General features: G+C 37.6%; 6 protein-coding genes across 9 annotated transcripts in view; 3 read left to right on the top strand and 3 right to left on the bottom strand.

The window, feature by feature from the left end:
• Positions 1 to 2,120, bottom strand: part of LOC121367969 (steroid 17-alpha-hydroxylase/17,20 lyase-like) — a 21,576-nt gene extending 19,456 nt beyond the window's left edge. The window contains exon 1 of the mRNA XM_041492440.1: positions 1,829 to 2,120. The gene's annotated coding sequence lies outside the window, so the exon portion shown is untranslated. The remainder of the gene's footprint in view (positions 1 to 1,828) is intronic.
• A 5,794-nt stretch (positions 2,121 to 7,914) lies between these two features.
• LOC121389973 (steroid 17-alpha-hydroxylase/17,20 lyase-like) lies at positions 7,915 to 22,546 on the top strand. The gene is made up of 11 exons (XM_041521662.1): positions 7,915 to 8,090; positions 11,375 to 11,538; positions 13,756 to 13,833; positions 14,757 to 14,855; positions 16,642 to 16,735; positions 17,509 to 17,664; positions 18,633 to 18,841; positions 19,167 to 19,295; positions 19,711 to 19,815; positions 20,390 to 20,524; positions 21,814 to 22,546. The coding sequence occupies exons 2-11, from the start codon at positions 11,382 to 11,384 to the stop codon at positions 22,158 to 22,160; spliced, it is 1,509 nt and encodes a 502-aa protein (XP_041377596.1). The 5' UTR covers positions 7,915 to 8,090; positions 11,375 to 11,381; the 3' UTR covers positions 22,161 to 22,546.
• Positions 22,547 to 39,069: 16,523 nt separating this feature from the next.
• On the bottom strand, positions 39,070 to 53,856 carry LOC121389951 (glycosyltransferase 1 domain-containing protein 1-like). 4 transcript variants are annotated; one of them, XM_041521632.1, is made up of 12 exons: positions 53,759 to 53,856; positions 50,304 to 50,403; positions 49,626 to 49,774; positions 48,125 to 48,242; positions 47,462 to 47,513; positions 46,912 to 46,951; positions 46,249 to 46,404; positions 45,564 to 45,613; positions 43,149 to 43,195; positions 41,370 to 41,490; positions 40,609 to 40,707; positions 39,070 to 39,770 (listed from the first exon to the last, which is right to left on the bottom strand). In XM_041521632.1, exons 2-12 carry the CDS (start codon positions 50,378 to 50,380, stop codon positions 39,618 to 39,620), a joined length of 1,062 nt encoding a protein of 353 aa, XP_041377566.1. In that variant the 5' UTR covers positions 50,381 to 50,403; positions 53,759 to 53,856; the 3' UTR covers positions 39,070 to 39,617. The 4 variants fall into 4 exon arrangements, with proteins under 4 accessions (XP_041377566.1, XP_041377575.1, XP_041377559.1 ...); XM_041521641.1 differs by lacking the exon at positions 49,626 to 49,774; XM_041521625.1 differs by lacking the exon at positions 53,759 to 53,856 and having other exon boundaries at positions 50,304 to 50,527.
• Positions 53,857 to 58,808: 4,952 nt separating this feature from the next.
• LOC121389944 (noelin-2-like) lies at positions 58,809 to 61,647 on the bottom strand. Its single transcript, XM_041521615.1, has 2 exons — positions 60,110 to 61,647; positions 58,809 to 59,674 (listed from the first exon to the last, which is right to left on the bottom strand). The coding sequence occupies exons 1-2, from the start codon at positions 60,894 to 60,896 to the stop codon at positions 58,881 to 58,883; spliced, it is 1,581 nt and encodes a 526-aa protein (XP_041377549.1). The 5' UTR covers positions 60,897 to 61,647; the 3' UTR covers positions 58,809 to 58,880.
• A 6,840-nt stretch (positions 61,648 to 68,487) lies between these two features.
• On the top strand, positions 68,488 to 93,227 carry LOC121389932 (universal stress protein YxiE-like). Its single transcript, XM_041521605.1, has 4 exons — positions 68,488 to 68,679; positions 81,105 to 81,185; positions 91,452 to 91,558; positions 92,861 to 93,227. The coding sequence occupies exons 1-4, from the start codon at positions 68,607 to 68,609 to the stop codon at positions 93,137 to 93,139; spliced, it is 540 nt and encodes a 179-aa protein (XP_041377539.1). The 5' UTR covers positions 68,488 to 68,606; the 3' UTR covers positions 93,140 to 93,227.
• Positions 93,228 to 112,566: 19,339 nt separating this feature from the next.
• Positions 112,567 to 127,500, top strand: part of LOC121368622 — a 57,411-nt gene continuing 42,477 nt past the window's right edge. Inside the window, exons 1-3 of the mRNA XM_041493361.1 lie at positions 112,567 to 112,615; positions 119,324 to 119,691; positions 127,227 to 127,422. Coding sequence (XP_041349295.1) covers positions 112,567 to 112,615; positions 119,324 to 119,691; positions 127,227 to 127,422 — 613 coding nt within the window. The remainder of the gene's footprint in view (positions 112,616 to 119,323; positions 119,692 to 127,226; positions 127,423 to 127,500) is intronic.

Here is a 127,500-nt window from a genome sequence, read left to right as displayed (position 1 = left end):
AATTTGCCAGTGACGCGGATATATTAGTATCTTGATATTCTGACTCATCCATATCAGTATTAATAATTATCCACCCCCTCATCAAATCCACCTTGCTCGGCTTTGGCATCAAAGATGAACGCCCATGGCCACATCAAGCGTACTGATACTGATTAACACACACACACACACACACACACACACTCACACAGAATGTAGAGGCTGTATCGCGTAACGTGCAATGGTGTTCCATCGACTGGTACTAATCATACACCTACAACCTGCAACCAGACGGGGACGACACAATCATTGGGAGCAAAACCTAAAATTCGGGCAAAAATAATACAGATATTCGAAATATTTTGCTAACGTGAGACCTTTTTATCATGTGTTTTCATCATTCTACGCTCAAAATTAGTTGTAATCCATGTAAAAATGTGTAGTGATTCATTTGCAACCCTATTAAGCTGTTTGGTAGTAATGTCAATATGAATAAATATACTTATCCAGATTCGGGCATTTTTGCTTAATTCGGGCAAAGGTCAGCCCCCACACCCCCTACAATAATGGGAGCCCGTATACCTATGCGAACGCCCGTGGTTTATACAACCATTTTCAACAGTATTCTGGTTGGATATTGCTGTTGTAGGCTACCACAAATCTTGTCAACTGTAGCTCCACTGGAATTTTATGAATGCTAGCCGTAATAAATTATTAACAAGTTTCTTTTGTTTAACGGCACCACTCTAGAGCACATTGATTTATTATTGACCGGCTATTGGAGGTCAAACATTTTATTTGGTAATTCTGACATATAGTCCAGCTACATTTTTGTCATTAGCAGCAAGGGATATGTTGTATACTTTTTTCCCCACAGACTGGACACCACATACCACAGCCTTTAATATACCAGTGGTACGGCAATGGTTGTGACAGGCAAAAAAATAAATTAGAGAATGGGTCCACTGAAGGGATTCGATCCTCCGACCCCAACTATACAGGAGTTCGCTCGACAGAGCTAGATGCCGCCCACAAAATAAAATGTATTGTTTTTTGTTTTTTCTTTGCATACGCGGGTAACACACACACTCTCTCTCTCTCTCTCTCTCTCTCTCTCTCTCTCTCTCTCTCTCTCTCTCTCTCTCTCTCTCTCTCTCTCTCTCTCACACACACACGCACAAACCACTCACTCATTCTCTCTCTCTCACATACACACACATACACACACACACACACACACCACTCACGACTGCAAACACAACCACACTCAAAACACACACACACACACACACACACACACACACACACACACACACACACACACACAACACGCAACCACTCATATATATATATATGTGTGTGTATATACACACACACACACACACACACACACACACACACACACACACAGAAGCATATACGCACACGCACACCACCAACAATCTGCTTCAACATTAAATGTACTATACTTTACCAAGAACGCTGGCACACCTCAATTGACCGACAAAATGCCTACCCAGCAAATAACCCACTTACCGACTTCAATGTCATGGCCATGCTTAGTGACATATTACAACACACACATCGCGGTATATTGACTGACTGGGTATAGATGTACATACTGGCCAAGCTATCGGAAGAAAAGGGGCAGGGGAATCAATGTGACTGCCAGTCAATGGAAATTTTGGTGAGGGGTTGGGTCCCCAATTCCCTTGTGCTCTCTTCCATTACTGTACACGACCCCGACCCACCTCATCTACAAGAATATGTGTGAATTCCAGATTTATTAAACCATTGTTGTTAATTATACACAACAATAACAGTTCTATAGTTGATCTAATGTACTTACCTGTGCAGTCCGACTCGATTTCAGTAGCTGTCAGCAGACTTGCGTGGATGGTTTGTAAACACCGGGGGTCACTGGAGGTCAGTGTTGTATCGATTGCGCACGGAAACGCCAAGACTTACTTCCCAGCCTTCCAAGTAAGTTGCGAATACCAGTTAAGTTCGTTCGACCGACCTTTGTATTTATATGGAGGGTCTTGTGCAATAATAGAGTCACGTTACATGTTTACATAAACTTATGTTTTTAAAAATGGCACAATGGCTGAGAAGCTAACTGTAAATGTATGGATCTCAGTGAGGTCGATGCACCAATGAAATGGTGTAGATAGGTGTTCATAATTATTGTAACAGCGAATGGGTCGCGCAATGAGTCAGCAACATGGGTTACTTAGTCAGAAGACACGCTGGTGAGAAACACGTTGTAAAAATCTTACACAATGATTACAAAAGATAGCTTACCCGCGCGGTGTGACAGTACCATTAGTAATCAAAAGTTAACGTTAAAGTTTGTTTTGTATAACGACACCACTGGAGCACATTGGTGTATTAATCATCGACTATTGGGTGTCAAACATTTGGTAATTTTGACGTGTAGACAGTCTTAGACACTGGCGTAGGAAACGGGGTGGGGGGGGGGGGGTCAAGGGGGGCTTTATATTTGCTTTATAATAGTGTCAAAGTGTGTAAATATAAAAGTATGCCCCCACTTTTTGGCACCTTCCTACGCCACTGTTAGAGAGGAAACCTGTTACGTTTTTCCATCAGTAATTTTGACATGTAGACAGTCTTAGACACTGGCGTGGGAAACGGGAGGGGTGGGGGGGGGGGGCAAGGGGGGGATTTATATTTGCTTTATAATAGTGTAAAAGTGTGTAAATATAAAAGTATGCCCGCACTTTTTGGCACCTTCCTACGCCACTATTAGAGAGGAAATTTGTTACGTTTTTCCATCAGTAAAAAAAGTTTCTCCCGGGAAATCGTTATTTTTTAAGCATAAAAATGCAAGCGACCGTGGCTGTGTATTGACATTCAGTGTTGCCATATATAAAACTATCCAATTTAGTGCTAATAACGCCTTTGACATGTAAAATGTCTTCCCACTAGATTACATAATGCAAAGTGCTATGGCTGGAAGTGCTAGAGTTGACAGCGACCGCATGCATCAATACACACGATGTCAAAATCACAAGTCAAAGCAAGACAACGATAAGACCGATTAGCTAGCCTATATTTTAATTCTTTATTTAACTTTGAGCTGTTACAGCTCATCAGTTGCACAAGTAAAGTACAACATATATGTACATATCAAGTGGAAGGTGTAACATTATTCCAACAGCGGAGAATGTAACACATGCAAAAACATGTTCACAAAATACATTAAAGGACTCGTCCCTCTGTGCCATTTATAATGGCATCACGTTTTTTTAAAAATACTTTACATAAATATTTCCCCAAATTACATAATTCTTTAGTATTATTGCTGTTTAGCAGCTGTAGTAATTTTACCATATTTGGGTGAACTCTATAATATATATTTTTTTATATACAAAGCTCTTAAATCATTAGAGAAGGGGCAGCATAAAATAAAACGAAACTCATCTTCTACTTCACCCGTTTGACACAACGTACATATTCTTTTAGACCTATCTGTGTTGTAATAGCGCCCAACCTCAATTGCTAAACTATGTGAAGATAGCCTAAGCTTTGTTATATATATGTTTTTATATAAAACTGAGAATGGCTTCATCAGACATTTCTGTAAATATATCTCTTCTACTAGGTATTTATAGAGATATGAACATTTAGTATATGTCTGTAGTATACATGCAAGATCTTGTTTACCTTGATCAAAAATTATCTGCCTTATCATCGATAAATAAAAATCCATACTTGTTATTGAATCCTGGTATAACCATACCTCGTACAACCCTAAAGAAGAAAACAATTGTTTAATATTAGTTGCCTAGTTATTTTGTTTTCCACACATGGACCTTAGTTCATTGTAAGCATTATACAATATACAATTTTTTTGTATGCAATAATTTGAACCAGTATTTTACCATACGGAATTTACGTACCAATGAAAGCGGGTATCTTCCTAGTTCGAAATATATCATAATATTAGTTGTTGATCTTTTAACTTTCAAAATATCCTTGCAATACGCAAGATGTCCACATTATAAAACTCCCATATTTCACAACAATAATGCAAAATACTAGCAACATATGTGTCAAATAAAGAGAGATGTGCTTAAATTCAACATCAAGCTTCTAGTATTTCTCTTAACAGCAAACATGGCTTTTCTTCCTTGATCAGTAATTAATTTAACCGCCTGACTAACTTTACCATTATAATTAAAACAGAGACCCAGATAAGTAAACTGGTCTACATTATCAAGTAAAATACCTTTATAATGCCACTTCTCATTTTCTGCTATAATGCATCTATTTCTAAAAATAACTATCTTTATATTTGCAGTATTTAAACTTAGGCTCCACTTGGAATTATATTCATATAATGTGTTCATCATCTTTTGAAGCCCCTCAACACTTTTGCCAAAAATAACCATGTCCGAGTCGTCAGCATATAATAAAAGAAATAAACTCAGGTCTTTAACTTCATACTCAGGACAGGCATTCAAAATAAATTCGTTTTCTAGATAATTAACATAGAATGAATACAAACTTGGTGACAAGATTTCCCCCTGCATTAAACCGACATTGTTATTTAAAAAGTCTGATCGACGTCCGTTTATAGTAAGACAAGATTTCACAGACTGATACATTCCTGTTATAATCGTAAGAAGTTTCCCTCTAACACCAAGTTTTGATAATTTAATCCACAAGTTTAATCTATTAACAGAATCAAATGCCTTTTTGTAATCTATAAAACAGCAATATAGTCTTTCGTTTTTAACAAGAGCTTTTGAAACTATCGCATAAAGAAAATATTGCATCTATAGTCCCCATACCTCTGCGAAAGCCAAACTGAGCGTCACAATACTTGTATCAGCTAGATTTGTAAGTCTGTGCAATAAAATGTTGGTAACAAGAGTAACACTTCACGGGATTATTTTCGTACAATTAATAAATCTTGTTTGACATAAGGTTACTCACGGAAATGAGTCATATCCCACTACACAGGCCCACCCCCCACCCCCACCCCCACCCCCACCCCAATACAAAATCTTGATTACGCCACTGCCTTTAACTTATGATTAGCAGAAATACAATGTTTACTGCATGGTTATGATGATTTTAAATAAGTGCTATTATAATAAAAACGGAATATTAATTTACAAGATTTATATAAATTTGTCTTGAGCCTACTTTTCACAAACCACAAATAACGATGATGCAACGTAACCTGTAAGTGTAGTACCGTAAATATACTAATTCATATTTACATTTTTTTTGTTAGTGTTCTTAACATTTTTGAATAAAAGGGTTATTTTTAAAATATGTATTAAATCATAATATTTAAACATAATCCACACACACATACATACACACGCGCGCGCGCGCACACAAACAAACAAACACACACACACACACATATTTATATACTAGTGTATATATATATATATATATACACACACACACACACACACACACACACACGTGTGTGTATAGAGGATACCCCCCGAGTGTCTTGTGATATCATAATTTATCAGCACGAGTTGATAAAAGTATGAAATCTGAGGCTTGTTTTCTATTTCAGAACTAGTTGTATCCTTACTACAGTTTTGGAGGCACGTCAGACATTTATTACTTTCTGATTTGAAAGAATCTGTCCAGAGGAAACAATACATTCTGATGTTTACTAAGCCCAAAGTGGAGACGTGCGTGAAAAACGTGAATTGAAGATCTGTCTCTGAACAGCAACATGTCGTTCACTGATGAATCACGTTTCAAATGTGCAGTCTGCACAAAGTGTTTTAAGAACAGGTCTCTTCTAGACACACACATGCGTGTTCATACTGGTGAAAGACCTTTCAGGTGTGGGATGTGTTTAAAGGATTTCTCATCCAAGAGTAGGATTAAAACACACATGCACGTCCACACGGGAGGAAACATTGTCAGATGTGTAGTGTGTTCCAAAGGTTTTTCCTCGGGCTATTACTTAAAACACAATTTGTTGATTCATAGTGTTGAGGAACCTTTCAAATGTGAAGTGTGCACAAAATGGTTTACACATAATTCCAGCTTGAAACGACATATGTTAATTCATAATGGTTAGAAATCTTGCAAATGTGAAGTGTGCACAAAATGTTTTACACAGAGTTCCAACTTGAAACAGCATATGATGATTCATACTGCCGAAAAACCTTTCAAATGTGAAGTGTGCACAAAATGTTTTACACAGAGTTCCAACTTGAAACAACACATTATATTGGTTCATACTGGCGAGAATCCATTCAAATGTAAACTATGTAACCATTTTTTTTAGACAGTTGCCACTTGAAACAACATATGTTGATTCATAATGGCGAGAAAACTTTAAAATGTGAAGCATGCACAAAATGTTTTACAAAGAGCTCCAACTTGAAACAGCATATGATGATTCATACTGTCGAGGAACCTTTCAAATGTGAAGTGTGCACAAAATGGTTTACACATAGTTCCAGCTTGAAACGGCACATGTTAATTCATAATGGTTAGAAACCTTTCAAATGTGAAGTGTGCTCAAAATGTTTTAAGCAGTTCCCAATTGAAGAAGCTTATGTTGGTTTATATGCTGAGAAACCTTTCAATGTGAAATATATATATAAAAAACCCCGAAGAAATAAATGAAAATAAAATAAATAAATAAAAATAAGTAAACCCCCCCCAAAACCCCCCCCCACAACCCCCCCCCCAAAAAACCCCCCCCCCCAAAAAACCCACCCTCACGTTTACTGCAAACATTGTATTAAATGAATTAAAAACCGAAACAAAACAAAAACTGTTAAATCATACTGGTGAGCAATATTTTAAATGTTAAGTTGGTGAATAGCTTTTAAACAATGGAAATTCAGGACTCGATGTTTGCAGTGGCCATGTGTGTTTAGAACTTCCGGTTACAAAAATACCATATTCACAAAGTCGGTAGGTTGATCAGCTACTAGAATTTTCCAGTAAACTATATCTACAGTCACACCAGACGTTAAATTTGCCAGTGTTTGAAATGCGGCTATCGTTTGGTGACCGGAATGGTGTCAGCAGTGTTAATCTCTCTCTCTCTCTCTCTCTCTCTCTCTCTCTCTCTCTCTCTCTCTCTCTCTCTCTCTCTCAAAGCTGGGTTTATTCTTTTGACGCCGTCACCCGCCGTAATACGCTGGCATATGCTACGTCGGTTGGCGGCGTCAGTTGGCGACTGCCGGCAGACATGACCGCGCGTTTAGCGTCATTGTCCCAAGTGTAAATCAACGCTCGCAGGGGTCGACCTATTTTCAAGACTCCATTTAATTTTACCAGATATTAAAGGGACATTCCTGAGTTTGCTGCAATTTTTAAGTGTCAATGACTAACAGAGACTTTTTAACGATTGTAATTACATATCAAATATATTTTTCTGCATAAAATATTAGTGGTTGTATATTAAACGTGTTTCTGATCGTTCTAATATTTGTACTAGGTAACATTTCACGTACGAAATTATTTGATGACAAAATCCAGTTTGGGCTTCTTACAAATATTAAGACGACCAGAAACACATTGAATATACAGCCACTGATATTCTAAACAAGAAAATATATTTAATATGTAAGTTTAATCGTAGAAATATTTTATTAGTCGGAAACATCTTACAATGCAGCAAACTCAGGAATGTCTCTTTAAGATGGCTGACATAAATGCTAATGCAGTAGTTATAATTGAAAGTAAAGTTTGTTTTTATTTAACGACGCCACTATAACACATTGACTTTTGGACGTCAAACATAATGGTCATTCTGACACAGTTTCAGGGGAAACCCGCTAAATTTTCCCATTAGTAGCAAGGGATATTTTATATGCATCATCCCACTGACAGGATAAAACATACCACGACCTTTGTCCAGTTGTGGAGCAATGGTTGGGACGGGAAACCCCAATCAGAGAACGAATAAACCGAGTAAATGAGTAAAACTTCCTATTATATGTATATGTGTTGTGTGGAATGATGTGACTACTTGTGATTGGCTGAATTGCCGGCGTCTGCAACCGCACATCTTGAAAGTTCAACACTGGAAATTTTTATTCCTACATGCGCAAGTCTGCTGAAAGCTACTGAATCAGACGGTACAGGTAAATACATTAGATCAAATGTAGAACTTTTATTGTTGTGTATAATATACAACAATCATTTAATAAATCTGGAGTTCACACATATTCTTGTAGATGAGGTGGGTCGGGGTCGTGTACAGTAATGGAAGAGAGTACTAGGGAATGGGGGACCCAACCCCTCACAAAAATTTCCATTGACTGGCAGTCACGTCTCCCTGCCTCTTTTCTTCCGATAGCTTGGCCAGTATGTACATCTATACCCAGTCACAATATACCGCGATGTGTGGGTTGTAATATGTCACCAAGCATGGCCATGACATTGAAGTCGGTAAGTGGGTTATTTGCTGAGAAGGCATTTTGTCGGTCAACTGAGGTTTGCCAGTCCTAGTTAACTGCAGCGCGTTCTTGGTACAGTACATTTAATGTTGAAGCAAAATGTTGGTGGTTGCGTGTGCGTATATGCCTCTCTGTATGTATATATATATATATATATATATATATATATATATATATATATATATATATATATATATATATATATATGTGTGTGTGTGTATATATATGAGTGTGATTGCGTGGCGTGTTGTGTTGTGTTGTGTGTGTGTGTGTGTGTGTGTGTGTGTGTGTGTATGAGAGAGAGAGAGAGAGAGAGAGAGAGAGAGAGAGAGAGAGAGAGAGAGAGAGAGAGAGAGAGATTACCCGCTTAAGCAAAGAAAAAGAAAAACCCCAACAAAACAATACACTAATTTATTTAGTTCAGTACTGGCTGTAATAATTTCTGTGCGACATCTATCTGTGTCGAGCGAACTCCTGTATAGTTTGGGTCGGAGGAGCGAATTCCTTCAGTGGACCCATTCTCTGAAGAAAAACAATTCCTGTCACAACCAGTTCCGTACCAGTGGTATATTAAAAGCTGTGGTATGTGTTGTCCAAGTCTGTGGGGAAAGGTATACAACAGATCTCTTGCTGCTAATGAAAACAAAAGTAGCTGGATTACGAAATAAAATGTTTGACCACCAATAGCCGATCAGTAATAAATTAATGTGTTCTAGAGTGGTGTCGTTAAACAAATGTAGCTGGATTACGAAATAAAATGTTTGACCACCAATAGCCGATCAGTAATAAATTAATGTGTTCTAGAGTGGTGTCGTTAAACAAATGTAGCTGGATTACGAAATAAAATGTTTGACCACCAATAGCCGAACAGTAATAAATTAATGTGTTCTAGAGTGGTGTCGTTAAACAAATGTAGCTGGATTACGAAATAAAATGTTTGACCACCAATAGCCGATCAGTAATAAATTAATGTGTTCTAGAGTGGTGTCGTTAAACAAATGTAGCTGGATTACGAAATAAAATGTTTGACCTCCAATAGCCGATCAGTAATAAATTAATGTGTTCTAGAGTGGTGTCGTTAAACAAAAGAAACTTGTTAATAATTTATTATGGCCAGCATGCTTAGAATTCCACAGTGGAGCTACAGTTGACAAGCTTTGTGGCAGTCTACAACAGCAATAGCCAACCACGGGCGTTCGCATAGGTGTACCGGCTCCCATTATTGTAGAGGGGGAAGGCTGACTTTTGCCCGAATTAAACAAAAATGCCAAAATCTGGATAAGTACATTTATTCATATTAACAACATTACTACCAAACAGCTTTATAGGGTAGCAAATGAATTACCACACATTTTTACATGGGTTACAACTAATTTTGAGCGTAGAATGAATAATTATTCATTTAATTTGAATTAAACATATGTATATTAACTATCAATGTGACTAACAAGTGGGCACTAGGTGTAGACTATACTAGAGAGTGAGAGAAGAAAATTTCTGCAGCTGCCACATAGGAGTTCTTGCCGAATAGCAAATCAAATATTTTATATGGACTTTCCCACAGACAGGACACGATATATCACAATCTAATTAAAATTAGCTCCACTATTACATGTGGATCTAAAGACAGCCAGTTGGAGCTCATGTCCACCAATCAAAACCTTACTTGCAGAATCCTGCCAGTGATTTAAAACTAACAACACTGCGTAGTCCCCAATGTCCAGGTAACATTTCGTCTGTAAATAATAATTTAAATATTGACCAATCACACTTCGCCTTTTATAACGTTATTTGGGAGCATACAAATTCTTAAAATATCGGGCGAGTCTATTTTAGTGGCCGCAGTACAGCGAACCATACCAATACGTACGGGGTGGGTTATCAGTCTTCAATTTTACATTAAAAATTATTTATTTATTTATAAAATTTAAAAAAACTAAATCAGTCTTCAGTTTTACATTACAAATTATTTATTTTATAAAATAAAACATGTTTTAAGGCATTCGTAATTCACACGAAACATGTCGTATATCCTCAGGATAATTCGGAATGTTTTCAAATTATTTTTAAATCACTGGCAGGATTCTGCAAGTAAGGTTTTGATTGGTGGACATGAGCTCCAACTGGCTGTCTTTAGATCCACATGTAATAGTGGAGCTAATTTTAATTAGATTGGATATATCACAGCTTTAGATGTATCAGTCATGGCACTGGTTGGAACGGGAAAACAAAAAAGCATCTCGTGGGTGACAAGTGACGAACAGCTATAGCTGAATAACATTCGTTTATTTAATTTATGATTTTAAAAAAATGTCTCCTTTAACAAACCAGGATGATTACAACTAATAATATAACAGGTTGGAACGGGAAAACAAAAGAAGCATCTCGTGTGTATATATGTGGGTGACAAGTGACGAACAGCTATAGCTGAAGAACATTTGTTTTATTTAATTTATGATTAAAAAAAAGAAGTCTCCTTTAATAAGCCTTGAATGATTACGACTAATAATATGAGTAGAATGATGGGGATACAAAGTGAAACGTTTTTAGGTCCGTCCATTTTGCCAGATCGTCTTCATCGTTTTTGCCCGAATGCTAAGATCTGCTCCAGCAACAGTGGTGTGGGTTCGCAATTAACCTCCTGAGCCTCCCCACCCCTCCCCCACACCTTCCACCCCATTTTGTACGCCTATGACTACGTCTATATATTACTAGCATCTGTATCTTTATCTATACTGTCTTACTACAGCAAAATGTCGTTCATTACACTAGCTGTATCCCCCACGACAACTAAAAGTTATGTTCCAGTTTCATAAATGATATTTACAGTTATGTCATGCTCTATTTCCAGATGGTTTCTTATAGCTCGCGATTTTGTTTACTATTTTGTGTTGTAGTCTGTTTTGTTCTTATCTTCTATAAGGCATACGAGAAATAAAGTGACTTGAATTGTATTGAATGTATTTCAGACAGACGATGGAAACTGTCCTGAGATACGTGTCCACCTTGTCAGTGGCCTCACAGACGATTCTGGTTGCGTCAGTGTTCGGGATCACAGCGTACTACCTGCTCCATAAACGCTATCGTCTGCCTCCCGGTCCGACGGCTTTACCCCTGCTCGGCAATGTGCTATGTGAGAATCATTTCTGTAATAACTCTGCTCGGCAATGTGCTATGTGAGAATCATTTCTGTAATAACTCTGCTCGGCAATGTGCTATGTGAGAATCATTTCTGTAATATTTCTGCTCGGCAATGTGCTGTGAGAATCATTTCTGTAATAACTCTGCTCGGCAATGTGCTATGTGAGAATCATTTCTGTAATAACTCTGCTCGGCAATGTGCTATGTGAGAATCATTTCTGTAATATCTCTGCTCGGCAATGTGCTATGTGAGAATCGTTTCTGTAATATCTCTGCTCGGCAATGTGTTATGTGAGAATCGTTTCTGTAATATCTCTGCTCGGCAATGTGCTATGTGAGAGTAATTTCTGTAATATCTCAGCTCGGCAATGTGCTATGTGAGAATCATTTCTGTAATACCCCTGCTCGGCAGTGTGCTATGTGAGAATCATTTCTATAATATCTCTGCTCGGCAATGTGCTATAACAATTCTGATGTATTGTAATCATGTTATAAGTTGAGCAAGTGAATGATTAAAATGGTAAAACTGTTTGGTTAAAAACATATAAGCTGCATTCTGAGTATTAATAAATATATAAACAGATATCCAGAAAGATACTTATGTTAAAACATATAAAGACCATATGTTTTTGGCAAGTATCTGCAAAGAATTTTACCAGCAGACGTCGTGACAACCATGCGACTTCAATAACCAGATACCAGTACAGCTGAGAACAGACAGAAATAGTTTTTAAAATTAAGTTTTCTTTCAAATTACAGTCTTTCAAAATCATAGATAAAAGGTGCATTGTTTATGAGTGGATTAGTTCAATCTTGCTTTCTTTGCTCGTTTTAACTTTATTTTTATGAACATTTCTGTGAATATAACAGACATTTGTTTACTTTCCTCATGCAAAAGTCAAATTCGTCAAAAATATTAAAAATGTACGTACTGTTGCGCACAAACGACGCACTCACCGAAACGGGAACCTCACGGAACCAGGGAAACGGACGATAGTAGTAGTAATAATAGTAGTAGTATGTTCCATTTTTCTCCTGGACGTTAAAGAAGATTCGCTTTCTCTTTTCCGAAAAAAATTGACGATAATATATTTTTGATCTACTCACCTGTGTCCTGTTTTACAGAGCATTTTTAATGCTTTACTACCTAAGCACTTAAGATGATCTTAACGCTAAAATCGCCTCGTAAAACGGGGCCCAGTAATACATCAAAACAATATTTTAAAAGAGTAGCCGTAATATACAAGACAATTACGAATCTTCAGTATACTTAGTATCGTATCTCTGCAGAAGGCTGATTCCAATGGAAGTTATGATAGACTCATCAACCACTGTCAGGTGTTTCTTTTTACAGACAAAAGCAGGTCTTGACCACAATATCAAAATATGGTTCCATCTCCGTCTGTAGGAGAACTGCCACTTCTATAGCGAGACAGTATAGGTGGAAAAAATACCCCCCAAAACCCCACACACCTTTCTACAACTTCCGCAAAGGGACGTCTCTGTGAGCACAAGGGTGTGCATATAATTATTATTTCAAACAATGAGCTGTAAATATTTGCAGAAATATTTTTCAAATTAATTAAAGGTGATGGAGGGCGAGACGTAGCCCAGTGGTAAAGCGCTCGCTCGATGTGTGGTCGGTCTGGTATCAATTCCCATCGATGGGCCCATTGGGCTATTTCTCGTTCCAGCCAGTGCACCACGACTGGTATATCAAAGGCCGTGGTATGTACTACCCTGTCTGTGGGATGGTGCATATAAAAGAACCCTTGCTGCTAATTGAAAAGAGTAGCCCATGAAGCGGGTTTCCTCTCTCAATATCTGTGTGGTCCTTAACCATATGTTTGACGCTATATAACCGTATTATGGAGTTGATAATCGATGATCATATCGCTTGAGGCAAACCGATCAATATTATAATCGATCATTGAAACACGATTACTTCTTATAGAAGGGTTTCTTTAAGAGATGATCCTGGTGATTTTCAATTTACGCAGTCGTGACAAAATAAATTTCATTTGAAATAAATTAAGTTTACGCGATAAATATGTATATGTGTCAGTTTATATTTGTGACTATAATGCATTAATTAGATATTATTCCACTTTATAATATAAATATAAACTATATTATAGTTAAATGCACTGTGAGAAAGGAATGTCAAAAACCAAACAACATATTCATATTTCAAAGTTTATTTTCACAGCTTTCCGAGGCACGCCGTTGTACCAGAAACTCGCTGAATGGAGTAAGACGTACGGACCAGTAATGACCGTATACCTAGGTTAGAACATGTTCAGTACTGCATGCTATCATTATATTTAGACACGAGGGTTTGGGTAGGTCAACCACAACCCCAGATCAAAGCAAATTGTAAAGTCCTTTGAACGTAGATGTGTTTATAATTTACTCATGTCCACCACAGTCGAGACATCCCTGGATACATCCCTGTACAGGGCTGATCGGTGAACCCATTGGGGTTTGTTGTTATTGTTGTTTGACCCAACCGGTGTCCCACGGATCACATATCAAAGGTCATGGTATGCGCTGTCCTGTCTGTGGCAAAGTGTATATAAAAGATCCCTTTGCTACTAAAGGAAAAATGTATCTGGTTTAATCTGAAGACTACGTTTCAGAATTACCAAATGTTTGACATCCAAAAGATGATGAATAATAAATCAATGTGCCCTAGGAGAGTCGTTAAACAAAACGAACTTTAACTTCATTAAATGATTTCCGCTAGACAGGAGAGTACTCCACACGGTCTCTGATATAGCAGCCGTAGAGCACTGGCTGAAACAAAACAAAACCACAAGTCCTAGACTCTAATCAGAGACCTGGATCCGACAACATGGCTCATCAGATCCACGCACTATCACCGACGTTATTCAAATGTAATGCACATGTTTCTTTCTGGTAAAGCGCTCTCCTGATGCGCGGTCGGTCTGGGGTCGATCACTGACGGTGGACCCTTTGGGCTATTTATCGTTCCAGCCAGTGCACCACGACTGGTATATTAATGCTGTAGTATGTACTATCCTGTCTATGGGATGATACATACAAAATAACCCTAAACATGTAGCGGTTTTCTCTCTAAGACTGTTTGTCAAAATTATCAAATATTTGACATCCAGTAGCCGATAATTAATAAATCAATGTGTGCTCTAGTAGTGTTGTTAAACAAAACAACCTTTAACCTTATTCCAGGACCAATACGCTGTGTGGCTCTGAACAGTACCGAGGTTGTGTTGGAGGCTCTGGTCAAGAAACAAGCAGACTTTGCTGGTCGCCCTCAGACGTATTCAAGTAAAGGGAATATGCTTTTGTATGTTATAGTGTGTTATAGTACATTTTCAAACTCTGAACTCCGAACGTCAAGGGAATAGAAAGCATTTAAAATGTTGGACAAGGGCTACTTCATTAATAATTGTTGTATGTATTTATTAATAACACACATCATGAGATCACATTATGTTCAAAGCACGCAGGGTACAATAAAAACACTGATTGAAATATTGCTCATTGGCTGTTATAAAGACATTTCATCAGACCTTATCATTTAAGAGGAGCTATCACTTTCGCTCCCGATCACTCCTCTGAAACTGGCCACAGACCACAATTAATTACTCTATATGTTTCTATATAGCGTTAGTGACTATAAATTGTTTATTAATATCAGCAGGCCCATGGATTTTGCTATGTACTGTTGCTGTTTCTCCCTTCTTTGGTTTAAACAAACACATCCACAAAATCTGGCCGGAGTACACCCATTTTACACAAAAAAGCACTACTTTTACATGGGCCGGAATTGCCACAAAAAAGTCTTCACTGTCAACAAGTTACACATGTTTGCAAACTACATGCTCTCCCCTGTCAAATTCAGTCTAATAGGTGCCACGTCAAAGCTGTCTGCCATGAAATAATCAGTCAAACAGCAAACTACTTGCACGGACAAATTTCCGGAAGATAACTGTGATCTGAGGTCAACTGGTTGAACAAGCGTAATTTTTAAATGTAAATGTAAATTGTATCATTATGCAAATATCTTAAATTGCTCTCCATAATCTAAGTTAGAGGAGACATTAATCACATTCCTCTCTTTTTTTACCGTGAGGTCTGATTTCATGGATCGAGAGTTACAAGGTTGTATGTGCACAAACTCTCATTTGTTAAAAATCACAACCTAAAGTTTTGGGTAGCTTATATCTGTGTTATTACGAACTTATTAACGCTTAATAAACTATAAAATTATCTTAATGATTGTCATGTTCTGTGATTGTATAAATGGACTTTTTACCATATAAGCGAGATAACTCAATTTTGGGAAATTTTCAGATAGAACCTTATAACTGTCAGGTCAGGATTTATGTAGTTGAATATTGTTTGGAGATTTAAAAAAAACGTAGCAGTGACATGACTTGTCATAAAAGTAAGTGATAACTATGTGATATTTGACCATTTGCAAGCGTTGTTACTGGGTGTACTCCTGCAAATGGATTTGATTAGCTAATCAAATTTCGCGTTATATGCAGAGTGAATTAAAAGTTGTTTAACCTATAGTCCCGTTCTATCCTTCTACAAAAATTATTTTTGCAAATATTTTCAGTTAGGTTTAACGTAAGAAGAAAGGTAAACATGTTTTGGAAATAACAACAACAAAAAAACCTAACTATTTTTGTGTGCAATTTAGAAAAACAATCAGCTCAGAAATAAATAACTTGGAGTAAGTTCCATAGTATGAAAAAAGGTGTTCCCAGTGGAAAGGACTATAGCTACCAAATTCCTGTAATTTGATTTAACTAGTCTCAATGTACCATGTACTATAATTGTACTTGAAACATTTGCAGAGTCCTCCTAAAATTAGGATCACAATTTTTGTGTGGAACTAGGGTAGTTTAACTCCTCTATCTTTCTGATTTACTTTAGGTGTGAGGGGTTCTGGTAGTTATATATGGCGTGTATGTTGATTGAAACATTGCATGTGGCGTCTTTTCCCACATGTTAATATTGCCATCTATGGGATTTGATTTGGTGGTAAACATCTTATAAACAACAATATTATACCCTATACGTGGCTGTTATTACCTTGCAGCCAAACTGTTATCAGACGGAGGTAAGAGTATCGCTTTGGGTGACTATCATGCAACATGGCGTTTACACCGGAAGTTGGCAACGAAAGCACTGAGGTGATTTAGCTGTATTTTTTTTGTATCGATACAAACGTCATCCATATGCATAATATAAACAGACATATATGTATACAGACATAAACACAACCAAATATACACAATTGTTAAGTCCGTATCTAGCGAAAGTCTCGTCTGCTTCTCAGATTCATTACATAAGAGTTTTGGTGAAGTCACGTGTCACACGTCACTCTTGAAAAACAACAGCCCGGTTTAAGGGATAAGGATGGTCAACATTAAACCATGGTATGCATCTAATCTTTTTACAGCTAAAACTGACATCGTTATCAATATTTGTTGGCAGATTTCGATTTTAAACCATTTCTCTTTCATAGGCCGATTCACGGTTACTCGAGCATATTTATAACTGTCTGTTTGTCTGTCAATCTGTCTGTTTGTCTGTCAGTCTGTCTGTCTGTCTGTCTGTCTATCTATGTCTATCTATCAGTCTGTCTGTCATCTAACTATATATATATATATATATATATATATATATATATATATATATATATATATATATATATATATATATATATATATCTGTCTGTGTGTCTGTCTGTCTATCTATATATCTGTTTATCTCTTTAACTGTGTATCTGTTTATCTAAATGTATGAGTATGAATGTATGTTCTCTGTGTTTGCATAGCTTTCATTTTATGTGTTTGGTTTATTAGTGTTAGTATAAGTTTAATTGTGTGTTAAAGACCACAAGCTAAATTCCAACTACAATAATTATACTCAATGCTGTACCCGCTGTATCATCCTGTTGCAGACTGTACACCAGTGGGAATCGTCTGGAGCTTCGGATGACCGAGTCCCTCAATAAAGTGGTGGAAGTGCTGAAAGGCATCAAGGAGCCAGTGAATCCTCACTTATACAATTCCCTCGTTGCCCTCAACATTCTGCTTGGAGTCTGCTTCGACCAAACGTAAATGGACAAACTATGGAGAGCTTTTTCTGAACATGTTGACTGCTATCTGGCTAGCAGGTTACATATTTTCGAAACTGTCTTAGCGCTACAATATCTAATCGTGAAACTGTCGTAAACTATAACGTCATAATGATGCATGTCATAGTCTACGAAGGTTTTACGATATCGTAGAGCTAAAACAGCTTCGAAAATCCATGCCGTGGTTGAGATACTGGACGCGTTAGTCGAGTTAGTATATTATTTATCAAATATCTATTATCTAGACTCATCTCTTAATAGCCTGGACGATAGTAGCTAGAGGTTAGAGTTATTATATTTGTCATTTTGGTGTTGTAGTTTATCTTGTTCATAAGAAATAACAATACTGCCATGTATATCGTTGTATATATATATTATTCCAATATGCATCTGATGTTATTCTGAAGACGCTACTATAATAAAAACAATCTGAAATTATAATATAAATATAAAAGTAAAAATGACCGAGTCGTAATTGCAATGGGGTATGGAATGACACACATTGGGACCAAGGGGTACGGAATCTTGTATCACACTTGATACCAATGTGGGTACGTCTTTTAACGACCGTTTGGTTGTCAGAAATTACCGGATTTCAACACTAAGCTCTCTGTACTTGCATATATAAGATAGGGTTGGAGGATATTAGACTTATTGGGTCCGGGACACCATATACTGAGACTACGTGGGTATTGGACGCTTCACACTATACCCAAGGTGGTTTGGGGTGTCTTGTCTAAAGATGGTACATGGTGCCATTATGATATAAGAACAAGATGGTATGGGGTGCTTCCACTAAGACCAAGATGGTATGAGGTGCCTTCACTAAGAACAAGATGGTATTGGTGTCTTCAAAATGTCAAACTGACCACAACTCCGTTACCTTCGAGATGACGATGACATTACAATTGAAAACACAAACATGTTGCTATTCGCTTCCGTTTCAGATATGCTGTCGATGACCCCATGTTCAAGAAGATGCTATCCACATTTGACGAGTTTTTAACCATCTTTGGCAATGGACCATTGGAGGATATTATCCCCCCGCTACGTCTCTGTCCAACCAAGCGGATGAAAAGAATGATTCAGCTCTTTGACGAAATTTTTAACATTTTGGATACATTTATTGTGGAACACAGAAAAACGTTGTCACCGGGTATGTTTTGTTTCGATTTGGATTTGTTAATGTATCTACCATATAGTATCTACTTGACCCCCCCCCCACACACACACACACACACACCACCACCACCACCACCAAATTTAGCAATATAAGAAAGTTTTTTGGGCCGATTCGCATTATAGTAGTATACTGTTCATTGCATCCAACACATATTCCCCTCTGGAATAATTCACCATTCTTCTGGACCCATATTTTCGAAGCTGTCTTAGCGCTACGAAAGCGTAAAACCATCGTAAGCTATGACGTCATTATTCTGGCGATTCTCAATGATGGAGTGGGTTGTGTTTGTTGGTTTCAGAACATATCAGAGATTTCACGGACAGCATTTTGTTGGCACAGAAAGAGGCAATGGAGGAACTGGATGAAGCGACCATGTCGAAGATTACAGATGGTCATGTCAAGCAGACTATCGCAGATATTTTCGGAGGTACGTACAGGATTGTTTTTGTCAAAAGGTGGGTTGGTATGGCAGCTGACTTAGTGAATGAGCGTCAGAAAATGCTGTTAACGGTGTGTAATCTACACTAAAAGGACACTTTTCTGTTTTGTTTGGGATTATTTTGTTATTTGTTTTGAAACGTCTTTGGGTGGGTGTTCTTTTGTTGTAGATTTTATATATGTGTGTGTGTGTGTGTGTGTGTGTGTGCTGTGGGTTGTTTTTTTTGTTTTGTTTTTTGTTTTTTTGGGAGGAGGTTGGTGTGGGGGAATGTGACAGCCCCTAGTTAAAGGCGTGTATTGTACTCCAAATAATGTTTTTAACTGTTACAGATGTTATGGGTTTTTTTTCTAAATCTTCAGGTCCAACTTTCTACATAGATTTTAATGTGTTTATTTTTTCTTAGCTGGGATTGACACGACACGTCTGACGCTAGACTGGACAATATTGTACTTGGCGTCATATCCTGAGGTCCAGTCGAAGATACACAAGGAAGTTGATCAAGTTCTGCGTGAGTGAAAAATTATATATTCATGGCTGTAAGAATTTTCTAACGAAGCGGTGCAATGCCAAAAGGGGCACCTACAGTATTTCAAAGTATACTAACATGCATTATAGAAAGGCAATATTTTTCCAGAAACACTCATGCAATGGTGATATTATGTCTTCCTCGCTGAAAAGAAAACAAATCGATACATACATTAAATACTGGAGGGGTGCGCACCCACTGGATCCGTACATGAACATCTGTTTAAAATGTTGATTTTGTTAAAAATAGCAATTTTAAATGTTGTTGTCGTTTTGATTTTATTATATTGTTTTAAAGATAATGAATCTAGTTTTGTCTTCAGAATGGCAGTCCTCTTTCTGGCGGCGATGGAATCTCCAGTAAACGATCTCTTCGGGGGTGGCTGTCCTCTTGTAGACGAGGCACTAGATAGAGATTCATGGAATCAATCACTATTTTTCCAAATGCCCATTGGACTCTACATTGTGCAGTGATACGGCCTTGATTACGTATTACGGTTTTGTTCTTTCCACATTATCTGCATTGTTACTGATCTTTCAAAATTTGGTTTTTACAGCTAAAGACGGCACCATGATGTTGTCCTATCGAAACCAGCTGCCCTACACTGAAGCCGTACTCCACGAGGTTATGAGATTGTCTTCTGTGGTGCCCCTGGGTCTTCCTCACTCTACCACCTGCGACACCAAGATAGGTGAGATTTTGTTGTTGGAGGCGAGGGGCAGCAGCAGTAGTAGTAATAATAGCAGCAGCAATTGTAACAATAGTTGTAGAAGCAGCTGCAAGAAGAGTCATAGTAGTTGCAATAGAAGAGTAGTAGTAGTAGTAGCAGCAGCATTAATAGTAGAATCAGACGCAGTTGTAGCAATAGTTGTAGTAACAACAGCAAGACGCCATGGTAGTTGGTGAATCCAGGATAAAACCCCACTGGAAAAAAACCCACCCAGACATAACCCCACTGGAAAAAACCCCACTCGGACATAACCCCATCAATAAATGAGAAAAATGGACAAAACCCCACTGTGACCATTTTACACATAAAACTGAAAAATATGAAATAAAGTTGAAATTTCTGTTTTGGAAGAATAAAATTATAAATAAAATTCACAAAATAGATTATGATAAAGAATAAAGTTTACATTTGTATTTTGATCAGTCAAGTGTTGCACTGATTGCATTGATCTCCATGACAAAGGATTATCTGAACTTTGTGATCAAGAGATTAAGGAGGCCAGGTTTTCTTCTAAGAGATCAAGGAAATCATGGATTTAGGGCTTCCCATTGTTGATTGGGTATGTCATAAATTCTGCATCAGATGGACCCCTTATAAGGTTGAAGAATACTACGTCAGTATTCATTTCCTGAGAACTGTAAATACAACTATGGAAGTTATCAAGAACAACAAGGGTGGTCTCAACCTGCAAAAACGGGTACGACACCACATAAAGAAGCTGCAGACGAAGCTCCATAACCTCTGCACTGACAGACGGGATGACATCAAGTCCATTTCGGAAGTTCTGAAAGGCATCGGCCACTGTGTGAGGTGGAAGTAGGCTAGATTACACTTGTTTCAATAAAAAATAAATACTGTATATACGATTTTGTTATATATTGAGATATATGAGTGGGGTTATGTCCGAGTGGGTTTTTTTCTGTGTGGGGTTATGTCCGAGTGGGGTTTTTTCCAGTGGGGTTTTATCCAGTGGGGTTTTTTCCGGGTGGGGTTTTGTCCGTTTACCGGTAGTTGTAGTAGCTCAAGCAGCTGCTGCATTAGTAACAGTAGTAGTAGCAGCAACAACAGCAGCAGTAGTAGCAGGACCTGCTCTTTCAGGTAGCCTTTCACGTTTTAAAGGACAAGCTAAGAGAGTTTGGAATAGAGAACTCACTTCACTGAACTAGAATAGTAAATGATTCATAACTGGTCTTTCACGTTTGTATATATTGCAGAGCATTTTTATTAATGGGTTGTTTTACCATTTTCAGGTGACTATGACATCCCACAAGGAACCATGGTTCTCCTCAACTTATGGATGATGCACCACGACCCAGACAAATGGACAGACGTCGAGGATTTCAAACCAGAAAGATTTTTAGATGAAACTGGCGCCATAGCACCCAAACCTGACAGCTGGCTGCCTTTCTCGGCGGGACGTAGGGTGTGTCTGGGGGAGTCTGTAGCGAAACCGGAACTGGTGCTACTTCTGGCTGGCTACATGAGGCAGTTCAAGATTTCGCTACCAGACGGAGTGAAACCAGATTTCGAAGCTACTGGTGGAGGTTTCTTCAGAACGCCAAAACCTTTCGAAGTCGTGTTTGTGGAACGTGACTGAATAGTGTTCCATGAACACTGTAGGTGAATTTCATATTTCAATGTAATGTAGCAAGTTGCCATAAAAATTTTTTTAATACATGTACTTAATAGAAAGAGAGTTGTCATAACGTTTTTATGCATGTATTTAATAGAAATTTGATTTTGAATCATGATATAGTAATGATGTAAATATGGCTACATATTTTAAACACATATTTAAAGGGACATACCCTAGTTTTTCAATCTAATTCAAATTAGCTCCACTATTACAAGTGGATCTAACGGCAGCCCGTTGGAGTTCATGTCCAGTTGACCTTTCATTCGACCAATCAAAAGCTTACTTGCAAAATCATGCCAGTGATTTGAAAAGAATTTGAAAACATTCGGGATTATGCCAAACGTATACGAAATGATTCGGGTGAATTACAAAGTATGCCGGAAACTAATTGCAATATAAAATTTTATATAAAATTAGTTTCAAGACAAAAAAAACCGTGATGGTATAGCCATAAAATCTGTTTATACTAGTATACAATCCAGAGTTTATTATTGCACTTTACCCCCTGTTTTTTCAATGTTGAAATTGACCAACAAGTTCGCCTATTGCATAAATAGTCTCGCTCGATATTTTTAGAATTTGTATGCTCCCGAATAACGCTTTATAAGGCGAAGTGTAATTGGTCGATATTTAAATTGTTATTTATAGATGAAATGTCACCTGAACATGGGAGTCCACGCAATGCTGTTAGATCTACTGGTAGACCCAGTAGAGCTAATTTTAATCAGATTGCCTAGTTTTTAAACACTAAGACAATTTGTTTACTATTAGAACCCTTTTTGATAATTGAAATCATACTTTACTTAGATTTTATGGTTTAGATTATCAGTTTCCGTACATTCGAAGTGGTTTTGGTCATCGTGGTATTTTTAATATCACAAAATGCATTTCTCATATTTTTAACAGTATATTTAAAAGTAACAGTTATGGAGTCGAGTTTTAGTCTATTTTTAGAGGGTATTTTACGATTTCAAAGTCACATACTAATGTTTCACTCAATTGTAACTTTACCCAAATGTGTTACAGGTTTGTAGATTAACCAAACTTAGTGTTAATTTTCACAGGTTGAAACTAGGGTCTGTCCCTATAAGAACTGTGACTAAATACTGTACAATGAACTAGGCCCTATATAATATTTGTATTTCATAACCTTTGTGTATTTAACAAAAAGAAGTTTTAAAAAGTTTCTTTTGCTTAACGACACCACTAGAGCACATTGATTTATCAATCATCGGTTATTGGATGTCAAACATTTGTTAATTTTTACATATAGTCTTAGAGAAGAAACCTGCTACATTTTTCCATTAGTAGCAAGGGATCTTTTATGTGCATCATCCCACAGACAGGATAGCACATTTAATATACCAGTTGTGGTGCACTGGCTGGAATGAGAAATAGCCCAATGGGCCCACCGACGGGGATCAATCCCAGATCGACAGCATATCAAGCGAGCACTTTACCATTGGGCTACGTTCCGCCTTAACAGAAAGGAAGACTTTTAAACAATTAAATGCATATGATGTAAACATGCATATTTTATAAACTAGTAGGCTGATACACGGCAATATACGGTAGTTCCTGTGAAAAAGGTTAAAGTGGTGCCAAAATTGGAATGAAATTGTTTTGTATTGGGTTTTATTGGTATTCAAACGATCAAACTAACTTTAATTATTATATTGGTTTGTATTCAGTTTTGTATAAAAAAACACATTATTTACACACCAAGAATTTGTTTTTATGGTATGAATAGGCATATTTCTTTATTTAAACATGCACTGTAATTGTGTTGTATCATACTGGAATATATTGGTGGACCAATTTGAGTAGATAATTTAGTATATAATATTATCACTAATTTTATGTTGTCATAAAAATCTTTTAGAACTCCATGACGTGGTGTTCAATAGATATGTTCTGTCCGCGAGGACTCGTAAACGATTTGTCACATTATTTTAAAACTAAGCCTCCCCCCCCCCCCCCCCCCCCCCAATCAAGTCTAAGTAGCGTTTTGTAACGCCGTGGTGCGTTCGTATCAATTGCACGTTGCAGATTAGAAGGAACCAGGGAGCGGGGACTGTAAATTTACGTTTATGTGCAAAACTAGACTTATGTTTTGTGAAATGGGACTCTGACTTGTACCCCTACCCATCACTAATGATTGTGCCACCCACTTTAGATATCTTTTCTACAGGCCTGCGCTGGGAAGCTTTCGAGAGTACATCTTTCATTGTATATTAGTGTTACCAGTTACTTCTTAAAGCCTCAACAATAACAAAGACAATGCAGAAATATGGACTGGATGATAAGATGAATGCTGAAGTTGCAGTATTTCTATTTTGATAAAACCGTTCCTGTACTCTGCTTCAGTTCATGATTTTTAGGATATCTTTCGATATTTGTTCAATTTCTCCAAAGCTCCCGATACATGGATACTGAAGGACAAAACCATTAGCTAGCATATTCAAGTTTGTATTAAAAAAATAAAATAAAAATATATTTAAAAAATGGCGCAAGTCAGATTCCACGAGATTCGTCAGTGCTCCCGTGAATCAATGTCAGGTGCTCGTATATAGGAGGACTGCCATTCCACATGACGATTCGGTTCACCGCATTTTGGTGGAGTGTAGTCATCATATACCCTAAATTTGTGTTGACATATTTGAGAGACACTGAATTTTATTCTAAATTTAAATTTTACTTACCTGTGATATTTGTATTTTTGCACTAGCTGTTTGCCGTGTGTTTTAATTTAACTTTTGAATTCTTATATTGACATCTGGAATTCTGTTATATATTTATGTTTGTTTGACATAGATGACGTGTTTTCGTGTTGGGATGTCGTTAAACATTCAATGCTGAATTTATGACACCTGCTTTTGTCTTATATTTACAATACTTAAACACCTGCGTTTAATAATTTTTAAAAAGGTTTCGTAAATTCGACCCCATTCTTTCTACTTCGTTTGTAAGAGGACGGCCACTCTCAAGTCCTGTTTGACAAATGTCAATCTTCATAGCACCGAGATCAATGGATATTTAGACAGTTTTGATGGCTGCATTCATAAACCACTGTCAGGTGTAAGCCAAATGTCACAAATGGCCAGTTGTTCGCTGTGTAATACAGTAGCAAAGTTTAATAGGCTCAGTGCACTGGCATAGCTAGGATTTTACATTGAGGGGAGGAACCAATATTGGGGAGGGCCAACCCACACTATGTATGTATGTATGTATGTGTATGTGTATGTATGCTTTAATAAAATTTAATACAGTTTTCACTTGTTTTTTTTTTAAAAAGGGTTTGATGGGGGGCCATGGCCCCCGTGTCTCCCCCACCCACACACTCACGCGCCACTGGCTCAGTTTGAAAGAATGGTGTCGAATATAAATTTTTAAATCTATACATTAATATTGGAATCCCTAGAGCCAAAAGCGCGTAGCCGCTTCTACTGGTGTCCTGAAAAGTGCCGGTAACATAAAAATATGAGCCCACCGACAGGGATCGATCCTAAAACGACCGCGCACCACTGGACTACGACCCGCTCCTGACTGTACAACTGGAGCTTGTAACCGAGTTGTATCACAACCGCCGTATTGTAAATGGTCTGGTTTGGTAAGACAAAGCTCCTTCTTACACTTATACCAAACAACATCTGGCTGGGTCAGTAAAATGAATGAATGTTTAATAGCATAAATAGAAATAGAAATCGAAAAAGGAATGTGAATGTCCGAAAGTCGATACAAACATTTTATCAAAACAATGTATGTTGAATAATGAATGAATGTTTAAAACTACTTTATTACACTGTTTCAAATTTTATAAGATTTTTTTTTTTTTTTTTATATATATTCAATACACGAACGGACGCTTAATGACATCCAGCGCATAGTTACATCAATTAAAGAAACTGAATCACAAAACCGTATTCAGTGATCAAAATCGTATTTCTGCACAAGGCAGAGTTGAAAAGATGTATTGGGCAAAGTCGTGATCGCTTCCATGATCCACTATTAGGTGTTCGTTCTTAATAGGACAGCCATGGGAGATCCATAACAGGCTGTACATCAATTAAAGAGTCAATTAATTGTTTTTTCCAACAACATAAAATAAAACGTATGGTCAAATCTTAGAAGAAAAGGTGTACAGAGCTGTCCTTTTCAAACAATTAAATCATGACTAATAACATCACATATAGAATGAAAACAAACATATGAATTAATATCACAGATCGATGTTATTGAACTTGTTTTTAAAATGTTAAGAGGCTGGTGATTGAATGCTGTGTAATGTATTATCCACTCTCATGGAGAACGTTGCCATCCCTACACCACATGGGGACCAGCACTCGCAGAGGTCGGCGGGGTCAAACTTCCATAGCGCAGTTAATACTACCAATCATGTCATGGTGATAAATGTGACAGTGCTTCTTACCCACCCACCCCAGCCTCCCCCAACCCCCCCCCCAAATAACAACAACAAAAAATCCAAACACAAAACCCAAACAAAAACAACAACAAACATATGTATGAAAATACACATGTAAGTATAAACAACAACAAATGGATATGTATCCAATAGATAATGTTCCAATGAAATAATATACAGTCAAACCTGCCTTAAGCGGTCACACAAGGCAGTAGATAAAAAGCGGCCGCTTAAGACAGGTGATCGCTGATTACAGGTTGCCACATATAGAGTTTTTAAAACAGCTGTTGTTGTTTCTTGTTTTACCGTCTGTACTCCTAATTAACGGATGTGTGCTTTACAGTTGACAATAAATCAACTTTTGATATGTCGCCTCCTTCAGAAAAAATGCAACTGGAATGCATTAAATTAACCGTTCTCAACAAGTTTCTTTGATTTTTTGCATTTAATTATTTAAATCCTACTTCATGCGGTGTATTGTAATAGTAAGTGAATCTATATATGTCAAGCGTAGCCTACCCAGAGGCAGCTAGATGCATGCCAGATTCATACTTTCTTAATTGAAATGTTGGGACTGAATGGGTACTATAGTCCTGTTCAATTGTTTAGACTCTAACTTTTTTGCAACGTTTAATTCCTATTCAATCCTTGTTTTCTTTACATTTGCATGAAAACAAACCCAAACCCCGACAGGTTTTATATACAATTCATCATCTAAAATACACGAAGTTGACTTATTTCCATGTTACAAAAATCTCTGTATGTTTTGAATGCAGATTCGTTCTCCTATAAATAACTAAGACTATTTGCATAACAAAATATTAGGATACGAGGCTACGTGAAGGCCATTATAGCCTGTTTCAGTGAATCAAGGTTATGAATGTTTTGCAATGTGAAATGTGTACCAGCTTTGTCTAACCTTTTCTTTAAACATATACGTAGAAATAGAAATGTAACCATTCCATGTATATGCAGTATATTGAATTAATTTTGCTAATACATTAATTATTTGATTTTTATTTTATAAATTATATATATTTACATACCGTACTTAATCTAACACAACTGGGGTGTAGTAACAAACAAAAATCAGCTTGCACAAGGTCGGGGTGTTACAGAGTCCACAGTGTTAGACTTGGGAGGCCCTTCCCTTTCCACAATTGTTTTCTTTTAATTGGAATCCCTTGTGGTCAAATCTATAGTATATATGGTGGTGCTTGGTGGTGGTGGTGGTGCTGGTGATAGGGGTGTACTTTTGTAATGCGCAAAGCAATTTTGTAAACCAAAAAGCTATTGTTCAGACTTTTTCGGGGGTTCCACAACTTACCTATCCCCTAAATACGGCCCTGAATGTCCAAATACGATAACATTGCTTGTACATATCAAGTCGATAACATATTAATTTCGAAGTATAATCTATGATTGCACGTGCTGTTGTAGCATTGTGTAAACCACATGAAATACAAGTATAGAAGGGTATATAAGTTCACAGAAAATGTATTACTGGACATTCAATATATTATTATTATTTGAGTAAAACAATTTATTCCCATGACATTCACTATCAGTCACTATCAAACAACCTATCAATTGAACAAATATAAACGTGTATTACAAAACACGGACAGTCAATATAAAACCATATAAAATACACCTACATACGAAGCCAGAGGTGGGTGTTGGGTTGGGCAGAAGGCCACGCCTCCACCAATCGCGGGTATACAATATTCTGGCCACGTGTGTGTGCAATGTGTCACAATGAACATCACAAGATTAAGACCTCACCCCAGCCCCCCTCACTAAAAGGGAGCGTAGCCATCAGATGAACACTTGCCCGTGCATTAGTAAATAATAAATATTATATATTATTCATGGACATATAACCTGACAGTCATAATGTATTAACCTATCTTATAGTTACTTTACAGTATTTTATCCACAACAGCACCCAAACTTATTTATTTTTGTGTCAGTACATTACATTAATGACATGGCATGCGCGGATCCAGAAGTGTTTTAATAGCGGGGCCCAAAACCCGTTGTTGCTTTGAACAGGTGGATGGGATAAGTTTTCATTGTTTGTGTATTCTCTAATATATATTATTTGACAAAAATAGAGGGGGGCGTGTGACCTGGACTCCCCGCCTGAATCCGCGCCTGAATTGTTTATTGACTTATGTTTCCAAATTGTTTATTAAATATAGGTCATACTACAATATATTCCGCTAGGAAGGTGGAAAAGAACATTAGTTTGAAACACACTATAGAGTGATGCTTTCAAATAGCCTTAGTTATTTATAGGATAACGAATCTGCATTCAAAACATACAGAGATTTTTGTGAAATGGAAATAGTCAACTTCGTGCATTTTATATGATGAATTGTATATAAAACCTGCCGGGGTTTAGGTTTGTTTTCATGCAAATATAAAGAAAACAAGGATTGAATAGGAATTAAACGTAACATTTGCAAAAAACTAAACAACTGAACAGGGCCCCATTCCACGAAGCGATCTTAGCCCTAAGATTTCCGTAAGCGCATAGCTACCCTATGCACTTAAATTGATCGTAGGGCTAAGTTCGCTTCGTGGGACGGGGCCCACGACTATAATATTACTAAAAGTGTGAAGATCGGTTATTTGTTGCACCGTATCGCTGTTGACCGGCCTCGGTAGGTACAGGGTTCGCAGCCCGGTACCGGCTCCCACCCAGAGCGAGTTTTAACGACTCAATGGGTAGGTGTAAGACCATTACACCCTCTTCTCTCTCACTAACCACTAACCCACTGTCCTGAACAAACAGCCCAGATAGCTGAGGTGTGCCCAGGACAGCGTGCTTGAACCTTAATTGGATATAAGCACGAAAATAATTTGAATTGAAATGAAACGAATATCGCTGTTAAAATATCCCTTTTATATAACAGTAAACACTTACTGTGGCCGCTTAATACAGGTATTTTAGCGATTTGGGATCCGGTTTAGGTAGTCGCTGGCCGCATTAGACAGGTGAATGCTTATTACAAGTGCATTTACATTATAAATCGTTTGGAAGGAAAAAAGTGGCCGCTTAAGGCAGGTGACCGCCGATTACAGATGGCCGATAGGACAGGTTTGCCCGTATTCCGTGACGGCGTGCGTTTGTGTCGCAGTGACATGAGTGGTCTCAAGTTACAACTGTTTTAATGGCTCACCTACTGTTAACAGGTGGTGAAAAAAAAGCATAATTCTGTCAGAAATTGTATATTCGTCTGTGACAGGAATTGAGTTACCGACTTTACGAAATTCAGTAACTGAAATATAAAGAAATGAAATATGCTGACACCATGTGCAATTTGTTTTACGATTTTGTAAAAATACAACTATATTGCAGTACAGAAAAGCTCTTATTGTTTATATAGATTGGATGCGGCGCGTGCGTGCGCCTGATGCGTCCGCCGCTTGCTTTTTGGGCATACACCATACACGATTATTCCATTGCAGTTGGCCGCATGCGTTCTGCTTGCATTTACCATAGTATGACACCCAATAGTCGATGTAGTTTTCGTGCCGGAGTGTCGTTAAACATTCATTCATTCATTCGTTCGTGTGTTCTGCAGACACACGCATCCAGCATAGACGGTCTCATTGAAACTGAGGTATTTCGAAAAAATTTTAATCCGGACCGAATACGCGGCATCTAATCTATACGAGCCATTATTCTTCTGTTGAACTACAGTCACATTCCATTTTGTTCAATGGCCGCTTGTAATCATAAATGTTGTTCAGGGAACACTCATACATGAAATTAAGACCTTTAAGTTTATGCTAGACATCACCCAATCCAATGTAAATGTTCTGCAGGTTTTTAACTCACTATACCCGCCCCTTCCTCCACCTCTCTTTCTCTACCCCTTCTCGTTTTCTTCCTCTTTGTTCGTCTATGTAAGTCTGTTGTATTTTAACATGTATTCAGTTGTAAAATGTAGGTAGATGTCTTAATACATGGGCGTACATGGGGGGGGGGGGGGGGGGGGGGTTCGATCGACCCCCCCCCCCCCCCCGAAATCGCTTTTTTAATAATTTAATAAAACTGACATTATTATATTTACTCAATATAGAAATATATGCCCAATATCTCTGCAATCTATTTTGGAACCCCCCTTTTCAAAATCTATGTATTGGAACCCCACTTTTCAAAATCCTATGTACGCCCATGTAATATAGGCTAAGTCTGTTGACCAATCCCAATATGTTTTTGACAAAATAAAATTAATATTGTTTAAATGAAATAAAGACCTCCAGTCTTGTCTATAAAACAATTTATAGAAATGTTTTGACAACAAAATCTATTAATTTCCACGTCATCGTACCAAATTATGAAACATCGGCGTCATTGGCCATGTGTACGTCTATTTGCTTTACTCATTTTGATTGGTCAGGATCTTTTGGTGGGTTTTTTTGTCCTACTCTATATAAAGATAAAAATCTGGCTTGTGCCACCCCTCTCCCTCAACAGAGATTGTGCTCCCCTCCCACTCCAAATATCGTTCCTATGGATCAAGGTCAAAAGTTTTAAAGTGCACATTCAGAGCAAGCTGTTATAGCACACGCCTGTCCAGGGCGTAGGTTCTGACCACTGCTAGCTCCTCCGCCCAAAACAGATACCTATAGGCCTGGTTTTATATAAAGATAAGATACAGGTCGGTTGCAGAATAATGTTTTTTTCTTTTACAAATTTAATAATACATCTGATAATTATTCACATGATTTCCAAATACATGTATCTTAAAGTAATATAGCAATGTTTTAAACGAAAAATTTTGTTTTGGCCGTTTTAAAGGTCATCTACTAAGATAAAATACAAATGTTAAGTAGGTTTTAAGATGATAAAGATATTTGTTTTTTAAAAGATTTATTTATGGGTTTTTTTACTGACATTTAAAGGGACATTCCTGAGTTTGCTGCAAGGTAAGATGTTTCCGACTAATAAAATATTTCTACGATTAAACTTACATATTAAATATATTTTCTGGTTTAGAATATCAGTGTCTGTATATTCAATGTGTTTCTGGTCGTCTTAATATTTGTAAGAAGCCCAAACTGGATTTTGTCTTCAAATAATTTTGTACGTATGAAAAAACATTTTAGGAATTAAAATGAAATTTAACCTAGTACAAATATTAGAACGATCAGAAACACGTTTAATATACAGCCACTAATATTTTATACAGAAAAATATATCTGATATGTAATTACAATCGTTAAAAAGTCTGTGTTAGTCGATACCAATTTTTACATATTAATGCATAATTGGGATTGCCATACCACATTTATTGAACAAGTTTGTGAAATATTTTATTGTCCGAGCGAGAGGGAGGTGTATAAAACAATTCCCAAACGTTACAGTGACGCTAAATAATGTCAATTTCACCAATCACGACTGCCGTAAGCTTGCAGCTGCGATAGTGCAGTAACAGTATTCAATATATTGTTATGACATGTGCCATTACGATAAAGTGGGAAAATACAATATTTATGTAACTGTTTATTGTAAACCATGGCTGTAATAAATGCAATAGCTAAAATGTTTACTTTGTTTTGGACCGACATTAATAAAACCCACAAAAATTGTAATGCACACAGAAAGTTTTGGTTTTGTTACATGTGAACAAAAACATTAGACAAATATCGAAAGACTAAATTAAAAAAATTGTCAGTGTTAAAGACACAGAAATCAACATCCCATGACACAGCCATCTGCGTGAAGTGTCATGGACTTGGCAGGAAAGGAACACACGGCGTGTAACAAACAGTATATAAAACACCTGCACTTGGATTAGAATATCTTACTTTTCTCCACGTCAGGCCCGTAGGAACGGTATTTGGAGTGGCCACAATATCTAGTGGGGATTGGTCTATTTCTTGTTGACAGTGCACCACGATTGGCATATTAAAGGCCATGGTATGTGCTATCTTGTCTGTGCGATGGTGCGTATAAAATACCCCTTGTTACAAATGGAAAAATGTAGCGTTTCCTCTCTAAGACTATATGTCGAAAATACACGTTTGACATCCAATAGCCGATGATAAATACATTAATGTGCTCTAGTGGTGTCGTGAATCAAAACAAACTTTAACTTTTAACTCATGCTCATCGTAGTAAACTAGTAACGGCATTCGTGCAACAGCAAAACATCAACGCACTTCCTTAGCCAGCTTACTTACCCATATATATCAAATGTTTACCAGTTGGTGGCATTTCCAACACGGGTGCCTGAACATGTGCTACAATAGACGTTTACACGATGTCTCTTTAATCGTTATTTTGTGTGAATGATGTTATACCGCATCTGTAATAAGTTTTTTTTGGTGCTTTTTTTTTTTTTTTTTGCAGATGTAGTTACATATAGTTTTGATATCATAAAACACTAATAAAATAGATATAACAAAAAACAGAACACACAATAATAATGAAAACGTTTTAGATTACATTTCAAAACAAAACAACTAAAAGCAACACAAAGTGAATGCACCGAATAACTGAACACATAAATATATCTGTAATAAATATGATGACTATAATAACACAAAGTCAAACATAACGAAAAACAATGACAACATCACTAAAATACACACAAAACAATGCAGGTTTTTAAGGGTACATGGTAAATCAAAGCAACTTTATTAATTAGCTCTTCTAGCATTTCTACATAGGTTACTTCATGCACCAAAACAAATTATGAAATAAGACTTTTGTTTTTGTTAAATGTAACTACATTGTAAATAAAATATAATGACATAACAGTAAATATCAAACTGGCACATAACTATGCATAATAATATTTAAAAAAACAAAACAAATGCTACAGCACACATAATAATACACACACACACACAATAAAAATTTGGTTCTGATGAATGTTACTGTACAGTATAATTATATAAGGACATGCTGTTATGTGCTAGTTTTCTATTCTCCAAATTCATCAAATTTAACACAAACTGACCTGTATTAATCACCTTAAAGTTTAAAATTCACTAAAAAATTAAAATATATCTTATAAAATTAACTGATTAAGAAAACAGATTACTATATATTCAATTTAGTCTATTAATTTCTCCCCACTTAAAAGAGTTTACTCTTTTACTTAACCAACTACATAATATTATAGAAAAATATATTTTGGCTAATATGGACTGTGGTACATATGCACCCCATCCTCATACATTAAGTTACTAATTTATAAGATAACTCTTTCCAGTAGCATTAACATTGGGGTAGTTGTGGCAATTATCCTGTGGTTTATATTTTATTAGATGGGGGAGGAGGGGGTGTCACGGTTCGACAAATCCATAAGCTCTCAGTCCCCCCTAGTAATTTTTTGGTCTGGGCTAGTTGAATTTATCAAATGTATTAGTATAATACCTAGGGCAAAGCTTCTATTATGACTAGTAACTTTATCAAACATTTGCTGAACACTGCAGCGGCGGTGGTGGTGGTGGTGGTGGTGGTGACAGCACCGTAATGGTAAACAGTTTGTCTCTCACTGTTATCAGTATTTTGGCAGGTGAATCTCTAATAAAATAGATATAACAAAAAACAGAACACACAATAATAATGAAAACGTTTTAGATTTAGATTTCAAAACAAAACAACTAAAAGCAACACAAAGTGAATGCACCGGATAATAACAGAACACATAAATATATCTGTAATAAATGTGATGACTATAATAACACAAAGTGAAACACCACAACAACAATAACAACATTACTAAAGCACACCAAACAATGCAGGTTTTTAAGTGTACATGGTAAATGAAGACAACTTTATTTATAATTTAGCTTTCCTGGCATTTTGGCACAGATTACCGGTACTTCATGCACCAAAACAAATAATAAAATACGACTTTTGTTTTGCTAAATGTAACTACATAGTAAATAAAAAACAATAAATTATTGTTATAAAATTATTGTTGTAAAATAGTATATCAAAATCAGAAATCAATCCACAGTTTATTGATTTTGTTTAATAGAAAAAGAAATAGTGTTATGATTATTATGGTAGTTTTTTAAAACAAGTAAAACATGCAACAAACCATAAATATGCCTTATTTGGCACACTGCATAACACACCAAAATCCTTCATTTTTGTTATTTTACATTTTGTTGGTTTTTCTAAAAACCCCAAAAAAACCTCATATTTCATTGTGTACTTAAATACGTAGATCTAAAAAGTAGCATCATAAATTCTTATTATACCTATACACATATTTTATTTTAGTTGTGTTCTTACATTAGTTGACTACACTAGTCTATAAATTACATAAAAAATGATAACCATGAACAAAAATGACTTCATAGTAAATTGCATTGCTTTAAAAGACATGTATTCTTGTATATAGCTGCTTCCATTTCCATATAATACTTAATGTGTTCATACTTCAATCTCTGGATCAAAAAGGTAGCATCATATGTAACAATATATTTTATTTTTATTGTGTTCTTACATTCATTGCCTACACTAGTTCATTAGACAACCATGAACAAAAATTACTTCATAGTAAATTGCATTGCTTCAAAATATATGTATTCTTGTATATAATTGCTTCCATTTCCATATAATATTTAATGTGTTAATACTTCAATCTCTGTTAAACATAAAACACACTATATTAAGAATATACATTAGAGGGACTGTCCTGAGTTTGCTATGTCCATTGTAAGACGATTCCAGCTGACATAGCCATTGTAACAACTACAATTAGATATTAAATACATTTTCCTACAAACAAAAGAACAAAAAATACCTTGAATACCCAGACTCTTAATATTTTAAACAGGAAAATGTGTGTTATGTGTGGTTCTAGTCGTTAAAATGTCTTCAATTAGGAGATAATCATATGGAGTTTTTAGACTTGCGGGTGTTATTGTCTATTTGATGCCAGCAAATGTTTCATTTTTGACTTCAGGCGTTAGCCCAATTTACCAATTAGCCATTTGCGGGCATCAAATAGACAATAACACCCGCAAATCTAAAAACTCCACATGGTTATGTCCATTGTAAAGTGAATCGTTTTTCTACGGAACTAACTGTATATTTGGTATTTCTTGAAACAAAATACCTGGCTACAATCTAACTGTACTCTTGAATCGTGAACTTCGGCTCTTCCAGTTATTAATGACGTCATTTTCTAATGACGTCATTAGCTTTCCGGGTGTTATTGTCTATTTGACCTCGGAAAAAGAATGTAATTAACCAATCACTGGATTATTGAGTCCACGCAATGCTGTTAGACCTACTGATAGACCAGTAGAGCTAATTTTAATCAGATCGGGCTTCAAGTGAAATCCAAAGAGAATCCGATAGATCTACTTTACACTCAATACTTTGGAAAACAAGCAGGATGCTGGACTAGGACTCACACTGGACCAGATTTAAGCTTTAGAATTTAAGCTTTAGAATTTAAGCTTTAGAATTTAAGCTTTAGAATTTAAGCTTTAAGAATTTAGCCAAATTTTATATCATTATGTCCAGTCTGTCCTCATAAATTATTAAAATGTGTTTAATTTCAGGAAAATTTCATAAGCCAAAGACAAAATGTTGTAGCCATTTTGAATACAAATTAGAAATTGGCTAATGTGGCAATGAACAGGGTGAGCCCTGTGGATATGGAATTAATAAATAACAAGTCATGGATATTTATTTTGTTATATGAGGATGGAGCTACCCTCTGTACCCAACACTTATAAGTTACATTGTAATTCATTTCATTTGATTTACTGCAAACAACTAACATAGTCAAAAGTAAATACCAAATATTTATACATTCTACTGAAATACTGATTTGAAACTAGGTATCCACGTACCAGCAGGTATAATTTTTGATATTCTGCATAGACTATGCATTATAATACTAGTAATAGTAATAATAATAATAATAATAATAATAATAAAAATAATAGCAAATGTTACAGCACACATAATAATACACACACAATAAAAATTTGGTTCTGATGTATGTTACTGTACAGTATAATTATATATGGACATGCTGTTATGTCCTGTCTGTAGAAACATGCATGGTAGGTATTACATACACCGTTTCCTACTAACAGTAAACTGCCATAGGTGGCCAGTTATCTATTCTCCAAATTCATCCAGTTTAACATAAACTGACCCATATTAATCACTTTAAAGTATGAAATCCACTAATAATTAATATATTCCTCATAACTTGGCTGATTAAGTAAAACAAATAACAATATATTCAATTAAGCCTATGTCTACCCTTGTAAGAGTTATCTCCCTTACTTAACCAACCAACTACATAATAAATATTATAGTCAAATATATTTTGGCAGAATTTTGGGTAATTTGTAAATATTGCTATTTTATTTATTGCTTATAAAAGAATTAAGTAAATTGCCCATACAAATTGTATATTTTTGTTATTTTGAAATCATTCATCCATGTGGAGGCTGCAATGAACAATAATGTAACATAAATTCAGCTTGTATTAAACAACCTACTGTTACAGATGGCTATACTCTTCCCACTTAGTCTAACAGAACACAACTTGACCCGTATACATGTAAGTAGCCACTAGCCTAAGAGGCCAATTTCTTAAAACTACCTCTGGCAAGTGGTTGCTCAACACATGGTGGACAAAAACAGACATCATTGTAATAGCGATAACAACTGATGGTAGTACTAAACCAAATAACTTCCGGCTGGGTCAAAGTTCGAGGTGCACCCAACTTTTGATAGAGAAGTGAACACCACAAGTCCTGTGATTGGTTATAAATGTGAGTGTGTTGGTTGTAAAAAATAATAGTTTTATCTGGGTAAAACAAATATGCAATTTTATTTCATCTAGTATCAATGTGTCAAGTAGCCTTGTGCTTGAAACATGTATGGGGTACCTGTGAAAAAAAGTACTCGAATTTTGTGCGGAACTAGGGTAGTCATAGACGCTACCCGTTATCTCAGAAACGAGCAGCTTGACCCCCAATTTTTTCTGATTCACTTTAAGTGTGAGGGGTGGTAGTATTTATATCCGTGGCGTTTATGTCGGTTGATACGTTGCAGGTAGGAGTTTTAGCCACATATGTTACTATTGTCGTCTATGGGATTTGATTTGGTACTATACACCCTGATACAGTTATTACAGTTACAGATGGTCATAATATTTCACAATGTAACGTACCCCATACACCAAATAACACATAATAAAATCAACACTGAAACCAAATTGTTCACCTTTATGTCTATAAATCAGAAGAAACTTCGATGTTAACTAATTTAAGTTGAAATCATATAAGATATGGTCTGATTGTGGGGCTGCCACACCTCCCTCCTACTCTCAACCAGGGAATTTAGTTTTTTTCCTGGCAAAGACTGAAAAAGACTAAATTTTACTTTTAAAATTGTTCAACAAACAGCAACCATATGTTGTCTATCTGAAAACGTAGCAACCATATGTTGTCTATCTGAAAACGTAGCAACCATATGTTGTCTATCTGAAAACGTAGCAACAATATGTTGTCTATCTGAAAACGTAGCAACCATATGTTGTCTCTCTGAAAACGTAGCAACAATACGTTGTCTATCTGAAAATGTAGCAACCATATGTTGTCTATCTGAAAACATAGCAACAATATGTTGTCTATCTGAAAACGTAGCAACAATATGTTGTCCATCTGAAAACGTAGCAACCATATGTTGTCTATCTGAAAACATAGCAACCATATATCTATTTGTAAAAATATCCATGGCCATAGCAATATAAACTGTGATTATCAATACACATACACATAAGACACACTTAAATAGTGTTCGTGATAGCAATATGTCAACTGTAATTTAATATTTCAAGTGTAACTTTTACTAACATTAAAAGACAAATGAACGGAATGTTATTTGAATATTCAATCAATTGCTATATACTCGGCATATCAAGGTCATGGGCACAATTTCTAAATATGGGATGTCTTTTATTTATTTATTTTTTTGAAGTGGATCAAGAATATTTAAAATGTACATCCAGGGATGTGATACACATTTTTTTTAGAAAAAAGCTAAAAAGGTCTGTAAAAAAGATGAAACCTCTATATTACATGCATTCCTAAATAAAGGGGCGGGACGAAACCCAGTGGTAAAGCGCTCGCTTGATGCAGGGGTGGGCCGTAGCCCAGTGGTAAAGCGCTCGCTTGATGAGCAGTCGGTTTGGGATTGATCCCCGTTGGTAAAAAATCAGACCACAGCTAAGTGGTGTCATTAAACAAACTTTAACCATATATACTTGAATGTATCGATCTCAGTCAGTGGGCCCATTCGGCTATTTCTCATTCCAGCTAGTGAAACACGACTGGTATATCAAAGGCCGTGGTATGTGCTATCCTGTCTATGGGATGGTGCATATAAAAGACCACTTGCTACTAATGGAAAAAATGTAGCAGTTTCCTCTCTATGACTGTGTCAAAATGACCATATGTTTGACATCCAATAGCTGATGATTAATAAATCAAGGTGCTCTAGTGGTGTCGTTAAACAAAACAAATTTTAAATAAAATTTTCCTAAATCAAGATCAATTTCCTGCATCTCAAATCAATTTACTATGTGAAAATAATTTTACACACACAAAAAGTTCAAAAACATCACATCTGTGTACATCTGTCTTTTTTTCTTATAGTGAAGCTAATATGGACTGTGGTGCATACGCACCAACTGCACTCCATCCTCTCTTAGTTACCTTTATCAGTATTTTGGCAGGTGAGTCTCTTTTTCAGCAGTCTTTTGGCAGATGAGTATAAGTAATTAATTTTGGCCTAAAACACCTGAGATAGGTCTCTCTCTACATTTTACAGCTAGATGATTAAAATCAAAGTACCGGAGTATACATCTATATATAGTTCGTGTGTCACAGTTTCATTTTGCTTGCCTTTTCTGTTTCCCTATCTTTTCAGTGAGTCCATATACCTTCCTGGGATTGTGATTCTTTTTTTAATTATTGTTTCAGCACTGCAAACTTTCGTGGACAAAAGACAAATAGGCCTGCTGTTCATCGTCTGGGTTATGGTTCTTGGTGACGTACTCAAATCCCTGTGATATGAGCTTTTTCCTATGGTCGGGATTGTTCAGAACTGACAAAGCTTTTTGATGGAACTCCTGAAAGAACGAAAACCAATAAAGTATTATACAGTGAAACTCTTCTAAACTGGACATCCATGGGACTAAGTAAGAAGTCTGGGTTTAAGGGGTACTCATCTTAGAGAGGTTCTGGTCTGTACTGATAGTTAAAAAGGGAAATTGTGAAAAACTTTTGGTTTTGAGGGAATTCTGGTTTACCAAGGGTCTGGTTTAAAGGTTTCACTGTATATACCAAATATTGCTAAAACGACAACGACACATATTTTTAATATTGTAAAATGTTAATTGTAAGGTTTAACAAGCATTCTAAGAGTACTGCTAAAGCAATACATGTCCCCAACTGGGCCCCAACAAATCTTCGTATCTCTAAGTTCAAGGACCATAACTCTGTGAAAAATGGGTACATTGCCATAAAAGTTACACGTAATCTATTACAGAACATGATAAAGCTATAAATAAAATTTGAGCTCAATGTCTGGAGCCAAAGTCTGAAAAACAAATTTCCATATCTCCTAAATTCAAGGGCCATAACTCTGTCAGAAATGGATAAATCGCCATGTAACAGTAAATGGTAAAGCTATACACAAAATTTCAACTCCATATCTCAAGGCATTGTGAAAAAAACATCCGGAAAACTATATGTGGTAGAAAAGGACGGACAGACCGACAGACCGAAGGATGGGGATAAAATCTACAGTCCCCTCCAGCTGGACCAGTAGGGGTCTAATAATGATGACTTGATAATATACTGTAACACAATACCTGACAATACCGATACTGTATATATGTATACAGTGCTAACGTCATGCAATAATATTAATAATACATTCTATAAGCATAGTTTGCGACAACTTACAAATGGGGTATTAAAAACAATTCCATTGTAGCCATCTTCAACTAAATCGTGGTTGCCAGGAATATCACGTACAAACACCAAAGTCTTCAATTTCATTGCCTGTTGAAATTAAAACAAAAAGTGATATGCTTATTTATACTTGTTGAGAGGTCAGTATGTGTAAAATCCTATATGTTTTATAAACAAAAAATATGAAAGTTTCTCCTATTTTAATTATAATAGCTGAAAAGGGGAGTAATAATTAATCACAAGTTACATATATAGTTTTCACAATTTATAACAAATTATTCTAACTTAACTGTAAAATTTTCTTTTTTTCCCAAAATGCAATTTCAGGGGAGGGAGAAGGGGGTCCTCTGAAAGTAGTTTTATCTGCTAAATCAGGAGTCTTGCTACATGTGATAAGCAATGGCGGACCCACCATCTCTTAAGACTAATTTCCAATACGCCCACCATCCATTGGCAGCGATAGTAATATCCGCCATCTGTTTATTTAGGCTGCCATCCAAAATCACAAGTCATGCCATCATCTTGAACTACCAGAGTACTCAGGTTCATCGTCGTTTACAAGACATTTTCGAAGTACTTGTACCCTGCAAATCTTAGGTACCATCCCATCCTATAAATGGAACCAGCTCTACCGATTCCTTCCATCCCTTTCCTGAATACTGGAGAGAACACTGTAAATAATGTTACCAAGTAGTAAACTTGTACCATATGTTAAATTAATGAGATGTATCACTAACACATGCATCACTAACCTCTAAAATAGCCAATGACATGCCTTCACTCTTAGACGAGTTGACCAATGCAAAGCTTTCTTTTATTGCGGCATGTACATCAGCAAGAGGTAACTCAGAGATATAGATGACTCCATAGGCACTGCAATGTACACAATAAAAACAATTAAGTTTCTATAAAAGAAGTTGAAGTGGTATATCTTGAAACAAAACTAATTTTAAATGTCACTGCTTATATCACAAAATGTTTAATACCTGTATATAGAAATGGTTTTTAAATCTGATAAATCACACGTTTTTTCAGTGAATATTCATTATTTCACCAAGGCTGATAAACCTGACTTTACTAATCTAATTTAAAATTGATGTTTGTTCTGTTTAACCACTAGAGTACATTGATTTATTAATCATTAAAGGGACATATCCTAGTTTTTAAAAAGTAAGGTATATTTTTTACTGTAAGAGCCGTTTTTGATAACTGAAATCATACTTTACTTAGAATTTATTGTTTAGATTATCCATTTCCGTACTTTCGAAGTGTTTTTGGTCATCTGGGTGTTTTTAATATCACAAAATGCATTTCTCATATTTTTAAAAACGCACGTGCGTCTGAGAAGAAACAGTTATCGAGTTGAGTTTTATTCTATTTTTAGAGCGTATTTCACCATTTAAAAGTCACAGACTCATGTTTCACTCAATTGTAACTTTATCCAAATGTGTTACAGGTTTGTAAATTAACTAAACTGAGTGTTAATTTTCATGGGCTGAAACTAGGGTCTGTCCCTTTAACTATCGGATGTCAAACCTTTGATAACTATGACATATTATGGTCTTCAGACGAAATCCACTACATTTTGCCATTAGCAGCAATGGATCTCTTATATATGTACTTCTCCACAGACAGAACAGCACATATCATGGCATATGCTATACCAATTGTGGGGCCATGGTTGGGACAGGAATGTTTTTGGGTTTTTTAAATCAGAGTATGGGTCCACTGAGGGGTTCGATCCTACGATCAAAGCCCAACTAAGCTAGATTCCATCACATTAATAAATACAGTTGTATATACAATTTATAACTTTTGGAAAATGGACAATATATTTGATTCTGTTTTATCATAACTAGTAAAACTCAGTTTGTACAGTAAAACCAGATTTAACATCGGAAATGAAGGAAGGAAGGAAATGATTTATTTAACAATGCAGTCAACACATTTTATTTACGGTTATATGTGTCGAAACATATAGTTAAGGACACCACAGATATTGAGAGAGGAAACCCGCTGTCCCCACTATATGGGCTACTCTTTTCAATTAGCAGCAAGGATCTTTAATATGCATCATCCCACAGACAGGGTAGTACATACCATGATCTTTGTTGCACCAGTTGTGGAGCACTGGCTGGAACGAGAAATAGCCCAATGGGTCCACTGACGGTGATCGATCCTAGACCGGCCACGCAACATAACATCAGAAATGGTCAAATACAACCAGGTCTACTGATAGCAATAAAATTTGTATATGCATGAAGTTTTTTTTTAATCCTGAAAATTTAATTCAGAAACACGTATATACAGTGAAACCCCTCTAAACTGAACACCCGTGGACAAAAAAAAAAAAAGGAGTCCAGTTTTACGGGTATCTGGTTTAGAGAGGTTCTGTTCTGTACTGATGCCATGAATACTTTTAGGTTTTTAGGAAATTCCGGTTTAGAGGGCTTTCAACTATAGTATGTATGGCTGGTTATGGGTCTGGACAGAACATAGTTGTCTCCTCTATTTACATGATAATTATATACCTGTCTACAGCAGGACTAAACACCTCTTCACAATACTGCAAATCAACCTGATGGAATAGGAAAATAATCATGTCTTAGCAATATAAACACTGTATATAATATTACATCAAAAAATGTGTAATAAAATTAATTTCAGGGATCGAATCACCAAATTCTAAAAAGGACAAGTTTTGGTTTGCTGATGGCAAATGAGATGAGATTCTAAATGGAGTGAGATTTATAGACAAGTCCGGGGATATGCTCCCTGGAAAATTTTTAAATAAACATACTCAGAGACGCGTTTTCTGGAAAAATTAATATTGTATATTGTGAATGATGAATTTAAAAAACAACAAAAAATATCACTGAAAAGGACACATTAAATGAGTGTGTGTGTGTGTGTGTGGGGGGGGGGGGGGGGGTGAGAATCACAGGACCTATGTGATCCCCCTCTGGATACGCCAATGAATATAAATTTCAATAAATTCACAGTAATGCATCAGTCCCCTTCCTCCGAAGTTCTACTTTATCTGAACATTAAGGAACTGTTTTATTTAACGACACACTCAACACATTTTTTTTACGGTTATATGGCATTGGAAACCATGGCAAGAGTCTTGGGATGTGTCAAAGGTATCCAGTTCACATGACTTGTAAATCATTCTTTCTATTCTCCTATATAATATGGTTTGGGAGTAAGCTCCTATATGGCTTGGAAGTGAGAGGTCAAGCTAACAATACATATTAAAAGTAAAAGAAATGTATTTCTATAGTCCATCCCACAGGGAACACCTTTTTTCATAGTATGGAATTTACTACATGTTATTTATTTCTAAGCTGATTATTTTCTCAAATGCACACAAAATTAGTACAATTTTGTTATTTCCAAAACACTTACTTTTCTTCTTACGTCAACCCAAACTGAAATTATTTACAAAAATCATTTTTATAGAAGGACGGGATGGACTATAGGTATATGATTCTACAAATAATATAGCATGTTATTAGCACTTGTTCACAACATGTAATTTCCATGTACCATTGATATCTGCAATGCATAGTTGCAATAAAAAATCAGCCATCGCAATAAGTGGAGAACAGTTGTTCCAGTTACCACAATACCAGGTTACCACATTTCAAAACAATTGAAAACGGTACTTCATTCTCCACAAAGTCATATCAAACAAAAACCACACCACATACATTTGTATCACTGGAGTGTTATTCGAATATAAAATACACATACATGTACAAGAACAGTGGTGTGAATGAATAGAAACATGTTTTTGTGTCTTTGAAGGGATTTTTTAAAATAAAAATAACAATGTGAATTGTACGGTTTATAAATGTACGTGTCATAACCTATAAGCGACAATGTCATAAGTGTACAAGACAGGGGGTAGGGGGGCAACTGCTCCCCCCCCCCTCCCCCCAGTCCTGGAGAAAATCTTCAAATTCGTGCAAAAGCAATAGAGATATTCTAGTAAAATTAGCTGACCTGAACACTCTTCACCATGTATTTTCATTATTCTACCCACAATATTAGTTAGAAAACATGTATGGCGATTTGTTTGCAACCCTATAGAGCTGTTTGGCAGCAATGCTAATATGAATAAACTTTTGGTTAATTTGGGAAAAAATCAATCAATCAATCCCCCCCCCCCCCCCCCTACAAAAATGGAAGCCTATTTGCCTATATTTTATGGCAACATATATATGAGTTACCACACTGCTTATTTTTACCTGAAAAAAATGTGTGTGTATAAATTTCATAACTTCATGTTGAGCATGCTAAATTTATAAGATTACAGTATATTAATGATTATATAGATTAAAGGGACATACCCTAGTTGCAGCCCATGAAAATGAAGACTAAGTTTAGTTAATCTACAAACATGTAACACATTTGGGTAAAGTTACAATTGAGTGAAGTAAGATATACCCTCTAAACATAGACTAATACTCGACTCCATAACTGTTACCTCTCTTAAAAATATGAGAAATGCATTTTGTGATATTAAAAACACCAGGATGACAAAAACACTTCGAATGTACCGAAATGGATAATCTAAACAATAAAATCTAAGTAAAGTATGATTTCAGTTATCAAAAACGTCTCTAACAGTAAAAAATATGCCTTAGTGTTGAGAACGTCCTAAAGACCAGTAGTAGAGCACATGCTTAACGTGTGACAAGTCTCAGAATCGACTGTCCTTGATAGAGCTGTTTGATTTTTCCTGCTCCAACCAGTGCACCACAACTGGCAGGCTACAAATTTAGCAAAGATTCCATGCTTCTGTCAATCTCAGATTTTGGGTCGAAAGTGTAAGATTATGTGATGGACTCCCATAAATATCTAGATTACATCATTTTTATGATGGCGATGGCTACATAAAACTACTGATTAAAGACAAATACAAAAACGAATCCACATACCTTAGGTCCAACAACAATTAAGAAAACTGAATCATCTTGTTTGTGCCATTCTACAACATGAAAAACATCAGTGATTATTTTTTTTTTTTTTTATTGTACAGCAATTTGGTTTTCCACAAGATAATATTTTATTTAAACCAAGTATACTCAAAGAAAAACGTTACAGAAAACTGATAATAATTAAAATGCCTCCTGCTATATTATATAATTTTATTACCCATATGGGCAGAGAGACATGGGCAAAGAAAAATGATCTTTTCCTAGGAAAAGAAAAAACTCATTTCTTCCCCTAGAAACATTTTGACAGCATAAACAGTGCTTCACTATAGGCAGTTAATTGTGTGTAAAAATAGTTTCCATGGAGGCAGTCATGTCAACGACTAACTTACGTCATCAGCGATACGTACGTTACAGCCAATATGATACAAGGCTGTCTCTTGTTCTCAACTTAAAAACTTATTTTCAACAACAGTATCGTTCAAAAATCTTCCATAAAATGAATCATATTGAAAATGGGTAAAAAACAGAACACCCAACTTGCTACTTGGCAGTACTGTTTATCTTGCACTCATGAACTGATGTTGTCCTTCCTTCACCAAAGGCTTGGAAAGGACCACGTCAATTCACTTGTGCAAGATAAACGGTATTGCCGAGTAGCGAGTTGAGTATTCTCTATTAGGCGTACCAGAAAAAATATCAAAAAGATACACCGGGTCTTTGACTGGTCGTACTCCACCAACCAGCAGAAATATCTTGAGAGTGGACGACGCAGATGTTTTGATCAGATGGTTCGACGTCAAGTAGTCAAACAGACTAAACAAGGACGGCTTGACAATCACAGCTTTAAAAATGTAAAAAACATTAAACAGATTTATTATTTATGTATTATAGCCTATGTATGAAGAAAACTTGGATTGTTTTTTCTTTTCATGAATACTTAATCTGATCTGACCTATGACATTTCCCAGCCTACCCCAGTCCAGTGCAATGTACGGGCCCGAATATCTCAACAGTCAATCAAAACTCTTCAAATGAATCATGGGTGTCCTATTTCAATCATGTGAGAGCTACTGATTCCTTTCTCCTTAACTGGAAGTCTTAAAAAGCTTGCCACACTTTATTTGACAGCCAATGTTTCATTATTTCTCAATACACATACATGTATAAAATATAATTTAAAAAAGTAAAATGAAATAATAATAAAATACTTATTAAAAGAGTAACAGCTAAAATTTCCAAATACAGGAAACCAAACCCAATGTTCTGTTATTTCTCAAGCTTATAAAATGTTCTCTACTATTCAATACACAATGACACAAGTTTAGTAACTTAACGAAACACAACAGACCTTGTTTTATTTCCTTGATATGTTCACTTGGATAGCATGGCTGCAATATAAACACTACAATCATTAGATTATTATCAAGTTTGTAAGAATTAACACAATAAATAAAACAAATTAACATTAATAATGATCATGTTAACAGGGCATCCATAATGTATGCACCCAGAGGTGGTAGGCAGTTTGGATATTATAAACACAAACAAAGAGCTTATAAAGTGGAGTAAATATGCTCTCAAAATTGTCAGTGTTATAATATACGGCCTATTGAATTGTATAAAAAAAGACGTTTTGTGTGTTAAATTTCATGGCAGCTCCTAATTGTATTCAATGTATTTGTCATTGTGATATGGGGTTATATACGGATTTTCTCTGAGCAATCATCTTTTTTTTTTTTTAATGTACCGGTAACTCTTGTGTATTAAATTTTATGACAACTCCTAACTGTATCCAATATAACTGTCATTGTGAGATGGGGTGATATAAGGATTTTCTCCAAGCAAACATCATTCTATTTGTTTAACTTGAAAAGTATAATCCATGGTTAATACCTTACCCATAATTCCTTAGTTTTTAAAAGCATTGTTGTGCCAAAAACAACAAGATGTCTGAAAATAAAAACACATAAATTATCATCAACAGTTTTATCATTCTAATCACCATTACTCAGGTATATTCAATATAATAAATATTTGTACTTAATGATCTCATTGCCATGGCCTCTAGGAATAAGTCGGTTTGTGGCCCATATCCAAAAATAATAAGCATGGTCCAATGTGTTTGTGCATTTTTTTATGAATTTAGTTTTTTACCAATCAAATAAATGTAGTTTAAGGATTTGTACATTTGTACAATGTTGCTACCACTATGGAAGACATACAGGCATCTCTTAGTACAGTACCGTAGTATTATCATCTTATCTTTGGCCATTTCTAGGAAAAATAAAGAAAAAATATTTTTAGTTTAAAAAGTGGCTTTTTAGTTCAGCTAGGGAAAACCTGATATTAGATTTTTTTTAATTTTTTTTTACACTTCCCAACTTATAGTCTAGATACCGTCTCATTACAATCTATTAAAATAAATAAAAATAAATAAGAAGTCTTTTGTATGCACTTTCCCACTCTAGCTAGCACTGATCCATTCATAAGCAATGAGCGAAATCTCAATACCTGGAGAATTAATAAATCAAGAGTTGACAAACTGCAAAATATATTTGTACCTGGCACCGTCAACAGCTTTTGTCATCACCTCTAGTTGAGCTGGGTCCTTCGAGTACTCATTGATATCAGTACCACCCAGCATCAGTATATACGGCACCGAAATACCTGATCCTGCATCTACAGAATAAAAAGAAAATACTACCATGAGCAAAATCAATGCGAGCTACCTGCCTCGGTGGTGTTGTGGTTAGGCCATCGGACTAAAGGCTGGTAGGTACAGGGTTCGCAGCCTGGTACTGGCTCCCACCCAGAGCGAGTTTTAACAACTTAATGGTTAAGTGGAAGACCACTATACCCTCTTCTCTCTCACTAACAACTAACAACTAACCCACTGTCCTAGACAGACAGACCAGATAGCTGAGATGTGAACCCAGGAGAGTGTGCTTGAACCTTAATTGGACATAAGCACAAAAATAATTTAAAAGAAAGAAAGAAAGCGAGCTAAAGTTCATTCTCCAGAAATTAAGCTAAGAAAGCACTCACACAAAGTTTCAATAAAATTTTACTAAACTTTTTACTTTTAGGTGATCAATGTTTCACTCTCCTAAAACTTTTCATGTGAGTATGGAGGAGAGCACAAGTGATCACTTCCCTTAACTGTCAAAGACTGATAAGAATTAAAATAGAAATTGATAAAAAAAAGACCAATTAAGAAAACTATGTACCCATGGATGTTGAATAACAATGGACACAAATATATGAATCTTTCCAAACATTATTGAAGAAAAGATATCTTGCTTATACAACAATATATCACACATCTTAACATACATTTACATCGCTTCATGCAATATTAGTTCCACACTTGACATACATAGCTAGTTACACATTCATATACACTGCAGGGACAGGATTTAGCTGTCAGTAGTGCTGAATCGAGATGCTTGGGTTGCAGGATCAAACCTCCTTGGTTGACCCAGTTGTTTTTCTTCCATCGCTACCAGTGCCTCGTTACTGGCATATTAAAGGACATAGTATGTTAAGTTCTGTCTGTGAGAAAGTGTATGCTAACAGAAAAATGTAGCGGCTTTCATCTGAAAAAAGTAAAGTTTGTTTTATTTAACGACGCCTCTAGAGCACATTGATTTTCATCTTATCATCGGCTATTGGACGTCAAACATATGGTCATTCTGAAATATTTCTTTAGAGGAAACCTGCTGCCGCCACATAGGCTACTCTTTCAGATAAGCAGCAAGGGGTCTTTTATGTGCACTTTCCCAGACAGGACAGTACATACCACAGCCTTTGATAAACCAGTTGTGGACCAATGGTTGGAACGGAAAATAGCTCAAACTGCAAATGGATCTACTGAGGATTGATCTGGGTTTCCTCTGAAGACTACATTACCAAATGTCTGACATCTAAAAGTATACTGTTAGAAGTAGATTCATATTTACACACACACATGCTAGTTATACATCAAATATTGATAATTACACATTAGCATATTTTGATTCTTACACTTATATACATGTATATATGTAAGCACGACTTCTTTACCTTGAAAAATACATCCAGATTTATAGGCATGTATCCCAAATACCAGATCAACTCCTTCAGTTTCAACAAAAAGTTGAAATTCTTCCTTTGAAGAAAATGATTTGGGATCAACCAATAGACAGGTGTATCCATTATCTGTTAAGTAATTTCTAAAAATAAAAGAGTAAAGGTTCAAACAATCAGCAAAATTGTTCTTTGTAGTTTATAAATCTACTTAAAAGCATAGACCAATTTTTCTGATATGTTAACACAAAGAATGTTCCTTGGAGAGAAAAAAAGCCAGGCTAAAACAATTGGTAGGTAGGGTAGGTTGGCTGTTTAGTAGTTTTTTTTAAATTATGTCTGACCATTCACCCCATCAAGACAAAAAGTTAAAAAAAATGTATGTATGAACTCTTTTTCTGATAGTATTGCATATAAATGATCCCTTGCTGCTAATGGAAAAATGTAGCAGGTTTCGTCTGATGACTAAGAGTCTAATTACCAAATGTTTGACATACAAAAGCCGATGATTAAATGTTGTTATAACCTATGGGTTACCAGGCCTATTGTTATGGTAACATGTACATAGGTTACCAGGCAGTATGTTTATTATGATGCCTGATACATTGTTTAAGCAGAATGTTTTGTTTTTGGGGGTATTTTTAAATAGTTTTCTTTTGATGCACAACATTTTACCCAATCCTGTCGACTGTATAAAAGTTTCCATTCTTTGTACTCTTCAGTGATGGGACCACAATAACTACATGTGGCATTTCAAACTCTGTCCATCTGAGACCTTCAATGACATAAAACAGCTTTGTTAAAAAATCTGATATCAATATTATCTTCCACCTCACTTCCATTTAATATGCACTATTTGTCATTTATAGTTTTAATAATGCAAATCAGGTGTGTGTGCATGGGTGTTGGGGGGTAACCCCCACCCTGTTCCAAGAAAATTTACTTGTTTTAAAAAAAAAAAAATGTTTACTTGTGAATTATCTAAAAGTTGTGAAACCAATTGTTTTGAAACTATTGGGCAGGTATCTTCAAAAGTTTGCAACTTTTATTTTCAGAATGTGTAATGGTTCATCAGTGATAGAAATAAGCAGACATTTTCACTAGTCTACAAGACAAGTATGTAGTCATAGATCTAGAAATCTACTTGTCTACCAATATTTTCACTTGTCCAAATAAGTGGTTTGTTTTATTCAAGTGCAAGGACAAATGAACATTTTGACTTGTCCACTGGACAACCATTGATGTAGTTTTGCTTGCTTACACGGGTGTAGCCTGTAGGAAGATACCAAAAAGTGGGGTGGGTGGGCACACACACGTATAAAATTAATATATAAACCATCGATGCTGCTACAAAGTACCCCCTTCCCCGCTTCCTACGCCAGTGATGTAGATAGGCCTATCAACTGCTGAGCATGGGTAATAATTAAATAAACGGATTATTCAAGAATAGCCACAAACGTTAAACAGTTCACATTTATTTCAGTGTTTCAGTTAATTGGGAATAAATTAATTTGGGTGATTTTAGCATGGGTCCGTTCAATAGACTAATAAACATTAAAACTATAAGTCCGTCCCACAGGGAACGCCTTAGCCCGAGTACTCTGACTGTAAGAAAGCTAGACGGACATTTGAACATAAACACGCTCTCATTATTTATGTCCAAATGTCCGTCTAGCTCTCTTACAGTCAGTGTACTCGGACTAGGAATGCCTTTTTTATTACTATGGAATTTACAAGTTATTCATTTCTAAGCAGATTGATTTGTAAATTGCACACAAAATTAGTCTTGTTTTGTTATTTCCAATACAAGTTGGACAAATCTGTGAAGTTTTTGTGCAGTCATCTACTGACTGGATAAATCTGTGAACTTTTTGTGCAAACATCTATTGACCAACTTGGAAAAATTTGTGCAGTCATCCTCTGATAAAACTGGACAAAACTGAAGTTTCTGTGCAGTCATCTACTGACTTTTATTGGTGAAAGGAATAGTTTGAACTTTTTTTGTTTTCCTGTCTTTTGAAAATGGCATGGGAAACTTAAAACTGACATTGACAGTGAGATTGTTTTTATTTCTCTCTGGCTGCAAAGAGTAAATTAAGATTTTTCAGACAGCTTGCCTTCATGTCTTTCATCTTGAGACTGAGTTTTTCTCTGGCAAACACATTTAAGGTAGGGTAACCTTTCTTTGAACTGAAAAAAAAAAAAAAAAAAAAAAAATCCTACCTACCTACCCTACTTTTTTTGGCCATGTTACCTGAAACAAACTTCTTCTTTTTTTTGGCCTTAGGACAAACTTGAGTTTTATTTTGAACACTGTTCACTGTGCACTGTGTAGTAGTTCACCAAGGTAAACATCTACAATCCATTTTTTAACATTCTGACATTTATTGGACCTCCGATGGCACAGCAATAAATATTGTGCTGGAGATGTTTATTTTGATGAACTATTGTGTAGCTGAATGGTAGTTTGTGTAAACTTTAAAAACTTGCATAACCTACACTCAAACAGAATGATGGTTTGTATGAAATACTGTTCTGATGTACGTCAGTGGAAGAGAGGCTTAGGAAAATGGATGTGCTGTAATGTCTATGGGAAAATGCATTAGGAGATACTCATATGCCGTTTTTAGACTTGCGGGTGTGATTGTCTATTTGATTCCGCAAATGTAATTTTTGGCTTGTTCCAACTGCTGACATCACTTTCTAATGAAGTCATTAGCTTTCTGGGTGTTATTTTCATTTGATTCCGGAAAAAGAATGTTTTTAACCAATCACAATACAAAACACACTCGCCATCAGTTTACAATATAAAATGACAGATACCAAGGTCATCAAAATAACCTCTGTCAGTGTCACTTTGTCAAGGTTTATCTTATGAATTAAAACAACCCATTGCTGCTTTTTTTTCATAGTAGCCCATGTGGTTAACGCCAATTCTCTATATCCCATGTGTCGAAATACCCATAGACACCAAATAGCTATATATTTAAAGGGACATTCCTGAGTTTACTGCATTGAACAAATGAAAGATGTTTCCGACTAATAAAATATTCCTACGATTAAACTTACATATTAAATATATTTTCTTGTTTAGAATATCAGTGGCTGTATATTCAATGTGTCTCTGATCGTCTTAATATTTGTAAGAAGCCCAAAGCCAAATTTATTTTAGGAAATAAAACTGAAATTTAACTTATTGTCCGAACCAAATTGTTAACAACTACGAAAAATTACTCTCCTACCTTTAATTGCCGTTTGTCCAGACAGAAATCTTGAAAAAACCCATTACAATGACACAGATTCCACATACCAGATGATAACTATGTCACCTATATCGACTTCGCTGAGAGCGTATAGGGAAAAAAGCATGTAATTTTGTATCAGCTGCCATTTTGACTTTTTATGGAATATTCTTCAAGAGGGGTGAAAGGATAGGATTTAATCTAACAACGTCATAACATGTTATGATATAAAAGCAAACGCGCTGACGTCATATTATTTTTTTTTTTTTTTTTTTAAATGATACCACTAGAGATCATTGATTTTATATTAATTGTGTCACATACTTTGGAGGCTTTCACCCCTCTTGAAGAGCATTCCATAAAAAAAAACCCATGGCAGACGGCAGAAAACTGCATGTATTTTTCCGTATGCAATCTCAGCAAAGACGATATCGGCGACATCATTGCAGTCTCGTGTGGGGAATCTGTATATTTGTAGTGTTTTTTTTGCGATTTCTGTCTGGACAAACTTTGGAGGAAATCTAACGGCAATTAAAGGTAGGAGAGTAATTTTTCGTAGTTGTTAACAATTTGGTTCGGACAATAGTACAAACATTAGAACGATCAGGAACACATTTAATATACATCTACTAATATTTTATGCAGAAAAATATATTTGAGATGTAATTACAGTCATTAAAAAGTCTCTGTTAGTCGATAACATCTTACAAATTGCAGCAAACTCAGGAATGTCCCTTTAAAATATGCTTAAAATTAAATGTTAAAACATTCAACACTGAACATTTTAAATTGAAGTGAAACATTTCTTTCTACATTTTGACTCCTTGTTTGTTATGGAATGTTTTGAATTCCTCAAATTTATAATCGTAAAATGATTCTTTTACTAACCCAAATATCATCAACAATTTAATCAGATTTGTTTTTACACATTTGCTGAATTAGAATTTTTTTTTCGATTTTCACGCAGGTAACTGCGATTGGCCGCGGCCATAACTCATTTGTTGCTAAACATATTTTCCTCCATAAACTATTTTGAGGGAACCGTAGTGCTCAACACCTCTGTAGTTTACGTCAACAGTAGGTGTGACTATCTCGGTCAGTTTTACCAATGCAATAGTACTGCGATAGTTAAACTACTATTGTGATAGTACTGCAATGGTGATAGTACTATTGCAATAGTACTGTGAATTGTTAAATCGCTTGATAACAGTAATATAAATACACTTATAAACTGGTTTATTGTTAATATTAAATACTATATATACAGGATGAAAATACAAAAACATGGATTAAAGAAAGATGTAGTTTTCAAAATTTTTAGTAAGAAATTAGATATTGAAAAGTACTAGTATATATTTTATAAAAATTGTCATTTTAAAGAACTTGATGAACAATGGACTCCTTGGCAAATAATTTTAGATAAAACTTAATATTTCTTATAGGTTAGGTCATAGGGTTTTACGTGCACATTCAGAACAAGCTGTTGTAGCGCACGTTTGTCATGAGCGCAGGTGCCAGTCTCATCCGGCGCCTCCGTCCAGGACATGAAAAAGATTGGGGTGGGTGGGAGAGGGGGCCGCACGCGCTGGCAAGTGCAAGAGAGCACAGGCAGCCCGAACGGGGTCGGTAGCGGACGGGGGTAATTTTTGTGCTATTGAATTTGAATATCCTGCAGGATTGAGTCAAGAAGGAAATATGGCGCAATGTTCATGAAGGAATTTTGGCGCGTTTTTGTACGGTTCACCAAAAGGTAAAAAAAAGCGAGCTACATGTGGGGTTTTTTAACTAAGTATACCGAGGTAACTCGTTATTGGAACCTAGCCTATTGGTGGCCGTCGTTGGGTGTCTCCCTAGGTTGCCCCGAATTGAGCCCTTAAAAGAGCTTGATAATTTGTGATCGTGTCGGTTCTGTCCTTAAAAGAACATGGCTGGTTGGCAGGGCAACCCATGGGAGACTCGTTTTGCAATTTGTGTGTGTGTGTGTGTGTATATATATATATATATATATATATATATATATATATATATATACGAATAGAAAATCCTTCTGTGTTGCTGGCACCTCTCCTCTAAAGTAGCAAGGGGGCTTGAGATAAAATATGTTATATAAAGAAAAAGTCAGAAGCCTCCTTTAAAAGTCATATATCCCTCTTTGATTCAAATTTTCGCCTATTCAGGATTTTATTCAATCCATGTTTTCATGCAGGATGGTTTGACTTCTTTTAGTTTAGTTTTAAAATTTCCCTGATGAAGCCTGAATAGGCGAAAATTTGAATTAAAGAGGGATATATGACTTTTAAAGGAGGCTTCTGACTTTTTCTTTATATAACATATATATATATACGGAAGGTAAGGTCGGTAAGCTCTCGTTGTTATCCTGTTGGTTTCTTTTTCTTTTCTGTGTCCTCCTTTTCCATCTTTCCAGTCTGATGTCCGTCTGTTCATCAGTCCTCGTCACCAAGTACACCGAGTGCTGCAAGTAGGCTACTGCAAGTTTGGGGGATGGGTAGAAGGAGTCGATATTGTTTCGTCCGAGCCCCTCTGGGTGATTGCATTTGTGTACTTGGAGCCGGTTTTCTTTTGCCCGACTCCTTATTACGTACGTGGTGCTGGCTCATTATTTGTGGTTCAGTGCATTGTTATCATTAGTTCATGCAGCCTATGTTGATTGTGTTACAGTTAATAATAATAATAGATTTTTATTTCAGATCAGTGATCCATAGCACATATTTAAACATCACATACAAAACTGCGTGGTGTATGGTTATTGCAACTTAATTAATTGTTTAGGTTGCTTCTATTGTCCTAAGTCCCTAATCGTACGCCCATCAACATTCCCCCCCCCCCCCCCCCCCCCCCCCCCCCCCAAAAAACAAAAACAAAAAAAAAACAACAAACAACAACAACCCCCCCCCCCCCCACACACACACAAAAAACCACAAAAACAACAACAACAACAACACACACACCCCTCACCTTCCCTTGGATTTAAAAAATACAAAGAGAGGAGGAGAATTATAGTAACCTGGCTGCTACACTTGAAGAGTTTTCTCCCTTGTGTACGTTTTGTTTAAAAAAGCGTTAGGCTTCAATGAAAAACAATAATACTCGAACCATGTTTATTAGGTTTTGAGTCAAGTATTTTGGAAATTGTTTATTGTTTGGTGTATACTAGCAGTTGTGTTCAACCTAAAAGTTGGTTGTATATGGCAAGACAGCGATATGTTAGCAAATATTGCACAAGCACAATCATTTGTATGTTATCAATAAATGAAGAATACTACATGAGTGGCCGTTAGATATAATTTTTGACAGTTGTTTTAAAGCGTATCTAACGAGCGAAAGTGAACTGGATACGTTTTTAAACAACGAGTTGTAAGACAAATGGTATCTAACGGACACGAATGTTGTATTCTATTTCATACATATTCTGAAAATAAACAGTTTTAAAATAAATTTAAATTATTATCTTTTCCAACGAAACCCTATTTACGGCCGTTGCGCTTATAGTTAACTTATGCGTCACAAACAAGTCAATTCCAAGTTAACCTGTACGACACGGAGTGATGGATTCGAATTTTTTTTTTCATTGGATGGTATGGCATTTGTGACCTGGTCATCACCTAGGAGCAGCCAGTCGTATGTCTTCAAAATGTTATCAAACGTATATGTGTTAACAAGTTATCAAAAATAACGAATGATGTTCTCTACAACGGGTGTGTAAGAATGGTATCATGTTAGCAATAATATGTTTATTGCACAGCGATTATTTGGGGTACCTTTTTGTTGTAGTTAAAATGCGAAGCAATTGTTAGCTATAGTTTATCCGTTAGTCATTGCACAATGATTGGTTATAATACCTTTTTGCTAATTTTGATTCCCGCCCCCTCAAAGGTTCCGAAAGCATAGGAGTAACGACTAGTCATGTTAACTGAGCGACAGACACACAGACACAAACTGTGTGAGAAATAGATATTTATTTACCTTAAAGTTTTTATTTGCCAAATTATCTGGTTCGTCATGTCAGTGGCTCATATAGTAGATTATTATAGCAAAATATGATCTTTTTTAAGGTAAAAGATTCTAGTCTGGAAATCTTTTCTTTTCTATTACCGTAGACAGTAAACACGACCACACAGAACAGATCAAAGAATGTTTGTTTTTACTTAGTAGAGTGATGTCAATTACGGGATTAAGTTATCGAATAATGAACAGAACGTTCCCATAGTCTTTCCTACACTACAGGCCGAGATGGCAAGGAAGCGACATCATAAAGGCATGCGACATCAAGAAAATAACACTCATTTCCAATGGGAAGTAGAATCCAGCTTAAGCCACTACAAACATTAAGACGACCAGAAACACAGTGAATACACATACATTGATATTCGAAACAAGAAAATATAATTAATATGTAAGCTTGCGCGTTAAAATGCCTGCTAGAACATCTTACAATAAAAGAAAACTCAGAACAGTCTCTTTAATATGAAAACGATTTCAATCCTTCCTCAAATTCGAATAGGCCCTATATGGTTCTTATTATCTCTTGCCTGAAGCTCCAGTAAAGTTTATTTCTGTCCCACACTCTACCACTGGCCTTGCCAGAGATTGGGTGAGGGAGAAACGTGCCTGAACCTTAATTGGATAGAGGCACGTTAAAGGAACATTCCTGAGTTTGCAGCACTTTTTAAGATGTTATCGACTAACAAAGACTTTTTAACGATTGTAATTACATCAAATATATTTTTTTGAATACAATATTAGTGGCTGTATATTAAACGTGTTTCTGATCGTTCTAATATTTGTACTAGGTTAAATTTCATTTTATTTCCAAAAATATACTTTTTCGTACGTACGAAATTATTTGAAGACAAAATCCAGTTTGGGCTTCTTAGAAATATTAAGACGACCAGAAACACGTTAAATATACAGACACTGATATTCTAAACCAGAAAATATATTTAATATGTAATTTTAATCGTAAATATTTTTTATTAGTCGGAAACATCTGACAATGCAGCAAACTCAGGAATGTCCCTTTAATAGAGTTTACGAGTACGAGTAAAGTTTGCACCTGAACCATCTGTTATCCTGTCCGTGGGATGGTGCATATAAAAGATCCCTTGCTACTAATGGAAAAAATGTTGCGGGTTTCCTCTAAGACTAAATGTCAAAATACCAAATGCTTGACACCCAATAACGATGATTAATAAATCAATGTGCTCTAGTGATGTCGTTAAACAAAACAAACTTTCTTTTTTCCCCCTAGCTGTTGTAATGCACGAATCGCTTGACACGATTAAACGTACAGTAAATGCTGAACACTAACTAGATTTATTCGTATATCCCTGTAAAAAGTATTCTCTATTCCGTTAGGACTGAAATCTGATCTTACCATTCACCGATTAGAAAAATAATTTAACTAGAAAGTAAGATCCGATTTCAATGATTGCATATATTCTAATTTCCTGTCCTATTTTAGCTCACATATCCTCTAACTGGATTCTGTTTATACGCGAGAATATAAGTAGTGTCTAAAATACGAACACTATCCTAAAAGAGACGCCAAAGATCTTTAGTTTGATCCTTTTAAAGCTTACTTATGACTTTAAACTTACATGTTATATATATTAATTGATGCTATAATATATATATGAGACGGCCTTATGCACCAAATGCACCTTTATTAAAAAATGTACACAATTATTTAGGGTTTTAGTTGATATAAATTAGAAATGAAGTATAGTATTAACTTACAGAGCAACATCGTACAAGTTTACTTGAAGTCGAAAGGAAGGAATGCTTTGTAGAAAGTTCTGTCAGAAATAACAACTTGTACAAAATATCAGTTTAATTCATTTCGATATTTATAAAAGAAATTAATTTTTATGTTATTATATTTGATTAAGTTATCAGATAAAAAAGAAAGAAAATAGGCCTGAATTTTAAACTTTATTTTGTAGACCCAATTCCCAACACAGTTTTGCTTCGTGTTACAAGACACCACATTTCACGGCTTTCGTACCGTTTTAAGATAAACCTGATAAACGTCAACCCTTCTGTTATTCCACGAATACAAGCGCCCGTCCTTGGAATCATAGTCCAACATAACGCTCTCAGCATACGTCACGTTGCCGTCTGCCGGAAAAACCAGACGACCGTCATTGAAAACCGCGTCTTTGAGCGTGTTCGTATCAAACACATACCGGATGAACATGCGATATTTGTCAGAAATAGACGCAGCGTACAGCACTCCACACACCATAAACGTGTTACAGGCGACACCTTTAGGGAAACTCGTTAACCACGTTTTTTCAATTTCCATCTTTTCGTCGTTCAGTTTGCTGATAATGATTTTTCCGGCGGAGTCTGGAGTGGCATAAATAACCCACAATCCGTTTTCATCGACAGCCAAATCCACGTCACTGAAATCCCCAAACTGATATGGGTAGGTATTGCCGATTCCCGCGTTTTCTAAGTTTAACACTCCGCTGCGCTCCATCCTCTTGAGGTGATATTTCACGATTTTAGGTGATCTTGCTGTCTGACAGAACAAATATCCTCGATACACCACATGTCCAGTTCCCTGACACTGGAAAGGAAGGTCATGCGTCCTTAACATCAGTTCATACTCCAGGTCCAGCTCAGTGTCAAATTCGAGCAGACGATCATTCAAATTGGCGCCATTCATGACATAAACTCTGTCATGTTTGCTGGCCGCGTCCTTCATAAAGGCTCCCTTCTCGTATCCGGTATCAAATGAGTCCATGTGACCAATGGCTGAAATTTCTTGTGGACATGTTCCTGTAGATTTAAAAAAAAAAAAAATGGACAGATTTAAAATATGTAAAAATTAAAGAATGTTTTATTACCTTACCTTGAATATAACCAAAAAAAGAGTTTAAAATGATGTCATGTAAGTGACAAATAAAATGAGAGGAAAATCTCATCCTATATTAGGGATTTTATTATTTAATTATCAAAAAGTTTTTGTTACAAAACATGTTATTAAAATCACTACTACTGTTGTTGTTGTTGCTGCTGCTGCTGCTGCTGCTGCTGCTGCTGCTGCTGCTGCTACTGCTGTTACCGTTATTAAGCAACCACCTAAAGGATTACCAATATATGACCTATTGAAATGGTTGCTTCATAATTATAGGTCCATATATTATGTACTATTTTACATGCTTAATAGACATGATGGAGGGGTGATTAAGTTACGGTTATGGATGCACTTACCGCGTTGGTTATCAGTCATTTTGTTTTTCGACTTTTTGAACTCGTTGGACAGCATCCTCCTCATTGTCAGCATCGTCTGGTTGACGTTTCGTATCTGCTGGACTAGGTCCACCTCTGACCTGGCGTAACTGCGCATGTCAATCATTATGACGTCAATCAAACTCTGCAGAGATTCCATCATCTTAGAAAGCTCTGCGTTCTGCGTCAGAATAGCCGTCCTCATGAAACTGTACTGGTTTTTAATGGCCGCCAACATGGCTTCCTTGACCATCAGTGTGTTTGGGTGCATCCTGCGTATTATCTCCAGATCTGAACGCAGACCTTCGTCCCCAAACGTCAACAACTCCGTGATGTTGCCCATGGCCATTGCATGCTTGGACAATTTCTTTTTCAGTTTTTCCATTTTTCTTGTAGAATTTCTGATGGTCTGGCCGACCGGTTTGACATAATATGAGTCGGGTCTTTCCGGCTGTGCGTGATCACGTTGGAGTTCTAGTGATGCTGGCGTGTCAACAGCCGCCGTCTTTTTCGTGGATGTATTTCTGTTTCTGTTATCGTCGACGTCTTCGAAATAATCGGCTCCAGTTTTCATATCGGCGTTGTTGGCATAGATGCTGATTCTTGCATTCTTCCCATGACACACAACCTTAATTGTATTCCCAACAAGATCAACGTTATATTCACACTGGTCATTTTTTATGGGTTTTGTCAAAACTGTTTCGAATCCAACCAGAAGCAGCGCCACTTTGAAATACCCAGACATCGTGGATAGCATCTGGAATTTCATTTCGTGATAAACGTCTTTAATAACCCCAGTGTGGTTCTACAGCATGACTTGTGCGGCATGTTATCAAACAACCGAGTGTGGGGCTGTTTACGATAGGGTTTGTTAAACAGGAAAACAGCACTTCGATTTCACCTTCAGTTGGTCTGGTAATTGACTTCATTACACGCGCTGGTAATTAAGACGCCAGTTTCCTGGGTCAGTCTTATAGTATGGTGGAAGAAAACTGCAAGTGTGTGTATCTATGTTCACAGTTAGGTAATCTGATACATGTAAGTGTGCCAAGCGACATTCTGAAAACCACTATAACATTTTTAATACGCCTATGGTGTAATGGAATTCATGATTCCACACCGTGTTTGTATAACTTTGAAGACTAGACTCAAAGCATTGTGGTTCAACAATAAGTATGCGACGCTTGTGGTGTGTGTGGTTCGTACGCGCGTGCGTGCATGTGTATGTATGGAATGATGGGGCACTCAAAAAAGAAAAAAGAAAAAAAAAGATCTTAACTCGCCTTATTGGAATACGTGCACAGGGCCGTAGCTAGCGGGGTGGAGGTGGGGGGGGGGGGGGATTATAAAAACTTAAAGAAAATTCTCTTCTTAGCCATATAAGGAGTTTTAGACTATTAACTACTCAGTTGCCCACACCCCCACCCCACCCCCCCCCCCAAAAAAAAAGAAAAAAAAGAAAAAAAAGAAAAAAAATCCTAGCCAGATATGTAAATCTTACAGGCGCAGGTCCAGAGGGAGGATGGTGGTGTACGTAGGCCTACCCTACCCCGAACTGTGAAATGCAGGGAGTGGGGAGAGGGGGGGGGGGGAAGGGGTCGAGCAATTTTTTTTTACAATATGTTTTCAGGGGGAGTTTGACTCGACCCCCATTAAAACTTCGGTTGTCATAGTCTAGACCATCCCCCACCTACCCCCACCCCCGCTCTTAAAATTCCCGCAATGCCTCGAAGATCCAGTTTTCGTAAAATAATACAAATAATTTATTTCTTTTGTTGGGGTCGGGGTTGAGAGTGCAGTATATAACGAAAGTTACGATTGTACTTGTAAATACTGTAGATGCCCTTCAAACGATGCACCTGTCTATAAGGATGTACTGTCCTGTCTGTAGGAACGAGCATATAAAAGAACCCTTGTTACAAATCGAAAAATGTAGCGGGTTTCCTCTAAAACTACGAGTTAAACATTACCAAATGTTTGACATCCAATAGCCGATAATTAATAAATCAATGTGCTCTAGTAGTGCCGTTAAACATAACAAACTTCACCTTTAACTCTCCATAAATACTGTAGGTGCCGTTGTACTCCCTTTCTGAATATTCTATGAGGTGCTATTTTTTAACGTTCCATCCGATCTCTCTAAAAACACCTTGCATCCAACCCTGGCTTTGCTTGCCCCTCTGCATCCCTACCTTAGTCTATCTCAGATAATGGCGACAGCGTTTAGATTTATATATTTCACACGAAGATATATTTCATATTTTCTATGTTTTTTATATTTTGTCCACGCCACAAAAAACATGACACAAAACGGAAATTGGTATACAGGCACGGCGGAAGCAAGTAGATATTGGGGGGGGGGGGGGGGGGGGTTGGTGACAGATCGAGGGCGCAAAGCAACACACTCAACACATTTTAATTACTGTTACATAGGGTCGGACAACATCTGCCACGAGCTTTGATACAACAATCGTCAAAATTAAAGTTTGTTTTGTTTAACGACACCACTAGAGCACATTAATTTATTAATAATCGGCTATTGGATATCAAACATTTGGTAATTCTCTCATATAATCTTAGAGAGGAAACCCGCTGCATTTTTCCATTAGTAGCAATGGATCTTTTAAATGTACCATCCCACAGTTAGGATAACACATCCCACTGCCTGTCATATACCAGTGATGATACACTGGCTGGAACGATAAATAGCCCAATGGGCCCACCGATGGGGATTGATCCTAAACTGACTGCATATCAGGCGAGCGCTTTATCAGTGGGCTATGTCCCGCCTCCATCAAATTACAGGAACATCACACATTGTGGCTTAAAGGGAGCGGTTTAGATACACCTCGGCTCCCTTGATTTATTACTTTACCTACCTCTATAGTTCAATCTAAACCATGCATTTATGAATGTCACTGGCATTTGAGTCCTATGGGTAACGTTTTGGGGGTATTTAGGTTTAATATATATATATATATATATATATATATATATATATATATATATATATATATATATATATATATATAGAACAGACCATCAACTCCCCACATTCCTCCATGATGCGCAATTATTCGACTTCTTTTAATCTTATTTACAATCTAGATTACATTCTACGTACTTTTATTTGGGGGGGGGGAGAGAGAGAGAGAGAGAGAGAGAGAGAGAGAGAGAGAGAGAGAGAGAGAGAGAGAGAGAGAGAGAGAGAGAAGAGAAGAGAGAGAGAGAGAGAGAGAGAGAGAGACAGACAGACAGACAGACAGACAGACGTATAAACAGACTGGCGGATGAGCACTTTACTTATGGTGAGGTGGAAATTAACCGGGTTTCCTGATTTCGGCATAAATGTTGCATATACACCTGAAAATGAATTAAGCACCACCTTATTTTGACCGCGTGGCTTATACATCACAAGTAATTGTGACCATTTCGTAGACACAAAACAACGAAATTAATGGTCTATATATACAAAAGATATTAAAAAGGATTGACAGTAAGTGACACTGTATGTCATTACATCAATATTTAATGTATTCTAGAGAAAAAGACAGAAAACGTAAATATGCAATTAACTATGGAGCTGCAATCACACTGATGTGATTACCATAAGTAATTTATTCATGCCTTCTTGGTAAATACCAGGTAAATATAGAATATATAAACCAGATTTAAACTCCCTCGGTACGGACAACTACTTCTAGGCACCTTTTTGGCAGAAATACAATTCAGGCGGTGCTTTAAAAAGGATAGGACTTGCAGAGGTGGCCCAATGTGAATGTGGTACTGAAAAGCAAACACCGGAACATTTTCTACAAACCTGCTTGCCCCTAGAAGAAATTTGACAAAAAAGTTTGGACGGAAGACACGTCCCTCAACACCAAACTCTGAGGACCTGTCGACGACCTCCGGAAGATACCAAACTTCATCGCCACATCCTGATTACTGATATGACGGCCGTAAAAAGATTGAACGCAGAAGAAAAAGAAGAATGTGGTGCTTAATTAATGTCCAGGTGTTATTATGAATAGCATATCGAATACACGCTTATCCATTTAATCCAAGTCGAAAGAAAAAATAAGGAATATTTGTTTAATGATATCTCAACTCATTTTAAATTAAGTCTTTGGAGAGACGTAAGAGTCGGCATACTCGTTGAACAGATCTAGCGTTGTCTACTGGCTTCCTCTTCTGACGCCGGAGAGAGAGAGAGAGAGAGAGAGAGAGAGAGAGAGAGAGAGAGAGAGAGAGAGAGAGAGAGAGAGAGAGAGAGAGAGAGAGAGAGGGAGGGAGGGAGGGAGCGAGGGAGGGAGGGAGAGAGAGAGAGACAGAGAGAGAAAGCGAGATAGAGAGACAGAGAGAGACACACACACAGAGAGACAGAGAGAGGGTGAGAGAGACAGAAAGAGACAGAGAGGGAGAGACAGATGAGATGAGAGAGGGAGAGAGAGAACAAGCGAACGAAAAGAAGAAGAAAGGGAGAGAGAGACCGAGAGAGGGAGAGAGACAGGCAGAGAGAGAGGGAGATAAAGAGAGACACACACAGAGAGAGACAGAGATAGGGGGAGAGAGAGACAGAGAGAGAGAGAGAGAGAGAGAGAGAGAGAGAGAGAGAGAGAGAGAGAGAGAGAGAGAGAGAGAGAGAGAGAGAGAGAGACGGACGAATAAAGATGATGAAATCTATATAACTGTATAGTTACTAAAGTGTTAATGCTTTGCACACAATCACTGATGAGGAACCTGGAATGGACGGTGTGATAAAGCATTCACCACCTGTTACCCTGTACCACACATGCTCACTTTTCAGATTATTACCTACATATTAAATATCATGCAATTAACCTACCTCAAGCAATAACATATGGAAGCCAGTTGGTTCCAGGGGTGAATATATATATGTTTTGTATAGCCGTCACTTAATTATCTATCGACCGCCACTTAATTATACCAGATGTACTGGCTGGAACTTTACCACAGTTGGATGAGGTAATTAAATTTAACCTGGCCAGGAACGCCTATAGGTATACTTTGACAATTTGGTACTACTGAAGAAGAAGAAGAAGTTTGTTTTGTTTAACGACACCACTAGAGCACACTTATTTATTAATCATCGGCTATTGGATGTCAAGCATAATGGTCTACATTAATAATGGCCTAGATGACGTGACAGTACAGTTACACATTTCACTTTGTACTGAAAGTCTGTTACTTCTACTAATGATAAAAGGAAGGTTTTATTTAACGACGCACTCAACACATCTTATTTACGGTTATACGGCGTCAGACATATGGTTAAGGACCACACAAATATTAAAAAAGGAAACCCGCTGTCGCCACTTCATGAGCTACTCTTTTCGATTGGCAGCAAGGGATCGTTTATATGCACTATCCCATAGATAGGATAGCACTTACCACGGCCTTTGATGTACCAGTCGTGGTGCACTGGCCTAATGATAAAAGTACATCAGTTAAATCCAGTATCTGATTTCACATATAAAATCACGAGGGTTTTTTATATTATTTAAAGAGATGTACCAATTTGCTAAACTTTTTTGCCTTGGTATATAATAAGTCTGTTAGAGATTACTGTTTTCCACGGTGCTTTTCCTAGTTCGCGTGCTGTGCAGACAAATTAGATCTAATATAGGCAGGGGCGTAGCGTGATCTGGACCTCGGGGGGGGGGGGGGGGGGGTGTCGAATATGAACCAAGTGGACCGTTTTCTATTTTGTTTTTGCACCACCAGAAACTCCATATGTATAAACCTGTATGTTTTTTAGTTCTGAAAGTGGACCATTTACTTCAGTGTGTGTGTGTGTGTGGGGGGGGGGGGGGGGGGGGGGGGGGCCCCAGCCTACATGTATTAATAATATATCCTCTGGTAATGCCGCCCTGCTGATTACTACTGAATATTCATTTCATTTCTACTTATTTTCGTGCTTATATCCAATTAAGGTTCGAGCACGCTGTCCTGGACCCACACATCTCGGCTATCTAGGTTGTGTGCCCAGTACAGTGGTTTAGTGGTTAGTTGTTAGTAAGAGAGAAGTCGGTGTAGTTGTCTTACACCTATCGAGTCGTCAAACTCACTCTGTATGGAAAGCGATACCGGGATTTTATATTCGTGTGCGGAGTAGGGTGGGGTGAGGGTTGATGGGAGAGAGATTTCGAGGATCGAAAACGATTGCGAACTTGCTTGTTTAAAATTTATTTTCCGGGGAAGCACGACCTGAATCCCATTAAAAACTTTGCAGTCCCACTTTCTGCACACGCGTCTGATTGTGAACCTAGGTCACAACTTCCGAATACAGGCGCGGATACAAGGGGGTGGGGTGGGGTGACACAGGGGTCCCGTGACCCCTTTTTTGAAGAAATGCCTACGTACCCAACCCCCTACTTCATAGGTCCTGATAAACCAATAATTATACAAACAAACAAACAAACAAACAAACACTTACCTCTATTGATATATCCACTGAACATTTGCAGAAAATAGTGCACCTGAATAGCATAGTAGTTATTAGGTACTAATAGTAGTAGACATTTAAAATAAATATGCTTATCAGGCGCGGATCCAAGGAGGAAGGAAGAAAATGTTTTATTTAACGGCGCACTCAACACCTTTTATTTACGGTAATATGGCGTCAGTGAAGTACCACACAGATATTGAGAGAGGAAACCCGCTGTCGCTACTTCATGGGCTACTCTTTTCGATTAGCAGCAAGGGATCTTTTGCACCATTACACAGACAGGATAGTACATACCACAGCCTTTGTTACACCAGTTGTGAAGCACTCGCTGAAAATAGAAATAGCTCAACCGGTCCACCTACGGGGATCGATCCTAGACCGACCCCGCATCAATCGAACGCATTACCACTGGGCTACGTCCCTCCCCCGATCCAAGGAGGAGTCCCGTGGGTCCCGTGGCCCCTCTTTTCCAGAAAGTTAAGGGTCACAAGTCTTCTGCGATGCCTAAATATGTTTTATTCGTGTAGGTACAGTAGCTGCTACACATACTGCACTAAAACAAATGTACATTATTCTAAGCTCAACAAACTGAGCAAACACCTAAATTAGACCTTTTAAACCCTTTAAACCCTTTAAAATTATACTGAGTCTACTTTTTTCTTGTATTTTTCATAACAAATGACACTCTTGCTAACAAAGACAAAATGCATGGTCTGTTCTAAGTGGTTAAATAAGGCATGTAAACCTCGTGATTGCCGCTTCAAAATACTTTCGTTTAAAGCGGCAATCTCTAAGTTGCATAATGACCAAAATATTCATTTTTCTTTTGAAGTGTAAATATTATACCGTGAATTAAATACCTCGTACCCCACGAAAAAAAAACCCCAACCCCATCCCAATAATTTTATTTACTCTTTTGTTTTTGTTTTCAAATTCATATTATTGGAACATCCAATAAGGATGACCCACAGGCATGATGTTACATTTTGGATTTGACAAAGAACTGGCCGTTATTTTTATGCATTAATATTTTTATGTATTTTATATGTTTTACATCACCAGTCCTGCCGGTGACGGACAATGGATTATTACTATGCATAGTTCTGCGACACCTTTATTATTTCAGGCGCGAATCCATTGCGTGTTTCAATGGTATTTCGCCATTTTTCGTTAATTTACGAAACTTGCCGAAGACATGACGTCAACAATGCTTTGACGTTTTAATGTTCTTATAGGTGTCAAAGCGATACTACGTACATTCTTCTGAATAAAGTTTAACTTCAGAAATGTGCAAACAGAATCGCTTTTTGACATTTATAAGCATATTCATTTTAAATATGTACTACTATTACGACCTAATGACGACATCTAACTTCTGTGCTATTTAGTTGCTATATTTTCTGAGGATACATCAATAGAGGTAAGTGTTTGATTGTTTGTATGATTATTGATTTATCAGGACCGACGAAGTAGGGGGTTGGGTACGTAGGCATTTCTTCAAAAGAGGGGTCACGGGGTACCCACTTACGGTTTAGCACGCTTTCCTGGACACACACTTCAGCTAGGCCTATATGCACTATTTATTCAGGACAGCGAAAGCGAGTTTGATGTAGTCTAGAGGATAATAAACGAGTTACAGTTATTATCAAATTTATGTTTCGAGAGAAATAATGTTCACTTGTCACGAGCTTTAGCGTGGTGAAGCGCTCAGTATCTCTCTCAATATCTGTGTGGTCCCGTAACCATATGTCTGATGCCATATAACCGTAAATAAAATGTGTTGAGTGCGTCGTGAAATAAAACATTTCCTTCATTTCCTTATTGTGTTACGATTAGAATATTTACGGTAACAATCTCTGCCTCTCCGGTGTAGTTGGACGAATAACGGTGATTGGGTATATTAGCCGCCAGTGGTGAAAATACGTTACGTAGTGTGTGGCAGCGTAATTTACTCTTGTATGAGGCACAGTCGAGTAAATCCTTCTATAAATTCATCGTTAATTTTTCACAATGGCTGCGGCTACTGCAAGGAAGGTTATCATTGGAATAGACGACAGCGACTTCTCAGAGTATGCGTTTGACTGTAAGTATGTATACGAGGACATGCTAACTATAGCGTTTGATCCATTACCGTAATAACCATGATAACTGCACGATTAATTACTGGTATTTAATGTTCGTAAAATATTAGACACTTTGTTGAAAGTTCTTATAGTCTACGGTTAATTGTAACGTGTAAATTGTATTAGAATACTGACCAAATGTATCACATTATTGTGTATTACTGTAAGAACAATAAATATATTTAATGACTTGTAAACATATATTTTTTTTAAAGGAATGCGTGCGCAAGGCTTTTGGACTGGTATGCATATGAACGATATATAGTGCACATTATTGCTTAATATCAACAATAATAATTATAGTTAATTCATAAAATGGTTAAATGTGAATACGCCCTCTGGCGAGCCGGTGGTTACATAACATATAATGTGTCACGTCAGAAATTAGTCTTAAAACTGAAGAAACAAAACATACCTGATTTTTGCAGATGCAGATTCTGTAATAATATCCATCCCAGTAAGCCAGCAATAAGTATATATATTATTTTTCAATACAAAATAAACCACCATTGTCAGTGTCAAAATAACTGTATTATATTTTGTCTTTACATTAACCCATGTACTGAAATGATAATCGGAGTGTTTTCTTAGTTAATTGGTCTTTTCTTTCCATGGCCTGTACCTGTGGTTCCTGATTGGCAGGCGTGTATTTTGAATGGTAACCATGCAGTCAAGGTGTCTAGACGCAGGGTATTGTGGGATGATCATGCAGCCACCCCTAAAATCATAATGGACATTATCAGCCAAACTGCTATATTACTGTAAATAATTCTGTAAAACCCTTGATTAAGTAGACTTTCCTATCTAAAATCACAAAACTGACCAATTACGTTGTCCCAAAGAAAAGAAAATTATAACTTGGGTATTGTGAGTGGTCGTTTTTGCTCCAATAGGCCAACAGGCCTAATAATATGATTTTTTTTCATTCAATTAATGCAAATTGAAATATATTTAGTTAAATAGTTTATTATATTATCAAGTCATTTATGTTGTTTTACAAGTTAAGTTGATAAAAGCGAAGCGCCTTATCATAAATGACTGCTTTGTTTACACTGTGCATACAGGAGTTGGTCGGAGATGACATCACTTCGCCCCAAGCTAGAATTGTGAACGCATGGAAAACAAAAGAAAATGGCTGCTCCCAGTTAGCAGGAATAAAACGTTTTTTTATTAACTCTAAAATGATGCATTTTTCATTTTGTAAAGCACTCAAGTCAGTATGTGTTGGTGGTCTGGGTATGCATCTTTCCAACACATAAGGCTCATGTTTGAGTTTAAGGCTGTTTTTTGTTCATCGTCTCTCTTATCTGTCAGGTCATCTTAAATAACAAAATTGTTTAGAATAAAGTACAGTAAAGATAAATCCCTGTAAAGACTAGAAAATGCAGTTCTAGACATTAATAGTTTTAAAATAAGACTCCTAATTACACTGGCAGTGTAACAGCATTGCAGAAGACATGAGATTTATATTATCACTCCTGAAAAATCAAGAATTCTCCATATGTCTGGAATACTGCCAAGAATAAAATGAAAAGTAAAAGCTGCTTGTGAATTTGATTATCACAAAGCATCGATCCCTGTCGCATTGGTGGCCCATTGGGCTATTTGTTGTTCCAGCCAGTGCATCAGAACTGGTATATCAAAGGTCGTGGTATGTGCAATCCTGTTCTGTAGAATGGTGCATATATAAAAGATCCTTTGCTATTAATAGGAAAATGGGAAATGTCAGAATTATCAAATGTTTGAGATCCAGTAGCTGATTATTAATAAATTGATATGCTCTAGAGGTTTCGTTAGACAAAACAAACTTTATTAGGCATTTTGAGAGCCTTTTGTCAGTTTTAGTCATTTTTCTTTTGTATCAATGTATACCAATTCATTAATTTTCATTTCATTTCAACTTATTTTCGTGCTTATATCCAATTAAGGTTCAAGCACTCTGTCCTGGACACACCTCAGCTATCTGGGCTGTCTGTCCAGGACAGTGGGTTAGTTGTTAGTGGTTAGTGAGAGAGAAGAGGGTGTAGTGGCCTTACACCTACCCATTGAGTTGTTAAAACTCGCTCTGGGTGGGAGCCGGTACCAGACTGCCAACCCAGTACCTATCACCCTTAATATGTCTGATGGCTTAACTATGACACCAGTGAGGCCGGTGTATGCCAGTGGTGAATTACTGTTAATGACCACAACAATCAGTACACCCAGTTGGTTACTGATTCAGCTTGTTACGGACTGGCTGAAAAGTCAGGTTTGTACCTGCCCTGAATGAACTAAACTAAGTACATGTTCTAGTAAAAAATCAGACCACAGCCAAGTGGTGTCATTAAACAAACTTTAACCATATATACTTGAATGTATCGATTTCAGTCAGTGGGCCCATTCGGCTATTTCTCATTCCAGCCAGTGAAACACGACTGGTATATCAAAGGCCATGGTATGTGCCATCCTGTCTGTGAGATGATGCATATAAAAGATCCCTTGCTATACCAATGAAACAATTAATATAGCAGGTTTCCTCTAAGACAATATGTCAGAATTACCAAATTTATCTTTGACATCCATTAGTCATTGATTAATAAATTAATGTGCTCTAGTGGTGTTGTTAAACAAAAACAAACTTTACAGATCACAGTCAATTGATGCTACATGTACATGCAGCTCTGGGTTCATGAACTAAAATGTTTGACCAAATCAGCTATTAAACTTCAAAAATTACACAAACTCTATAACAAAGTACCAATTATTACATGAAATAATTTCACCAAATTGAAATAAAGTTCTCCAGTTTTTGAAATTGTCAGTTGATGAATATAGCGAGTGCCATGCTGAGAGCACCGTATGTGCTAACAGTTCACATAGTTGAGGACTTCTCCAGCTAGACAAAAACTGGCATTTTAAATTTATTTTGAGTGATATGGGCAGATTGCAGTAATTATAGAGACTCTTGACCAAATCACAAGATTGAGAGGGAGCAAGAGCCAACTGTCACTCAAAATACACAATAAGCTTTCTGATACAGGCACGGCAGAAGCAAGGAGACATTGGAGGTTGGGGGGGGGGGGGGGGGGGGGGGCTGACTAAGATCGAGGATGCCAAGCAAAGTTTCTAGGGGTATGCTCCTCTATAAAACTTTGAAAACTAAATTTCCTGCATTCTACAAGTAAAATTCATCTCTGCCTTAAGATTTACTACCGATAATATTTTTTATTCAGAATTATTGGGATTTGACACGTGGTGTCTGAGATAAGTTTTACAAGCAGCTTTTGTCTTCCATCTTAAAGTATTTCACAATTACAAAATTTATATCCATAGCAATTTTGTTTGACATAAAATGTATTTGATGCTACTACAATCACCAGGCTGTTTAGAAACATATTGAACTTGACAGAATTGGTAAGTTAAACAAAGAGTTGTAAGTTGTAATAATTTTATATATATATATATATAGTCAGTGTTTGATCAGATCCCTATTCTACAATTGCTGTGGCAAAGTTTTTATTTTTAATTTTTTATTATTAATTTTTTTTAAAAGCACGGATTGCACAGAAAAGGTGGGTTTATTTTGGAGTTTTTATGTCCTCATACATGTATGCCTTGCTACCCTAAATGCTTTCTGTCACGTTTTCCACATATATATATATATATATATATATATACACATATAAAAATACATATTTATGTATATATAGTTACAGCAACTTTTAAAATCATCCAACACCATATAACAGGAAACAAAATGTGTTGAGTGTGTTGTTAAATAAAACATTTCCTTCCTTCCTTTTAAAATCGGACCCAAAATGTGTGACACAATATTATTTGAAATGGCTCAGCATTTAATATTTCTGGTATAGATGGCACTATTGCAGGGTTTCTAAATTATGGTAGCCCCACTCCCATGGCTAGTGATATTCAATGTTGGGCAAGTTAATAACTACTATTGCCATGCCCGACGGCTAGTGAAAAAAAATGGTCACATGTTGTTTTTAAGTCTATTTTGTAAATATGAATATCCTGCCACCACCCCAACCCCCCATTATTAGTGTTTTTAAGTCTATTTTGTAAATATGAATATCCTGCCACCACCCCAAACCCCCATTATTAGTGTTTTTAAGTATATTTTGTAAATATGAATATCCTGCCACCACCCCAACCCCCCATTATTAGTGTTTTTAAGTATATTTTGTAAATATGAATATCCTGCCACCACCCCAACCCCCCATTATTAGTGTTTTTAAGCTCTTATCTCCCTCTTTAGGTGACATATCTGATTGTTACTATTATTTAGTAAAATTGTATTATCTTAAAGTAAAGTAGGGCTAGTGATTTTTTAATTGTGGCTAGTAAGTTTTTAAAATCACTGATCCCATGGCTAGTGGATTTTATACAAATTCTAGAAGCCCTGCTGTTGTAGCTACATGTACACATAAGCCTTATACTGCATTAAATTAAAAAAAACCAGAAGTCGACACACATGGGTCAGAATTAACTAGCGGTAATTATAATATAATATATGTACAGTGAAATAAAAATCTGTAAAGCTAAAGTTTGTTTTCTTTAATGACACCAGAAGTGCACATTGATTTATTAATCATCGACTATTGGATGTCAGAACATTTGGTAATTTTGACATATAGTCTTAGAGAGGAAACCTGCTACATTTTTCCATTAGTAGCAAGGAATCTTATTTATGCACCATCCCACAGACAGGGGATATATGGCACATACCACAGCCTTTGATGTACCAGTTGTGGTGCACCAGCTGGAATGAGAAATAACCCAATGGGCCCACCAGCAGGGATTGATCCTAGATCGACCACTCATCAAGCGAGCACATAGAGGCTTATAAACAGAAGGAAAAAAAATCTCTATCAGACAAAAATATGTTACATTGCCTTATAGTTAAATAATAATTTCCACATGTAGGATCATTGCCTTTAAACTGACATCAACATGACCTTTAAATTAAAGAAATGTTTTCGCTGTTTGTACATTAACTGCATGTAGTGGGTCTATCCTCTTTCTATCTGTTAAGATATTAAGGCACAAGATTGGTTCACCCCATGTGTCACTATTATCTTTATGTTCAGTTTGATTTGCTAGTTCTGTGAAATGGACAGATAACCTGAAATACACATATACATGCAAGATCTTTTATATATCTAGACCCACCCATGATTGAGATATTTTGAGACGTATAATGACAGTACAGGATACGGTACTTCTTCTTAATGAATGCTCCTTGAATTCCAGTTAAAAGCAAGAACTCTTTACATGCATTATAGTAGTAAATTTATACAGGATAGTGCATATCAAAAACTTTGAAATACTGATATCACATCCCTATATAAACCATATTAATGGGATTTATTTAGGTACAATATACCAAGTTTTAAGCTGTACAAAAATATAATGATGGAAAGAAATAAGGTATACATTGAAATTTCTGTAGACCCAATTTGACCCAGTATAGTTACCTATTAATATTTAAAAATAATTGTTTCCACTAAAACCACCTAAGTTATAAAAACAATCCATGTTACCTATTACAACAATTAACAGCATTAAAAAATAAATAATATTTTATCACTTATAAATGAGTACATGTATATATAGAGGATTCGTCACGAGTATCTTTTAATATGGAAAATATCAACCGAGTCTATGTTAATCGGTATTTGTCGAGGCTCTGCCGAGACAAATACCGATTAACTTGACGAGGTTGATATTTTACATATTAAAAAACACGAGTAACGAATTCTATTTATCCTATAACACTTCTAAATTAACATTTTAATTATTATTTGAGTAAATCACAGTACTAAAGTCGGCGCCATCGATAATATGACGTCATCACAATTAGCACAGATTAGTTTGATGTCACGCATTTTAAAGAAATCTTTGAAAACGTTACGCTCAGGTACACGGGTCTGGTTGGCTTGTAAGCATATGACCCATCCACAGCAACAGGTTACCTTGAGACCATACCATTATTAACCGGGTTAATAAAGTAAATTATCACATGGGTTTATGACATGGATATCATAGGTAAGTTATAGGATAAATTTATTTACTTATGAATAGGAACTCCTCCATACCCCCCCCCCCCCAAAAAAAAAAAAAAAGAAGAAGAAGAAAGGAACAAAAACCTTTATTATGTATTACAGTTTATAGCATTCAAACCCAGTAGAGACCAGTAGAGCTAATTTTAATCAGATTTATTAAATAAATTATACTTTAAATACATGTAATACATGTTTGATGATGATCAGGTATAAATGGGAATTCTCAACACACTCAAACTGGATATTGTTTTAACACTATGCTTCCTTACAACTTCACGACTTTACAACTGTAATCCTCAACTACAAATGGAAGTTTAAGATTATGCCAGTGCTCCATAGTGCCCCATGCATGTATATCAAAGGTTATGGTATGTGCTATCTTGCTACTATTCGGTAGGTGTGATGGTAACCTATATTGCCAAGCTGTTTTGACGTTATCTATACGAAGTGTTAAGGTAACCACAGGCCCATAGGAACAGTATTTGATGTGGCATTGTGAGGGGAGGGGGTTACACAGTCTTTTAAGCTTAGTTGGGGAAGGGCACAAGGCATATGTTTATCTTTACTTTTATAGTAAAGTATAGTAGAGTAGGACATACCCATATGTTATATATCAAAAAGCCATTATTTAGAAAGTTTGTTTTGTTTAATGACATCACTAGAGCACATATTAATTAATCATTGGCTATTGGATGTCAAACATTTGGTAATTCTGACTTGTAGTAATCGGAGGAAACCCGTTACATTTTTCCATTAGTAACAACGGATCTTTTATCTGCACTTTCCTACAGACAGGAAAGCATATACCACAGCCTTTGACCAGTTATGGGTTCATTGGTTGGAACGAGAAAAATCCCAATCGGTTGAATGTATCCACCGAGGTGGTTTGATCCTGTGATGCAAGAACCTCAAGCAAGCACTCAACCGACTGAGATAAACCCCACCCATCCCATTATTTAGAAGATGGTTGGGTTATTTGGTTACGTGAATTGTGTTATGATATGTAGCGGGTGAGTTTCAATTTGACTACTGGTTTTGCTGTTCATCTAGTGTCCACAAAGCTGTGGGACATAGGTCAGTGGTACAACACTCGCTTGATGTGCTGTCAGTCTGTGATCGATCCCCATCGATGGGCCCATTAGACTATTTGTCATTCCAGCCAGTGCAAACAACTGGTATATCAAAGGCTGTGGTATATACTACCCTGTCAGTGGGATGGTGCAAATAAAAGATCCCTTGCTACTAATCGAAAAGAGTAGCCTATGAAGTGGCGACAGTGAGTTTCCTTCTCTCAATATTTGTGTGGTCCGTAACCATATGTCTGATGCCATATAACTGTAAAATAAAATGTGTTGAGTGCGTCGTTAAATAAAACATTTCCTTCCTTCCTTCCATTTGTGGAGCACTGGCTGGAACAAGAAATAAACCAAATGTAACTGTAAAATAAAATGTATTGAATGCATCGTTAAATAAAACATTTCCTGCTTCTTCTTCTAATGTCCACAAATCAATCTAGAACAGTAGAAATAGATGTATTTTTGGCATATATGACTAAAGGTCTAATGATCCTCAAGTAATGCTTCACCTATTGATTTGTTCCATCAATTTAGACTTGCATAACCAACATGCAGACATAACAATGGTTCGCAAGTAATCTTGTGACCTATGATGCTTGTGATGTTGTTAAACAAATATCTGTTTCAATTTCTGAACAACATCTGTAGCAGATCTACTTGCATATTATATGTTCAACATGTAGTCAGTCGTGTGGTTATTATTAACTTATACTAATATAGTGGTGTAGATTTATTAAGCCATCCATAACATGTAATTCTGTGTTCATAGTTGTAAGCTGAAGGAGTCGTGTCAAAACACTCTATATATCTTTCTTCCTGCATGGAACTGTAATTCCTTTCTTGTTTCCTCACCCTCACCCCCCACTTCCAAAGCATTCCTCTGTCAGTTTTACCACTTGGCTAGTTATAGCAGCATTGTGCTATACTGGTAACAACAGCAAACACCTGCACTAATTGTGTATTGTCGACAGTGCATGGTGCAGGCCGGGAAGAGTGAAAGCACAGAGCATCCTCACCACTGTATGCTGTGTTATTTGCAGTGAGGATGGATACAAGGTGGGCTGCAAGGATTTGTTGTAGGAGAACAATCTTTTTGACACTTAAAGTGACTTATTTAATAGTGTAGATATCTCTCCAAAAATGTGCCACCAAAAATCTAGTATTTAACAGATAAACATAAGGAAGTTATATTGGATGTTCCCCCATAACAACAACAAAAAAAACCCCTGAAAAACAGCAGACCCCCCCCCCCCCCCAAAAAAAAAAAAGAGAGAGAGAGAGAGAGAGAGAGAGAGAGAGAGAGAGAGAGAGAGAGAGAGAGAGAGAGAGAGAGAGAGAGAGAGAGAGAGAGATATGGAGGAAGTAATCAAGAAAACAAAAACTGTATCCCCATTTACTGATTAATAACACTTATAACCTGTATAATAATATTCTGTGGTAAAAATATGAAGTATACATTTTGAATGCCTTTAAAAAAATAGTTACAGAATCAAACTGGCAAGCCATAGGAACAAAAAAACAAAACAACAACATAAAAACAAATAATGTTGTTGAAATCAATTTGTGGTGAGGGGGTGTTGGTAATAGAATTTGAAATGTTTGTTTAGAGGGGACCCAGTAGTGGTCTTAGTGTTAGTACAGGCTGGTAGGTACAGGGTTCGCAGCCCGGTACCGGTACCAACCCAGAGCGAGTTCCTAACCAAGGGTGATTAATCTTGTGACTCAGTCATATATAGCAGGGAGGATGGCAGGGTGGCTAGAATTTAGCTCAGTTGCTAACCAAGGGTGATTAATCTTGTGACTCAGTCATATATAGCAGGGAGGGTGGCAGGGTGGGTAGAATTTAGCTCAGTTGCTAACCAAGGGTGATTAATCTTGTGACTCAGTCATATATAGCAGGGAAGGTGGCAGGGTGGCTAGAATTTAGCTCAGTTGCTAACCAAGGGTGATTAATCTTGTGACTCAGTCATATATGGCAGGGAGGGTGGCAGGGTGGCTAGAATTTAAACTCAGTTGGTAACCAAGGGTGATTAATCTTGTGACTCAGTCATATATAGCAGGGAGGGTGGCAGGGTGGGTAGAATTTAGCTCAGTTGGTAACCAAGGGTGATTAATCTTGTGACTCAGTCATATATAGCAGGGAGGGTGGCAGGGTGGCTAGAATTTAGCTCAGTTGCTAACCAAGGGTGATTAATCTTGTGACTCAGTCATATATAGGAGGGAAGGTGGCAGGGTGGCTAGAATTTAGCTCAGTTGCTAACCAAGGGTGATTAATCTTGTGACTCAGTCATATATAGTAGGGAAGGTGGCAGGGTGGCTAGAATTTAGCTCAGTTGCTAACCAAGGGTGATTAATCTTGTGACTCAGTCATATATAGCAGGGGATTAATCTTGTGGTAGCAGGGTGGCTAGAATTTAGCTCAGTTGCTAACCAAGGGTGATTAATCTTGTGACTCAGTCATATATAGCAGGGAGGGTGGCAGGGTGGCTAGAATTTAGCTCAGTTGCTAACCAAGGGTGATAATCTTGTGACTCAGTCATATATAGCAGGGAGGGTGGCAGGGTGGCTAGAATTTAAACTCAGTTGGTAACCAAGGGTGATAATCTTGTGACTCAGTCATATATAGCAGGGAGGGTGGCAGGGTGGGTAGAATTTAGCTCAGTTGCTAACCAAGGGTGATAATCTTGTGACTCAGTCATATATAGCAGGGAGGGTGGCAGGGTGGCTAGAATTTAGCTCAGTTGCTAACCAAGGGTGATTAATCTTGTGACTCAGTCATATATAGTAGGGAAGGTGGCAGGGTGGGTAGAATTTAGCTCAGTTGGTAACCAAGGGTGATAATCTTGTGACTCAGTCATATATAGCAGGGAGGGTGGCAGGGTGGCTAGAATTTAGCTCAGTTGGTAACCAAGGGTGATTAATCTTGTGACTCAGTCATATATAGCAGGGAAGGTGGCAGAGTGGGTAGAATTTAGCTCAGTTGGTAACCAAGGGTGATTAATCTTGTGACTCAGTCATATATAGCAGGGAAGGTGGCAGGGTGGGTAGAATTTAGCTCAGTTGGTAACCAAGGGTGATTAATCTTGTGACTCAGTCATATATAGCAGGGAGGGTGGCAGGGTGGGTAGAATTTAGCTCAGTTGGTAACCAAGGGTGATTAATCTTGTGACTCAGTCATATATAGCAGGGAGGGTGGCAGGGTGGGTAGAATTTAGCTCAGTTGGTAACCAAGGGTGATTAATCTTGTGACTCAGTCATATATAGCAGGGAGGGTGGCAGGGTGGCTAGAATTTAGCTCAGTTGGTAACCAAGGGTGATTAATCTTGTGACAGTCATATATAGCAGGGAGGGTGGCAGGGTGGGTAGAATTTAGCTCAGTTGGTAACCAAGGGTGATTAATCTTGTGACTCAGTCATATATAGCAGGGAGGGTGGCAGGGTGGGTAGAATTTAGCTCAGTTGCTAACCAAGGATGATAATCTTGTGACTCAGTCATATATAGCAGGGAGGGTGGCAGGGTGGCTAGAATTTAAACTCAGTTGGTAACCAAGGGTGATAATCTTGTGACTCAGTCATATATAGCAGGGAGGGTGGCAGGGTGGCTAGAATTTAGCTCAGTTGCTAACCAAGGGTGATAATCTTGTGACTCAGTCATATATAGCAGGGAGGGTGGCAGGGTGGCTAGAATTTAGCTCAGTTGCTAACCAAGGGTGATTAATCTTGTGACTCAGTCATATATAGCAGGGAGGGTGGCAGGGTGGCTAGAATTTAAACTCAGTTGGTAACCAAGGGTGATTAATCTTGTGACTCAGTCATATATAGTAGGGAAGGTGGCAGGGTGGGTAGAATTTAGCTCAGTTGCTAACCAAGGGTGATAATCTTGTGACTCAGTCATATATAGCAGGGAGGGTGGCAGGGTGGCTAGAATTTAGCTCAGTTGCTAACCAAGGGTGATTAATCTTGTGACTCAGTCATATATAGTAGGGAAGGTGGCAGGGTGGGTAGAATTTAGCTCAGTTGGTAACCAAGGGTGATAATCTTGTGACTCAGTCATATATAGCAGGGAGGGTGGCAGGGTGGGTAGAATTTAGCTCAGTTGGTAACCAAGGGTGATTAATCTTGTGACTCAGTCATATATAGCAGGGAAGGTGGCAGAGTGGGTAGAATTTAGCTCAGTTGCTAACCAAGGGTGATTAATCTTGTGACTCAGTCATATATAGCAGGGAAGGTGGCAGGGTGGGTAGAATTTAGCTCAGTTGGTAACCAAGGGTGATTATCTTGTGACTCAGTCATATATAGTAGGGAAGGTGGCAGGGTGGCTAGAATTTAGCTCAGTTGGTAACCAAGGGTGATAATCTTGTGACTCAGTCATATATAGCAGGGAGGGTGGCAGGGTGGCTAGAATTTAGCTCAGTTGGTAACCAAGGGTGATTAATCTTGTGACTCAGTCATATATAGCAGGGAGGGTGGCAGGGTGGGTAGAATTTAGCTCAGTTGGTAACCAAGGGTGATTAATCTTGTGACTCAGTCATATATAGCAGGGAGGGTGGCAGGGTGGGTAGAATTTAGCTCAGTTGGTAACCAAGGGTGATTAATCTTGTGACTCAGTCATATATAGCAGGGAGGGTGGCAGGGTGGCTAGAATTTAGCTCAGTTGGTAACCAAGGGTGATTAATCTTGTGACAGTCATATATAGCAGGGAGGGTGGCAGGGTGGGTAGAATTTAGCTCAGTTGGTAACCAAGGGTGATTAATCTTGTGACTCAGTCATATATAGCAGGGAGGGTGGCAGGGTGGGTAGAATTGAGCTCAGTTGGTAAAACACTTGCTTGAGGGTATTTGATCACAGAATTGAACACCCTCAGAGAAACCATTCTCTGATTGTTTTTTTTATTTTACAACCAGTGTGCCATAACTAGTACATGTATATCAAAGGCAGTGGTATGTGCTGTCCTGTCTATGGGATAGTGGATATAGAAACAATAAGTGATGATTAATTAATAGGTGCACTCTAATGGTGTCATTAACCCACCCTCCAAGAAACCAAAAAATCCCCTTTAATTTGGCTGGGTTAAGAATAGTCCTGGTGGCACCAAGGGCTGTCAATCCTATATGACTCAATTACAGCTCACCTCACTCTGTTAGTACTAATGATAGTAGTTACATTTAGCTACATCTGGCCCTGTCACAGTATATTTTATAAGACCTGCATGTAAATGTCTGTGAAACGTTTTGCTTTCCATTTTCAGTTTATGTGCAGCATATTCAGCGACAGGGGGATGAGATAGTTCTCGTGCACGTTTCCGAGTACACGAACCTCATACACGCACGTGAGTACACTCCCCGGGTCTCACATCACACTGTACGCACACATACGAATAACGTGACCATTTCCATTGTCTTGCAGTTTACGTGAGGAATGTCTATCGGCATGGCGATGTCATTGTTCTGGTCCACGTGCCAGAATACTGCTACCGTATCAAGACCTGTGAGTCTCGATGTGCAGTGTAGGATGTCACTGTTGCTGTTGTTGTTGTGGTAGTTGTCATTGTGTTCTCACATCCTAGTATATGGAGATCTATATAGTCAGACCTGTGAAAAGGAAAGGAATGTTTGTTTAACAGCACCTCAGCATATTGTTTAGTCAGCATATAGATAGATAGATAGATAGATAGATATATAGATAGATAGATACAGACAGACAGACAGACAGACAGACAGATAGATATAGGTAGATATGGATATAGATATAATAATTTATATATATATACACAGTGTATCCTCTTTAAATCGGACATCTATGGAACCAAGTAACAAGTCTGGTTCTAAATGGTATACAGTTCAGAGAGGTTCTGTTCTGTATTTAAAAACAGACTGAAAAATGTCAGGTTTTGAGGGAATTTTGGTTTACAAAGTGTCCTGTTTTGAGAGGTTTCACTGTAAATGTATATATACTAAAATGTTTGTAGTGATTTTTATATTTAGCCTAGGTGCTCTTCCAGAACTGAACATTTCAAGGTGGCTTGGAGGCTCCATAATTATTAGGTAGATTTTCCCTTTAGGCCATACTAAATTAAATGCTAAATTTTCATTCATTTTTTTTTTAAATGAGGGGGGAGGGAGGAGAAATTTAATTTTATATTTTTAGGACATTGTAAATACGTGTACCACACATCAAACAAAGAATGTTTTTGTTTTGGTCAATAAAAGTTTTTAAAAATGGGGTGGTCCTTAATACTTGGGATGGGCATGGATGAACATCTAGGATATATTTTATTTTGTGTGGGTGGTGGATATTAAAACAAAATTTCATTCCACCCCCATCCCCCACCCCCACCCCCACCCGCCATGTAATCAATTCTAGAACAGTCCCTGGTTCAGACTGAGAGAGAAAAAACTATTGGCACATACACTGTAGCGTGCTGCTGCTGTTAATTAGCAACAAGTGATCTTTCACATGCACTTAATCAGGGCTATATGCACATAACATAACCCTTGAAAATCCATTAACCAGTCCCTTCACAGTTGGAAATATCAGATGAGTAATACGTCATAAGCACAAGTTGGGTGATTTGCGTTCCATAGAACAAATCTTCAGTATAGCTTGCACATGTTGACAAAAAAAAGAAAGAAAAAAGTTTGTTTTGTTTAACAACACCACTAGAGCACATTGATTTATTAATCATCGGCTATTGGATGTCAAACATTTGGTAATTTTGATCTATAGTCTTAGAGAAGATATCCGCAACATTTTTCCATTAGTAGCAAGGGATCTTTTATATGCATCATCCCATAGACAGGATAGCAGATACCACAGCCTTTGATATACCAGTCGTGGTGCACTGGCTGGAACGAGAAATAGCCCAATGGGCCCACTGATGGGGATCAATCTCAAACCAAAAGCGCATCAAGCGAGCGCTTTACTACTAGGCTACGTTCCGCCCCTGACAAAACAGAGTTTTGAATAGTGCATATTGAACAATCACTGAATGAGTACAATGATATTCAAACACTGGGGCCGGCTGGGGTTACAGCAGATTCTTCTCAAACAATGAGCAAGAGGTATGTTGGTACCATATTTTAGATAGATGATAAAAAAACCCACTCCTGAGATGAAATTATGGTGCACTTACAGTGTGCGATTTTGAGGAGAGTCCGGGAGCCTGAGGCTCACAAAAATCATGTAGAACTCTCTAGCTTGGCTAGCATATAAACCCAGCATAGCTTGTAAAAATTATTTGTACAAATACATTGATTTTTCGAAATGACACAGTCATCATATATCTCAAAATCCTGGAAAACCAGTCTTGCATAGTGATCTTTTCTGTCATTTCATGCAAAACATTTAGTGTATCTTCTGTTCTACTGAAGATGCATGGCAGGGCTCGTTGGGTTGGTGGCGGGCTCTCAAGATTTGCCAACAGGATGTCCTTATGGCAGTTTAATTTTTGAAACCAGAATCGCACACTCAAATAGGCTTGCAAATTTAATCATGTATCTCAGACACAAAAGATTGATCAATGAAATGCTAGATGATACAAGAATGGTAAACATCCCATTGAGTCCACTGAGACCGGCAAACCTAACCACTGTTAAACAGCCACAAAAGTTTGTTTAAAGACACTTCTTCAGCACATTTTCAATTGCGGCTAATGATGTCTAACAAGGGTGATTATTTTAACACTTGGTCAAAAGGGAAAGATGGGGAAAACCCACTGCCTTCACATTGGCTACTCCTACTGAATAAGCAGGGCAGTACATACCATAGCCTTTGATGTACCTGTCGTGGAGCACAAGGTGGGATGGGGGAAAAATAAAGAGTCTATCGAGAGTAGATCCTGCAGCCCACCCCACCTGGGAGCAGTGGTAGTGTGCATGGTTCATCTAGGATTGATCCCTGTCAGTGGGCACATTGAGCTACTTCTCGATCCAGCCAGTGCTCCACAACTGATGTAACAAAGGCTATGGTATGTACTATACTGTCTGTGGGATGGTGCATTTGAAAGATCACTTGTAATAATAAAAAGAAAAGAAAAAAAAGAGTACAACTGTAGCCATAGCGTGGTGGCAGCAGGTTTCTTCTAACTATCTCTGTCCGATGCCATATAACAGTAATCAAAATGTATTGAGTGTGTTGTTAAATAAATATTCCTTCCTTCCATCCCATTACACTCTTGACACTGTACAATATTCTGCTCTAGATACCAAAGTACATGTGGGGTCACTGCTAAATAGTGGACCTGCCGTATATGACCATTTTCAGCTTGTTTGACCATACATCTGAGCAGGTTTGACTGTATAATACAAATACTGTACAGTAGTATCCATTATGTATATAGTAGTATATAGTAGTATGTAGTTTATTATTACTATATCATACAGTTGCTTTGTTTTATTTGTCTTAGAGACAGCATTTGTTCCATAGCCTAAAGTGCTCACTTGATGTGTTGTTGGTCTAGGATCGATCCCCATTGGTTGACCCATTGGGCTATTTCTTGTTCCAGCCAGTGCAGAATGACTGGCTTATCAAAGGCTGTGATATGTGTTATCCTGTCTGTGGGATGGTGCATATAAAAGATCCCTTGATATTAAAGGACAAATGTAGCGGGGTTTTTCTTAAGACTATTTCAGAATTACCAAATGTTTAACATCCAATAGCTGATGATTAATAAATCAATGTGCTCTGGTGGTGTCGTTAAACAAAAAACCAAACCTTTTTTGTTCCCGAGTCTAACAAAAAGCTAGTTAATGTGGGCCTGTCCACCTGTTTTGTAGATTGTCTACACTCCATGGTGGTTGCCCTGGGTGCAAAATTCTGGACTGGTGAAAGGGACTCGGGGAGTGCTAACGGTCCACTGGTTAGGGGGTGAAATACTTGCCTTGCCCCGGGTGTGGGCAACCAACGCTACGCCATTGCTACAATATACTGTATGTTTATATGTGGCATTGTGTAGTACAGTGCATTGCATTTGTTTACATACCTAGAACCTGTTGGTAAATGTATGTAGGTGTATGCTTACAGTCTTACTGTATACTCTATCAGATAATGTATTGTTGTTTTATCTGTTTCATAATGGGAGTATACACATGGCATGTTTTAGTTGATAGACACTTCACTATAAGTATCAGTTGATTGTAGATTTAGAAGTAACTGCTATTGCCTTTCTGTGGTGGGATGTACTATATGCATGACACGTTATTGTGCATGCATGGATTATTAGTTGATTGTAATACAATGTATATATAATTATTATATAACTTTTAGTGAAATATCTTAAAATATCAGTGAAATAAAAGTGTTATCGTCACTGTAGAAAGTGTTATCGTCACTGTAAGAAAGCCAGAACTATTTTGCTGCTGGCATTTTAAAAATAAAGGTAAATTGCCAAAAGATATATAATAAATAGAAAAGTTTATGTTTTTTGTGATCTCATCTCATGCTTGCGTGATTCCTGAGAGATGATTGCAAACTTCACTCGATGAGATATAGATCATATTTGACAAAAAAAACATGAAATATCCTCTCTCTCTCTCTCTCTCTCTCTCTCTCTCTCTCTCTCTCTCTCTCTCTCTCTCTCTCTCTCTCTCTCTCTCTCTCTCTCTCTCTCTCTCTCTCTCTCTCTCTATATATATATATATATATATATACATACATACATACATACATATAGTCTTGTTTTAGGTCAGTATTGAAAAAAACTTTAACAGACTTTTCTTCTGCAACTGTTGTTATTAATGTATCTTCGTTTAAATATTTAATTTTTTTAAAGTTATTGTTATCATGTTAAACTCCATTTATTTAAATGATTGAATATAAGAGAAACTGAGTTCTATTCTGCAAACACTGAAAAATCTGCAAAATAAAATTAATGTGGGGCCAAATAATTCAACTTTATTTGCATTAATTAGTTCCTTTCCAGACAGCTGAAGTGTATGTCAGCTAGTGTATACATACTTGAACCTTAATATTACACTAGATATAAACATAGAAATTTACATGTTTGTGTAAACAGGAGCGTAAGAAGGTGCCAAAAAGTAGGGGGGGGGGGGGGGGGGGGGGGGGGGGCACACTTATATTTACACACTTTTACACTATTTTAAAGCAAATATAAAACAAAATATTTGAAAAGTGTGTGTGGGGGGGGGGGGCATGCCGCCTTGCCACCACCCTACCGACCCACCCACCCCGTTTCCTACACCAGTGGTAAATGAATAAGTGCAGATCATCTGAAATGAACTTTTAACTGAACAAAATAAAAAGAGTTTCGATGTTTTATTATCATCAACAGAAGATGAAGCTTTTATTTTCATTTTTATCTTGTGTTTTATCTTTGACTGCTCTGTCCTGGGCAAGTGGCCTGCATGCTCAGGACCACATCAGGCTTGGCAAAATAAGCAGAAAGAAAGAAGTGTAATATTTAAAGGGACTATATCCTGAGTTTGCAGCCATTTTAACATGTTTACGACATACAGAACCTATCTGATGACTAAACACTGGCGTAGGAAGTGGATGGGGGGGGGGGGGGAGGGTTGAGGGGTCAAGGGGGCAGCAGCGATGGTTTATATATATTTATATATGTGTGTGTGTGTGGGGGGGGGGGGGGGGCACCTTCATATGTCCCTGCTAAACGTACATATTAAATATATTTTCTTGTTTAGAACTGATCGTGTCTGTTAAACAAGGGGTGGTAAAGCGCTTGCTTGATGCATGGTCGGTTTGGTATCGATCCCTGTCGGTGGGGCCATTGGGCTATTTCTCGTTCCAGCCAGTGCACCATGACTGGTATATCAAAGGCGGTGGTATGTGTTTTCCTGTCTATGTGAAAGTGCATATAAAAGATCCCTTGCTGCATTAAAAAGAAATATAGCTGGTTTCTTCAGATTACTATTTGTCAAAATTACCAAATGTTTGACATCCAATAGCCGATGATTAATGAATCAATGTGCTCTAGTGGTGTTGTTACAACAAACCAAAATTTAGTTTAAACAAAGTGTTTGTTGTCATTCTAATATTTGTAGTAGCCCAAACCGGATTTTATCTTGCTCTAATTTAGTATACGTACATGTATAAAAAAATATATATTACAAAGTAAAATGAAAAGAAAGAGAGAGACTGCTGCAGACAGCAATACATGGCCACAAACACATGGATATACAGACACTGGTATTCTAAACAATATGTCAATTTTAGCCACCAAAACTATTAGTCAGTCCAGCCAGTGCACCACGACTGGTATATCAAAGACCATGGTATGTGCTATCCTGTCTTTGGGAAAGTACATATAAAAATCCCTTGCTGCATTAGAAAAAATGTAGCGGGTTTTGTCTGATGACTATCAGCCCCTGCAGTTGCCCACAGCAATCGGCAATGCCGTGGAGATTTTAATTCTCCACGGCACTTTTTTCCCCATTCTGACTATATTCAGGTTGTTTTTCAATGGCATGTTTTTTTTTGCCGTGGACATTTCGTTAATTACAGGGGTTGACTATATGTCAAAATTACCAAATGTTTGACATCCAAAAGCCGATGATTATAATGAATCAGTGTGCTCTAGTGGTGTCGTTAAAAAAAAAAAACTTCTTTTTTTAAAGTCAGAAACATCTTATGTACAGGTTATATGTCATTGGACATATTGTTTTAGGACCTCATTATCTATGAGAGAGAGGAAACATGCTACTGCCACTCCATTGGCTACTCACTTCAGTTAGCTCAGAAGGATCTTTTATATATACACCATCCCACATACAAGATACATGTAGTACATGCCACAACCTTCGTTACACCAGTCATGAATGGTGCACTGGCCAGAAAGAGAAATAGCCCAATGGGCCCACAGATGAGGATCAATACTAGATCATGTATCAGGTGAGCATTTACCACTGGACTACATCCCTTCTGTCAGGGGCGGGATATAACCCAGTGTTAAAATGCTCGCTTGATGTGAGGTCGGTCTAGGATTGATCCCTGTCGGTGAGCCCATTGGGCTATTTCTCGTTCTAGCCAGTGCACCACGACTGGTATATCAAAGGCGGTGGTATGTGCTATCCTGTCTGTAGGATGGTGCATATAAAAAATCCCTTACTACTAATGGAAAAATGTAACGAGTTTCCTGTCTAAGACTATTTCGTCAAAATTACCAAATATTTGACATCCAATAGCTGATGATTAATACATAAATGTGCTCTGGTGGTGTCGTTAAACAAAATAAATTTTAACATCCCTTCTGTAAAAATAAGCTGGCAACTGGCAAATTTCATCAGATGCTTTATTGTAATATTTTCCATTAGTAGGAATAGATCTTTTATATGCACCATCCCACAGACAGGATAACACATACCGACCGTGTATCAAATGAGCACTTTACCACTTGGCTAAGTCCTGCCCCTATTACAGTTATAAGATAGTTGGATGCTTAATAAAGATGGCAACTGGAGCATACATGTATGTATACACATAATGCATGCACGGCTGGCATATCAAAGGCCACAGTATGTGCTGTCCTGTCTGTGGGAAAGTGCATATAAAAGATCCTTGCTGCTAATGTAAACAGGTACAATGTAGCAGGTTACATTTCCTTGAAGACTGTTTGTGTGAATTATTAAACATTTGACATACAATAATGAATGACTAATAACACAATGTAAATGAATGAATAAATGAATGTTTAACGACACTCCAGCACAAAAATACACATCGACTATTGAGTGTCACTAAAACAATGTGATTTAGTCGTGTCATTAAACAAAACAAACTTTAACGTACACAGACACACATGCCACAACCACACACACACATCTATAAACAAACATGTACAGAAAGAAAGAAAGAAATGTTTTATTTAACGACGCACTCAACACATTTTATTTACGGTTATATGGCGTCAGACATATGGTTAAGGACCACACAGATTTTGAGAGGAAACCCGCGGTCGCCACTACATGGGCTACTCTTTCCGATTAGCAGCAAGGGATCTTTTATTTGCGCTTCCCACAGGCAGGATAGCACAAACCATGGCCTTTGTAGAACCAGTTATGGATCACTGGTTGGTGCAAGTGGTTTACACCTACCCATTGAGCCTTGCAGAGCACTCACTCAGGGTTTGGAGTCGGTATCTGGATTAAAAATCCCATGCCTCGACTGGAATCCGAACCCAGTACCTACCAGATGTAAACCGATGACCTAACCACGACGCCACCGAGGCCGGTAAACATATACAAAGAAACAGGGTCACTTTTAGAATTTAGAGACTTTAGGACCATGAAACTTGGCCGGTTTTTTCATGGGATTCAGGTTTGTTCAGTGTCCAGTTTAGACAGGTTTCACTGTACATGCATACACAAATACATACACACGTGCTACAAATACATCACATATAAAACACTGTACTTGTAATGAACTCCATCCAGTAGTTTGCATTGTAACACTGCCCACGGTGGTGTTGTGGTTAAGCCATCGGACATACGGTTGGTAGGTACAGGGTTCGCAACCCGGTACCGGCTCCCACCCAGAGCAAGTTTTAATGACTCAATAGGTAGGTGTAAGGCCACTACACCCTCTTCCAGCTCACTAATTACTAACAACTAACACACTGACCTGGACAGACAACCCAGATAGCTGATGTGTGTGTGCCCGGAACCGCATGCTTGAACCTTAATTGGATATAAGCACAAAAATAAAGTTGAAACAAAAAAGGATTGTAACTGTTGATAATATAATATAGTATATTAAACATGAAAACATATTTCCACTTCTGACTTCTTGGTTCTTTATAGACAGGAATAATTTGCTTACTACTTCCGTGTTTATCCCGTTAACTCATAGCCAGTGAGAGTTAAAGAGCAGGTAATTTTTTTTTTTATTGCTGTCAGATGTGCTACTGGGAATCACAGAGAACATAGATCTTGGCTATCCTTAAGTGAGAATGTGTTTACTTTTGTGGTCTTACCGACTCCCAGATGGCAGATCAGAGCACCTACTGGAATTGCAAGGAATATACCACTTACCTGTTCTAATTGGTCGACCTGCACCGAGAACCTCGGCCATCAAATAGAGATTTTTATTGGAGAAGGCAATTGATTTCCCTATTTAATTTCAGTGTATGTCTTTGATGAAATTTAAAAATAGAAGACAGGAATGACAAAAAGTAATGTTTGTGTAGTAACAGTACACTTGAGCACATTGTTTAAATTGTAGCTGTTAGGTGTGTTAACATTTGGTACCTGCAACACCCATTCAGAGAAGGAAGGAAATGTTTTATTTAACAACGCACTCAACACATTTTATTTACAGTTATATGGCCTCATGCATATTGTTAAGGACCACACAGATGTAGAGAGAGGAAACCCACTGTCGCCACTTCATGGACTACTCTTTTCGATTAGCAAGAAGAGATCTTTTATATGCATCATCCCACAGACAGGATAGTATATACCACAGCCTTTGTTACACCAGTTGTGGAGCACTGGCTGGAAAGAGAAATAGCCCAATGGGGCCACCGACGCGGATCGATCCTAAACCGACTGCACATCAAGCGAGCACTTTACCACTGGGCTATGTCCTGCACCCCTCATTCAGAGAAGAGTACAGGGATGTACTTTTTCAGCTGTTCTTCCTTTTTAGCGTCTGTAGCATACGACACTATATAGTTCATATCGAAATACATAACGGGTAATATGAATCTATTGGCCAAATAAACCATGCATGCCATTGCCCTGTCTTATATCTCACAGGACTTGGTTTATTTAGCTTATATTATACTTGTTCATATTAAACTACATAATATGAATTTACTGGCCAAATAAACCTATATCTTGTCTCGCAGGACTTGGTTTATTTTGCTTATATAACATATTATACTAGTTCATATTAAACTACATAATATGAATTTACTGGCCAAATAAACGATGATGCCCTGTGTTATCTCTAACAGGGCTTGGTTTCTTGAGCTTCTATAGCGTATTATACTATATCATACTGACAAGTAAATGTTTTTATTTTTTATTTTTTTGTTTAATGACACCACTCATGTACATTAATCGACTGATCCCACCTCTGGGAATTTGAAATACTGTACAATACGGTAATAGATATGTGCTGTAACCAAGGTAGATAATTACTCTGCTAGCACATTTAACTTCACCTGTGTCAGTGTAAACACTAAATCTTTCCTCACACATCAATGTATATATATTTTAATTTCGCCATGGTAGGAGTTCATTTCTGCTGGGGTTTTCTTGCTATGACGTAAAACTGCATTTGGAGCCAAAATGCCATCAGGTATGAACTAGGACATACATTCTGATTTCAATTTAAATATGCCCCTTATTTTGGATTAAAATATACCCACCATTTTTGTGCAATCCATGCTTTGAAAAAAGATTTTTAAATACTGTATCGCCAAATCATTTCTGGAACTTTGGTCTGACCAGAGACCAACTTTTTCTTCTTTTTTTTTTGCGGAGGGAGGCCTTATGCTCTTGTGAACTAGTTTCAGGGGAGTAATGGGAGTCAGAGTGATAACTTAACAACGTCTGAATAGACACACATCTTATGATGATGATGCTATTGTTAATGTGAATGGCTTCGTGTGTTACAGCTGCTCTGTTGACGGACCCGGTGGTTGTGACGGAGCTCATCAAGGAGGAGGAGACGAAGGTGAAGAAACTCATAGAACGTTACAGTGAGAAGATGAAGCACGCTCACGTACGTACCTTACGCATGAACACAAAATGTCTTTCTGGGGAACCAGACCCTACTTAGAAAAAAGGGCTGACCCTAATTATTGTTAGAAGTGGAGTTTTTTGTTTTGTTTCCTTTTGCTGTGTGATTTGGTTTGTTTTTTGTTTTTTATACGCCCATCAATGATGGGTCGTATTATGGTATGGCGTTGTCCATCCGTCTGTCCGTTCGTCTGTTAACGTTTTCTTGTCCGAACCATATCTTGAATACAGATACATACAGGACCATTAAACCTCACAAGTAGGAACAACATAGGATGGCGGTTTGTTGCATACTATTACTAGGTCACTATGACCTACTTTTCACGGTCTACTGCACATAACAGTAAATCCTTGTCCGGACCATATCTTGCATACAGATGCATACAGGACCATCAAACCTCACATTTGGGAACAACTTCGGATGGCAATTTGTCTCATACTATTACTAGGTCACTGTGACCTACTTTTCACGGTCTACTGCACATAACAGTAAATCCTTGTCCGGACCATATCTTGCTTACAGATGCATACAGGACCATCAAACCTCACATGTATGAACAATATGGGATGGTGCTTTGTAGTGTACTATTACTAGGTCACTGTGACCTACTTTTCTTGGCCTACTGCACATAACAGTAAATCCTTGTCCAGACCATATCTTCCATACACGTGCATACAGGACCATCAAACCTCACATGTAGGAACGTGGGATGGTGATTTCTTGTATACTATTACTAGGTCACTGTGACCTACGTTTCATGGTCTACTGCACATAACAGTAAATCCTTGTCCAGATCATATCTTGCATTCAGATGCATACAGGACCATCAAACCACATGTAGGAACAACTTGGGATGGTGGTTGGTCCAAAACAAACTGTTCGTCCATCCCATTGCAAACATTTCACATAATTATAATTGAATCATATCTGTAAAATATTCATTAATATAGATATGGTTTTCCATCAAACTCCTGATGGGCGTATCATGTACCTCACTGGTACTCTTATTAAAACTTAATATGTAGGTGAAAAAGAGTACATACGTAACATTTTATCTGGACCTGTAAGGGAGAATGTGGTAGCAAATCCCCCTTCCACCAAAAAACAACAAAAAGACTGCCCCAGAAGCTGACCTACCCTATCTACATGTCAAAATTTACACCACCTCAGGTGTACTTTTTCTGTCCCACATGACCGCATATGATGGAGTCTATGTATGTACCAGTCTATTTTATGTATTTCGTTTCTGAAGATTGTATTTCTACCACACCACATCTTTTACAGCTTGGCGGTAAAGTGAAGCAAATGACCGGTAAAGTAGGTGAGGCAGTGGTCGAGGCATCGAAGACGGAGAATGCCTCGATGATCATTGTCGGCACACGAGGCATGGGCAAGATGAGGCGGACATTCCTTGGCAGTGTTAGCGACTACATTCTGCACCACTCCCACATCCCTGTGATGGTCTGTCGCTACAAGTGTATGAAGCCCGGGCACAACCACCTCTCGACCGAACACCTGTGCAAGGACTGTCACAGTATGAACATGGAACAGGAGAAGAAGTGATAACCTGTTTTATTATCCACATAGTTCAAGATATTCAGGGAAATATACTGATGGAAAGAAATAAGGGAACACATCGAGCTGTAGACCAAACGTAATTCACTACTAGCGTAGTAACGTCTGTATTTCATACCAAGTTGTAATGTGGGATTGAATGTCTGTAGTGTTGAATGTGCTGCCTATATGTTCCCAGTCAATTTCTGACAATATGAATTGATTTTTAATGCAGTCATTATTTCTTGTTGCTATCTGTGTGATCCTTTATTTCTTTCCATCAGTATATAATCAGTATGACCCACGTGTGTCATAATGATTTCATGTGCACCACGAATGATGTAATTTTGTGAAGTGATGTCATAACTTAATGTGGCTTCCTCAGTGTAAACGCTTATAAAAAATGACGTCATTTCGGAAAATGACGTCGTTTCGTCGTCTCTTTTTAGTCATGTTTCAAACATTTTGACATGGTCCTAGCTTGTTATTCATAAAACTAATATTTTGGATAATGTGGATAATAAAGAAATTAGTACACTCACATGTGGAATCGTGCTGATTTTACGAAACTCTCGCTCGGGTAATACAATAATCCTTACACTCGTTTCGTAAAATCAGTACGACACACAAGCTCGTATAATAATCTCTGTTAGAGTGTTCTCTGTCTTAAAGGCATATTGTCCAGACCACTGACCTATTAAATGGCCTAACAAAGTATTACCTGAACAAAAATATATTTGATTTCCCCTTAAATATACTTTATTCAAACATCTACATAACCACCATACTTCACTTATTAATGATATTTTGTGAAAATAATTGAATTATGGCAATGGTCCATAATTCAAAAACTAAAATTGCCAAGAGGATTGATATGGATTTCACTCCATCATGGTTTAATTAAAGTGATGTGATAGCTAGATTTGGTTTTCAAAAATTAATGTAATTTTCATTTATTATCCATTTTTAGAGAAATAACGTCCTTAAAGGAGACCAGACACCAAACCATACATACGGACACCAAACCATACATACGGACACCAAACCATACATACGGCGTAATGAATTGTTTGCCGTCATAAACCACAACACGCAACTACCGCGCTCCCTTTATTGACTAAGTTATGCGTGCCAGTCTTGTTTGGGTTTTGTTTTTTGCCGATCTCCGATGTTTGCCGGAAACTGTCGACAGTTGATGAGCTAGACCCGTGACGTCATCGATGAGAGGAAAACTGAAGAAACTACCAAGCAGCATGGACGAACTTAGCGATTCAAGTGACGAAGAACTGTGTGTCCAGCTTGTGCTAATGGCATCAAACCGTATCAGTTTGAATCACTTATCAGAGACTTTGTCCCTAATCCTGGAAATGTCTTAGACGAAAATTCGGATGAATCAACTGCCGACGAAGACGAGGAAGCCACACGGTCATAGACTAGCATACAAGCATTTTTTAAAACATAATTTTTTATGCCATTTTTAATGTAAACTGAAGCAAATGGACCTAATTAGAAGAAAAGCACACAAAATTTAATAATATTTCATCATAAATCTTGTTCAGCATAGATGTAAATATGACACGTCAGTGGATATTCCATAGGCCGATTCTCGCAAATTTGCAAAAAGCATCCCCTCCTCACCAAAGCAAGATATAATAATTTAACAAGAAACTTTGTTCTCTTAACTAGTTACCCTCCAAGTTTTAATGTGTTTGGTTAAACCGTGTATTTGGGGGGACGGGTGCCCCCCACTTGTGAGGTTTTTTTTATCACATTAATTTATGCCATTGTAACCAAAATCTGATGTAGAGTTTATACCCGGTCCGTCAGTGCCCCGCCCCCAAGTCGTTCCTACGGGCCTGTAAAAACTAAATATATTCAAAGGAGTATATTGGGTGGTTATAGGTTTGAAATGTTTTTTTTATTGAACATTTTATTTCATGCACTTTTATAAATTTTAAACAGCAGTGATGTTACTATAATCTATTGAAAAAATAAAACATATATATATATATATATATATATATATATATATATATATATATATATATATAGATATACATTAATTTCTGAGATTTTTTAGTACATACATTTAAGTTTACCTGGCAGAAACCCAGGGTAGGTATTAAAATAATTATTTGGTGTAGAGTATTTTTAATATGATATACAGATTGCATTAAAAAGTACAATTTTATTATGCTTTAATAATCGACATTAGCTTTAAAACTAATTAACCATCATTCCTTCTGGCCACAGTACATATGTTGTTCCTGCCAAAGTGCTAGCATTTTAATTTTAATGACAACATACTGAACTGACTATAAATAGTGTTAACTAACGTAATAATTCACGTTTTGAAGGTGATTGTTGTAAGGTTAACAAACCAACTAGATAAAGAGACGTTAGTATGGAGTTGTTATGGGCTGTCGGTGAAAATTAATTTGGTAATTATAGGTAAATAAATGTGAAGTTTAAATATTCGTATGTGCACAAATTGCAATACCTTTATTTAATGTATATCTTAAGTACACACTTGTTTTAATTTTTACATTGTAAATGTACCATAACCTGCTGTATTTAGTTGGTGTAAAGCCCGTTCGACGATAAATAATGCGTCCATACATGTTTTAAAACAACTTTCGTTTTTTTGGAAATCGAAACCATGATGTTGACCGTTTCGTGGGATGCATTGCTGTTACTGTTGCAGTTAAACACTGCGCAGTTAACCATCATATAATTACATCGACAGTATATAATAACACTAATTATCTTGTAAATTAAATTTCCGATAAACCTGGAGACGAAAAAAACAAAAAAAACAACAAAAAGACTGAAAGGCACAACCAAAGAATCAACACGTGTACCGGTATTGCTTGGTAACTCACTGATGACGTATTGCCTCGCTTTCGTTCAGATCTATGCATAATCCCGCCCACTTCTGTTTTTACCCCAAATCTAAGACGCGCAGCTGACCGGTGCCTCGCAGTGAGCTGGGCGTTAGAGTAATGCGGTCTTTGACGCTAACTTAATCCATTACACACTACATGTCCTTTGGTGCCCGGTCTCCTTTAAATACGTGACAGTATGCCTTTAAGTTGGAAATCTGTTTGAACCAGGGATGTGCATGGCATACTGGCATGGCTAACTCTGACACTCAACAAATTCGCCAATTGCAAAAAAAATTGAAAACCTTTGGCAAATTTAATTTTAATATTGTGAAAATAATTTCATGTAAAAATTGATATTTCGTTACAAAATAACTGGGTTTCTGGAATTTTTGAAGTTTAATATATAATGTGGCGAAAATGTCTGCTCACACAGAGCTAGCCCTGACTGGTTATTTAATAATGTGGTATTATTAAGGATGAGGTAGTAAAATGGTTGCCCTAAATAGGTTTGATGTTAATATAAAGTTGTTACTTGTTTTTCACAATGAAAATGGTCGGAATATTTGCATGGATGTCCATATTTAATGTCACCCCAAGAATGCACTCTCATATCATATGGGTACCTGCTTTAAGATTCGGAAATGATTTTAAAATGTCAGCGTTTCACAAATGGATCATGCATGTATAGCTATAATTGTATTCTGAATATATGTATTAGGACAAAAACTTGAAAACAGTAGCACTTTTGAAAGAAAATATTGGAGGCTAGATACTGATACAGATATTAAGGGAATTTGTTTAAATATTAAAATATTCTTTGCCTATTTACTTATCAGTTTATAGACTTGTCAGTTTGCCATTGCAACAATTATTATATAATTTAAACATGCTAGAACCGAAGTGAGCATTTTAACAACATAAATTCATGTTGTTGTTTTTATCGATTCTAGTGTTGAAAACTGTAGATTGGTTACTGCTATAGAAACTTCATTTAGTATGGCATTAAAATCTATTTAAAAAAAATTCAAATCCGAATCCAAACTTGAAACGTTTTCAGTAATACTGGGTTGTAGAGATTAATTTTGTAGTTACTTATATAATACTATATTTTAACTGACTTATACCTCTAGGAATAACTATATATAAAACCTACATATTCTCATAATGCAGATGAGATTCATTTCACAGTTTTTGAATACTAATAATTAAATTACACAAAAATGTTAAGAACATGAACAAGAAATTTTTTAATTAATTAGTACATTTACGGTATTACACTTACAGCCTTACAGGTTGCGTTACATTATCATTTGTGGTTAGTGTACCTAAGTACCAAAGACAAATTTATATAAATCTTAAACATTAATATTCAGTTTTTACTATAATGAGGAACGGTGACGTGGTTCTTATTTAAAATCATTATAATGATGCAATAAACATTGTATTTTCATTAAAGGGACACACCCTAGTTACGTTTATTTGTTAACGATTACGGCGTTGTTTTTCGCTATTAAACCCCATTTTTCACAAATAAAATTGCACTTTACTTACATTTTATTATTTAGAATACACATTTCCATTCACCTGAAGTGCTTTTTGGTAATCCTGATGTTTGTAAAACCACGAAATGCATTTTTTGCATTTTTTCACAAGACGTGTTGTCGAGAAAAAACCGTTAAGCAAGCGAGGTCCAATCTATTTTTAGAGGGGATATTTCCATTTCAATGTCACAGACGTTGGTATATCACGTGACCGTTATCATTTTGGTTCGGTTTGTTTTCTCGTGTACGGTTCGCGCAATCAACATCCGATTTGTTGTTGTTCATTTGTGAGATTTTTCTTCACAGTTCGTGAACATTTTCAGTAACAATAAAGTTCAGACAAGTAAGTGTCTCAATACAAAACGTCACAAACCCTTAAAACCAATAATTTTGCTAAGTCTTACGATATCTGGAGAGGGGATACAACCAGGACAGAACAGTTGGAACATGTCCAGGAGAGGTGAAACGAACGCACCCCAAGTCTGTGAAATTTGTCGTGACGTAGGCATTGTTGTGCTTCGAGCGACATCTACCGGTGACATCAGAATACTAACTTTCAAAATTATTTCAAGCAATTGGGACATGGGGATTCCCATGGTATTTATCGATATAAAACCTGCTTTTTCACTCCATTTGATAAAAACGTGATCTAAGTGTGTTACAGGTTTGTAGATTAACCAAATTATAATTTATTTTCGCTGGATAGAACTAGGGTGTGCGGCTTTAATGATAAGTAAAACCTCATTACGGACATCGTGTGAAATATACCGGAATTATACCCATTTCCGTGAGTAACTTTATGTCAATGTCAAACACAACATTTTTTAATTGTACAAAAATAATTTCTTGAAGTGTACCCTTATAACCAACATTTTACTACACAAACATACAAAATTAACTGACACAAGTATGTTTATACAGCTAATTGATCTTTTCGTTGTCTTGCTGTGACGTGATTTTAACATGCATCGTGTGTATCGCTGTCAACTCGGGAGTCTGACAGTTCAGATTTGTCATAGTTGCATTATGTAATCCAGTGGGAAGACATTTTACAAGTCAGAGGTGTTATTAGAACTAAATTGGATTTTTTTTTTTTATATGGCAACACTGAATGTCAGTACACAGCCTGTTGAATTAGCGGGAACACGCTTCGTAGCCATTACGATGACAACACACATTATAATAATACGTCATTTTATAAACTCCATGTGCTTTTTTTTTTACAATATAAATAGGCTATTCCACAATTCTCACTTCGGCAAAGGTTAAACAGTCGGGACAATTCGGCCTGTTACATTCTCAGAAACCGAAAGTAGTCGACATTTTCCGAATGAGAAAAAAGGCAGAGTTACTTCCCTTATGATATTTTGACAAAAGAAGATCGATTTTTTTTTATGTTTACAAAAATGTCATTTAACAGGAGAAATTGTCTCCCGCACAGGTGAAAGGAGATTTGATCAAATACCGGGAGACTCCCGCGGAATCCGGGAGGGTTGACAGGTCTGAAAGTTTTGGTTACATCTTTATATCTTAAAGAGATAAATTAACCTATTTTTATTAATTAGTATTCTCATCTGAAATGTTTTCCATTTACAAACAACATAAACTATCCAACCTTTGCCATAACACAACAAGAGGACCTGGTTTTCTTTTAAGTTTATTCAACCATGGCAAATTCAGACATCATAAAAGATATTTGCTAAACTTTCGTTGTTGAGTATATATAGCTGTTTAGTAGTAATGCTAATATGAATAAATGTTGTTATCCAGATTCTGGCATTTTCGTTTAATTCGGGCAAAAGCCTGCCTGCCCTCTTTTCAAAAATGGGATCCTGTACGCCTATGGTTAGAATATCAGTGTTTTTGTATATTCAACATGTTTCTGGCCTACTGATGTTTGCAGTAACCCAAAGTGGATATTATCTCAAAATAATTTCGAATGTATGGAAAATTTATATATACAGCTTTACAATAGGAAAGTTTGAGTGACTACAAACAACAAGGTTACCAGAAATATATTGTAAATAAGGAAACGCTGCCTGGATTTTATTTGGGGGGGGGGGGGGGGGGGGGGGGGCAACCCACACTATATGTGTGTACCGGTATATAATATATGTATATATGATTTTATACAGTTAAAAAAACAGAGGTTTGATTGGGATGGGGGGGGGGGGGGGGGGGGGGGGGGGGGGGAGGGGACAAATAATTTTCAAAAATAGATATAATTTATAAAATGTAGATTTACATAGACAAAAATATTCGGTCTAGTTTAATATGTAATATTAGTGGTTATAACGACTGCTAGTTGAAAACGTCATAACAATGGCAGTAAATTTTGGACAGTCTCTTTGATATCGAACAAACTTTTAAAAGTTATTAGCTATTATTTTTACTTTTAGTTTAAGGATGCTTTTACTATACCGTTTCAGATATTATTTCACAAACAGTGTTTTGTGTTGAGCAAATTTTGCTGTTTCACGTCTGTGTTAACAACAGCTGGTGTGTGTTGTGGAATCGCTATTCAATAACGAAAGTTCGACTATATAGGTTATATTGGTGTGTTTACAGAGCTTGTTAACGCTGTTTTTACCATTTACCAATTTACCATATTGAGATGGCGATGAATCTCTCTCTTTACCTGGGTATTTTTCGTGTATTGTTTTTAATGGAGTATTTTATAATAAAACGATCTTTCACAAGTGTTTTGTTTTAATAATGTTGTTAAACCACTAGTCCAAGTTTCCAAGGTAGGCCCTACGTGGTTTTCTGTTTTGCGCAAAATGCATCTGGAATTACTACAAACGTCAGGGTGATGAGAAACACATTGGATTTTCGAAAATTAATAATTTAAGCCAGAACGGAGGCAGATCCAAGGGGGGGGGGGGGGGGGGGGGACCTAAATATATTCAAGAACTTCTTTTTTTATTTGGCTTTTTTAAAAAGAAAATTTCATTGGGTTGCCTTTTTTACGAGTTGGTCTATGAGCCCTATTTCCTTAGTCCCCTCCACTCCCTCCACCCACCCCAAACACATTTCCTATATCCGCCACTGAAGAAATGTTAAGTAATAAGTACTTTTTACGATAAAAAAAGGATATCACTGTTAAAATTACAGCGTCATATCCAGTGCAATTTCAAGGGTCAGTATAAATTCCCCTTAATTTGTTATATTTTTTTTTTTTTTTTTTTTTTGCAAGATTTTCACACATTCAGAATATTTTCTCGCGCATATAATCCCCGTTGTTTTTCTTAGAATGCTCGGACGGTAAAAATACACAACGAAAAACGTCCAAAACATTATGTTTAACCATGCCACGCTTAACCCAAAATTATCGCGAGCGCATTTAGCATGCTTCAAGCTGGGATCGGTATGGGCTAAGTCGCCAGACATTTTCGTGTGACAAGGTCGACTGTACACAGACTTGGCAACTGAGTAAACCGTAAACGTAATTGGATCCTCCAACGATCGTCCTCGGTAATGGTAGGCCACGAAGATCGGTTTATCCGAACAACAACCATCCGAAACCGGTTTCAACTTGAAACAGTTAATGTAGACTAGTCAATATATGGAAAATACCCCCTCAACCCCCAAAAAATTGCTACAAAAGGTTTTTCAATTGATTCTGTTAGGTTTTAGTGTACTTTTTAACATACTAAAAGTTTACCAAAATCGGAGCACCGGAAAAGTGTTTTTTTCAAGATGGCTTCCAATATGGCCGCCGAAACCTCCGAATGGCCATAAGTCTGTAACTATCAACACAATTTTGATGATCTTGGTGTCTATCCCTAGGTTTTCGGGGGCAAGGAACACATTGAGACCATAAAGAATGACACTGGAAATCCAATATGGCGTCCAACATGGCCGCCGGCACCTCCGCATCAAGGGAGCCAGCACCCTGGGCAGTCCTCAGTTGCATTCTTGCCTATGATCAATATGTACTCCGGAGACAAATCATGCATTCTGTCTACATTGGAATTTGTTTGCAACCTTGCGATGAAGCACAGGCTTCCCACTATTGTAACGTTTGACTTGTACTGGAAAGCTGCTGAAATAATCATTGACGCACCACAAAATAGTCATCTTAAAGGAATTGTTCTCTTGTTAGGGTGTTTCCATACTCTTATGAACTTGCTGGGGGCTATTGGAACAGTCATGGAGAGAACAGGTCTGAAAAACATCCTTGAGACTGTATATGGAGAGAATGCTGTTGTGCATATGATGTCAGGAAAAGCGGTCCAGAGGGCTATACGCGGCCATCTTCTCATTGACAAATGCCTGCACAGCCGCCTTTTATCAGAAATGGCCAAAGACGATCCTGAGATTGTGACACTTTTGGATCAAGCTGAGGAGTTGTACTCCTCCCTTCTTATCGGAGAGACGACGCTAGAAAGTGCTGCTCGTTCTGAGGTTTTGACCCAACTCGAGACAGAAATGGAGAAGAAGAAATCTGAACTTGTTCTGAACTCAAAGACTAGCCAGTTGTGGCTGAATTATCAGCGTATGGTTGAAATGGCAAGAATGTTGATCAAGGAGGATCGCATTGGGTCTTGGCTCATGCATTTGCAGGCTGTTTCAGATTGCTTGCCTGTGTTTGCCGCCGCTGGCCATTTTAATTACTTACGATCTGCTCATTATTATCTGCAAGAAATGAGCAACCTCGAGGATAAACACCCAGATGTTTATAGAAGGTTTCTTGACGGTTTCCACGTTGTTCGTCGGAGCAATCAATGCTGGGCAGGACTTAGTAGTGATCTCGTTATAGAACAAACACTGATGAGGTCTCTTAAGAGCACTAGTGGTCTAACTCGAGGCAGTGGGATGACCGAGGACCTCAGAAACCTTTGGACACTGTCCGCACCCGTCACCTCAGAATATAACTGTGCAATGCAGGACTTCACGGAACTAACCTACAGTACAAGTCCACAACACATGGACTCATCGGAAGCGCGCATCAAAAGAGATGCATCTGATCTTGAGAAAATTCAGCTAAAGCTTGCTGCCTGCTCACCGTTCACTTCTGATCCTACTCTGAGAAATATCGTCAACGGGATAGTGGCTGGGCCGGATGTGAATGTGCATGACTTCGAATCGGTTGGGAACAAGATCATTGAAGATATGATCGGAAAGTCGGCATTTACCTACAAATTCAAGCGGAAGGACCAAGCTAAAACCCTTGGGAATATCTCTGCTGTGAAGATTGCTCCTGATCGCACTATTGATCCTGCTCTTCTCTTCCAGCGTTTCCTTGTGGTGTCAAGGTCAGGAGATCTTTCCCTTGATGAGGTTTTGAGTTATGAACTAAGCCCCTTCCCTCCAGCCCTCTTTGAGACCGAGAACATTCTACGAAAAGCGGACAAACCTCAACTTGCTCAGGCAATTCGAGACCATGCTACAGACTTATCAAGTGAGGCGGTGATGAACTCTATTCCTGAAACAGATTGTTACGTGCTTGATGGTTGTTCTTTGCTCCATCGTTTACCGTGGAAGAAAGGTGACTCATATGGTGCAATAGCGGAGTCTTATGCAGACTTCACTCTAAGACATTACAGACAAGCGACAGTGGTGTTTGATGGCTATGATGAAGGTCCCTCTATAAAGGACAACATGCATCAGAGACGGGGAAAAAACACGCACCCCATTGTTAGTTTCACTGCAGAAACACTTTTCAGGCAAAAAGGAAGACTTCTTGTCTCGTGACAAAAACAAGGCAGATATAATTGCTCTCATCAGCACAGCACTGACTAAAAGAGGATGCCATGTCATTCAGTCACCAGGGGATGCGGACGTTGATATCGTTAAGGCCACTGTTGAACGCTCCCGTCATTGCACCACAACGTTGGTTGGCGAGGATACAGATTTGCTAATCCTGCTCCTACACTACTCCAGAACAGATAATGAGGTCATCTATTTCCGTTCTGACGCCAACAAGCAGTCAAAAGAACACAAAGTGTATAACATTACCCTGTTGAAAGAAACCTTAGGAGACGATGTTTGCAATGAGTTGCTCTTTATTCATGCCTACACGGGTTGTGATTCAACCTCAAGGATTTTTGACATCGGAAAAAAAGTTAGCTTTCCAGAAATTAGTGAAATCTTATCCTGTCATGAAGTCCTGTGCTAGTGCATTCACTCTTCAAAATAGATCTCAGGAGGACATATCAGAACTGGGCAAGGACCTGATGGTTGATCTCTTTGGCGGCAAGTCTAAGGATACACTATCATCACTGCGCCATATCATTTTCACTAAGAAAGTGGCAACTGCTAAAGCATTTGTCACCCCTGAAAGGCTTCCCCCAACTTCCCCTGCAACAACATTCCATAGCCTACGTGTGTACTACCAAATTATGGTGTGGATGGGCATGGCAAATGACATGAACCCCACAGATTGGGGATGGAGGGAGGAAAGCCATCAGTTGATTCCAGTCATGACGGAGAAGAACGCTGCTCCTGACGAACTTCTCAAAGTTATTCATTGTAACTGTTCAGCAGGATGCAAATCCTCCCGATAATCCCAACAACACTCAAGAGATTGATATTGAGGAGGAGGAGGATGACACTCAAAATTTAACACTCTAAAACTGATTCTGTGGACAAAAATGATTGCGTAATAGGTGATGGTATATGGTTAATGGTCATGAATTGAATTTCATAATGATGCAATAGCTCAGTGACATCCAAAGTGGTCTTAATGTGTACCTTGCCCCCGAAAACCTGGGGATAGACACAAAGATCATCAACTTTGAGTGAACAGTTGGCTATATGCGGAGGTGCCGGCGGCCATGTTGGACGCCATATTGGATTTCCAGTGTCATTCTTTATGGTCTCAATGTGTTCCTTGCCCCCGAAAACCTAGGGATAGACACCAAGATCATCAAAATTGAGTTGATAGTTACAGACTTATGGCCATTCGGAGGTTTTGGCGGCCATCTTTGACGCCATCTTGAAAAAAATACACTTTTCCGGTGCTCCGATTTTGGTAAACTTTTAGTATGTTAAAAAGTACACTAAAACCTAACAGAATCAATTGAAAAATCTTTTGTAGCAATTTTTTGGGGGTTAAACTGTATTTTGCCCTGACTAATGCCCATCAGTTGAACGTAGCTGGCGGCCTCGATGGTGTCGTGGTTAAGCCATCGGACTTTAGTCTGGTAGGTACTGGGTTCGCAGCCCAATACCGGCTCCCACCTAGAACGAGTTTTAATGACTCAATGGGTTGGTTTAAGACCACTACACTTTCTTTTTCACTCACTAACAACTAACCCACTGTCCTGGACAGACAGTCCAGATAGCAGAGTTGTGTGCCCCGGACATCGTGCTTTAACCTTAATTGGACCAAAGCACGAAAATAAGTTTAATGAATTGGTCTTAAAGAGGAAACCTGCTACATTTTTCCATTAACAGCAAGGCATCTTATATATGCACATCCCGCAGACAGGATAGCACATACCACGGCCTTTGATATACCAGTCGTGGTGCACTGGCTGGAACGATAAACAGCCCAATGGGCCCACCGACAATGATTAATAGATCAATGTGCTCTAGTTTTGTCGTTAAACAAAACAAACAAACGTTTAGTTAAAAAGGCTCTGTTAGTCGAAAACATCTTACAAGGGAAGGGTACTCTATTAACGTGCCCATATCCCGAAGGTTCAAGCACGCCCACCCTGGATTTAGCCTCTGACTGCGTCAGTGACCAATTCCGGGGCATAATATCTCACAGTGGTAGCAAACCCAGGTTGGTCCCTTTAAATACTCTTTGAAATGCTGAATGAACGCCTACGACTGATAATCTCTGGTGACGACCCCGTGCTAAGTCATGTTACTACGACCCTGTAGCGGGGTCAAACCACGAGTATGAGACCTGGGGTCGCCAGTAATCCTAGTGGTCCTTTCACGAACGTATCTGGAGCGCAGAATCGTTACACAGAGGTGTAAATAGAGATTTGTTATAAACCATTCAGTAGCCCATACAAACAGGCTTACTCCAGTCCTCTTGACACATACCATGTCCTTTGTATGTTGGTCTATAATAGACAACTGTTGGGCTGCCATTCTGAATTGAAGATGGCTGCCAATTTAAAGACATACTGTCACAGATTTAAGGACCTTATTGCTCTAATGGTGGATAATAAATGAAAATTACATCAATGTTTGGAAACCAAATCTGGCTATTGTCTCGCCTTAAATGAACCATGATGGAGTGAAATCCGCTTCAATCCTCTTGGCAATATTAATTTTGAATTATGGACCATTAACATAACAAATATTTTTATAAAATATCATTACAAGATGGGGTATGATGGTTACGTAGGTACGTTTAGGGACAAATCAAATACATATTTGTAAGATAATACTTTAAAAAATAAAAATAATCTAACCACTATCCACAATCAATCCCGCCACCACAATTGCAAAGAAACACACCCGCACCATCCACCAGAGAAAAAACTCCACACACACACACACACACACACACACACACACACACACCGAAAAACAACAAACACAAACAACAAGAAAACAATCCACAAAAATAAAAAAATAAAAATAAAATACAGTACAAAACAAAACAAAAAACACACAGAAAAACAACATCTTGATGAAATGCATATCGTGGATATAATAAGCATATAAACATAATATAAGACGGTAATTTTTGACAGCACTATTTAGAACGGAAATAAACCTACTGGGACCAAATATGGCAGCGAGCAACGCTGACGTTCGTCATTTGATTGGTTCCCCGGGCCGTGTTCAACCAGACCGAAAAAACCCACCTCCGCTAGACTGGTGGTGTATGCGCTTCACGTTGAACCAAATGTCCACGTCGGGAACCAACGTTCGCTGGCTGAACTTGTTTCTGATGTGGTCCTTCAGTTTAACGCAAAGCGCATAAACCAGTCTTGCACATTTTATTTTAAAAAAAATTAAATAGTTGACGGGTCTTATGGTAGTATGGTAATGTTCATCCGTACGTTTTCTTTCTTTTCCTGGACATATTTTCCATACTAAAAACCTCACAAACACGAAAAACTTGGGATGGGTTTGTGTCACACACTATTTCTAGATCACAGTGATCCACTTCGTACGGTTTACTACACATTAACCTTAAAGTTACAGTCTCTGGTTACCATATTATAACATCATGTACAAATATGAAACACAAGTTCAAATGCACTTTTAAAAAACTCGTGTGTGTTCACTATGAACGGAGATCGTCAAAAGTATACGCTCGATTCGTCGCCTGTGTCGCATTGCAGGACAAAGCACAAACGACAGCCTGTTGTCAGTTTCAGTTAACACGTGCGCTTGTGGATTTGAAATTGTAGGGTTCGTCTCAAAAAATGAAATGAGAAATCTTGCGCTGTACGTAGAACCTTCGTTTAAGGATAAGCCTACGGTACTAGTCTTTCGTTAAAACCGGTTTGATCTTGACAACGTGTTATCGACAATCGGACCTTCCTATTTCAGAATTAATATTTTACAAAGTGTTAGTAGAACTTTCAAAGTTTAGTTTGTATACTAGTAACACATTGATCATGTTTATATTTTTAAAATAAAATATACTAACGTAGACAATGAACGTTTTCATTTCTTAATTTTATGTGTGTTAAAATCGACAAATTCAAATAAATATTCTGTCGTTTGGAAAGGGTAAAGTTAGTTAGTTAGAGCATATTGATTTAAGAGGAAACAGGTGCATGTGCAAGGGGAGGGTATTGGGGGTCGAAACCTTTACCTGCCCAAGCTAAAGAACAATTGAAATATATTTTCTGCAATCTAATTAAAATTAGCTCCACAATTACATGTGGATCTAACACCAGCCAGTTGGAGCTCATGTCCACCAATCAAAACCTTACTTGCAGAATCCTGCCAGTGATTTAAAAATAATTTGAAAACATTCCGAATTATCCTGAGGGTATACATGTTACGAATGTCTTAAAACATGTTTTATTTTATAAAATAAATAATTTGTAATGTAAAACTGAAGACTAATGTTGTTTTTTTTATTGTTTTTTTTATAAATAAATAATTTTTAATGTAAAATTGAAGACTGATAACCCACCCCGTACGTATTGGTATGGTTCGCTGTACTGCGGCCACTAAAATAGACTCGCCTGATATTTTTAGAATTTGTATGCTCCCAAATAACGTTATAAAAGGCGAAGTGTGATTGGTCAATATTTAAATTATTATTTACAGACGAAATGTTACCTGGACATTGGGGACTACGCAGTTTTTTGTGTGGTTTTTTTTTTTTTTTTTTTTTTTCTTTTTTCTTTCTTTCTCACTAAGACAGGATCGAAGTCGCAGTAACCCTATTGGCTAATTAACCAGCCAGTCAACATCGTTAGATAATCAACCAAGATAGGACACCACTAATTATCGCCTATTTTTTTGCAACACTCTCATTGGTCCAATCCAGCCAATCACGGATCAAGAACCCCACTACACCTAACTGTAAATAAACTGCACGAATTTGTCTTTGCACCCGCACCATGTTTTTGTTGTTGTTTTTTTCATTACTGATGCATTCCATCCTAGCTAACTAAGGTAAGTCAACTAGGGTTCCAGAAGCAAAGACATGCAGGAAAACCGATACCCAACTATCCAGATAGCCTGAAGACAAACCAAGTAAGCCTACTAAAATCCTATATTTAGGGGGCGGGAATCAAAATTCTTCAAACTAAGTACCTAGATCGGTGCATATATGTATACAATTGCTACTTGCCACCGTTAGTTTCGTTTTATTGCATTGGTAATAAAGTTAAGTATGCCAAGCACTAGGCTTTTAAACCAATACCTACACTATAAGGGTTTAACCTTTCAAATTAGATAGCTAGGCTAGTTTAACTCCCCCTCCGTCATTGTATTCAATGCTATACAAGGACGGAGGGGGATGGGTGGTCATGAATGACCGTTGAACTCACTAGAATAGGCCTTTTTACCCATTTCCGATTGTTCTGACCGCTTTTCTGGTTTTGAGTTGAACTGTCGACTGCCTTCTTTGCGGTCATATTATTTGTTTTTGGGAAACCCAATGTAAGGCCATCAATTCCTATATAAACTTTCCCATGCTAGCACGGGTTACACAAAGCGAATGGAGTAACACAACAGAAACAAATTGTGGCTTAGGAATAGAGTGTCTTTTCCAACAAGACAAAGGAAAGCACTTCTAGTAGGCACGTGTGCACGTCAAAACAGCCTCCTGCTCAAGCAAAGTTTTTCTTCTTGTTTTCTCAAAATATTGCGCGTGAGAGCATGACTCGATTCTTTTTATAAACTTCGGTCGCCAGTCTAGATCCCCCCCCCCCCCCCCCCCCCGCTAGAATTCCTACACATACGCATGTCCAGAATAAACGGGTATTTGTTTCTTTTATCTTCTTGTTTTTTCGTTGAGAGCATTCGACCCTTCGACCCAAACATCCCAGGCGAGAGCTCTACCGACCGACCTGCAGACATTTCTAAATTAAACGGGGTGGAGTGCAATGAATGACGAACTACATTCATTTTCTGACGAACAGTATTAGTACCAAACAGCTTTATAGGATTCCAAACAAATCATAAAGCAATTTTGTTTTTACGAACATTACAACTAATATTATTGTGAGTAGAGTGATGGACATACATGGCGAAAAGGGTACAGGCCAGCTTATTTTGCTTTAATATCTCCATCGTTTTTGCCCTAATTCGAAGATTTGCTCCAGCACTGGGTGAGGTGGGGTGGGATGAGGTGGGGGTGTCTCTTATGTTTATATTGTTTTATGTCGGTTGTTACGGTGTAGTTAATAATTTGATTAACGCAGTGTTCAAAGGACCACGTGCTTACCTGCAAAAAAACGTTATCATAGCGCTATCAAACGTTACACAGGGGAATTAATATGCCAAATTTTGCGTTACGTAATTGCTAAATGACCTCAACATCAACCTAATTTAAATCAGTTCTTTCTTTCAATTCACCTTAGAAATCCTATTTGTAGATGAGATATAAGCCATTTTGCATCAGGTTATTTCACTTGCGTTCAGCCTAAGGCTTGTTTAGCTACTTGCATATTTTGGCTAATGGTGTTTTGATTGGACGAATAAAATGTGCAATTGACACGTGCTACCGTTCACTTTGGTTTCGTTAAATCTAACGAAGACGTTTGTAAAAGTTTTAAAATAAAGGCGTAGGGGCGAATTGCTTGGTTTGCTAGTGTTTTATTTAGAATTTTGTTTGTTTAACCAATCAAAATAAGACAATCTTGTATTTGGTATACAATTACCAGTCGTGAAGCATACGCTGAAAGTTGAAACAATCCAAAAATCCTTTTAGGGAACTACATTCTTTGAGTCATCGCATTTCAGCTGGACGCTCCATCCACTGAAATATAATTATGATGCATCAATCTCCCTGAACAAAATGAATGAATAGTATTAATTAAAATATTAGATCAAACTTCATTTGAGTCATCTTCACAAGTCACGGATCCTATTCCTTACGGACTCCATTCGTGTTTACGGAGTAACCTCACGGTCTTTAACCTCTGGTTACGAAGATGCATTTAGTCGGCAAAAGGTGGTTGTCAGGACAACATTAGTTAGTATGCTACTGTGATAACGTCATAATAGACTGATTCAGACGTTGCAGGACTGTCGCAATAACACAGCTTTGGCTATGCCGTTCCAGACAACCCAAACCTTAGTCCATCTTCTACAAAGGAGCCATCACATTAAGTCGGCAACAGACTGATGATATTGTATGAGGAAGGAAGGAAGGAAATGTTTTATTTAACGACGCACTCAGCACATTTTATATATGAGAATGGAGCCTATGGCACATCGCGACTTTAGGTGGCGCTGCATCACCAAGCTAAAGCTGAGCTCAATCATGTCTACTAGTAATAATATACCAAATGAAATGAATGAATGGATGGATGGATGAATGAATGAATGAATGAATGGATGGATGGATGAATGAATGAAAGAATGAATGTTTTACTACACCCCAGCAAAAAAACAAGACAAAACACATTGGTGTCAAACGTAAGCATATGAATATCATTTTACTAACTAGATACAAAGTTCAATGACACCACTAGAGCACATTGATTTATTATTCATCAGCTGTTTGTAATTTTTTATTCGTCTCAGAGGAAACCTGCTACATTTTTTCCTTTTTCCATTAGTAGCAAGAGATCTTTTATATGCACTCTCTAAAACCAAATGTTTGACATCCAATAAACGATAATTAAGAAATCAATATGCTCTAGTGGTGTCGTTAAGCAAAACAAACTTTTCCTTTCCAACAGACAGGATAGCACACACTAAGACCTTTGATATACCAGTCGTGGTAAACTGAATGGGACGAGGAAAACCCCAGTTATAGAAAAAGTCCACAGAAAAGGTTCTATCCTCGTGCGAGCGCTCTACAGGTAGTACTAAACCAAATAACTTCCGGCTGGGTCAAAGTCGGAGGCGTACTCATCTTTTGATAGAGAAGTTAATATCACAAGTCCTGTGATTGGTGATAAAATTTAATGTCAGTGTGTTGATTGTGAAAAAAACAGTTTTATCTGGGCAAAAAATGTATGCAGTACCACTGTGCCAAGTAGCTTTGTGTTTGTAACATGTATGGGGTACCTGTAAATAAAAGTACTCAAATTTTGTGCGGAACTAGGGTAGTCATAGACGCTACCCGTTATCTCTGAAATGAGCAGGTTGACACCCCCCCCCCCCCCCCCCAATGTTTTCTAATTCACTTTAAGGGTGAGGGGTGGTAGTATTTATATCCGTGGTGTTTATGTCGATAGATACTCTGCAGGTAGGAGTTTTATCCACATATATTACTATTGTCGTCTATGGGTTTTGATTTGGTAGTATACACCCTACAGACTGAGTGAGATCCCACCGCCTTGTCAGATGGATACATGTCCCACTGGACACAGGCTCATCTTGGGAAAAACAGATATCGATGTTGTGCCCACAACAGGTGTGACTGGACAGTATCGTGATAGAAACATCTTGAAAATTACCTACACCCACAGAGCCGTCGGAGATTGGTGGTACCCATCGCTACAACCCCCCCTACCCATGCAAAAATAGAATGCATCTATTAGTATACATCTACGATTAAAAAACATTCAAGTAGAATCCTAAAACATCAATGTACTTTATTTCAATAATATCAGTTGAATGAGATATACCTACGGCATGCTACACTCTTAAAGGGACTATTCTGAGTGTTCAGCTCTAGCAAGACTTCTGGCTGTTTTCATTCTTTTTCCTATTTGTTTAACTTTAAAACGCTATCTTATTTTAACATATTTAAAATATAAAGCATGTTTTAATAATTTAAAAATATTTCATAAACTTTTTAAAATGGCTACAAACTCAGGATAGTCCCTTTAAATTATTTATGGTTTCCATGTAGTAAGTTTAGAGTTTGCGTATACTCAGAGCAGGCCCGTAGGCCCAAAATATTTACTTTTTTTTCCTACATATGATTCATATGGACCTGTAGCCAGCCAGCCACACAGTCAATCGATCTCACCCAACGATTGGCTCAAGAGCTGATTACACGGACAGTGGTCAAGTGTTCGTTGCATAGTTCCCTAGAGCGAATTTTTGGCGGCTTTAATCTAAAGTTTTAAGTACACCCAACTCTTTCGGCGTGATAATTATATTGCCTATTCGTATTAGCATGCGTAAACTGCAGATAGCATCACAGGCTCTGGGCTTGTTCACTTTCTACGGCCCTGGTCATTTGGTTCAAACATTTGCAGGGGCGGTCATGGATAGGTTTTTTTTAACCTACCTAAAATATATATCACATATTGCTCTGTTACTTTTTATTTTATTACTTTTTATTTATATATAAATAGCATATGTGAAATTATTATCAGTCCGTAATATTTGTGATCCAGTCTTTAATTATTTAAATTTAAACATAAAGTGTGATCCCCTACCTTTAAGCCACCGGTATTTGCCACCCTGGATCTGCCCCTGACAATTTGTGAATTTGCTCAAAATGGTGTACCGACAGTTGTCTTCAGTTGCTTCATGTAATCTCGGTGCAGGTATGTACGTTCATATTGTTAGTCTATGATTATTTGACATTTTAAATTAAAAATTGTTTAAATGTTTTAACAATAATTAATCTTAAGTCTCTTAAGTATCACAGTTAATATATGACCTATGTAAGTTTATCTGCAAAAGCCAATTCATGACCACCACCATCCCCACACCCCACCACAATATGTTGTTTTTAATTGGCATCTTTCTTAATTTTTAATAAGACATTTTAATACCTCTCCAAGTATACACATGATTTCAGACTACGCACACACACACACATACAAACATACACACGCACACGCACACACACATACATACATACATACATACATGCATCAGTATATATATATATATATATATATATTATATATATATATATATATATATATGCCTCAATAGCTCAGAGCGCATCGTGGTTAGTTTGGCAATTTGCGGGCGATTCGGTGTCATAGGTTCGAGTCCCAGCAACGGCATGGGACAGTTTGTGAGGCCAGAAAGGATTTAATTATCCCCTGCACCAGTGCGTTAATATCTATGTACGTAACAGTCAACCTCGACATGCATACAATATATAGATATCATACATCAATACATACATACATAACCTGTACACATACTTGTATATACACACACTTTTCCACATGCACACACACACCACAACACATAGAGAGAGAGAGAGAGAGAGAGAGAGAGAGAGAGAGAGAGAGAGAGAGAGAGAGAGAGAGAGAGAGAGAGAGAGAGAGAGAGAGAGAGAGGAACGCTTGCGAGCTGCATCAAAGAGCCCACCGGTTTACCTAATTCCTGGTTGGATCCCTCACTTCAACATACATGTATTGAGTTATTCATAAAAAAAACCCCGTATGTAACCACATTGGATATTTTACACAGTCTCCCCCTGCAATTTCTGTTTCAGAAATCAATTTTATATATAAAAAGGCTGTGAAATTTAAAATTTTAACCTTTATTCTTCCAGCAAGAGTTTTTTTTATTATATTTATCACTTACAATGTAATATAATGTAATGAGTGTGCTATTTTTACCGATGCAGTGATAGTTATAAATTACCTCGGCACCTTTTTCCTTTTCAAACAAGCTACAAACAATTCATTGGAACCTTGCAATATATGAGGGTTTTTTCAGATACACTTCAGATTTTAGCGCAAAAAAATTATGGAAAAAACCCTAAAATGAAATGTCAATCACATTTAAGCAGTGTATGAGGAGGAAACAATTTGACTGTTTGTGGATGTGTTGAGGCCAATCCAGGTCCAACCAGCATGAAGCCATTTCCCGATGCTTTCTATGATAGTGAAACATCACAAACTGACACATGTCGAATGCGAAAATGTGTGACCTGTCCTGATTTCAAGCAAATCAGCTGCCAGAAATGGCGTTCTATTATAGGAAGAAACTCCAAAATTTTGCATTTGCCAGACAATCAAGATGCACTATGTGCAATCAGAAGACTCTTTCCCATATACAGCTTACATGTTTTGCTATTCCAACATCAGTCTGTCCATCTTGTCTCAGAAATGTGGTCAATCCAGACTCCAAACATAACTTCTTTGACAAACAGAAGTCCCAGATTAAAGAACAGCTAGAAAGAGCATTATATATTCGAAAAACCAGGTCTGAACAAAAAGATCCAAATTTAATTCACAGTCCTTCAGACATTATCAAGAAGAAAGATGCACCTTCATTAAACATCAACAAACTAATATCTCCACATCGAAGGAAATGCACTGTGATAAAAATAAAATCAGCAAGTATTAATCATGATGATCCATTTGCAATGCTTCTGCGATGAGGTCCACAGGAAGAGAAAGAAAGAAAGAAATGTTTTATTTAACGACGCACTCAACACATTTTTATTTACGGTTATATGGCGTCAGACATATTATGGTTAAGGACCATTACATGGGCTACTCTTTCCGATTAGCAGCAAGGGATCTTTTATTTGTGCTTCCCACAGGCAGGATAGCACAAACCATGGCCTTTGTTGAACCAGTTATGGATCACTGGTCGGTGCAAGTGGTTTACACCTACCCATCGAGCCTTGCGGAGCACTCACTCAGGGTTTGGAATCGGTATCTGGATTAAAAAACCCATGCCTCGACTGGGATCCGAACCCATTAGCTACCAGCTTGTAGTCCGATGGCTTAACCACTGCGCCACCGAGGCCGGTCCCACAGGAAGAGGTTTAGCCCGTGGTTTGGAATCACTTGGTCTTGAAAACGACGACTTCAGCTCATGAGCGGATTCGGAAATAAGTGAAATGAGTTCAAATGATGAATCAAATTGTTCCTATGATCAATAATAAATTTATTTTCATTCATTAACCTTTCTTTTACATTATATGTCTTATGAAATGCTATACCTCAAGTACATTTTTTATTTTTTGCTAAAAATCAGTGACATGTGTTGGTAGATTAATGAGAAAAAGAGATAAATTAATTAAACAACTTCAAATGGAAGTAACAAAAACTTGCCAGAAATGTAAACAATAACATTTTAAATTGCATAGTATTTTAACATTTAGCATCGATATCTAAAAAGAAAACTGCAGGGGGAAACCATCTGAAATATCCAATGTGTAACGTGGTATGTTATCATATGATGATTTAATTTTTATTTTGATGTAGTAAAGTTTACATTTAAAATGGTGCATGATACAATGACACATGATATAACGCATGTGAAGTCAGAAAATGTTATACCGTTGAGACACTCATCTGATCCACATCTACTGTGCGTACAAAACACGATGGTCGATCAGCCTGTTTTCTACACTTATTCCATATATAGCTTTAGTGTTTTTGACGCAGTATGACATACTTTTTTTATGCACCAAGACTGGTGTATCAAAGGTCGTGGTATGTGCTATCCTGCCTGTGGGATGGTGCATATAAAAGATCCCTTGTTTCTAATAGAAAAATGTAGCGGGTTACCTCTCTGAGACTATATGTCAAAATTACCAAATGTGTGACATCCAATAACCGATTAATAAATCAATGTGCTCTAGTGGTGTCGTTAAACAAAACTAAATTGACACTTCTATACTTCTTTGAGATATCTCCCGTCCCCAAACATTAAACAAATTTCTTTTTAAGTTGTTCTGCTCTGAACATGTTCGTTCTTTGAAATACCCCATATTGAATAGTTCTCAAGGTTTCAGTCGTGAGTGTTAAAAAGGAAATCTCTCCACAAAAGAAATAATCCCAAATACACCCCCCCCCCCCCCCCCCCCCCCCCCCTAGAAGAATTCGGGAGCACCATTACGGACTGTGATAGAAGAGAATGGTGGTCCAATCGACCCTCGGATTTTTGTATGTACAATTGTTGTTGAATAGCTTTTCATGTAACTCTTTTTTCTATTAAATTGTATATTATATAGAATTTTAACAGTTTGGTACGACATTTTATCAACAGACAACATAATGTGATAATGTGCAAATTTTCAATGCGCTTTGTTGCAGGTTGCACACCCTCATTATTACTCCATGCACGTCAATACAATTTCAATGTCAGAATTATGCAAGTCAATACAATTTCAAATGTCAGAATTATGCAAGTCAGTACAATTTCAATGTCAGAATTATGCTGAGAATGTATTCTGAGAAAAATACAATATCCAGAGGGTCTTACGACTACAAATTTTAGGGAGTACTCTCCTTTAATAACTACCGTGACCCCCCCCCCCCCCCCCTCCTCCCAAAAAACAACAACAACACTTAGGTCAACCACGAACATTTTTTGTTAGCTATGCTTATGCCAAAAACACAGCCTCATGTTGCTGTTATACATGTAGCAGTATACCAGTTGCACATTTGTTATCAGTTAGTACTGACTAAAACAAGCAACTTCAAACCATTGGCTTATTTAAATATATACTACAGAGACCAACCCAGTGCCGGATTTATAAGGGGGCAATTGCCCCGGGCGCCCCTGATATTAAAATCACCAGGATGACCAAAAACACTCCGAATGTATAAAAATGGATAAGCTAAACAATAAAATCTAAGTAAAGTATGATGTCAGTTATCAAAAACGGCTCTAATAGTCAAAACTATGCCTTAGTGTTTAAAAACTAGGTTAAGCAGTGAACTGTTGTGTCGGGTTGTAGCTCAGCGGTAGAATGGGCGTTGGGACTCAAATACACTGGGTGCGTTGCGTGCGTGCGTGCGGTGATTCTACTCAAATTAAAATACACTTTCCAATGAAGTAATGAATGAGTTAATGAATTATTGAATGTTTAACAACATACCAGCACTAAACATACATTGACTGTTTGATTTGGTTTGGTTTCTTTAACGACACTACTAGAGCACATTGATTCTTTAATCATCGGCTATTGGATGGACTCACAGGCCAGATTTGTTGCCTCTCTCTGTTATGGAGTGGACAGGACTGCAGGAAATCCTGTGGTGTTTGGTCATCTTTTCCACAATCACAGAGAGCAGAAATGATTCCACCACATTTACAATGAAAGTATTTATACCTTGATGCTAGTGAAGTGCTTCATTCAGTCTACATGAGCTCCATGGTCGATTGTCCTTGGTGGACGCGTTTGGTTTTTCCCGTCCTATACGACTGGTATATCACACGCCGTGGTAGGTGCTTTTCCGACTAAGGAAAAACAAATCAGCCACCAAATGCTTTTCTCATTTGATGTCCCTTTTTCGAATATTTTGATGTCTTAACTTCACACCACAGTCCTTGTAGGCTTATAGCCTCAACTACAAGACAAACGTTTGTCTCTCACGCCCATTGTTTTAGGGTAGCATTCCTGGAGAAAATTTGAGAAAGCTGTTCACTCTTGGAGCGAGATTTAGATATTTAAAGGGATATACCCTAGTTTTTAAGCACTAAGGCTTATTTGTTTTTACTATTAAAGCCGTTTTTGATAACTGAAATCATACTTTACTTAGATTTTATTGTTTAGATTATCCATTTCCGTACATTCGAAGTGTTTTTGGTCATTCTGGTGTTTTCAATATCATAAAATGCAATTCTCATATTTTTAAAAACACACGTGCGTCTGCGAGGTAACAGTTATGGAGTCGAGTTTTAGTCGATTTTTAAAGTGTATTTCACCATTTCAAAGTCACAAACTCATGTTTCACTCAATTGTAACTTTATCCAAATGTATTACAGGTTTATAGATTAACTAAACTGTGTTAATTTTGATGAGCTGAAACTAGGTTCTGTCCCTTTAATAGAACGTACGATCACCTGAGGAGCGATGGGTCGCAGGATCGATCGCCCTCAATGGACCCTAGTTTTTATCCCGTCCCAACCAATGTTCGAGGTGTGCTAATCTATCTATGGCAAATATATAAAATATCCCTTGCTGCTTTATCATTAAGAATATCCAATGTGGCGGCATCGGCCCAAATGTCGAAAGAATCATAATATATTAAACATAAAATAGGAAAGAAATGTTTTATTTAATGACGCACTCAACACATTTTATTTACGGTTATATGGCGTCAGACATATGGTTAAGGACCACACAAATATAGAGACAGGAAACCCGCTGACGCCACTTCATGGGCTACTCTTTTCGATTAGCAGCAAGGGATCTTTTATATGCACCATCCCACAGACAGGATAACACATACCACGGCCTTTGATATACCAGTCGTGGTGCACTGGCTGGAGCGAGGAATAGCCCAATGGGTCCACCGACGGGGATCGATCCCTGACAGACCGCGCACCAAGCGAGCGCTTTACCACTGGGTTACGTCCCGCCCCACATAAAATAAAATAGTGTTTTTACAAAATATAATATTCTTTTCCTTTATAGAGCGCTGTTTGAAATACCGGTATTTTCTATTATTCAGGACACTCTTTCACAGAAATATGAGATTATATCGTCTGTAAGCCCAACGTTTCCCTCTGAATGTTCTTTGTTGTAGCCAGTTGTTCTGTTTTATACTGTCATAGGCTGGACATCTTTGCAGTATATGTTTTGCGGTTTTGTTTCCATAAGGCTTGCAGAGGGGCAGGATGTAGTCCGCTGGCAAAGAGCTCATTTGATGCACGGTCGGTCTGGGATCGATCCCCGTCGGTGGGCCCATTGGACTAGTTCTTGTTCCAGCCAGTGCACCACGACTGGTATATCAAAGGTCATGGTATGTGCTACCCTGTCTGTGGGATACTACATATAAAAGATCACTTGCTACTAATCGAAAAATGCACCGGGTTTCCTCTCTACAACTATTTGTCAAAATTGCCAATTTAATGTTTGACACCCAATGGCCGATGATTAATAAATCAATGTGCTCTAGTGGTGTTGTAAAACCCCCCAAAACAAACGTTAACTTTCTTCTTGCAGAAATCTGACATGATGGTTCCAGAGCATGTCCGTGTGTTTGCAGTATTTACGTTTTGCTGGCAGAATGCTGTTCTACAGAACATTCGTATGTTGATATGTATAATTTTAATCCAACTGTCAGTTGTTAAAAATAATTTAAATGACATCTATCTATCTATCTATCTATCTATATATCCATATATAAATCTATCTATCTATCCATCCATCTATCTATAAATCAATCTATCCATCTATCTATAAATCAATCAATCAATCAATCAATCAATCAATCAATCAATCAATCAATCAATCAATCAATCCATCCATCCATCCATCCATCCATCCATTCATCCATCCATCCATCCATCCATCACTGTCTTATTGTTTGTTTCAGATTGTGGGGGCCTTGCCGACATCACGTTTCTGATCGACGACTCGGACAGCACCAAACGTCCCGTCCCGGGTAACATGACGGTCGTCCAGTACGCTCCCGGTGTCGTGGATTTCATTCAGACCTTTATTGACAACACCGACTTAGGAAACGTCCGCATTTCGCTTCTCCTTTTCAGCGACACGGCTCGCATTTTAACCGGATTCACCGACAACTCGGCAGTATTGAGCAACGCACTGAGCTCGTTTATTCCCGAATTTCAGGGAACTCACACTGCAGAAGGAATTCAGCTCATTGCTCAACAGTTTTCAAATTTAGGTCGTGTTGGGGTTTTACGTTCAGCCATAATACTGCTTGATGGCTCATCTCAGGTAAAATAGTCTCAAATTCTTCATTTGAAGATTCTTAGAATGGTGGTAGTGGTGGTGGTAGTAGTAGTAGTGGAGGAGTGTATTTATTTATTTATTTATCGCCAATAAGGACAACATCTATGTTTTCCAGACGAAGTTTTATATAAAAAGAGAGGATACTCAAAAACAGGATTGTTCAAGAAAACGAAAACATGCAAAAACCCGTACTTGAATTTAAAACGAAATAAAGTTAATGAACACGTTCAATTAATATACTGGCGTGATTGTTCTTTCTTCTTTCTCCTAAAATGTAAAATGTCCTTTGAACAGTTGTGTACTATAAACACACAGATTACATGCATGTGTCACGACTTTCTTTGTCAGAATATTGTATGGCACAGTCTGACATAGCAAACACAAATAAAGATGTTGACTTAATTGTCCTTCCTTTTCCCCATTGAAAGTAATAACAGTAACTAGAAACTAGAACACAATCGCACAATATAAATAATCTTGTAAGAAACAATAGAAACTTAAGTCATCTCCCATTCTCTAGATTTTTGCCATTCTGGTACAACTTTTATGCGAGTAGATTTTTGAGTTGGAATAGAATCCACCACGGTTTCACAAGTATTGTGTGCGTCGACTTCACGAAACTCAGTACTGTGATCTAAATGAATGTTGTCAAGGCATGGTTCGTCTGTAAATTCACCAAGTAGATCAGGAGACTCCATGCAGCCAAGGTGACCACTTGAGTCAGTGACGTTGTCTCGCTTACTAAGACCCCTGATAGGTCCCGTGGGTGAGGTAGCTAGGGTAGTCGGTACAACTGGGTAGCAATTGGACCGGTGTACATCATAAGTCTTAGAACGGAATTGTGACTTAGAGAACTTTCTCACTTGGCAGTGGTCATCGGAGAGAGCTGTAATCATATATTTGTCTCTAGCTCGAGTCTTGTCCCGGTCTCCTTTAAGAAAGACCAAGTCGCCTATCTGGAGCTGACTGCTGGTTATTTTAGGGTTTCCATGTGCTTTCAATTTGCTACTGTATGGATGATTTTTTAGTCTTAACAGGTGTTGTTGCAGAATGACCTGTCTGTCTGAAATTGGTAATTGTTCACCTGTTAACTGATCACGCTGGGTAAATACCTCCCGTGCTGAAAGTCCAAATTTCTGAATCCTGGTGTTTATGTTGGCTGTTGCTAGAGCCAGTGTAACTTTGGACAGCTGTCCGCCCTCAGGGGATAAATGCAAACACTCTAAGCCAAGTTCTTCTATGGCTCGTTCTGCTACAGGGTTCTTGTTTGGATTCTTTGGTGATCCGACTTCCACGGTTATACCATACTGGCTTAAAACTGGGTCCTTGGCAAGGGAGACAAAGCCTGGAGCTGGGTCAGCTCTGATAGTTGTACCACCGTCACCTGAGTGGCGAAAGTCTGCACATAATGTGAGGATGGCTTCTCGGAGGTGATCATGCTTCTCACTCTCAAAGAAGCATGTGAGGGTGAATGATGACACAGTCTCTCGAAGCACAACAATTAACTGTCTGTAGCGCTTCATTACGTCTGCGGCAAAAGAGACACCAATAGTTGCTGATGGAGCTGTTGTTGACTGTGGGTAAAGCTGGGATGGTATAGATTTCAGCGAAGTACAATGGTGACATGATGAGATGACTGAATGAAGAGCTTTGTCCAAGTCTAAGGCAAAGAAATACCGTGTAAAGACTTGCTTCATTTGATACAGTGAGGGATGATCAAATCGAATATGCATTGAAGTTAACAATCCATCCAACACAGATCGTGGAACCACAATACGCTCCCGGGTTGGCTGGAAAGGTTGTTCTGCAAAAACTACAAGTAAACCATCATTCGCAATGTTTACACCCTTCAGGTATCTCTTTACATCTGGTATGTTAGTAACTTTCTTTGAAGGGCGATTGCCTTGAGATAAGTGGGAGTGTGTCCGTCTCGGATCTGGACATTCTTGCTGAGTGGCTTGCCATGCAGCACGGCTAGTGAAAGGCATTCTTGTAGCACCTTCAATGACATCCTTGACAGACAGGCTGCGGATAACAGAGTCGGCTGTTTCTTGAATGAACTTACACACCTGACAACTGTGGTCAGAGCACTCAGTTGGGTGTCGACTGCAGAAATCAGATGGGATATTGGCTGCACCTGATATGTGTGTCACAGCAACATGGTAACGACTGACAATAGACAGAAATGTGGTAACCCGTGAACTCGCAGAAAATGCACCACAGCACAGTTTGTTATATGCTTGAACACAAGGACGTCTGTCATTCAGGATCCGAGTTTGATTAGATGAGGCTGTGATGAATGGAGAGAAATGTTTTACTGCAGCTGCTATAGCGAGGGCTTCAACTTCACATGGCAGCCAAGTTACCTGATGCTTCTTGAGTTTTGCACTGAAGAAGCCAGCCAGTAAGGATTTTCCGTCTCTGTAGACATATAATGTGGCTGCCAATCCACAGGTTTTCACAGATGCATCTGTGACTATCCATAAACAATCATTTGGTCTCGGAATTGTTATGGTCTTGTTGTCAGACAGGCTAGACTGAACCTTTAAGAATGATTCTGTTAAGTCATCTGTCCAAAGTATTTTATCTTTGGATTGTTTACCAGCTGTCGCTTTGTCTAACGGATGCAGTAAGTCTGCGTAGCCTGGGAGAACACGGCTGAGGGCCTTGCATGCACCGACGAAGGAACGTAATCCCTGTACTGTTGGCGGAGCTGATACTGCTGATAATGCAGCAATTTTGTGTGGGCTTGCATTCAAGGTGCCTTTGGACCAAATCCATCCGAGAATGTTAGTAGTCTTGGGGCAGATTATAGTTTTGGATGCTGTTAGTCTGAGGTTGTTACATTTTAATGCGGCTTGCACAAGGCTCCAGTTTGTTAAGGTTTCTTCGAGAGTGTTTCCACCACAGAAAAGATCATCTGCCAATTTGGCAACACATCCGCGTTGAATCAGGTCGCCAAACACCCTGGGCATCAGTTCCTCAAGATAGGTTTCCGAGCCGGGCATACCCATGGTGCAGCGGGTGTATACTCTGATACCTTTGAATGGGGTAGATACTCCACAAAAATTAATGGAATTATGGGATAGTGGAATTTGGTAAAATGCTTTTAGCAGATCTGTTTTGATGATATATTTCTACTTGGTCATTTGTGGTGTTGAGCACTCTTATAGTATGCCCAACAGAATGTACTTCTTGAACTGGTGGCCATGCTCTCTCCAATTTGCTGTTAATATTACTGGGACTGTCAAACCGGGGCTCTAAAGCCCACTTGGAATCAGTGTCCGCAGTCAAAGGTGTGGTAAGTTCAATGAATTCTCCTGGTAAGATGGCGGTTAGTCGTGAGGGTCGACTAAGTAGGAATGCCTGGTGTCACGGGGATTCTATAATTCCCGTAACTGAATAAAACACGATTATCAAAAGTATCTCTCCTAACTGTATATCTATTAGATCTCTCTGTAACAGGCTGTTAAACCCTAGTATGGCTCGTCTCTAGGTATGATCAGAGATACGATCTTATATAAGTATATATTATTATAGCCCGTTTAGCTCACTAGAAACACAACAAAACACAATACACTTTGGAATCTGTATTATCCTACGCTGACAAATGTACAGCCGTAGTAGTAAATTAATAACAGCAATAATAACAACCCAGAACTGATCACTTAATTAGTTAATCTCTAGGTGTCTAGTTACACAATATGCGAATCACTTCACCGTTACACCACACCCACACGTGTGATAATTGAGAAACGCTTACAGGAGAAGTTAGTTAATAAAGGAATTACAACACCATTCCTAACTGGTTAATTTTAAATTAACCCTTACTACTCGTTCAGTAACGTGTGATAATTGAGAAACGCTTCTTGGGGAACTTAATTAATAAAGGAATTACAGCTCTATTCCTAACGGGTTAATTTTTAATTAACCCTAACTACTCATTCAGTAACCTTGTAACACAGAATTAATACTTATCACAATAAAGACAATAACCTACAGTTTACCCAGGTCGTCTAGGATGACTGGCTAAGCTTTATATTACCAAATACTCGTATAATGTTAGAACAAGAAGTCTACGATTTACTTCGTCAGATGACCGAAGACACTGTCTAAAGAATATTGGTATAATACAGTATTAAAATATTTAAGTCACATCAATCACATCAAGGTTATACACAGAGCAGAAATGATATTTACCAAGTCCTAACGGACTACGTTCGTGATCCCCTGGAGCCGTCCTAATTCGTTCTCCTCGATATCTCTAAATCCTAGCTATTTATTCCAAAATCAGAAAACGCCTGGGGGTACAAGGCGGTACCTCCCCCTATCATCCTCTACTAGCGTCGATATATTTCTCTCTGATCGTCAGACTTACTGACGCCTTGGTCGCCAAAATCACGGACGTTGAAACCGCACTCGCAGAGGTATTACGTAACTACTCGCCACATGGCCTCCGCAGCTGGACTAAGTGCATATTGGAATGTCCGATCGTGCGAAGTATTACGTAACAAGTTGCCCACCTGGGCTACGGGCAATAAACTGCACACGGCCCTCTAACCACAATTAAAATCGCCACAGGCGAAACAAATTTAAGAGAATGTACCGTCACACCTGGGTACGTCATACTGAAGCCCGATTCTGTGCCTGGCGTCCATAGAATACGACCGATGAGTCCTTAATAACGATCTGTCTTTTGGCAGGACGAGTGGCAATGTCATTAGTAACATGAAAGGGATTACCAGCAAGAACATCTACATCAAGTTGTCTCACCACTAAGGCATCAAATCAAGTTGGAATGTTTTATCCTCTCTGGTCAGTTGACAATGAACTTCTCCTATGACATCCAGTGGTGTGACACCATCTGCTTGGCGTGCCATTTGAGATGCAGGACTTATTGGCAGTTTTATGCTTTGAGCAAAAGAAGCGCGTACCATATTGGTAATAGCACCGGTGTCCAAAGTCAAACGCACGGGATGATGTGTATAAAACGTGTTCAAGAATGGAGATTGTACGACATCCACCCGACGAACAGTTGGCTGATCAATGAGGGGATCATTGTCATTTTCAGACTGAAATTCATCTTCATCTGGTAGGCACTCCTCATCATCAGTGACAAAACGAGAACGACCATACATCAAACGTCTGTCGGATTCAGGAAGGTGTTTACAACTGCTTAAGTAATGGGTATTGTATGTGGGCCGGCCGGCTGCTTTACTCAAAGTACAGTTCTTTGATTGTTTCTGCCTGTGTGAACCCCTCTGTTGAAAAGCGGGGTACCTTTTACTATACGGTGAGAAGGATGCAGTGCGAAGGACTTTTGTGTCATCTATGCTACGTAGCTCATCCAACTGAGATGGAAGTGCTTGGGAAATCTCTGGTTTCAAGGAAGCAACAGATCGATTTCTGAGTTCTGTGCCGTACTTCTGCTGTACAAGTTGCGGAAGACCACTGTGAATAAGTTGGAGGCACAACACGAGCACAATGTTTTCAAGAGTTGGGTGTAAGATCTTCATCCGAAACAATGGCTTGTCCATGGTGCGTAATTCCACCATCCACAGTCAATAAATTATCCTCAATAAATGCCATTAAACGCTGATATAAGTCTTCAGGTCGCTCATCAGGTTGCAGTTTAATGTCACAAAGGTCAAGGAAATGTGCCCCCGTAGACTGGAACCCATAGTGCTGACGAATCTTTTGCCAGATATCGTCAAGAGAAGTGGAATTTTTTATTATCGAGTTGCGTGATATCACTGAACAATAATTAGCTATCTGTCCAAGCATGAGGTCGAGTTGAGCATTTTTTTGAGCAGCTGTTCTCCGTTGAGCCTCGGGTACAGATACATTATCGTTCCGAAATCCCCTTTCAGGATTAGCGGCGGTCTTTTTTGGTTGCCATGTGGTCCCTTTTGTTATGAACGGTGCGAAGTTATTGTCGAGCGACAAAATATACATTAAGTTTTGTTTCCAGTTTTCAAATGAATTAATGGTCTCATTTTCAGTGAGCTGCCATTGTTTGGGGGCTCTACTATTAGCCATGATTAATATGAAATATTGGTAAGTTAGTTAGATTTAACAGTTTGTCACAAATAACCACAGCGGAAGTTACGAGATCGTGTTTACCTCGACAACAGGAATGCTACCGTTTAATACATGTGCTTGAAATTTTGACAATGTTCTGTTGAATACTTCGTGTAATGTGAAAAGGTCAAAGATGTTGATAACATCGATTTCTTTGTGTTGAAATCTTCAAAGGCGTAAATTACAAACGCTGCCACCACGCCAATAAGGACAACATCTATGTTTTCCAGACGAAGTTTTATATAAAAAGAGAGGATACTCAAAAACAGGATTGTTCAAGAAAACGAAAACATGCAAAAAACCGTAGGGCCTACTTGAATTTAAAACGAAATAATGTTAATGAACACGTTCATTTAGTATAATGGCGTATTTATTTAGCATTATTTAATACTATTTTTAACTGGAAGTGTTTTGTGGAAATATTTTATTACACACATATATCTTCCATTTGATGTTAGTTGTATTCTTTTGATTATTAAATAAATATAGCAAAATGTTTTTTGTTTAAAAAAAACAAAACAAAAACACCCAAAAACCAACAAAAACCAACAAACAACCATCAGACGAAAATTACAATATATAAGTTTGTACATTGATATTTGTAACAAAAAAAGAGAAAGAAAAACAAAGAAAAACAAATAAAACATAAAAAACGATTCTGAACCAAAAACATCGCCCTCAACAACATAAAGTTTAAATATTCGTGCAGATAGATATTTTGTTCCAATAATGAATGATACACGTCGTACTGGCCCAATCAAAATGTCTTTTGTTTCTATTGTTTCGTGTACCAATGCATTATCGATGACACCACTCTTATGCTGCACGAAGGCAGATTGAAATATCCATAAAAGGTATTGATATTGAAGAGACGTAAGTTTATTAAGACTAATAATTTTGATTTGTGTTCAGCGTTATGAAACGACTGGGTGATAATACTTCATCTTAAGATTTATTATTTGGTTTTCATAATGTCTAAAACTGATTAAATACGATGTTTTTGTCACTATTCATCTTAAGACTTAACTTTCGTTCCAGCCAGTGCACCACGACTGGTATATCAAAGGCTGTGGTATGTGCTATACTGTCTGTGGGATGGTGCATATAAAATATCCCTTGCTACTCATGGAAAAATTTAGTGGATTTCCTCTCTAAGACTATATGTCAAAATTACCAAATATTTGACATCCAATAGCCGATGATTAATAAGTCAATGTGATCTAGTGGTGTCGTTAAACAAAACTAACTTTTTTAAATTTCCAGTTGTGTTCAGCGTTATGAAACGATTGGGTGGTGATACTTCATCTTAAGATTTATTATTTCGTTTTCAGAATGTCTAAAACTGATTAAGTACTATGTTTTTGTCCCTAGGCCTACTATTCATCTTAAGACTTAACTAGCCACCCATCATTTTCTGTCTGTGTTTTGTCTCCAATCAGAATGTGGCCGCCGCGTCCACACAGGCCGCTGCCGCCGAGTCTCAGGGCATCAACCTCGTGTCGGCCGCTTTCGACATTCCTATCCCCATTCCCGAACTCCAGATGTTGTCGCAGGATCCAGCGGAGGCATTTAAAGTGACGAGCGACGTGTTGCTGTCCACACTACTGAGGAACATCACGGCAATCGTGTGTCCAGGTATACAAACTCAACTCGGCCAACACTAGTTGACATTCGCACCAAAATAATTAACGGTACACTTGATAAAACAAATCA

The sequence above is a fragment of the Gigantopelta aegis genome, chromosome 3, assembly GCF_016097555.1.
Source record: "Gigantopelta aegis isolate Gae_Host chromosome 3, Gae_host_genome, whole genome shotgun sequence".
NCBI lineage: Eukaryota > Metazoa > Mollusca > Gastropoda > Neomphalida > Peltospiridae > Gigantopelta > Gigantopelta aegis.
Note: the sequence above shows the minus strand (reverse complement) of the source record. Positions and strands in the feature narration are given on the sequence as shown.

Excerpts from the sequence above, each read along its gene's own strand:
- LOC121389944 (XM_041521615.1), bottom strand. The coding sequence starts at position 60,896 with ATGAAATTCCAGATGCTATCCACGATGTCTGGGTATTTCAAAGTGGCG. Across the intron at positions 59,675-60,109 it reads AATGACTGATAACCAACGCG|GAACATGTCCACAAGAAATT; the intron begins GTAAGTGCATCC and ends TTAAATCTACAG.
- LOC121389951 (XM_041521625.1), bottom strand. The coding sequence starts at position 50,470 with ATGGAAGTGAGGTGGAAGATAATATTGATATCAGATTTTTTAACAAAG. Across the intron at positions 49,775-50,303 it reads TATACAGTCGACAGGATTGG|AAATTACTTAACAGATAATG; the intron begins GTAAAATGTTGT and ends TTTTATTTTTAG. Across the intron at positions 46,952-47,461 it reads TAAAAACTAAGGAATTATGG|CCATGCTATCCAAGTGAACA; the intron begins GTAAGGTATTAA and ends TTTATATTGCAG.
- LOC121389932 (XM_041521605.1), top strand. The coding sequence starts at position 68,607 with ATGGCTGCGGCTACTGCAAGGAAGGTTATCATTGGAATAGACGACAGC. Across the intron at positions 68,680-81,104 it reads CTCAGAGTATGCGTTTGACT|TTTATGTGCAGCATATTCAG; the intron begins GTAAGTATGTAT and ends TTCCATTTTCAG. Across the intron at positions 81,186-91,451 it reads CACGAACCTCATACACGCAC|CTGCTCTGTTGACGGACCCG; the intron begins GTGAGTACACTC and ends CGTGTGTTACAG.
- LOC121389973 (XM_041521662.1), top strand. The coding sequence starts at position 11,382 with ATGGAAACTGTCCTGAGATACGTGTCCACCTTGTCAGTGGCCTCACAG. Across the intron at positions 16,736-17,508 it reads TTGGCAACGAAAGCACTGAG|ACTGTACACCAGTGGGAATC; the intron begins GTGATTTAGCTG and ends ATCCTGTTGCAG. Across the intron at positions 19,296-19,710 it reads TATCGCAGATATTTTCGGAG|CTGGGATTGACACGACACGT; the intron begins GTACGTACAGGA and ends ATTTTTTCTTAG.